This window comes from Excalfactoria chinensis, chromosome 1, assembly GCF_039878825.1.
Source record: "Excalfactoria chinensis isolate bCotChi1 chromosome 1, bCotChi1.hap2, whole genome shotgun sequence".
Classification (NCBI taxonomy): domain Eukaryota; kingdom Metazoa; phylum Chordata; class Aves; order Galliformes; family Phasianidae; genus Excalfactoria; species Excalfactoria chinensis.
Window position 1 is genome coordinate 803,735 of NC_092825.1, and position 121,896 is coordinate 925,630.

The 121,896-nt window shown below is 47.2% G+C and overlaps 6 protein-coding genes across 13 annotated transcripts in view; 3 read left to right on the forward strand and 3 right to left on the reverse strand.

The window, feature by feature from the left end:
- Window positions 1–640, forward strand: part of MEST (mesoderm specific transcript) — a 5,988-nt gene extending 5,348 nt beyond the window's left edge. For both annotated transcript variants that reach the window (XM_072340962.1, XM_072340969.1), the window contains exon 12: window positions 1–640. This exon is cut by the window's left edge and continues 142 nt beyond it. The gene's annotated coding sequence lies outside the window, so the exon portion shown is untranslated.
- Window positions 548–19,330, reverse strand: COPG2 (COPI coat complex subunit gamma 2). The gene is made up of 24 exons (XM_072340955.1): window positions 19,239–19,330; window positions 17,385–17,437; window positions 16,660–16,740; window positions 15,998–16,069; window positions 13,991–14,070; window positions 13,579–13,654; window positions 13,061–13,153; window positions 12,418–12,504; window positions 11,406–11,563; window positions 10,669–10,802; window positions 9,967–10,034; window positions 9,156–9,344; window positions 7,863–7,958; window positions 7,230–7,473; window positions 6,841–6,916; window positions 6,336–6,439; window positions 5,298–5,423; window positions 4,337–4,399; window positions 4,088–4,227; window positions 3,700–3,871; window positions 2,811–2,908; window positions 2,157–2,295; window positions 1,740–1,838; window positions 548–1,053 (listed from the first exon to the last, which is right to left on the reverse strand). The coding sequence occupies exons 1-24, from the start codon at window positions 19,273–19,275 to the stop codon at window positions 923–925; spliced, it is 2,616 nt and encodes an 871-aa protein (XP_072197056.1). The 5' UTR covers window positions 19,276–19,330; the 3' UTR covers window positions 548–922.
- A 17,292-nt stretch (window positions 19,331–36,622) lies between these two features.
- On the reverse strand, window positions 36,623–57,355 carry FBH1 (F-box DNA helicase 1). 3 transcript variants are annotated; one of them, XM_072349854.1, is made up of 23 exons: window positions 57,293–57,355; window positions 55,900–56,133; window positions 55,755–55,807; window positions 55,061–55,225; window positions 53,821–54,356; window positions 53,048–53,178; window positions 51,386–51,521; window positions 50,980–51,170; window positions 49,821–49,937; window positions 48,311–48,405; window positions 46,965–47,133; window positions 46,159–46,387; window positions 45,378–45,465; window positions 45,158–45,244; window positions 44,239–44,375; window positions 43,150–43,249; window positions 42,745–42,866; window positions 42,340–42,415; window positions 40,782–40,979; window positions 40,050–40,175; window positions 39,143–39,249; window positions 38,305–38,433; window positions 36,623–37,412 (listed from the first exon to the last, which is right to left on the reverse strand). In XM_072349854.1, coding segments are annotated over exons 3-23 (3,042 nt in total). In that variant the 5' UTR covers window positions 55,756–55,807; window positions 55,900–56,133; window positions 57,293–57,355; the 3' UTR covers window positions 36,623–37,310. The 3 variants fall into 3 exon arrangements, with proteins under 3 accessions (XP_072205955.1, XP_072205946.1, XP_072205959.1); XM_072349845.1 differs by having other exon boundaries at window positions 57,253–57,355; XM_072349858.1 differs by lacking the exons at window positions 55,900–56,133; window positions 57,293–57,355 and having other exon boundaries at window positions 48,311–48,402; window positions 55,755–55,887.
- Window positions 57,356–57,469: 114 nt separating this feature from the next.
- On the forward strand, window positions 57,470–74,758 carry ANKRD16 (ankyrin repeat domain 16). Of its 4 annotated transcripts, none has more exons than XM_072349871.1 (9): window positions 57,470–57,626; window positions 58,688–59,010; window positions 62,287–62,507; window positions 65,632–65,674; window positions 66,686–66,794; window positions 68,352–68,513; window positions 71,382–71,460; window positions 73,134–73,330; window positions 73,566–74,758. In XM_072349871.1, exons 2-8 carry the CDS (start codon window positions 58,697–58,699, stop codon window positions 73,292–73,294), a joined length of 1,089 nt encoding a protein of 362 aa, XP_072205972.1. In that variant the 5' UTR covers window positions 57,470–57,626; window positions 58,688–58,696; the 3' UTR covers window positions 73,295–73,330; window positions 73,566–74,758. The 4 variants fall into 4 exon arrangements, 3 of the variants coding, with proteins under 3 accessions (XP_072205972.1, XP_072205981.1, XP_072205989.1); XM_072349880.1 differs by having other exon boundaries at window positions 57,481–57,588; window positions 73,566–74,146; XR_011905343.1 differs by having other exon boundaries at window positions 57,488–57,626; window positions 71,298–71,460; window positions 73,566–74,140.
- Window positions 74,759–75,751: 993 nt separating this feature from the next.
- On the forward strand, window positions 75,752–89,424 carry GDI2 (GDP dissociation inhibitor 2). Its single transcript, XM_072349930.1, has 11 exons — window positions 75,752–75,962; window positions 81,933–82,040; window positions 82,919–83,018; window positions 83,714–83,848; window positions 84,553–84,751; window positions 85,091–85,222; window positions 85,575–85,674; window positions 86,629–86,800; window positions 87,471–87,615; window positions 88,438–88,492; window positions 88,580–89,424. Exons 1-11 carry the CDS (start codon window positions 75,918–75,920, stop codon window positions 88,733–88,735), a joined length of 1,347 nt encoding a protein of 448 aa, XP_072206031.1. The 5' UTR covers window positions 75,752–75,917; the 3' UTR covers window positions 88,736–89,424.
- Window positions 89,425–89,999: 575 nt separating this feature from the next.
- TASOR2 (transcription activation suppressor family member 2) lies at window positions 90,000–120,811 on the reverse strand. 2 transcript variants are annotated; one of them, XM_072349916.1, is made up of 24 exons: window positions 120,584–120,811; window positions 115,049–115,194; window positions 113,648–113,743; window positions 112,217–112,289; window positions 111,384–111,475; window positions 110,611–110,748; window positions 110,395–110,519; window positions 110,274–110,293; window positions 110,068–110,167; window positions 109,230–109,330; window positions 108,185–108,288; window positions 105,703–105,775; window positions 105,516–105,590; window positions 101,744–102,517; window positions 101,339–101,575; window positions 99,496–100,396; window positions 98,561–99,065; window positions 94,335–97,676; window positions 93,788–93,913; window positions 93,357–93,510; window positions 92,737–92,842; window positions 91,964–92,139; window positions 91,518–91,632; window positions 90,000–90,737 (listed from the first exon to the last, which is right to left on the reverse strand). In XM_072349916.1, coding segments are annotated over exons 1-24 (7,623 nt in total). In that variant the 5' UTR covers window positions 120,627–120,811; the 3' UTR covers window positions 90,000–90,736. The 2 variants fall into 2 exon arrangements, with proteins under 2 accessions (XP_072206017.1, XP_072206006.1); XM_072349905.1 differs by lacking the exon at window positions 90,000–90,737 and having other exon boundaries at window positions 91,412–91,632; window positions 120,584–120,761.
- Window positions 120,812–121,896: the final 1,085 nt, after the last annotated feature.

The window sequence follows — 121,896 nt, forward strand, 5'->3', positions numbered from 1 at the left end:
TTTACGGCTCAAGAGACCTTCATTTTTATCTCCAGATACAAGACTTTGGATCTGTAAACCCTCAAAAGTATAGACAGCGACGTTGCATTGTATTTGTGCTTGTCGAGGGTCATCCAAGCACCATAATTTTGGCTTTGGTAATCTCTCTTTACAAGGAGGTCAGCACAAGGTCCCTCCTTCCCCTTCTATTTCCAACGTTTGATAAAGGACTTTTCGTAGCTTGAAGCCCCAGGGAAAGCTGCAGTGGTGTTTGGTATAATCTGACAAGGTTCAGAGAACTGTTATTCTGCAGTACAAAAGGAATATGCCATTCATAGGCAAAGTTTAATCTCTATATACATTGGGTTGTGGTTTTTTTTGTCTCTGTTTTACACCAAATTATCTAAAAAAAACTGTACATTTATGGGCTAGAAGAGTCTGCAGGGTTTGTGTGTTTTTTAACTGCTTACATCTAACAGCACCCCTTTAGGAATAAGGGGCTTCTGCTGAGTAAACAGCCCTGCTGGGCTCATTTTTTTTTGAATGGAAGACTTGGAAGCAGACAGAATTTAGAAGAAGAGTTTTCTATTTTATTGACAGTCATTCATAGGAATTCTACCACTCAGACCAGTGTTTTCTGTTAATAAAAATCGGTTTTGACAAAAATCCAGTTCCATTTTTCTTACCACCCACGTCTTTTATTTTCCCTGCTCTACTGCCAGTGGCCAGAGACAATAAGTTAGAGAGGAATGAGAGAGTGACGGTGAGGGAAAGGACAAGGGAAAGGCTCAGTTCCAGCCAGCCACTACTGTAACATCATACAAAATGTTTACCAAATTGAGGAGTAAAAACAACATGCAGAAGGACAGACAGACTGCTTGGATCTGGTTAACACCCAGCTGGTGTTTGCAAAGTTTCCACTGTAGCTGAGGCACTGTAACGCTCAGCCTACAGAAGCCAGGATGACATCTACAGGCATTTCTTCCTTGCTTCTGACTGTCACCTGCATGGTCACACCATCTCCCAGCGCAAGCCTGGACCTTACCAGCACATCACAACCACCTCTGTACACACCTGAAGACCAAAAACAACAAGAAGACAGATTGAGCTTGTGGCCATTTGCATTGGGATTGGGGATTAAGCCAAAACTTTAAATTCCTTCAGCTCTTGAGGCCAAGACTGAAGATAACAACAGACATTCAGACTCAGCATGAGTTGCTAGGGGAGGGGGAGGAGGCTGGGAGGGGGAGTGGGCAGGCAGATTTGAATGGACATAAACCAGGAAGGGAATAGCTAAAGCTCACTTTCAGTTTGAGAAGGCAATACACTGCAATTCTGACATGAAGGCACAGTCCGCTGGCTCAATTTCCAGTGGCTGCTTAGAAGCATAAGCCTGAACCACTATCACCAAATAAATGTGGACACAACAGGCCATTTTAGGATGGGGCTTTAGTGGCAGGAATTTGAAAACAAAACAGTCCTAGAAATCTACTTCTAGCAAGGAATTTACTTAAGTGTTTGTGGAAGTTCTTATTCAAAGGATTCACTGCAGTTCCCATATGCGGAATGCCTTCATGCTGAGACATACAGCCTGAGTACACCCACAGTGGCAAACAGCAAAATGAGCACCAGCTGCATTCAACTCGCAGCTCTCCACAGAGAGGAATGAAGGGAGCAGAATCTCCTAACCTATTTCCCATCATGTAGTAAAAAAATCTGCCTGTGTGAGAAACATGGAAACGAACAGTGTGAATACGTACCGGCTAAGTAGAGCGTGTGAGAATTTTTGTTCTCTGGCACTTTATCTGATCGCTCGCAGGGCTGCATGCCCAAGAACTTGATGATGTTATTGACAGCTTCTGCATTCAGAAATTGAAAAGGGAAAGTTATCACCAGCTGGGTGCCAAGCTTTCTGCGAGAACAACTAACTTGTGATGTCCTTTCTGCTGTCTTAACAGCCTAGAAAGGCATTCCTCCCTTCAACCAGCCTTAGCCTGAGAACTGCCACGCTTCCACTCATGACAGTCCCAACACTGCAACACAAAGCTTTGTAACTGGGACATATCACGTTAGAAGGCACCAAATCCTCCTCCTCCCACACTAACTACCTTCTTAGAGTGGAAGATTTACCAGGATTACTACACGGGTCAGTAATAAAGGAAGACAAATCATCTTACCGTCGAGGGTTTTAATTGAACCCAGTGCAAAGGTTTCTTCTTTCTCAAAGTCATTTCCCACTTCTTCCCATGCAGCTGCGAAGTTGGGTTTCAAAACCTTCTGGATATGGTCAGACACCGTCACCTCCAAATCTTCCAACTGACAGGAAAAAGAACAAGGGAGATTTTCAGCTGCTGCTTACAAGAAGGATTCGACTCTTAGAAAGAAAAACAAAGGCAGAGCAGCACTTTGATGAGACAACTCTGGCTTTAATTTCAGAAGAAACACATAATGATACACACAAAAAAGCAGACAAATCAGTATTTATGGTGGCCATCTGTAAAGCTTAGAAGAAAAATATACAGAAAAGAAACAGTGAAACCAAAGGAGAGCAGAAAATGGGACAATTGCTTTTTTGAGTCAGAGCTATTGCTTCTTTCACACCTGCTGCCACAAATCCTATGTTCATATGGCACTAAAGCCAAACTAACTTCTGGCAGAAGCATGATGTTGGGTAAGGATCTAAGCAGTCATGAGCTAGGAGATTTTGGAAACTGTGTTTCAGGTATACCCTGTGTTCTCTACTGGCTTTAGATCTGAAAGAAAACTGTCAGTCTGATGACCACATACTCAGAATTAATGACAAGAAGACATAAAACAAGTCCAGAACTCACCACGTACTCATCATCATAGCCATCTTCATCTGGGACTCCTGTGTTTGGGTCACAGTCTCGGACAGTGAACTTCATTGTGCAACTGAAAGTACAAGCAACTGGAGAGGAAAGGAAAAGCCCATACAGGTTAATGGTACAGTTTCTTCTGCTTGAGCCCTTGCTTCCCAAAAAGAAGCTTGGAGGAAAATACATCAAATTTTTCCCCCAAAGATACAGACAAGGCAGTGGTCAAAACACTTTCCATCTTAAAAACTTTCCCCTAGACTCCAAGATGAAGACCAAAGGAAGATCTCAGAGGGGGAGCATACAACAGTGTGACAAGCACAGCTCCACCAACTTGAAGAGTGCTGAAGGGTGGCCCAGTCAGCATCAGCCACCAGAAGAAACACTGCAAGGGTTCCTGACAAGTAGATCCAAAAAGCACAGTTTAGGGATTCACACTAGTTCTGATCTTCTGCTACCCAAAAAATCCAGCTCATTGATAAGCAGAATCATGTGAAATCAACTTCAGATCCAACTGAGCTTACCTGAAGCATGAACAAATCAGCAGAAAGAAATAAAGGGTCTAATCTACCCATTGATTTTTACCCCATTAGCATTTTTGTTTTGCTGACTCTGTTCCCAAACACTACCCCAGCATTCCTGCTTTCATCAACTCAAGGTAATAAACTCAAGTTTCCCGTACCACCTGCATTCTATTCCTCACTACCATCTCATTTTTAATCATCCAACATGAATGATTAGTTTAAAAAAAAATCATGAGTACTATTTCACACAAACATAGGTCTGACATAAAAACCAACACGTAAGGCAGATGAGAAAAGCAGCACTGGAATCTCAGTATGGACTCGAATCCCACAGACTGAACATTTTAACAACTGATTGGTACCTGCAGTGGGGTCATCCTGGGGCATCTGGACGAGGGTATAACACATGCCTGACTGGTTGTAAGCCAGGCTGGGTGCTGGGATGCAGCAGATCACATCATAAGCATCTGATGGCTCCATCTGCACAGTGACTCTCTCTAACAGTTGATCATTTAACGTGTTTGTGCAATCAAACTGCGGAAGTATAAAATGAAAAGGTCTCAAGAGCAGAAGAAGCATTTCTAATCAGCAGCTTTCCTCAGATTAGATAAAACACTCCGGCAGCAATGCTTAATTTCCCTTTGAATCATAGAATGGCTTGGGTTGGAAGGGACCCCAAAGACCATCAAGTTCCAAACCCCCCCCGCCAGCACAGGCAGGGCCACCAACCTCTAGATGTGGTACCCTCACCTGGAAAACAATGTGATTGGTGAACACGTGTTTGATACAACGAACAAAGTACTCTGTTTCTGCTTCTGTGAGCTGCACTGGTTCTGAAGACTTGAATAATGGCCCCAAGCTCTTGAACTCTGGAATGGCTGCCAGTTGCTCTGCACAGAGAGGAAAAGGAATCAGACACTCAGTGATAGCCATGCCCATCCCTTCCACCTGACCTGTAGCAATCCTCCCACTACTTCAAGCGTTGATCTTCTCTCATACCTTGAAATATATCCTGACGTGAAGGAGCAACTTTTTCAGGTTTGCTGGTCACTACGGAAATCTCTGTGACAAGAAAAGACATTGTGCTGTCAGCTCCACTGTGCAGCTCTAAATGCCTTTGTATCTCTGCTAAAAACTCATTAGCCTGTAGCATTTCACACACTGTGTTCGTTATCACTGCCACTTCATTACACATGTGTTTAAAAGCCTCTTCTGCTGGGCAATATTGGATTGCATGGAAAGATTTGATGAAGAAGGCACGCTGTAGTCTAGAATAGCCAGCAAAAAGCTCACTACGCTGACTGCATGACTGCTCCATTTTCACTGCACAGTACAGTGTGATATATGAGCACATTTTCACTGCACACTACAACCACAGCTGTGATATATGAGCACAGCAATAGTCAAGACAAGCTGCCATTTCTCATAAGTCATTAACTCTGCTTATGTGAGAACATTCAAGCCAGGGAATTTGAAATCCCATTTTTAAAAGATAAGAAAACTAGAAAGGGAAAAAAAAATCAACAACCCTACAATGCTTTCTAGAAAGGTTTTCCAAGGCCAAGATGCAAGATTATACAAAGTCAGAGGATGAAGCCACTGAAGTGATTTGGTTCTTCTGGAATGTGTTTTTTCTCAAGTATTTATGAGATAGTAAATTCTGATGACGTACAAATTTCCCTCCGATAAAACCAGCAGAATGCATAACACCATCTTGCCAACCCTTTATTTTTTGGGGGGGGGGGGAGGGGGAAGAGGTTGTTTTCCTTCATCTGTGAAGCTCAGACAAGCTTGCTCAGGCAAAGTCTGTAACACTAAACTGCATAACGCATTCAATTTAGCCAGCCTTAACCTCATCCTACCAGGACAGCAGCCAGCTTACAGATATTATGTATCATTATGGCAACCTGAATGGTTACAGTCTTGCCCAGAACCTGATTATAGGGAGCCTGAGCATTACCTGCTTTCTGTTCAAAGATGGGTGCAGTGGCCAGCGGAACTGTTTTCATATCAAAAGGTTTGTCAGAAGGCTCCAGTGTATATTGGTGCAGGGCTTTCTCCATTCCAGGAACAGAGACAGTCAGCCCTGCAAAGCAGAAAAGCAGAGAGAAGATTTTAGTTTCAACAGGTGGAACTGTTAAAAAACCTACAGGCACTATGATACAGGGTTGACAAATGAACACAGTCAGTTTTGTATTGTCCGCTGCACAAGAATCCACAAGGCACCAGAGCCTGAAAAACTTAGCAGTGTTTATGTCACATCCTTCTTGAGATCAAGTACAACTATTGATAAAGCCCTCCTCTGTAGCCTGTCCTTTGGATCAGACTGCAGAGAAAAACTCCTGCATGGAATCTAGAGTTCACTGCTAGATAGACCTGAACTTTGGCTATCAAACAGCTGGTAAAAGTACTTTCATTTCTTAGTAAACACACATACACATTTGCATCCATGCACACACATGAAGTACATAAAGATCCTATATAGAATAAAAAAGCTGCTCTGAAGATGACACAGAAACCCTTTTCCAAAGGGTACTGGAGCCTAAATAGATCACACACTGCAATAGTCTTAAATCTTAAGCCCTTTGTTTTCATGATCTTTCAGCCACAGGACCATAAAACATTTTTATAACCAACAGTCACAGCAAGATGCGTCAACCTCATTTTTTTTTTCCACGGAGAAGACAGGGCAAAGGTTAAGAAACTTGATCCAAGTAGAGAAAGAGGCAATGATGAAAACACCCATCCGACATTCCTGCTCTGTTTACCTAGACAGTCATTTCCATATCTTGTTAAATATGCCATTCTCAGCATAAATATTGCTCAGCAAAGCACTAGCAACATAAAAAACACATAGTTATGCTCGTTCTGGTTATTCTGACCCAAGTTACACAAGATTCCTCATAGTCAGACTCTTCTTACAGCAACAAAACCCATCCATAATGTGAAATAATAGCTCAGACTTCAAAGGGCGCACAGAATCCTCCCTGTCACTCACCATTAAAAATATAAGCAGCATTCAGGGCTATCTGCCTTTGCTGAAGAACATTCAAGTAGAACGTCGCTCTGTCCCGAACTTCATCATCACTGTCCATCATACACCTGTTGTGGAGAACAGGAGGGCAGCAGTCAGCTCTCTCAGGAAGGAATAAGGCCATTTATGAAGGCAAGAGATGCAAATATGTGAAACTGGAACAGCTGAGATCACCACTCAGCCACACACAAGTTATTCTCTCTGAGAAACATGGAAACCTATTTTCTTACTACAGATGAATGCAGAAGTACGCATGCTTACTACAGCACTGTCAATTAATTGCCCTCTAAGGAACATTCTCATATCAGATTGTCACTGACACACCGTCAGTAGTCCTGAAGAAGCATAGACACCCTCTGCTTAGCAGAGCCTGCCCCATGTTCTGGCTTGGTCTAACTTGCTTCTTCATGGAAGCAGACTGCCAGCGTCACCGGCTCTCACTGCATACACAGCAATCATACCCACTCACCTCTGCAAAAGCACCAAGATGCTTGGGAGAAGATTCTCATTCTGGGCACCAAACTTTGCTAATGCACTTACAGCAGCTGAAAAAGAGGTGGCAGAGGTGCTAAAGCTATCTGCAGACAGGTTTTCACAGCCATATTCTGAGTGCTGTGTGCACCGTTCTCCTGCAGTTCCAATTACAAAGGTTGTCACTTTCACACCACAAACCCTTCAGTGATATGCAAAGACTAAACTACACCCTTATTTTCAAGAAGAAATAGTTAAATGTTATTACATTAACATTACATTACATTAACATTAATGGGATTACAGACCAAGGTCACCTTAACAACCCTGCAATCCTTTTGCCAAGAACCGAGACATGAAGCCATCGATCTTTTGAGGAGAACTTACCAGCTCTCACAGCCTCATTCTCCAGCACCACCCTGTTGAATATGAAACGGATGTATTTGGATGGGGATGGAGTCCTGGGCCCCTCTTTTCCCAGCAGGTGTAGGATCTTTGTGGCGAGGACAGTGTGCTCACAGTCTTCAATGAACTCACAGAGGTGAGCCAAGCCAGATTCCTTACTCTCAGGATTCTCCTCAATGATGCTGATTATACAGTCCACAATGGCTCGCTTGTACTCAAAACCTCCCTGGAAAGAGAAAAACAAGAACACTCATCAGGGTAGGCAGAGCTCAGACCACAGTACTGCACAGCTCCCCTCAAGCTTTGATTACTTCTTCCCATTAGGGAAAAAGAACGCATCTGTATATAAACAGAAAAGAGGAGGCAGGCTGGATAATCTAACAGGGTCTTCCCAGTACCCGTGGGTCAAAACAGCATCTTAGAATTTCTCCAGATAGGTTTTTTTATGTATCACCTCTAATTCATAAGCATCTTTCAGACAGGTTTGACCCACATAATAAACAGGGTTTTGGTAATCACTCAGGCCCTGTCACTGCTGTGCACCCACTAATGCAGACCCTTCCCACCATCTGAGCTACCCTGCCAAGAACTACACCAAAGAAGTTTCAAACCTACATCGTCCCTGAGCATGTTGGAGAGGAAAGTCATCATGACGCTGTGTTTCCGAGGGTATTTCTGGCACAAAGCACTGATAGCCTGCACTACCACTACCTGCAAAACAACAGAGACAGATGTTAGTCACACATTTATCTTTCTATGAAGGCACAGGCTTCTCACTATCTCAAACTGTCATCTTGACAGATCACATTCTTGTACAAGAAGGATGAAATCTGGAACTCTCAGCACGAATGCATTAACAACTCCACGTCAACATGCTGCAAGACTTGGCCTTGCTAGGGTGACTGTATTCTGGAATGAATTCAAAGGCCCATTCCTCCCTCAGCCTTCTGACGACCCTGACCTAATTCCAACTTGACAGACCACATTTTGTCCCTAAAGCTCTTTTCAGTTTCAAACTTACTGTTTTCAATAAGTAAAATAAATAAGTTTTAGATAAGACCTCTGCATGTTGATATCAGCTTTGCATAGTCACGCTATACTCCTCAAGGCAGCTCTGCAGTGTGAAAGGGACAGGTATAGATCAACAACCCCTAACCAAGTTATTACCTGATTTTACAGTGGCTTTACAGTATCAGATGGAAGCAATATAGACTCAAGTAGAACAGTTAAAATCCCTCTCCCTCTCCAAGTGGGCGACCAGAAGACAGTAGAGAATTTTATGGGAAACTGCATAGGAACCAGTTATCAACCAAATGATGTTTATCATTTTTTGGAGTGGTGAGAGGAAATGAAACAGTATTTCACAGAATCATAGAATCACAGAATGGCCTGGGTTGAAAAGGACCTCAAAGATCACCTAGTTTCAACCCCCTGCTATGTGCAGGGTCACCAACCACCAGACCAGGCTGCCAAGAGCCACATCCAGCCTGGCTTTGAATGCCTCCAGGGATGGGGCATCCACAACCTCCTTGGGCAACCTGTTTCAGTGTATCACCACCCTCTGGGTTAAAAACTTCTTCCCAATATCTAACTTAAACCTCCCCGTATTAGTTTAAAACCATTCCCCCTTGTCCTATCACTGTCCTCCCTCAAAAACAGCCATTCCCCCTCCTGTTTATATGCTCCTTTTGAGTACTGCAAGGCCACAGTGAGGTCTCCTCACAGCCCTCTCTTCCATTTTGACAGCTGGAAAACAGATGAGTACACCTCCTGAAATATAAAGCTGGCTTTGCGCTATCAGGCTTTAATAAAATCACTGGACGGTGAACAAATGGGAAAAGCTCAATAAAAAACAAGAATGGGAGAAAAACCTGCAGCTGGAAAGAGCAGAGGCCTCCAATGCCACACCTTAAACTCATCTGATATTTCTGACACGAAGGAAGAGATCTGTTTCATGAGCCTGTCCACGCTGCTTTCGCTCCCTGTCTTCAGCAGGGTGGTGATGGCGAGGGTGGCGATGCTGCGGTTGGAGTCGGTGATGAGGTTTTCCAGGTCCAGGTTGCAGGCAGTGACTGCGGATGGATGTTTCATGGCCACCTGCAAAGGAAAGCATTTCAAAGCTACAAGGGAGCAGTGGCATCCTGCAATTCAAAGCTTCACTGGGCATCTGTTCACAAAGCATCTCTTTTTTTCCCCAATTAATTCTCTGTCCTGCAAGGACTGTAATTCAACCTACATCATATGACTGCTGGCAGGGTGTAATCACAGCTCAGGTTCCTCACTATTTGAAAGGAACTCCTCTAACTGTACATTACAGCTCATGGGTTTTACAGCCACATGGCTTGACTCAAGTCTTGCTCTACTACTGCTGTAGCTTTAGAATTGGAATGTTATTTCCTCCATACATTCTATTTATACCTTTTCCAGCATTAAATATTCAAGGCTCTGCTTCTGGTATAGCTGAAAGCTCACAAGTTATCCAGCTACAGCTTGTAGTAGGTTTATGGTCCAGAAATGAGTAAATACAGCAGAAAAAGATTTCTGTCATACCCGAAAATTTGGCATGGAAAAGCCAATCTTCCAGCAAGGAGTATTTCTGAATACAGTAATCACATGAGTAGTTGCTCTGTTTTAGGCAACGCACCAGCAGGCACCAAAGCTTGGCTTTCTCTGATGCTCAGAGACTTGTGCTTGTTTAGAAGATCTCGGAATCACTCACTTTATTAAGGGTCCGTACAGCTGCATATCTCAAGACAGGTTTAGGAGAACTACAGAAAAGCTGAAGCACTGAAAATAAAGAATCAAGAGAAGTAACATGTGACAAAATGCTACAGAGGAGAGAACGTCAAATAAAACCTGGCTTTAGGCACCTTATGAGAGCCCTCATGCCCACAACAGATGTAGAAAGGGAAGTTGCCTTGTACTGCCTCTCTGATATTCAAAGGTGCAAGTAGTATAGTAAGAAGTCACCACTGCAGAAAATCAAATATAATCTTGTTCTAAAAATGGGAGAGGGAAGTCACACGTATTCTCATCCAACTGCAGATGGAATACTGAACATTCATGCAGTAATTTACCACTAGTTTCAAAAGCAGATTGAAAACGACCTTCAGTTTTACACCATACAACAATAACACTGTTTGTCTAATAGCAAGTGTCACGTCTGTGCTATCAAGTCTTCCTCTACCTTTTCCCTCCCACCTTCTCTTTCTGTAGATAGCACCTCTGCTGCCCCCTCTCTACAGCTTTGATTTAAATGGGGAAGAAGGAATCCACTTTCTATCCAGAAGGCCCTGAACTTGAGGACAAGCAGAGCATTTACACTTTGACTCCAGTGCTTCAGTTAAGCTGTACCTGTCTCTCCAATGTGTTTTTCCACCCTATCAGCCAAGAAAGTGGGAAAAAGGACTCTTGAACCAACCTGAAACAGCAGGTGCCAGCTCCCTTGCTGTGCAGTTTGGCAAATGGATGATTGCAGAAGCAGCTTCATAAATAACCATTTCGTGCTTATTCCGCAGACAGCTCTCAATGAAGTCAAACAGTGGACTTTCATGCCTACAAACAGAAGAAGTTTCACACCATGATGCTGAACTACATACAGATCCCAACACGGTGATGCTGAGAACATGACAGAAAGCACAGTTAGCGCACGGTTCTCTTGTTCCTTGCACTGCTGCATTGCTCAGCTCATACTTGAACAACTAAACTCCAGTTCCCTACTACTCCATTCATCTTTAGCTCATCGTCTACGAGCCACAACTCCTGGGTTCTAGAAAAACTTTGTTAATTGTGTATTACACATCACTAATAAAAATGTTCACTGATCAAACAGTTTCACCAGAAGATGAATTTCCCATAGATCTCTGCCAGCATGAGACCAAATTAGGATAGATCCTTCTGTCTGTAAGGCTGTAGCATAGGCAGATATTGTGTTTGAACTGCATCTAACTAGATAAGCACAAAAGTCTCCTCCCCTCTTGAGATGGCTCAACAGTTTTAATCCCCTTGCCAGCTGAATTCTGCTGGTATGATGTCAAGCCCAAACCTCATCACATAACTTACCACACAAACCACTACTCATCAGCTCTGCCTACTTCTACCTACTCCTTACCTCAAAGCACGATTAATTTTGCAGTTCACATGCTGTTTCTTTCTTACCCCTCTTCAGATTCCTTCAAGAGTTTGCTTGCAATTCGGATCAGCATGCAGTATGCAAACTGAGATTTCAGGCCAGACTTTGTGAACTTATTCAGCATCTTGGAAACTGCGAGACGGTCGTTTTTCCTAAGGTGGTAGAGCAGCCCCAAGGCATGGTACTAAGAAACCAAAAACAGGCACAAGAACACATGAAGACATTGAATACACAGTGCAGTTGAAAAAAGGCAGATTGTTAGCTTTCTTTTGTGCCTTACAATTGCAGTCTCCTAGCATTAGTTCCTTCTAGTCTCAAATGATCTGAGTTTCCTAACAAGCAGCAAAGATCTGCAGCATTTCTTTTTCCTGTCTCCCCATTGAGAAAGCCTGAAAAGAGCTCTTCAGTTACTTTCTTTCCATGTCCCACGACATCTCCCCATTAAATGTCAGAATTCTTCAGCTTACTTAATGCTGATGCAGAATAAAGCTCAATTTCCTGGAGTATGTTTAATATCCAAGATATCCCAAGCCCTCTGAATCACAGCTGACTAGAAAAATCCTTGAACACATTGAAAGTCCAAACCATAAGAAGTATAAATTGTGAAGTACAAAAGTCCAAACTGGAGTACAAAGGAACTCTTCCAGTTGCTTATCAAGGTTTGGTTGTTTTTTTGCCATAGGACTGATTTACATAAAGGTTAATCGAGCTGCTATAACTGAGCACCAACAGAGCTGGTTTGGTAGATCTGTTGTTCATTCTGTCTCATAACACAGAACATATGGAATGAACAGTGGCATTCCAGCTACCAGAAGACTTGTGAAGAAACGGCAGAGGATTGCAATAAAGCACCATGTCTTAATTAATAAACCTGCAGTGGGATTGTGAGAAAACTTGTGATTTTTGAAGCTGTGGAATCGTTTCCCTCAAGTCAAAATTACCTTTTTTTTTTGCCCCAAGAGAACAATAAGAAGTAATTAGTATTAATGCTTCTCCCAAGGTTGTTTGAAGAACTTACAGAATACCACTGAAACGTACCTGTACCATGATGTTGTCACTAGAAGCTGCTTCCTGAGCTTCATTGATCCATCGTTTGACTACATCATAACTGATCTTCATCATATGCTGGAAGAAACCACAAACTGAGACTGCAAACAAGCTAATATCAATGCACTGTGAAATATATGGGCACTGCTTTGATTCACCAGTGAGGCCAGCCTCTTTAACCAATGCACTTATAAAACACTGTTTCTCTTGTACCTCAGTCTCAGACTTTCACTCGTACTTCCCCACTTTAAAACAAATATTAAGCAAACCAGATATTTTCCAGCCTTTTCTCTTAAACATTGGAGAGAAAATACACAGTGAAAGTCTTCAGCTGTCCCTTCTACCACATATCAGCAAAAATAATCTTGTATGGCAGTCTTATCATAGCAGCAATTCCACTAATTTCCTATTTACAGAGCACATAGCAAGCTGCTTTTACTTCCTGTTGCACAACTCAAATGCTCTTTCAGAACCAGCAGCGCCCATTCTTTCCCTGTTCTGTGCTGGTTGTTCTTATTCACTCACCAAGCTGTTAAGCATTTTCAAGGCCATCAGTATATTCCACGTTTGAAAACCAAGACAAGCCCCTCACTGGTTAAATTAACGTTCCACACTAATTACGTGCTTTACTTACTAAGGAAGACACTAGTGCAGAACTAGACACGCTGGGGACTTTGTCCACAATGGCTTGCTTCATGTATCTCTCAATGGCTTGTAACATTGTACCCTATGGAAAAAGGACAAGGAGAAAGGTGCTGATACTCAAACTCCAGAGGCAGAGCACAAAGGCAGTTTTAAGACAATAACATCTGCAGAACACATCCAAAAATGCTGTGAAAAACACTTAAATCTGATTCTAAAACCACTTTCATTTGCAAGTGCCCACTCCTGAAGGTTCAGTAACACAATTTAAGTCCACAGCAAAGTAATCTTAGAGCAAAATCCATTATCTCCAAAGCTCCTGCCTTTTAACTCCATGGCTTTGGTCCTATAGCTCCACAGAATTATCACATCATTGGATGGCTTTAGAGCAGCCCTCCCTAAAGTGGCAGCTCCACTTCTACTCTAAGAGTGCACCCTGCTACAGAGTAGTCACTTGATTTTAAATACACTTGTCATCTCTGAAACAGAACTGTTGTGGTTTGTACTTACATCTGTGATCCTGCAGAGTGCTCTGATGGCTGGGCCTCGATATACATCTTCCTTCCCTGTCATGTCTTTGGTCAAGCTGAAATAACCAAGGATGGCCTGTTACCATTCCCTTAGCATCTCAGTGCCTCAGTTTGTTTGCGACATTCAGTTCCTCTCATTTATTTATTGTTCAAGAAGTTACTGCATAACTGCAAGGACCCAGAATTAGCTATTTGAAAACTGGTAACATTAGAGTCTGTAGAAATACATAGCATTATAAAACACACTCTCTATTAAACTGCTTTGCCACGGGCCTGGCTTATTTAGCTTTACTCATCAGGATTAAAGAAAAGCCCAGCAGCTAAAAGAAACATGTTTTGATGCAGCTACTTGTTTCAGAGCTCTGATATTGTGTTTCCAGAAGTTGTATTACCTGCTTGTGACAATGATGACATCCTCAGAAATATTGGCCATCTCTTTGATAGTAAGGTAGCACATTCTTCTAAGGGTTTGCTGTGAAAACACATTACAGAAAATCATTAAACTCTAAGGCAGAAACTAATGAACACTCCCAGTTAGTTTTAAAAGTAAACGAGACATAGAACTCTTCCCCCTCTGTCTATACAAAGCATGAAAGTGAAACCATGCTTGGTAATCAGATAGCAGCCTTCCTGCTTTCAGACAAATCAAGAAACAAGATGTTAGAGAATCACAGAAAGGCCTGGGTTGAAAAGGACCACAATGATCATCCAGTTTCAACCCCCCTGCTATGTGCAGGGTCATCAACCACCAGACCAGGCTGCCAAGAGCCACATCCAGCCTGGCCTTTAATGTCTCCAGGGATGGGGCATCCACAACCTCCTTGGGCAACCTGTTCCAGTGCATCACCACCCTCTGGGTGAAAAACTTCCTCCTAATGTCTAACCTGAACCTCCCCTGTCACAGTTTAAAACCACTCTTCCCTTGTACTATCACTGTCCAGCCTCGAAAACAGCCATTCCCCCTCCTGTTTATACGCTCCTTTTGAGTACTGGAAGGCTGCAATGAGGTCTCCCCAGAGCCTTCTCTTCACCAAGCTAAACAAGCCCAGTTCTCTCAACCTTGCTCCAGTCCTCTGATCATCTTAGTGGCCCTCCTCTGGATTCACACTAAGAGCTCCATGTCCTTCCTGTACTGGGGTGCCCAGGCCTGGATGTAGTACTGCAGATGGGACCTTACAAGAACTGGGTAGAGAGGGACAATCACCTCCCTCTCCCTGCTCATGTTCTGCTTCTTGTCCACCAGGACTCCCAAGTTCATCTCCATAGGGCTGCTCTCAAGGAGATATTCCCCAAGTTTGTATAAATACCTGGGATAATAGATGATAAACTGAGCATGAGCCAGCAGTGTGTGCTTACAGCCCAGCAAGCCAACAGTGTCCTGCACTGCATCACAGAAGAGGTGACAGCAGGACAAGGGAAGCCCTCGTGAAGTCCCATATGGAGCATTGAATCTGGGGTCTCCAAACAGGAAATGTGTCAAGATGATGGAGAGGCCCAAAGAAGGGCTATGAAGATGATCAGAGGGCTGGAGCACCTCTCTTGTGAAGATAGTCTCAAGCACCCAGGCTTGTTCAGTCTGGAGAAGAGAAGGCTGCAGGAAGATCTATCTAATAATGGCCTTGCAGTATTTAAAGGGAGATTACAAACAGAAAGGAAAGCAACTGTTTAGACAGGTAGAGAGTGATAGGACAAGGCAGAATGGTTTTAAACTGAAGGAGGAAAGATTTAGAGTAGATGTCAGGGGGAAGTTTTTCACCAAGAGGGTGGTGAGGTGCTGGAACAGGCTGCCCAGAGAGGCTGTGGGTTCCCTGTTCCTGGAGGTGTTCAAGGAAAGGTTGCATGGAGGGTCCAAGGCAATCTGATCTAGCACTTAAATCTAGCACTTGGCAACCTTGTCTATGGCAAAGGAGCTGGAACTTGATGATCCCTGTGGTCCCTTCCAACCCAGACCATTCTATGATTCTATGGCAAACTGATTCACAAACAGAGCAGGCCAGCTATTCAAGTGAGTAGAAATATCTGATTCACAAGCAAGTTTTTGATTTTATTCAGAGAACTAAGCAGATGTGGATTATTTGCAAGTGCAATAATCATTTGTAGAATTCTACTGATTTGTGTCCTATGCTTTCGGGGATTATTCATATTTTTTACAAGAGCAATTCAGCTCAGAAAAAGAAAATAAACCACCAAAACCAACCTGCAGAAGTAACTGTACATTATTATTCAGTCATTTGTTTCCAAATGATGAATTGCCTCCAGCAAGTGCTTTGCTCACTGAGCTTGTTCTCTGAAGTGCTTGCCTCACCCTATTCCCAAAGCCTGGAACTGATCTGTTTTGTAATTACTGTGAATCCAGCCAAAACCAAAGAGACAGAAATCATTAAACACTGGGTACTTACATCATTAGACTGAAACAATCTGGTCATTGCGAAAAAGGCTTCCGTAGCTTCAGTGGTTCCAAAATGTTCACCCTGAAAATAACACATGAGAAAGGAAAGAACTGTAATTATCCACCAGCCTCCACTTGTAAACTTCTATTTAGAATACCCACTCACACAGCAAGAATCTTCTCTTCAAAGACTTTTTCCTCTTTGTGAACAACAGTCTTTTCCTTGCCTTGTGTTTCCCAGGGAATACACACCAAGATCACCTAAGTTACCCACTTGGTTTCAATCAAAAGTGTCATTCACAATGATGGAGCAGTTCATCAAGTAGCCTCTGTTCCCTCTTCTGACATCACTGTGTCAACAATTGCTTTGGTTTTTTTTAAGAAGGATGTATGCAGAGATGACTTGTGCCAATCAGGACTGAACAGCATAGAGCCATGCCAACTGATGGTAACTATGTTAGAAACTGCCTGACTCAGGTGTGTGCAGGAATCCTGATCACACAGTAGCCTATAATAAATCTTCCCTCCTTACCATGCTTCCAATTTCTTCACAAACAAAAAGAACCTTTCATTCCCTCTGCCTTATGTTCTTCTTTCACCTCCAAAATGAAAGTAATCAGAAATTCATCTCGTGAACATGCAATCTGGGTGATAAGACATGATTACAGTTACCTGGTTCAGCAAGTAAAGGATCTTGGTAAGTATGTGAAGGCATCTTCGTGGATTTATAGGAGTCTCATTAAAGATACGAGCCTGCAAACTCAGCACAAATACTTATTAAAGCGTAACCCGACAATAATAATTTCTCCTTCACCAGAAAAATTAAAGCAGTCTGTTCTCAGCCTAGCAGCTTATAACCTTTATTTCATTCTAAAATGCATCCTAATGAACATCCTCTTGGCATTCAGATCAAGCTGGATAGGCAGCAATCTGAACCAGTGACGGTAATTTGGTTTATTACTTGGAACTAGCAAAATAATTTAAAATAGAAGTATAATCTAAACTATTTCAACTCAGCTCCTTTCATAGCATCTGCTGCCCAATCATTCAGCACAGAACAGAAAAACTGAAGCTTCTTCTTGTAGCTGTTTGCCACCCCCAACAATTCTTTTGTTTAACCACACTTTCACCTCACCACTTGGTGGTACACAAAGCTGCAAGAAAACTTTCTATACACTGCGCTGAATGTGGCTATGAAGGCAGGCAGGTCACCTCTTCAGAAAGATCAAACTGCCATACATAAAACCATCACTGAGTAACACTGTGTGAACTTTCACACCCACCCACTGTGATTTTAAATGGACATTCCACATTTAATTGTTCACATTTCCTGCTAGTTGCATTGTAACTCCTCCTCCAGCTGCTAATGCTTCCCAATCAAAACCAGACATTCATACCTCCTGAAGCACAGCGCTCTTCTCCAAATTCTGGAAAGGATTGGAGCCGCTACCTGAGTTACAAGAGAGAACCTCGTGGTTAAGAAAATGCATTCATCAAAACATCAATAACAGACAACACACTTAACTCTCTCTCTCTATATATATACTTAAACTGTATATATAAGGGGTAACAATCTTCCAACACAGTTGGAGAATGAGCAAGAAGAAAATCATTTACTGGTGAAGTTGCCTTAATGGTCCCTTTATATACCAAATAGTCCCTTTATATACCAAATAGTCCCTTTATATACCAAAAAACCCCAAACAAGCCAAAATCTGCAAGAGGACTTTCAAAAACATTTCAGAAGGGGAAACGCGGCGTTAATTTTGCTCACATTTCTTTCTTTTTAAATGAGGAAAGAGGACGGAAGATTTGCGTGGCTCCTTCTACCACCTGGCTCTTTCTAGGAGCTCAAATCCATCTCTTGTCTGGTTATAAAGGAACATTTTAACCCCTTTGCCTTATTTTGGAGAACCATCTACATCAATTACTATAATCTAATATAGTAGATTATATACTAGACCTATAAGCTACATAGTAGATATCAAATAAACTGAGTTTGAGCCTCTTAGAGAAAGCAGAGAGAAGCCTCTGGTTTCAGAGAATATAAGAGAGGTAAAATACTTGTCTAAGATTTCTGAAGAGTGCTGAATATTTAACTCCTTTGAGATGACATTTCTTCTTTGAGATGACATTTAACTTCTTTGAGCTGACGGCAGAGAGAGAAACCTTCTAATCCACATCGCTGGTGAAAACCCCTCTCAGAATCACTGCTAAGGACACACGAATCCCTCCAAACCCTACTCCTGTTTCTGAGCCCTTTCCTCCGACAGTAACGTTTCATTCTCAATTCACTCGTCCTTCAGTTCTCACGGCGCAAGCAGAATGAAAGACAACTCGAACTAACCAGTCCCACCGTGAGAATCAGAGAATGGTTTGGGTTGGAAGGGACCTCAAAGATCATAGAATTACCCAGGTTGGAAAAGACCTTGGAGCTCATCAAGTCCAACCGCAGCCTAACCAGTAGCCTATCTCTTAAAAAACCTCTGCTAAGTCATATCCCTGAGCACCACATCCAAACGGCTCTTAAACACATCCAGGGATGGTGATTCAACCACCTCCCTGAGGAGCCTATTCCAGTTCCTAACTACCCTTTCTGTATAGAAGTTCTTTCTAATATCCAACCTAAACTTGCCCTGGCGCAACTTGAGGCCATTTCCCCTCGTCCTGTCACTTGTCACTAGTGAGAAGAGACCTGCCCCACTCTCACTGTAAGAACCTTTCAGGTACTGGAAGACGGCAATAAGGTCTCCCCTCAGCCTCCTCTTCCTCAGACTAAACAGCCCCAGCTTCCTTAGCCTCTCCTCATAGGGCTGATTCTCCAAGCCCTTCACGAGCCTCGTTGCCCTTCTCTGGACCTGCTCCAGTACCTCCATGTCCTTCTTGTGCTGAGGTGTCCAAAACTGGACACAGTACTCGAGGTGAGGCCTCACCAATGCTGAGTACAGGGGCAGGATGACTTCCTTAGTCCTGCTCACCACACCATTCTTGATACAAGCCAGGATGCCATTGGCCCTCTTGGCCACCCGGTCACACTGTGGGCTCATATTCAGCCGTGCATCAATCAATACACCGCTCCTCAAGAGCCATAAAGCCGAGCTCTGTTCCTCACAGGCCGTTACCCGCTCCCCTCACGACCGTTACAGGCCTCACACGCCCTACCCTCCTAACACTCGCTCCCCACAGGGTAATATCACCCAGCCCTGATCCCTCTGCCTCCTTTTTCCCCTCCCCTGTCGTTATTAACGGACCGGATTCCTCATCTTTTTTGTCAAACTTCTTGATCATGTCGCCACGACTCGCCCTCCTCTCCCTTCGAGCGGCGGTTCCTACCGGAATAAAAACACCCGCCCCCTCGCCTGACAAAGTGCCGTCTGATTGGTTTATAGAGCTGTCACTCAAGCTTCTACTCTCCGTAGGCTTTCCTTCACGCCCCTTCGCCCGCAGCTGATTGGGTGGGAGGGAGGAGGGCGGGAAGCGCGTCTTAAAGGAACCGCTCCGTCATTTTGTGTGTGGGGGGTGTTTGATCTTCTCGACTGACGGGGAGAAATAAACGATCTGAACCCTGAAATAAACAATAAACGCACATTTTAACCATCGTATTGCCCTCAGATTACCCTTGTAATCAAACAACAGGATCCAGCACTTGATCTTGTTGAACTTCATCCCACTGACCTCAACCCATCAATCCAACATGGCCGGATCCCTATGAAGGGCGTTCCTACCCTCAGGAGATTGATACTTTCCCACCCAAATTAGTGAGGATGGATTCAATTCCCTCACTCAGATCGTCGATAAAGATATTAAACAGAATGGGCCCCAATACTGACTGCTGGGGAGCAACGCTCCAAGAGATGGATGGAGATATGGAAGGGGAAAAGAAAGGGGAGATCAGGAGAAAGGAAGGGAGAAAGGAAAGAGAAGAAGAAAGAGAAATAGGAGGAGAAAGGAAAGGAAAAAGGGAAAAGGGAAGGATTCTATGATTCTAAGGAGAAAGAGAAGAAAGGAAAAGGAGAAAGGAAGGGAGAAAGGAAAGAAAAGAGAAGAAGAAAGAGAAATAGGAGGAGAAAGGAAAGGAAAAGGGGGAAAGGGAAGGATTCTATGATTCTAAGGAGAAAGAGAAGAAAGGAAAAGGAGAAAAAAAGGGAGAAAGGAAAGAAAAGAGAAGAAGAAAGAGAAATAGGAGGAGAAAGGAAAGGAAAAAGGGAAAAGGGAAGGATTCTATGATTCTAAGGAGAAAGGAAAAGGAGAAAGGAAAAGGAGAAAGGAAAAGGAGAAAGGAAAAGGAGAAAGGAAAAGGAGAAAGGAAAAGGAGAAAGGAAAAGGAGAAAGGAAAAGGAGAAAGGAAAAGGAGAAAGGAAAAGGAGAAAGGAAAGACAAGAAGAAAGAGAGGGAGAAAGGGAAAGAGAAAGGAAGGGAGAAAGGAAAGAGAAGAAGAAAGAGAAATAGGAAGAGAAAGGAAAGGAGAATGGAAATGAAAACAAAGGAAAAATGAAAGGAAAAAAAGGAAAAGAAAATCAAAAGGAAAAGTGAAAGAAAAGAACACGGTTCCTTAGCCAAATTTAATGTTCGTTCAGTCTAAAGTGTGTTCTTTGGACACACTCCGGGTCTACCTATAAAACTGGCTCCTATTTACTTTAGCTCTTTGCTGCCCCAACCACCTGACTTCTCCCTTCCCTTTATCTGCCTGTTCTCTTGTTTGCAATCTTGCTTTAGTCGATTAAAATGACAAGAGATAAAAGCATTAATGAGCATGATTGCAGGTGCTTTCTGGAGTAGTCAGGTGCCAAATGCTGACATTGATGAGTGAGCAAACACTTGGGGCCCTGCTGCCATGTGAGTGGATGGGAGCAGGGGATTTCTACTGATTAACACTGCTCTTGAGCCAAACGTTTTCCTTCCAAAGTTGTGTTACACATTTACTCATTGAGTATATTTGCTGAAACACTAAGATCTGAGGCTGCAGTTCATCTCCCCTAAACTCAGCTAGATAAAAATCAAGTGCCTTGTCTTAAATGGTCATCCAGATTTCTTCTTTATTGAGTAGAAGGTGAAAGAGGGAGATACAGACATCCATTGGATGCCTTTCATTGACCTCTAAACTTCCTTGTTATCCCTGTTTTGCAGTCAAGAAGTAAAGGAATAGTGTGATGTGCTACCAGCTGTGAAGGAGGTAAAGGCCCTAGGAGGTTTTGACATCATTCTTTAGGCAATGGAATAGGAATGGAATAAGAACAGAATAGAATAGGAATGGAAGACGGATAGGAATGGAGTATGAATAGGAATGGAATATGGATGGGAATGGAAGAAGATAGGAATGGAAGAGGATAGGAATGGAAGAGGATAGGAATGGAAGAAGATAGGAATGGAAGAGGACTGGAATGGAAGAGGATAGGAATGGAAGAAGATAGGAATGGAAGAGGACTGGAATGGAAGAGGATTGGAATTGACTCATTTCCTTGCTTGTTTAAATTTTGTCTGTTTTAAACCTCCGTGTGTTTTTTCCATGTCCTCTGTGCTTGGCTAGTAATAGCCAACTGAGTGGCACAACCAAGGTCTGACACTTCAATTTCTGACATGTCCAGCTCAACGACCCCATTGGCAGTAAGGCCAGCTTCTGAAGAATGCCCAGATAATAAGCTCAGTTCTAATTGTTTTCCCATGGCAGAGTGAGTAGATGAGAGTGATGGATGAGTTAATTTTGTTTGGGGTTGGTTTTGGTTTTTTTCCCCTAGAATTGAAAAGTGAATGAGAAGAAAACAATCTAAAAATGGTCACCATTACCACAGACTTAGTTATCTGCTTTTCCTTGCTTCCTCCATGCTTTATCTTCTGCTTTTCAGGCCATCCTTGACATCTCCAATTGAGATAACTGGTGTTTATTAAGCATGAAGAATGACTGCTATCGCTGTAGAACAAACAGTATGGCAAAGAGTCTCAAACTCTGATTTCTGTCGCCACTAAAGTGATTCAGAAAATCCCTTCCATCAGAAACCTCAGCACCGTTTACCTTCATTCTGCCAGATGGAAGGAGGTGTTTGCTTCATTCAAAAACCTGTTGGCTCTTATCATCCGAGCCCCCTTAGGCAGTTGAGAAGCTTATAAAAGCTCACTGAACAACGTGCATCTTCAAATGTCTGATCTGGGTGAGAAATGCGGAGCTGGCATTTTGCTTAATTCCTTTTATTCCACGTTGCAGCTGTTCTCCAGCCTGGCACAATTTCAAAGGAAGATACAGCTCTTCATGAGAAATACGATTGGCCCCAGAGTTGTTTTTTTTTCCCTCCCCTGGATATGGGAAAGAAGTGTGGCTACGTGTCAGTGGGGAGGAACTGATATGTTGCCCCCAGTGCTTGCAGGCAAGCTATAGGCACCACATTGAGCAATCAACAGCATGAAGTTCAATGCCAGGTGCTGTGGCTGGGATAGATCAATTCCAGATGTGGGCACAGATGGAGGTGAGTGGATGAAGAGCAGTTCAGAAGGAAGGAACCTGCATATGGGATGCATGGCCATCTGGCCCAAAGTGGGGAGATTTCTTTACCATGAGGGTGATCAAACATTGGAACGGCTTCATAGTGAGTTGATTGGTGCCTCATGCCTGTCAGTGTTCAAGAGACATCTGGCTAATGCCCTCAATCATTTGCTTTAGCTTTTGATCAGTGCTGAAGTGGTCAGGCAGTTGAACTCAATGATCTCTGTAGATCCTTTCTACCTGAATTACTCTATTCCTATTCTATTCCTATTCTATTCCTATTCTATTCTATTCTATTCTATTCTATTCTATTCTATTCTATTCTATTCTATTCTATTCTATTCTATTCTATTCTATTCTATTCTATTCTATTCTATTCTATTCTATTCTATTCCATTCCATTCCATTCCATTCCATTCCATTCCATTCCACTCCATTCCATTCCATTCCATTCCACTTCTATCCCCATTCCCATTCAATTCCTATTCCACTCCCATTCCATTCTATTCCATTCCATTCCACTTCTATCCCCATTCCCATTCCATTCCATTCCTATTCCTACTCCCACTCTATTCCATTCCATTCCTATACTATTCCATTCCTGTTCCAATCCTATTCAATTCCTATTCCACTCCCATTCCATTCTATTCCATTCCATTCCACTCCATTCCATTCCATTCCATTCCATTCCATTCCATTCCATTCCATTCCACTTCTATCCCCATTCCCATTCCATTCAATTCCACTTCTATCCCCATTCCCATTCCATTCAATTCCTATTCCATTCCATTCCATTTCTATTCCTACTCCCACTCTATTCCATTCCATTCCTATACTATTCCATTCCTGTTCCAATCCTATTCAATTCCTATTCCACTCCCATTCCATTCTATTCCATTCCTGTTCCAATCCTATTCAATTCCTATTCTACTCCATTCCATTCCTATTCCCATCCCTATTCAATTCCTATTCCAATCCTATTCCATTCCTATCTTACTCCCATCCCTATTCTATTTCTATTCATATTTCTTTTTCATTCCTATTCCTCTCCTATTCGTATTCCATTCCTATTCCTATTTTATTCCTATTTCCATTCCATTCTTATTCCATTCCTTATCTGTTCGACTACCACTACCACTACAGAGGGTGTGCCCAGGGCCATGCAGTAACCATGGGGCCAGCAATATCCCTGCGTCACCATTCACACCTCTATTGCTGGGGCTTCTGCCCACAGCATTAATTAACATGGGCAGATATGGAGTGTTAATAATGTGCCATCATTTGACATACATGGCAAGTGCAGATCAGGTGCGTGGATGGCTGCTGGCTGCAAGGCAGGATTAATCTTCTTCAACATTGGATGCCTTACAATAAGGCATCTTTTCAAGGCTGTGACTAAGCAATCCTTAACCTCAGAGCTGTGCACTGCTCCATTATCAGCACTACTTCCTAACTACTTCCAACCTTCTCCCCTTTCTTTTGCCATCACCAACAAACAACAACTTCTCTGCCATGAAAAGAAGTGAATTTCCACCCAAATTTACCACTTCTGTGTTCAGATTTTTCTTCTTCTTGCCTCCCTCCATAGCCACCATCATTCCTTTTCTTGAGCTGATTGGCAACCCTGCCCATGGCACAAGGGTTGAAACTCAATTACCTTCAAGAACCTTTCCAACCCATCCATTCTCTTGTTCTATGATCTTTAAGGGCCCTTCCAACCCATCCATTCTCTTGTTCTATGATCTTTAAGGGCCCTTCCAACCCAACCACTCTATTGTTCTACGATCTTTAAGGACCCTTCCAACACAACCACTCTATTGTTCTATGATCTTTAAGGACCCTTCCAACCCAACCACTCTATTGTTCTGTGATCTTTAAGGACCCTTCCAACCCAACCACTCTATTGTTCTACGATCTTTAAGGACCCTTCCAACACAACCACTCTATTGTTCTGTGATCTTTAAGGACCCTTCCAACCCAACCATTCTATTGTTCTGTGATCTTTAAGGTCCCTTCCAAGCCAGCCATTCTGTGACTCCATGAAATCTTCCCAACCCCATGACTAAACTCCCTTTTAGTCCTTTCCACTGCTCTCTTTTGACTGCTGCACCATCTCAGCTTCCCAAGAGCAGACCTCCTATCCTCCTACATGCTGTGGTCCCCTTCCAACACCTTCAGAATCTTCCTACGTGCTCTTACATCAAAACCACTTTTCTCTTTGTTTGTGGCTTCCTGTTTTTTTTACAGTGCTGCTCTTAAGAACAAGCAGAAACAGAAGGGAAAAAATGATTTCTAGACTTCACCATGAGAGGTGTTCCTTCCAAAACGGTGTCATAGTGACATGTGGAGTCAACTGGGATGCAGCCAGAAGAGCTAAGCATAATACACTACAGCTGCCCTAATTAGCACAGCAGGACCACAGAGCTTAATTTCGTAATCCAATGACCCAATTAACCAGCTGTTGGGAGAACATCTGTGAATCTGTTTGAAAAGGACCAGCATGAGCTGTTAGCCTTCAGCTAGGGCTGTTGGAGCTGTGTCGTGTGTGTGTTTATCTGGCTGGATATCCCAGGAAATGCCATGGATCGATTTTGAAGTGCTGTGTTGCTACTGATGCCTTGGGATGAGGTCCCTTCCAACCCAAGCCATTCTATGAGTCTGTGACCCACAAGAAATAAGATGATTTTTTGGTTACGTATCTGCCTGTCTGGATTATTTTCCTCAGTTTTTTCCTTCTGTCTGAGCATTCAGAGTTGCTAACCTCTCCATTCCCTCGTGTCTGCATCATCTGGATAATAAGATGATGGGTGCTGCCATCACGTTTTGCTTTTCAGTCACGTAATGTATGCAGAGAGATTACACTTAGAATATCTCTGATTCTACTTTTGCACGCAACCCTGCAAAGGCAAATCAAGAACAGGATGCGTTCCTTCAGCAGAAAGTTTGCATTGTTGCTTTTATGTGATAGATTTATGCAAACCCCTTGAACTGCACTTATTTTCATGTGGTTGTATACAGTCTTCTGTTGGGGAAAGTTCAAGTGGTGGCTGCACAGGCTGAATGTATTGCAATAATACTTCAGAGCAGCATAAACATGCAGAACAAGAAGGAAACTTTGTTCTTTGGGGCCACTCCAGCCTTCTGCTTTTTCTTTGCGAATGAGCTGTAAAGGAAGTTGGACTTGATGATTCTTCCAACTTGGCATATTCCATGAGGCAATTTTTGCTGGGTATGTCTAAATCTGAAGAAGGAACTTTGAAGCATTCAATGTCGTGCATGGAATTAACCCCAAAAGAAATGACAGAATCACAGAATCATTAAGGTTGGAAACGAACACTATGGCCACCAAGTCCATCCCCAACCCATCCCACTAAACCGTGTCTCTATGTACCACACCTCCAGGCACAGATTCACTAAAAAATATGAGTCCAGTCTGGGGCTTTTCTGCTATTTTCAGGAATTCTTGTCATTTGTTTTCTGAATCCCTCAACTTCAACTCTGATCTTCATTAGTTAATGCAATTTTGCTGTCTCAAGCCAAAGTCCATACTCCAAATACTTTGTTCCTGTGGAGCAAGAGGGTGTTTTAAGTTCATCTTCTTCAGCTAAACCTTGGGGCAGCATTCCTCAGTTACAGGTACTCAAAGAGACATGGTCGGTGCAATCTGTCTTCTAATTGAATCCCTCTTTACTCATAGTTCTGCATAATCTCCCATAGCAATACTTATATATCATTGAAACTACAGTACAACCCATGAAGTTGTGGCTGCTCACCAGTTCTGAGGAGCACTGACATTTGCTTAATCCTCTCCTGTGCGGCATGATGCAGAAAGGCTAAAAATACACCCGGTATATGAAATGTAATAGTTGGACTAAAGAGTGAGCTCCTAAAAATAGGGTGTCGAGCACCATCTCTAATATCAAACTCGGAGTGTTCCACAAGCTCTGACTCTGTAACGAGCTCTTTCCTTTGACAGCTCATGGAGGGCAATAAGAGCTTGTGCAAGCCACCAGCTGAAATGTTACAGCCCTATCTTTCATCCTGGAGTCATTAAGGATAGAAAGACCAATAAAGTCATCCAGTCCAACCCCTTGTGACTGTTCAGACTAGTCAACGGGGTTGTGGTTGGTTGTTCCATTGTAAATCATTAATTCCTCTCCATGGTTGTGATATGGTGGCACAAACTCAAGTCTTGTGACCAAAATCTGTGTTTTCTTTGAGAAGAGGTTGCGACACTTATCACTAATAACTTTAGAAGCAGAGAATTCCAGAAATCCCAGAAGATAAAACCCAAAGTGTCTATGAGATAGAAACATCGTTTGTGGTCTCAATGGTACTTTCCCAATCTAATTGGAAACGAAGCTGAATTTCAAAAAAAAAACCCAGTGGAGATCCCCAATGAGCCATGCAGCCCCAGGTCTTCCTCATCTCCTTGGTGGTAAAGTCATGCTGAACTCCAACATGGAGCAATTGCTCTCATACAGCTCAGGAGCAGCTTTGGGAAAGGTAGGATGCTTCTCTGCAAGGTAACAGGCTCATACCCTTCTGCTTGGCTGTGTTGGGGTATTCCTCTGGGCAGTGAAACCCTTTTATATGAATTCTGCCAACATTCAGCCAGAAATAGCAGGTTTTTAAGGTGCATCAGTATAATTGCATAAATCCTATAACAAATGACCGTGGGTTTCATGTGGTGTATTTTAGCTCCTAGAAGAAGAAAATGGTCTTTCCTCCAGTGCTAATTATTGTGTTGTCATCATCGTTGGCTTCTTCCTTCTCCTTTCCCTCCTTCTTTCTCCTTCTTCTCGATGTGCTTCTATGATTCTACCATTCTCCTCTTCCTCCTCATCTCTGTCACCACCATCACCATCCTTCAGCTCCTCCTCATCAGCTTCATCTTTCTTTTGCTCCTTCTGCTCCTCTTCCTCCCCCACATCACCATCATAACCATCATCTTCCTCCTCCTCCTCACCACCATGATCCTCCTCCACTTCCTTTCTCTCCTTCTTCATCACTATCCCAACCACCTTCCTCTTCCTCCTCTTCCCCTCCTTCATCATCATCACCACCATCACCTTCCTTCTCCTTCATATTCATCATCTTCATCATCACCACCATCACCGTCCTCCTTTTTTATTGTCTTCATCATTACTATCACTCCCTTCTTTTTCTTCTTCTCACCCTCCTCCTCTTCTTCATCATCATCACCACCTTCCTCCTCCTTTTCTTCTTCCTTTTTCTTTGTCATCTTCATCATCATCACCACTTCCCCTCGTCTCCTTCATCATCATCAAATTTAGCTTATTAACTCACTTGTAGCACCCATAGGATACACACCTGGGTGGAAGGACTGTCAGGTCAACCCCATTTAGCACCGTCTCACAGATGTGGGTCACACTGACTTCTGCCCCTCCAAAACCCACACCTGCATTACACATTTGCAGGTTTAACTGGGTGTAACCACAGCACGACTAATTGCCATCAATGCACCAAAAAACCAGCTCCTTCTTCCCTTAGAGAGGCTCAGTAGTATTGTCGGTGCAAAATAATTCCACCCCCAAAAACAGCAAAAAAAGCAGATTTATTGTCCCTTTGTAAAAAACAATTTGGGTTGATTTTAGCTGGGAAATATACCCAGTGGAATGTTTTTACCCAAAGAAGAGCTTGCTGCTCGGCATCTTGGAACAAGCAGCGCGTCTCCAAAGATGTAGAATCATCACAAGCCTTGGTCTGAATCCAGCTTTTCTTACTTGAAAATCTTGAGCTTAAGAGTCGTAGTCAACAGTGCAGTCTTCCTCCATCCAAGGAGAGACAAATAAACGTCAGCTGCAAAGTACAATAGAGTCATTGGATGAGGCAAAAGCTCATCAGCTATTTATCTCCAACCTTCCCCAAGGGTGAGAAATTTGCTTATCATATGCTGCAAAAGACATCCCTTATGTTTTTAGTGGTGGTGAAACCCTTTGAAAATACAACATTTGAGCTCAGTCCCAGGTTACCTCTACATCCCCGGGTAAGGGATGCTCTAGGACCACGTTATTGTCTTGGTGGGTAGGGCAAAGCGAGAAGGATCCTTTGATGCTACATATTGAGTTTAGCACACAAAGAGCTCCCTTATGGTAGGTTTTTAGGTTTAATAGGTTGACGGCCAGAACTGAGGAAGTAAAAAAAATCCCTTCAGGATTGGATATGAAAATGATATTATTATTATAATATAATATATTGTGTTTCTGAGGTTTTTCTGAATGAGTGCTTTCAGAGGAAGAGTGGAAACGTCTCAAATACCAGGGATCTCCCATACCAAATCCTGGTGTTGTTGCCTTCAAATATTTAATGCCGGTGAACTCTAACCCTCTGATCGTTCTTCCTAACACTGTGAAATACTCACTTGTCCAGAGTTCACAGATTAAAGACCTGTGTGTTCAATCCACAGTGGAGTGACTTTAAATATGGAGCATTAGGAATCCAAGATCTCAATTAATTAGTGTGTAATTTGTGCAGCGTTTTGATCTGCAGGACCCTGGATATTTTTGGTAGAGGACCTTGGGGACACACAACCAATTCTCAAGGTTTCCAGTCTCTTATTTTGCTCTCTGTGATATATATTTGGAAGGGTTTAATGATCAATCAACTGTCTGGCAACACAATACTAGTCTACCATAGAGGTTGAAAAAATGTCAATAATTTGGCTGCTGCCCATGAAGGATTTCTGGTGGGACATGAAAAGTTATCCTTCAAATAGCCCTCCCCTTTGGTTGTAGTAAAGGTATTCACAATGTCCATCCATCAAGACAGAATGAGCTGTGGTCAATGGAAAAGGACTTGGAGGCACATAAAACATGGAACCATGAGGTTGTCTGGGGAGGATTTATTGTATGGAAGTCTTCCAGGGTCTTGAATCATGCCTTCATTTCCAGTTTGGCACCTTCAAACTCCAGCTCTGGCACTGAAGGGCCCTGACATTGGCATCCATGAGGCCTTTCACCCAACTCAACCCCAACACAATCCAGCCCAGCCCAATGCAACCCAATACAACCCAGTGTAATCCACACCCCCCAACCCAATGCAACCCAATGAAAGAGAGTTTTTGTTGAGAGTCTGGTTTAAAAGTTGCCCAACCAGAGTCCAAGAGGCTTTTGACATTAGATCCAACCAGGAACACCTGGGGGGGGGGGGGGGGGTGACTACATTGCCCCATAGTACCACATTTCCATTGGGCAGCCCATTCCCAGGCTAAAGACTTCATTGTTCCCTACTAGGAACTGCATCCCCTGCGGATACTGCATCACAGTGATGATACTGCATCCTACTCCAAGTTCTGTATCCCACTCCAGGTACTGCATTCCACCCCAAGTACCGCATTCCATCCTGGGTACCACATCTTCCCCTCCTTGGGTATCCCATCCATCCCAGTATTACATTTCCACTGAGGTAATGCATTTCCTGATGCCTCATCCCACCTGAACCCATCTGGTCTGGTTTAGACTTTGGATTTAGGCAAGACTTTCACCTTTTGTGCTAGAGGACTTCATGTTGTCTTGTCCCAAGTGAACGTGAAACTCTTCCCTCTTCCCAACGACGTTCCTGATGACACTGGTTTATAATGGATTTCCCATCGGAATAACATCCCTTCTCTCACTTTTTCTATTGTATCCCCACTTAGGGTATCACATCCTCCTCACATAACACACAATTGCGCCCTCTGGGAGTAATGCATCTCCCTCCAGAATTGCATCTTCCTTTTGGGTACTGTATCTTTCACCTCTTTGAGTACCGCATCCCCCCTTGAATACCGCATCCCCCTTTTGGGTACCACATCCCCTCATTGGGTATCGCATCCTCTCTTTGGGTACCGCATCCCTCAAGTTCGGCATTCTCTCCACTTTGGATACAGCATCTCCACTTCGGGTGTTGTATTCCCCCTTTGGGATCACTCAGGTTTTACATCCTCTCCCCTTTGGGACCCTCTTTGAGTCCTTCTTCGGGTCCTTCATCTCCTTTCGTTTACCGGCCCTCTTTCGGGTCCCGCATCCCCTTCTCATCCCCCACACCTCCACCGCCCTCCTTCTTCTTTCCCTCCTCCCCCAACCCCATCCCTCCCCATTCCCCATTGGACGACGTGTCCCCACCGATCACCCCGCGCTGAAACCGAAAGCGAAAGAGGGAAGAAGGAGCGAGGCAATGGCCGGCGGCGGCGGCGGATCGCGGAGGGGCGGCGGTGTGGAACCCCTCGGGGAGAGCTGAGTCCCCCCCCCGTCCGGCTCGGGACCACCGCCCATGGATCGGCTGCTGCTGCTCTGCGCTGCTTTCGCCTTGTATCTGCCCTATAGCACCTCCGACAGAGGTAAGCAGAGCTGTGCCGGAGCTCCCGGTTTGCCGCTGGGAGTGTCCGCGTCCCATTCGTGCTCCTACGGGTGTCCGCGGTTTCCCCGTGGGTATTGGAGTGGGGACCCGCACTGCACGCTGGGGTGGATCACGGAGCTCTCCGCGTGGCTGTGCTTCATATAGGAGCTCCAGATTCCCCTCCCGGTGCTCACGCAGCACCTACACGTGGCCAAGATCCCCCATGGGGTGTCCATGGGGTGCCCACAGTGCACCTCAGTTGTCTCCCACTGGGTGCTTGCAACGCTCTCCCAACAGCATCTGTGGAAGCTGGGGTTGATTTTAGGATCCCAGGGCTGCACCACGGACCCATAAGGACCTGTAGGAACTCTGTGCTGCACCACACAAACCCATAAGGACCCATGTGATCCGGATGCTGCGCAATGAATCCATAAGGACCCACAGGATTCGAGTGCTGTACCATGAAGCCAAAAGGACCCATAGGATCCAAGTGCTGCACAGCAAACCCATAAGGACCCATAAAATTCAGATGCTGCACCATGAACCCGTAAGGACATATAGGATTTGGATGCTGCACCATGAACCCGTAAGGACCCATAGGATCTGGATGCTGCATCATGGACCCACTCGATGGACCCAAAAGGACCCTCAGGAGATGCATCTCAATGGGGTTTCCCCATATAGAACCCCAGGAGAGGCTTCTCAATGGGATTTTGTGCTGCATGTTTCCCATATGGAATGCCAGGAGATTCATCTGAATGGGGTTTCTTCCTATGGATCTCCAGGAGATGTATCTCAATGGGATTTTGCACTGTGTGTTTCCCATACAGACCCCAACAGATCTTTCAGCGAGGCTTGGAAAGTTGTTGTGGAAGTGCAGAATATAAAGCTGGATGCCCTCCAAAAATCTCCGGGATAGCTTTAATGCTCCTTTTTTTTGCTGCCAAATCTGCAATATGATGGAAAATGAGAATGTTCCGTAGCGCTATAAAATGACCTCAGCAGCAAATCAAGCACAGAAGAGCATTCCCTGAAGGCACTGTGCTCCTGCCCTGCCCTGTAAATGACATTCCCAGCAGTGGTGACTCAGTCAGGACTGTGATTTGGGGCAGAAAGCACAATCATGGGCTAATGGTGGCCATGCATCCCCAAAGAGGGGGATTCTTCGGTGTCTAACAGTGGTCGTGAGTTTCCATTGATGGGATCTTCTGTTGGTTAACAGCCGTTGTGCATTCCCATTGATGGGATTCTCTGGTGTCTAATGGTGGTTGTGCATCCATCCCCATAGAGGGGATACTCCATTGTCTAATTGTGGTTAGAGAGATAATCTCTGATACTCTCAGATAACTCTGATACTCTATTTCATGTGTTCTGGGATTTCCTGCCCTTGGGAAGGGTGTGGGATACTCATGAGGCAGCACCTGGCCATACCCTTTGGTTTCTCCCATCTCCTGGCTCAGTGTCTGCTCCTTGGCACCATTACCAGCCTGTGTCATAGTGTGGTGCTGCTGTCAGTGGGATGTTGCATGCTGATGGGTTGGGGTGTAGACACAGGTGAGAATGCCCAGAAGTGGCTCCAGCCCTCACAATACATCCATCCCTGTCCCTATTGCCATCATGTTCCTCTCCTCATTGCCATCGTGCTTTCATCCCTATTGAGCTTCTGTCCCCATTGCCATCATGTTCCCATCCCCATTGCCAGCATGCTCCTGTCCTTGTCATTCTCCTGTCCATGCGATAGCCATAACTGCAGCCTCAACACCTGGTCCTTCAGAGCCCACACATCATACAACTGCAGAATCATAGAACCAGTAGGGACCCACGATGATCACCGAGTCCAAATCCTGGCTCCACGTAGGACCGCTCCAAATCCAGGCAGCTCTGACATTCCCGCTGTCATCTCCCTTTCTATTTCCCCCCTCCACAGCCGTGCGATGCGGCCACCCCAAGGATGTAGCCAACGCGATCATCAACGCGGGCGACACGTCGTTGCTCCATACCAGCCTACGCTACACCTGCAAGCTGGGCTACAAGCGCAAAGCCGGAACCTCCACCCTCATCCAATGCGTCCTCGACCATGGCAAACCTGTCTGGACATCCACTGAGCTGCAGTGCATCCGTAAGTGGTTGTGTTTCCACGGATGGGATGCAATGGGGATGTGGTGATGGAGGACTTAGGGTGGTATTGCTGCTGTTGATGGTGTCTTTGTTGTGTTTACCCAAAGGGGACCCGGCTCTACCTCTGCAAACCCCAAGCCCTGAGCTCCCGACTGTGAGGACAAGCCAAAGAGGTGAGGAAGAGGTGAATGTGGTAAAAACTCAACCATTATGGTGTGCGAAGCAAAATAGTTCAATTGCAGGATTAAACAGAATCATAGAATTGTAGAATCATTAATACACCAAGATCAAATCCAACTGCCGAGCCATCACCACTGTGCCCACTAAGCCATGTCCCTAAATAGAATCACAGAATCATTATGGTTGGAAAAGAGCACCAACATCATCAAGCCCAACCATCAACCCAACCCCACTGTGCCAACTAATCCATGTCCCCAAATAGAATCACAGAGTCATTAAGGTTAGAAAAGACCTCCAACATCATCAAGTCCAACCATCAACTCAACCCTACCATGCCCACTAAGCTGTGTCCCTAAATAGAATCACAGAATCATTATGGTTGGAAAAGAGCTCCAACATCATCAAGCCCAACCATCAACCCAACCCCACTATGCCCACTAATCCATGTCCCCTAACTGCCACAAAGTGGTTGGGATGTATCACCCTTGCCACGTCCTAATTAAAACACTGTGTAGTGACCAGAGTGTGCTGCCCTAAATTCAAAGGTTTTACACCATTTCCCAATGCAGGAACCAACACCACTTCAGCAACAGCACCTGTGCCACCAGAAATGCCCAAACCAGCAGAGATGCCTACACCAGGAGAGGGGACAGCCCTGGGGACAACCCCACTGCCAACCATCCCCATAGACCACGCTGCAGGTGAGGAGATACCCTATAGCTGAGTGTTCTTTCTCTTTTCCAATACATTTTTTTCCCTTCTCAACAACCTTTTCAATAAGATTCTCCCTGATATTTCTCCCCGTTTCTCAAGCTTCCCCAGCTCTGCAGCTAAAATCTCTCTTTTTTGTATTTTTATGTTTATTCTTTGCCAGTTTCCACCCAGACCTTGGCCTCTTCCATCGGTAAGCATTGCTGGGTTGATGGTAAGAATGAGCTGCTTTGTTGGTTTCTTTTTTAACCCCCCTCAAAAAAAAGCCCAGGGCTATGTGAGGTTTATGCCATATTTGAGGGCAGTGTTTCCAAGAGGGGCAGCATGCAGCACCTCGATTTCTTCCCTTGGCAAAGAAGATACCTTGAAAATGCACTACAAAAGTTGTGCGTCATGCAGCTTTGAGTCTTGGTGGAGCTGTTCCCTTGGCCGTCCATTGGAAGATGCTCACCACCTGCTTTGTCTCTCCCTTAGGGCTCTCAGTTCTGCTTGTTGTCGGTGTTGCGGGATTCTGCTACTGGAGGATGAAGATGTAGGTTTGTTGAGCACCGTGTGGCCCATCCACAAGACCCATTGCTTTCCTGAAAGCTGGGAAAGACCCTCTGGGCACTGTTGACACTCCTCTCTCATCCGTAGGCACACGCAGAACTACGTGGTGGAGGTGACGGCCATCCCCATGGTGGCTCCCACCACCGCAGCAGACAACGATGAGATGTTGCCACCTGGTGACATCCCCACAGGCTGAGCACCCAGCACTGAGCACGTTGGTGTACCTGCCAGCCGGGCCAGCCAGGAAGATGCTTGAAGTTCTGTGCTTCCCCAAGTGGCGGCGACATGGGGCATGTCCCCACGTCCCCAGCTGCCCTTCGCATGGAGCATCTTCGCTCCAGGGACATGTAGCTGCTCTTCTTGGCCTGAACAAGTGGATGAGATCACTCTGGTGCCAAGAGGTGAGTGGTTATCCTATCGTGTGGCTCAATGAGCAACTCAAGTTGGCGTGAACTCAATGGAAATCCTAAATGGGAGCCAAAATTAGGGATAAGTACCCAAGCATAATGCAGGGCTGGAAAAGTTACCAGTATGGGATGCAAGGGACAGAGCATGGCCATTAGTAAAGTGCCCATGGGTGGCCTGAACTCATAGATAGCCCATCCTCATGCAGACTGGGTGGCCATGGTCAACGTGGTTCAGTAAAGGACATTTGTGGGACACGGGATGGAGTTTGGGTGCTGCGGTTGAAGTCAGGCTGCCCAAGCAAAACCACTCCCTGGCTAGGAGCAAGGCCTGCTGGACACTAATCCCATCCTTAGAGATGCTTTAACCCCAAACTGCCCCCCAAAGACAGAATGCAGCACTGCTTAGGGTCAGCAGAGACCCAAGTAAGTATCCCTCCACTGTACCTTGACTCCCTCCCTGCTCTTTTCCAGTCATTCCCTCATGAACCAACAACCACAGCAAAGGGCTCCAGCTCCATCATCAGTTCAGAGGTCATCCCCTCGTCCACACTCAGGGATCTTCAGAGGGCAATTTTGGCACCGATGCCAGCTGCTTTCAGGGGACTGCACGTGGGAGTGATTTGCTACAAACACTACCAAAGCCTGAAGACGATGGCTTTATGGCATCACTGATGGCACTGATATCTGTTGTTATTCACTCATTACCCCTCCTCCCCCTCCACCCCCACCTTGCTACAGAACAAGTGGTTTTGTACTGATGTTTTATATATAAAAGTTATATATTATAATGTACAAATGCACACAGAGCGGCTGATTCTTTAGTTGGGTGTCTTGCCAGCCACAATGATGGGGAAGACAGTGGGAATGCTGGGACAGTCAGGAGCTGGTTTGGAGTGTAACGCATCCCTGTAGCAACCAGGGCTTGCTGGTGGTCTTCCAGGTAGGACTGAACCAGAGGAAAGGAGACATTCTATGATTGCAGCTCCTCACTGATGGGTATTGCGGACACCAATAATCTGCATGGGTAGAAGTTGGCTTTGGACAACGAGGATGGGTGGCTCATGGTTGAATACAGAGCTGCAGCTGCAGCTATCCACTGCAAACTCTAAATGAGCATCACCCTCCTCTAGAGGCAAAAGGTGAAGGCAAAGTGACCTTCATCATCACCCATCTGGCTCAGGTGGAAGGCAGAGGGGGCTTTTAGCAGCCAGCTGGAAAGCCAACCCAATGTGTCTCTTCCTCAATTCTTCTGTCCTTGTGTTTGTTTCACTGCTCTGGACTGTCTGAGCTGGAAAACACAGCACTTTGCTGTGAAGACACATGATAAAACAAGGTTTCCTATAACCCCAAAGTGTCATGGGGTGGTTGGACAAGAGATGGAAGGGAATGCTGGAGGTTCACGGCCCTGTGTCTGCAAGAGCTTTGCAGTTGTATTCAAAACTTCCAAGTTCTGAGCGAAGTTATCTGCATTTCTGATAAACAGAAAGTCTTTCTGTTTTGCTTCGAAAGCAAAAGGAGAGCCAACAAAACAGCTGCCATTCCACGAATAGCAGTGGAAGTCAACAGGATATGGGAGTTTCCTCCATCAAACACTGCTCATGGCTCCAGGCTGAAGGCCAAGATCACGTCTCTACCTAAACTGGTTTCAGTTTTCATCTGTGCGTGACGTGGGCTCTGGGACAACAAACTAAGGTGTTATCACGAAGCAGGCAGTGTAAGCCACCCTCTGACTGATAGAGCCACAATCCTGCTGGTACCACTGCTATTGCAATGGCTGGAAAATAAATACAACCCAGGAAGACGTCTTAATGGGAGAGGAAAAAAAACCACAAAGTATTAAAGGCTTTTTTTTTTTCCTACAAATTTTATCTCTGTATTAAAAATATCCTCTGGTTTCTTTCTGATCAGCTGTGTTAGACTGGAATCAAATGGAAGCAGGTTCTTCAAATGCTGCCTCTCTTCCCTCAGTGTTTTGCTACAAAGAGGAATTAAGCCCAAGGAAACCTCTTGGCTGCAAGTAAGGCAAACGACTTAAATTCAGCTGGGAGAAATTATGACTTCCTTCTTTCCCAGCAATCCGGAGCTGATAGTGAAAAGGTCCCCATTGAAACAAGCTCCTGGAAAAAGTTCATTTACTAAGAATAAAAAGCTTCTCTGGGTATTTCTCAGCACCAAAATTCCCTTTTGTTGGATGAGGATTTCCCTGAGGCAAGATGTGAGAGAAAAGGCAGGGAAACCCCAGCAGCTTCGTCACTGAAAGTGTTTTCCTGGAGATGGAGAGAACAGACCAATAGACTTTGCATCCTGCATGTTCTTTTGTGCACTGATGCAGGTCATGCTGACCAGCTCCTGCAGCCCTTGAGTAAAGGTCTCACCACTCCTTATAAGCAGCCCAGATGGTTTCTCTTTAGAGCTGGTCCTGAGAATCCAAGCTGATTTTGGAGCATGGATGTGACAACAGTTGTCATCCTGCACTCAGTACAGCTCTGGGATGAAGCAATGGCTCTGGGACTTGGAAGGCTTCGTTAGAGCATGATGGGCTCTTACTGAAGTGCTGGGAGGAAGGCCAGGGGTGTCATAGTGCCAAAACGCTTCTGCACACAGGAATAGCAAAGGTAGCCACCCATATCCTTGCTGCCATTGCTCTGTGGGGGAAAAAGTTTTGAGAAAAGAATGAGGCTGGAGGAATGCAGCCCCCTGCTCCCAGCTTTGAGCTCAACCCATTGGACCAGCTAAGAGCACAATGATGTGCCCAAAGTATTTCCAACCACCTCCCATGTAAAGAAATCCACTGTGGGACAGTTTGTTTAATAGCTGCAAGCAAATGTCTCCACGCAGGTTTTCTTTGGGGAGGAAGAGGATGCATGGCCAAGCAGCTGGTGTCCTCCTCTCATACACACGCGTGGCTCTTTGCAATGATAGGAAGTGGATCCTGCTCTTATCACAGCCCATATTCCTTGCTGACGGATCAGAGCCATCTCTTATCTCCTGTCCCAGATATGGAGACCCACTGGATTTACCATGTGCTACATGACTTCACTTTCTGGGTGAAGATCAACCCCAAAGCCATAAGGTGGAACTCAAGCCAAAACTGGACCCAAAAATCAGATTGCCACCCTCCTGTTAGTTCACACATAGCTCCTGGCAGGGACAAAGCATGCTCTGCTCACCCCCAGATGGACGTTTAATGGCAGAGTGAGGCAGATCCCCCAAGAGAAACAGGGATATGACACAAACTCTCTCCACCTGAGACCACAGACTCAGGAGAGAGGTCAAGACCAAAGTGACTTGGTAGGAACTGCACCATCACCCCCCAGATTATGCATTCAAGAGGTCAGAAATAAAGGGCTGAGCCACGGGATAATCCTTGCTCACTTAGCACTGAAGTTATTCCCTCCCCAGGAAATAGCTCAGAATGATGACAGCCATCCAATGGCAAGAGCAGCCTATGAAGTCTCAAGACTGAAAACCACAATCTTAGACGCCTTTGCGGCTTGCTTGCTCAAGACCAAGAAACAGTGTTTGGAAGGGACGTACGTGAATCAGAGGCAGCTTCTTCACAACCAGCCTGCTGTCAGATGGCAACGTTTGCTGACACTGTTGTGCAGAACAAGCAATGCCGGTCTTCACAGCCTCACCCAACAGCTCCACACGAAGGAAGTGCTCCTAGGAGATGAGAAAAGCAGAACAGCAATCAATTCACAGGTAGCTGAGATATGGGAACAGGTGATTTTTTTGGGTTTAATAGTTGTTCTATTTTTAATGCCCTGGGAAATGACTTGCAACAGGGCGTGCTTATAAAAATACTGTCAAGAAGTGCCCGGTGCAAACAAAAGCAAGCAGAACTCAATGGCAGCTGGCAAGGAAGGAAGCAAAGTAAGGGCATTGCAAACAGAAAAGGGAATCTTGCTCTGAGATACGAAGGGAGGCTATGAAGACAATATCCGAAAGGAAAGATTGGGGTAAAATGCTTCACAGCTGCAACCACGTGTCTTGCTACTGAAAGCAGAGTGCAGAGCAGTGGGAACTGTGCACAGCGTGTTCTCAGCTATTGAGGAGGTCGTAGTCCACCCTCAGCATGAATCTTAGGGGTGAATCTCACTATAATCCTATTTTAAGTTCCTTCATCACAAAGAAACCCTCTAAGTGTCCTTGAGAGACACTCAAGGTCAAGTTGGAGTGGGCTCTGAGCAACCTGATTGAGGAGTTCCTGCTCATTGCAGGGAGGATGGATGTCTGCTCTGTTACACATCGGGCAGTGTTGCTCAGCCAAACTGATGGCTTTGCTTTGGAGCAGCGTGCCACAAAGTGCAGCTATTAGAGCCCCATGTTGCCCTGCTCCAGGTTTTGAACCCTTTGGAAGGATTTCACTTACCCCTGCCAATGCCAAAAGGTGCTCCAGGGACTGTGACATCAGCAAGCATTTCTTTGCACGTGTCACTGCAACATAGAGCAGGTTCCATTCATCCTCAGGATGCATGCCTAGATGGAAGGAAAGATCACAAGTGTAGAGCTCTGTCATGCTATAACTTCAGCTGGCGCTCCTGAAATAACATCAAGAGCTTATCTAGGAAACTTGTTCTTGCAAACAGAGCTGCCAACGAGCCCTGCCTTTTCCTGACGGCTGGAAAGCTTGGAATAGGGTGAAAAACTGTAGACATGTTATGAATCTCTGGATAAAAAACTAAAGAAGGAAGGATTTGAAGGAGGCACTTTAGAATGTTGTTTGATATGGCAGGTTTTTTTCCAGTACAACGTCATTTCTTTTATGCAGATCCTGAGGCAGAGGGGGACTCAATGACTTTCTCAAGGCCAGGCAGTGAGTCAGAAGCAGAAACGATGAATGAATGGCAGTCTTGATGAAGGGGCTGTGGTTTACACAAGTGGCCTTCACTTCTCTCATCACCAAAGGTTCCAGCATACCTTAATCCAATTGTTTCTACATAAAGGGTGCAAACCTGGGGGAAGAAGATGGGCTCTCAACCACATCTGGTTGACCCCTGGGGTTAGCATGACCATGTGCATGAAGCTACTGATGTGAGTACACTGTCCTTGGTGGACCAGCTCTTTGAGGAACAGCTTCTAATTGGCTGTGTCGTCATTCATGCTACATGGCTCACAGCAGTGTCTATCCCAAGTGTGGACTCTCTGTGTTGCCAAAAGGAAACTACAAGATCAGATGATTTCTAGAACATCACAAGCTTGCCAGATAAGAACCAGCATCACACTTTGTTTCCCCATTCCCAGGTCAGGATGGGTGCCACGCACAGGTATTTCCTTACCAATAATAAACTGAGGTCTTCTCTGGTTATTGCCACTGACACACGGTACGTCCACAAAGTCATCTGCAACCAGCACTGTGTCAAACTCCAGGCCTTTGGCTTGGTGGACGGTGCCTATTAGGTAATCTGTAACCAGAACACATTCAAAGAAAGAAAAGAAAGTAAAAATTACCCACGTTGCTGCAGTGATTGATATTTTTAAGCTCACAATATCATTATTTCATCCTGCATGTATTTCACCTCTCCCCAGACACAGACTGGGAGCACAGCACTGCTCATAGGAATGTAGATCGCTACAGGCAACTACCCAGCCAAGAATGACGTTTGGTTATCAGCAGCCTTGAGCCCCAGCCCCAACTCCCAACCAGGAACACAATTCATTTGGTGAACTATCGTTGCTGTGTTGCCCATCTCGAAAAAATCCAGAAAGCTGAAGGGCAAATGCAACAGCAAGCACAAAAAAAAGCAGAACAAAGTCCTCGAGCTTTCCATCTGTAGAAAATATTGCACCCGGAGCTTTATTTGCCACTAGCAAAGCCACATTAAGCAGCCCTTTGGTGGCAGGCTTATTGTCCTCAACCTGGACACCCAGATATACCTTACAGTCTTACTTCCTTTCACCCTAAAAGACCGACTTCTTCCAACCTTTTTGCTGAACGAGGTGGATTCAGCACTGAAGCTGTGCTGAGAAAATACCTGAACTTGTTTCTTTATGACACAGTTTGGCTTTACCTGCCATAGCTTCTTGCAACACGTGGCTGCTCTTGATCTTCTGCACCAGCTCAGGGATCCGCTCTTTGAACTTCTCCACTATCCTGATCTTCATTTCCAGCTCTTTGTCATCAACACGTGTCGCATAATCCTTCAAACCAATGAAGCCCTCGTTTTCTTCCCATCTTTTGATAAAGGAGTCGTTTATCACATGGTTTGCTGAAGGGAAAATAGCAGATGATGTGTGTCTAGGCACAAATCTCAGAGTAACTATTAGAGAAGGCAAGCATGCTGCAGTGCATGGACTGCTGCTGTGGGATGCAAGGATTTGGGATATACTCCTTGCTCTGTCACTGCTGTGATCACACAATGGCTTCAGATGGAAGGAACCTTAATGATCATAGAATTGTAGAAGAATTGGGTTGGAAGGGACCATAAAGATCATAGAATGGCTTGGGTCAGAAGAGACCTTAAAGACCAAAGAATTCTAGAGTGTCTTGGGTTGGAAGAGATCTTAAAGACCACAGAATCATAGAAGAGACTAGGTTAGAATGGACCTTGAAGATCATAGAATCCAATAATGACTCGGGTTGGAAGAGACCTTAAAGACCACTGAGCCATAGAAGAGGTTGGGTTAGTAGACCATAGGGTCATAAAAGAGATTGGGTTGGAAGAGCCAGTAAAGACCATAGAAGTTGAAGGATCTGAAGAAGGAGCAACAGGAAAACATTCACTGGGCTCACTCATTTCTATTGCTCAGGAGTTTCCAAAAAAGGCTGCAAACCTTTCATCCCTGGGTTCATTTGTAAATCAAGGGGAAAAGCTTCTAAGCAATCTGAAAATGTTCTAATGGAACTCCAGGGCCTGGAGTAGGAACCCAGAGACGGCTTCAAGGCCCTTCCAACCTACATTATTCCTTCCTTGTACCGACATGGCAAGGAGTTTTCCCAGTAACTCATGTTCCAGAGATCAGTAACAACATGCCTATAATCATCTGCAGCAATCACTTGTTTCTCTTTGCTCCACATATAACAATGCATACGAATTTCTGCCAACAATGCATGTGGAATTCTGCAGATTTTAAACGAATGACTCATTTCCTACACGATGCCAACAGAGAAAAAGAATTGTGATAGAGGGTACAATAAATGAGATTTTAAAACAACAGCAGCAAAACCCAACAACAAAAACGAGTGGACTCAATGATCCTTTTTGGGTCCTTTCCAACTTGGGATATTCCACCACTCTATGAATCTCAAAATAGGACTGCAAACCAAAATCAAATCAAAGGGAAAACATCCTAAAGTGTCTGCTTATATCAGTTAATTGGTCTCTTAAGAGTCAAGATAAGGTAACTGCAGAAGGATGCTGTGGAGGGTTCCATAACATACCCCACAGTTTCTGTGAGAAGTCAGTTTGCCACAGATCACTGCATGAGGAAATAGGAAATAAAACAGCTGGAAGCCTTCCATCACTGCAGCAAATAGAGAAACACCAGCGCTGCTGTAGGGAAGCTCACAGACAGAAGGGTGAGGATGCACTGTCTATGATTATATATGTATAATATATATGTACTCACCTTTTGCTCGTTCATCTGCTGGTAGACTGAGCTTCCAAATATCATGAATTTTGCTCAGGCCAAAACGCACAAGCCCCTATAATTAAAACAAACGAAAAACAAACACAACAATTTGGCTTAATATACAAAATGAATGGTGCTGCCCAGAGGTTTTTTTTTTGCATCTCTAGGTACAGGATAACACCTCAAATGAAATCACAGCCCACTGTATATCAGAGTGTGAAGATAAGTGACTTCTGAGGCTTCTGAAATGTCCCTGCAGATCACACATGTGAACTTCTGCACACACACAGAAGGAGCTGCTTACACTCAGAAGATCAGCCACATCTATCTCAAGGTGTTGCTGCTGCTACAAGTGCTGGCAGGCTTGGGGATGTGCAAGACGTGCTGGCAATTTCCTCTTACCCCAATGATGTGTATTTTAATCTGCCTTTCTCTTCCAGCAAGCTTCGCAGCGTCCTCAAACACAGTGAAATTGCTTCGTGATAGCATAGTTATCTTTCCTGCCATGCTGCCTCTCACATCACCTGCACAAAGAAACTGCCTGTGAGTGGGTAGCTAAAAAACAAAGATCCTCATGAATCAGGATTAATCCAGAGACGTTTTGTTTATTATCATCATGGAATGGCCTGAGTTGAAAAGGACCACAGTGACCATCTCATTTCAACCCCCCTGCTGTGTGCAGGACCGCCAACCACCAGACCAGGCTGCCCAGAGCCACATCCAGCCTGGCCTCGAATGCATCCAGGGATGCAGGTCTGCAACTCTTGGGCACTGAACAGAGCTGTGTGGTGCAAGGACACAACTTACCCTCTTGGTTTCCACCCACTAATGTCTTGTTCCTGATGCCCTTGCAGACATCGAGAATGGTTGCTCCAACATAAGCTATCTCAGGACCAAATCTGAAACTCTACATGGAAAAGGGAAGGAAATAGCACGAAAAGAAGAATTTGTTATAACCTACACCAGCATTACTATATATGGAGTATACAATTCTCATCAAACTTCTGGACAACATTTCTCTTAGAAAAAGCACCCAAATCCCCCCAGTTATTCCAAGAAACCACTCTTCCAGCCAAGGTAATAGGAACCATACTGTGAGATGGGACTATCATGTAGGGCAAAAGATGGTTTTCAGCCTCCCCATTTCAATAGGACTCTTTCCCAGTAGGGGTATGTCATATCTGCCCTGTGGGCAGGGACTAAAGTCTCTGCTCCTGTGCCTGCGTGCTGCCCCTTGGAAAGGCTGGTATGGTGCAAGGAAGAAAAGGCAGCTTGCATGGACAGGCTTTTTTATGGCAGTTCTGGCTTAGGAGCTGGCTGCAGTAGAGCCTGTCTTGTTGGTTTAGGCTGATTTATTCTGCAGATTCCTAAAGGTGCCTCCTTTACATTAGCTATGAAATCCAAGTAGACACATGGCTAAAGATGCCAAAAAAACTGTATCAAGGAGAGCTTTCTGTTAGAATGAGAGCAGGTTAAATAACCCAGCCTGGAAATGCAAACATCATGTGTACTGAAAGAAAGAGAGAGCTCTCTTCAGGGGTAAACTCAGGTACTATGAACAAATAGTGCTGGTAGGATGAGCAGTATGGCAGAGAGGGTACCTACCCCTGCACACTCAACAGGAGCTGAGAACTCACACAGAAAGAGAAGACGCCCTTAAAATGGGCCATTCACTAAGGTCTATATCCCACTACCCATTTTTCGAGCCACAAGATCACTCCAGTAAGAGGCACGATGGATGTGGAATTTGAAGTTTAATCCATGCAAGGCAAATACTCCACAGCCATGAACTTGAGAGGCCTGCTTGGTACCTTCTGAAGGACATTTTCTACTCTGTGATCCACCCAAAGCAGAACCTCATCGTGGTTTAGTGATTCTATGAACATAGGCTCTTACCTGGGTCAGGTAGTAGATATGGGTATGAGGCACTGTGTAGAGGCTATTGACAGCACCTCGGAAGGAATAGATCTGCTGATGAGGGTCCCCTACAAGGATGACACCACATGTCTGTGACAGCACAATATCCACAATGGCTGCAGAAAAACAACAGAGCATTAAAAGAGGGCCTGCTCATAAAGCCAGAGTGAATTGTGTCTTATAGCCCATGGGATACCTCCAAGTAGATCCTTAAAGAGGTCAAAGTTGGTTCCTCTGAAGTCAAGGGTTGTATTCCTACTTACTGCCTTGTTTCTTCCATCTAAGAACCTGAACTTCACTGTCTCACAGTTGCTGCATTAAGGCTGCCCCCAACCTTCACATCCCCAATCAGCCCTTCCCAATTGGTAAGAACAAGGTCCAGCATCACGTCTTCTTGTTGGGTCCTCCACCACCCACACTGTTTATCTAACAAATATCAGGATGATTGAAGTCCCCCAGAAGAACCAGTGCCTGGGATTTTGAGCCTACTTCCAGCTGTCTGCAGAAGGCCTGACCAACTTCCTCCTCCTCATCAGCTAGCCTGTAGTATGCACCCACAACAGTAGCACCCATATTGCTTAATTCTCATCCTTAACCTCTCCATTCATTCATCATTCACCCCTAGACAAAGCTAAATCCTCCAAGTTCAGGTCTCCAAAGAATGCAAGTGGGAGATGGTCTGATGAAGACTTTGAGATGATTTAACAGCTGCTGAAAAGACCTAGCCATCTTCTGCCCCTCTTTCTGTGTTCTTCAGCACACAATTCAGTCCACTTTGATCTCCTTACTGAACCTACTCAACATGCTTTGAAATAGAGAGCTATTCCTCATACACCCCTGGCAAAGAAAGCCAACTGGAAGGTTGACCTGAGAAGGCTGTAGATGTTTTCCCACTCACCTGGCGTGCAGTCCTGTGCTTCATCAACAAAAATGGCATCATATCCTGAAAGCTGAGGTTTACTGAGCTGCCAGAGTTTCAAATACCCTGAGAAAAAGAGAAAGGGTCATTTGCTTGTCTTGATCTCTTAAGAACAGCAGCTTCTAGCCCTACCATTTGCTTGGAAGTTGCATGACTTGCCCCACTGCCTGAAGGCCATTTGACATCTATACTCTCTTACCATCACAGGTGATTTTGTATTTCTTCTCTACATCTCCATCCAGATTCTTCATGTTGCGCCAAATCTCTTTTGCCTCTTCCACATTGATCTAGGAAAAGAAAACAGAAGGGTCTGGAGAGACTGTTTTGAGCTGAAAAAGAGTTGAGGCACAGTAGGACTCAAAATGGTAGAGCGGCTGGTAAAAGCCAATCACGTGCATGCAGTATTTAAATGCAATATTCCTTCTAATTTCCTTTCCTCTTTACAGAGGATTTCTGAATTGAACTGCAGACTGGAGCTCTCCCATCCAGGCTGGATCTGACCACAAAGGATCAGTTCAGAGCAGAAAGGTTTACATTCACAACTCCAGCCCATTGTCTGCAATGTCAGACCTTTAAAGGTTGTTGATATATGTTTGTAGTCCAGATTAGAATGTTTGGGTTTGGCTTTGCCTATCGAAACGAGAAATGAAACGTTTCTTGTGCTCACACGGAATATCATGCAGCTGCTCAGGCACTGATACAAATGCATGCCAATCTCTTCTCTTCTTCCTTTGTAGGGAAGAAACATTTGCAATGAGCAGCAAGAGATGTCAGTCTACTCTATAGAGGCCAGCTGTACAAGCAATCAGACTCCAGTTCCTTTGGATTTGGCTCTAGAGGAAAAACACTTTTTGACAGTCAGTTCTGAAGCGTGAAAGCTTGTGAACACAATGAGATATGGGATGACTACAGCCCACAGTCTACAACCCTTGTAGAAGTATTCCCAGTAGACCAACTCTTCTTTCAACACAGGTACTCACTCTCTTTTCTTCTGGGGTGACAAGTTTTCTCTCTCCATGGGTGTTTTTGAACCAAACAGGTGTGTGCTCTTCACAGATCTCCTCATCTGATGAGGCAAAAAAGTTTTCAAGGGTCTGTGAGACCGTTTTCCCTCTGATGAAGATAGATTGTCCCTCACGGTGCTGGATAAGAAAACTCACAGAGTACGCCGAGAGCTTCGAGAAGTTCAGTTTGCCTTTCTCTTTATAGCTGTGCCACAAAAATTAAGAGTGCTAGGTGAGCAAATTAAGCCGGAAAGTGGGAAAATCTATTCTCAGTGGCTTTCTATCTCCCTGTGAAGTGCTCTTTGGCTACAAACATAAGCAGGATGAACAGCCTCGAAACAGCTATGGGACTGACAGGGAAATCCGTTTACTGAGGCTCACATGGGTGCTAACATCACTGACCTATCCAACCTGAAAGACTTTGGAAACAGTAAATCACAGTCAATTTTTTACACAGAGGATGGTGACGCACTGGTAGACGTTGCCCAAGGAGGTTATGGATGCCTCATCCCTGGAGGCATGCAAGGCCAGGCTGGATGTGTCTCTGGACAGCCTGGTCTGGTGGTTGGCGACCCTGCACATAGCAGAGGGGGTTGAAACTGGATGATCACTGTGGTCCTTTACAAGCCAGGCCATTCTATGATTATATGAATCAGTCTGACTTGAAGCAGGTGAAAGAAATCAACTGTCTTCCCAACTACTTTGGGCCTTCTTGAGTTCAGATCTTCCTTTCCTGCCACCTCTTCCCTTCTACCATAGCGTATCAAAATATTCCCACTCACTGTTTGCCGATGCTTCCAAATGCTAAGGAATGAAAAGTCTTGCATGTAACATTCCTGGGAAAGACGAGCCTGCCCCTCTCTGCAACAGCTTTATTAAACGTCACATAGAGGAAACTGAGGTCAGCAAACTTCTCTGCATACTTCACCAACGTTGAGGTCTTTCCTGTACCTGAAGAACAGAGTTACCCAGAAGTTATCTATTGTCAAGAATGAACAAACCTGAAAACCTTCTGTTAGCATTACAGAGTAGACAGAACAGAATAGATAATAGCAGGACATGGGGAAATGGTTTTGAGTTGAAGGAAGGAAGATTGAGATTGGATGTGATAGGGAAGTTCTTTACAGAGAGGGTGGTCAGGTGCTGCCCAGAGAGGCTGTGGATGCCCCGTCCATCCCTGGAGGTGTTCAAGGCCAGGTTGGATGGGCAGCCTGGGCTGGTATTCAATGTGGAGGTTGGTGGCCCTGCCTGTGGTGGGGGGTTGGAGCTTTGTGATCCTTGAGGTCCCTTCCAACCCAGGCCATTCTACAGTTCTAAGATTACCATCTTGTACTAACCACACAGCAGGGCTATTTGCAGCTAATGGAGATTTATACACTGACTCAAATGAAATCAGAAGCCATAGAGCAGGTTAGTGTTAAAAAATTACACTCTGCAGCCCAAAAGCTCTGAAAAATAATCATTTTTGCCTTCCAGTATTCTGGAAGCTTGAGCACACACGGAGATACTGGTTCCCTTGAGAGGCAGCTTGGCAAATGAAACGTCAAAACTGCTCTTTTGAATGATTCATGAGTTCCTATGAATGATGCTGCCCAGATCATGAAAAGAATAGTACCAAAGCATATTTCATCCATGTTTTGCACATGAATGTGACACTGATATTCCAATGAACCCCCTAGAGAAAAGTCTGAGGCTTCCAAGGCCTTCTACGTGCGACACAGATGCAGAACGATCAAGCTTTTCTGCTGTAGCATCATTACATTAACCTAACAGATGTTCTGGCAACGATCCTCATCCACACATTTGGAGAAGGGTAACAAGGTTTGTCAGGCTCTTTTTCCATTCTCTCTGGTTGTGGTTATGTGTAACCTGTCAAGAGTCGGTGATTTTTGTCAGTCAGACACAGTGATTTTGTACAGACACACAGACTGGCACAGCATGTTCCTTGGCAGACAACATCCAACCAGCTCTGAGCCTCCATAAAGGAAAACCCTCTGCAAGTGAAAGGAGATGATTTATTTTTTCCCCCTCACCTTTTAAATAGGCTTCCTTGGTTTTATACAGTGTGTCCCTTTCCAGAACAGAGAGTGAGAGCAGAAGATCTCTTGGTTTGCGTTGCTGCTCTTACCTGCAAATGCCATAATTTTCACTATTTGACCACGCTCGATTTTGTGATTCAAAATCCTTTGCTGTTCATGGGTCAGTTTCACTTCGGACAAACTACTAAGAAAAAGAAGTAAAAAAAATAAATCTAAGTAATTAAAAAGGAACTAGGAAGAAACAATTCTCCCATATAAATAAATCTCATAGCAGAAGGAAACCCCATCCTATAAGCAGGAGGTTGGCACTGAGGCAAGCTGGTCATTGCACAAAAAGGCAGCACCTTCCACAGAATAAGACTGGAGAGAGGAAAAACAAACAGTATACCTTGCAAAAGGTTATATGGGGAAATATCTCCACTCAGCCATGCTTTCTTGGCTTAGGCTCATTGAAAGCAAACAGCATCTTAGAGTTTGAGGTGTCTCCTTGCTTCTGAGAGCACATATCTTAAACTGCTCTCAGATTCCTCGGTGCAGGACATCAATTACCTCTGCCTCACATGGGAGCTGAGAGCTGTGATTAACGTTCAGAAAGGCGTTCAGCACTTCCTGCTGCTGTGCAGTTGTTTTATTCATAAAGGTCTGAAGTTTGTCATCAGCCCCACAGCGTGAACCAGCTCTGCTCCCCCACAGGATGTGGAAAGGTATAAAGGCTTCTCCAGATATCCTTGACATTTCAGCACCTGGCTGCTTTCAAGATTTATTTGCTATTAAAGAAGTAAATTTCAGCTTAGAAAAAAAAATATATGCTTAAAAAGGAAGGCGTAGAACAAAAGGCCTGGGAAACCAAGAAGCAATTAAACCCATCACTTGCTTGCCTTCTATTTTGTTTCCATTATGGTCTCTATCAGCGTCGTACAACAGACCACGAGTGATTCTATTGCATTTACCTTTTCTAGACCTCTGTGAAGGATGAAAGCATTACTGTGGATGAGGACAAGGAGGCCAAGTGACTCAACCCAACAGAAGGGGAATCAAGCCTAGCTCTCTAAAGGCCACAAAAGCATTTCACCCTTAACTGCCCTTCCTTTCTAGGAAGCAAGCTACCATCTAGTGACAATTCACAGTAACTGTATGTATAACAGTTAATAAATAACACTTACCAAACAGGATTCAGGAAAGAGGAGCTGAATTAACGTCCTGTATTCATAGATGAATCTCTACATCGCTTGCACTACAGTATAATTACCAGCATGCCAGCCCTCATTTTGGATGGCTGCAACCTGCATTTCTAATGGGACGTTACTGCTAAAATTAAACCAGTATATTTAGGAGTGATTGAGGCTCTGCAATATTTCAGCAGCCATCACTGTGTTCTGCCAACACACAGAACCGAGACTTCTAAATTCAGTTAACCTTATTTTTAGATATTTAAGGCTTTCCCCTGAGAATTCAGGCAGAAGGTGGCAAGGAGCAGAATAAGGTTTTGTGGTAATCCTTATGAATCTTGGAGTCTTGTCAACCAGGCCTTTCTATGAGATATTTGTTCTGCATCCAGAGTTCACTGCTCACTGCCCGGATCATCTCTAGTGCCATTACCTGGACCAGAAATCCTGCCTGCAGCGTGAAGATGGCGTTCCCTCTTCTACCACCTGTGGTGCAGTCACAGAAGCATTTTCCATCAGATACAAGCAGTAGAAAATATTGTAATGGATCCTGGAAGGAAGGAAAAGAGGGAATCTTATCATTAAGGAATCGTCAATAACAGATTAAACTTCTGCAGCCACCTGAAAGACAGCAACATCTTGAATGCTTTGTGAGTTGTGGGGAGTTATACCTTGAAAACTGACCATAAAAGCACCATGGGTACAGTTCTGTTTGTGGCCTCTGCCTTATTTCTGCTGTGGGTTTGCAAATGTTGTGTCTGCCATGCAAACATGATCTGGGATCAGAGTCCAAAGGTCCCTTAGGGGCAGATAGAGACAGAATCTGGGGTTAGTTTGGCCCTCTAAAGTGAATTTGTTCCAGTAACTGCCTTAAAGTGATATGACAGAAGTGTGTTAGCCCGGACAGTGCTTCACAGTGCTTTGTTAGTGCAAAGAGAGGAGCAAAGCAACTCCATGGCTATAAATTAACTGCATGCTCAGACTCATTGGCTGCTCTAGGAGCTGTAAATAGGCACAAGACAGTTCCTAGGGGGCTACTGAAACCCCTGTGGGCTAAATCGTTAATCTCATGTGGTTTGAAGAGACAGTGGCGGAAGAAAGGTGGTCATTCATATTTCTGCTCATCTGTTCTAAGGAGATGGGACAAGGGTGACCTTTGATCACATGTAAATGATACCTTCCGTCTGCCACATCTTCAGCAGACTTTTACTCAAGTTAATTATTTTAGCCAGCAATTAGCTGTCACTGACAGGCCAAACAAGCACCTTGACTTCCCTGGATGGTAGCAAGAGCACATGGCCCATGGTTGAGTAAACAAAGGGTTAATTCCTCTTTTGTGTTCAGCCTTGAAGACAGCAGCTTACAAAACTGCCTTCTTTCTAGTTACTGGGTTGTCTTCCAGTGCAGCTCCTTTCCAGTCTTCCTATATGAATGTGGGTTCTTAATCCTTACTTCATCCTCAGTGCTCCTAAGAAACTGCATGCACCAAGGAACTGCAGAGCTCCAGCCAACAGGAACAGAACTGCCCATGAACACTGGTTTGTATATTACATATTGCCACGTCTCGAATGGGCAATTTCTCCATTCCTTACCTGTTAGTGATGGCGATGTTCCTCTCCCTCATGGCATACAGCAGTGTGGCAATGCAGTAAAGTGTCTCAGTCACATCCACAATGGAGAGGGAAGAGCAGGGTCTCTGCAGACACGCCATCAGCCTTTGGATGTCAGGGACACCGTCGGAGAAAAGCACCATAGCTGTGATGATGGCCCACATGTTCTCAGACTGGGAACAAGAAGGAAGGTTGAACAAAAAGCTTTCAGTCTTTAATCAAAGTGGAACAACCCCAACATCACAATGAACAGTTAAACTCTATTCCATCCCCCTGAACGTTACAGAGTAAAGCTTCAAACGGAGAACTTCTAGATGTGGGAGGGCACATCTAACCTTACAGCACCAACAAGTGTGGGGTGAAGGAGAAGAACGACCATTAAACCTACCCCTGTCTTGCTCTGTAAGTGTGGCAGTTTGTTTGCGATGCAGACTTCAGCCCTTGAGAAGAGGTGGTGACTCTTCAAACACCGGAGGACTGCGCTGGGATCTACGTGCCTGCTGGTGGGAATAGTAGAGACACACCTGCATGGAAGGGGAACAGAAGCATTTGTAAATAAGCCTTATCAAGTAAGCACATCAAAAAGCACCCACATCCCTTGGTGAATCCATGCAGGCCTTCTTGGCCATCATGCCTGGAAATCATAGAGTCATAGAATCACAGAATGGCTTGGGTTGGAAGGGACCTCCAGGATCATCAAGCTCCCCATCACCAGCTTCCCCATCTCATCCAGCAGTGAGCTTGTGTTTTCCCCATTCTTTATTCTGTCACCAATGTACTCAAAGAAATCCTTCTTGTTGTCTTGACATCCCTGACCACATTCAATTACAACTGGGCTTTGGCTTTCCTAATCTCACTCTGGAAGCTTGGATAATGTCTCTCTCTTGCCCTCAGGCTACCCAGCTCTGTTTCCATGTTCTGTGTACTCCTTTTTTTTACATTTGCATGTGGCCAGTGGTTACTTGTTCATCCAAGTATGTTCCTGGTATTCGTGCATGTCTTCCTATCCATTGCAATGGGCCACTCTTGAGCTTGGAGGAGGTTCTCTTTGAATATTAACCAGCTTTCCTGGGACCTTCCTCCTTCTAGGGCCTTATCTCATGGGCTCTTCCAGGCAGATCTTTGAAGAGGCTAAAGTCTGCTCTTCTGAAGTCCAAGAGTTTCATCGTCACTCTCCTTCAATGCCAGGGCTAAGCCCAACTCCCTAAACACAGCTGCTGAGTGCTGTTTAGCATCTCGTGCTGTCTCACAAACCAAGATGATATGCAGTGGAACACCTGCTATCCTTTTGGATAGGCCCTGAGCATCAAGTGATGCAGGATTTGAATGAACCATAGAATTACAGAATCAATTGAGTTGGAAGGGATCTTTAAAGGTCACCTAGTCCAACTCCCCTGCAATGAATAGAGACACCTACAACTAAGAAACTTGGATTTCCAACCTGTTTTTGTGCCTAAAGCCACGTAGCCAAGCACTTGCCAGTTCTGTTGCATGGATGTGTACGTAAATACTTCACTGCAGCAAGCTGTTAGTCTGCAAGTTCCTTCTCACTGTCTCAAACCCTCCTTCCAGAAGATAGATCCACGTTGCTTTTAATTCAATTTGACTCTTCCTGTACTATTTAACTGCCATACAAAATTGGTCTCTAGACTACAGATATCTGAACAGAACACTTGTTTGTATCAAGGACCCAACTCGGGCTCACTGCTGAGCTCTGGCAGATAGTCAGAAAAAAACCAAGTCTCTCAGGAGGTGGGAGGGACCAAGAAGAGGAGCACAAATACTTGAATTTTAGCTAAAACAAGGATGCACTGAACCTCTTTGAGACCTTGGATGATCAGGAGATGGAAAAGCAATAGTGAAATGACAGATTGCAAAACGTAAGTGGAAGGGACACTGAAAGATGATTAAGTGGAATCCCACGTGCTCCATTATGGTCACCCTGCAGGAAGCAGCACCATTTATCTAGCAGTTCATTGGGATAAAATGGGAGAAGACCCGAAGCAATGGAGGTTTAAGATATACAGCTAGAGTGCTGAAACAGACTCACCTGATGAGCCCCAAGATACATTCTTTACTTTGATCTGTTATGGCAAAATCCTGCAAGACCCGTTCAACCCTGCGCAGAGCCATATCTTCCTTCACCAGGTACTGATGGTACAGCTTCTTCCAAGGGATGAACTGCAATGTGAAACATACACCGTCATCTTTCACCACAGAGTACAGGACAACAGACTTCTACCAGCAATGAGCTAATCATCATGACTTCCAAAGAAGACATGGAGTTCAAACAGCCCCTGGAGCTTGATGGAGACGGGTACCTAGCATGAGACAGGGAAGAAAAGAGGAAAGAGAGAAGGACTTGTCCCTCATAGTCTGACAACAAAAGGCTGCTCTTTCTAGAGCGATGAGAACAGGGTGACATTGGTGTGGCTTCAAATGTCTAAGAGTTAAAGGAGTGAGTGTGTTTTCAGCTTTATTGTACAGATCTGCTCAGAGAGGTGTTTGAGCACTTTAAATCCATGTGCTTATGAAGCCCTGCCCTCCCATATCCTGCTGCTTAGACTGATCAAAAGTTGATCAACAGTGGGTTTACGACTGTTTGCACTGTGAGGGCCTTGACCATAGGTGAACCAAACTCTGTAAAAACAGAATTAAAGGTCCTTCCCTACAGCAGACACCACATGCAGGCAGACATGCACGCAGTGATGTAAAAGGATTCGGCCCAGTCCTGTAGCCTGCTCCTATTGCAACCACAAGACTGAGAAGTAGCAGAGCAGTAAGAGAAGGCCAGGCTCAAATCGATATCACAGCAGTCCTTACCCGTGGGTCACCAACAATCATCCTCCAGCGGTGGCACACCAGGCTCAGGCTTTGAAACAGATCAGTCACTGGTAGGAAAGCAAAGATGATCCTCAGGACTTCATCAGGCAAGTCTTCAATGCTTCCCTGAGGTACTTCCCAGTTCCGAGTCCCCAGAAGCCCATAGTGTGCATCAGGGACTGGCTCGACCTCTATTTCATCATCAAGCTCTTGTTTGATTTGACTGTGCTCAGGATGAATCACAACTGCCTTCTTCTCAGGTTCACCCCACAAATCGTTCTCTATCTGAAGTCTGCCTGGAGCTGTGGAGGACAGAGGCCGTTTTCTTGAGTTTTCCATGTACTCATCCTCTAGAAATGAGGAGGAATCACCACTCGTCTCCATCACATTGGAGATGCTACTTTCATCATCTTCAGCAAAGAAAGGATCCAGCAGTTCTTCCTTGACGTTTATGTTCTTAGATGTTCCACCAGCAACTGCCTGCTGTGTCTGAGAGATCTTAAAGTAATCCATGATGTTCTTCTGCTGCCCTTGGGCTAAGGAAAGAGGAAAAGCATCAGTGAAGCCAAGAGAAACAGCAGAAAGTACACTGCTCCTGTCTGAGCTAACAAGGAGACCCGAGGTTGTGTTTGGCAGTAACTTCAAGGTTTGATTCCTGCACTGCACCATCACAGCACCAAACCTGTATCGGGTTGCCCCAACTGCAGGCTAAATGAGATGGACTCTTTTAGGAGGATAAGCAGCTATTTCCTGCCAAGCACTTCCTGGTTGCAGTGTCAGAAAGAGATCATAAACAGAACTGAAACTTGGCAAAAGACTGCTCCCAGCCTCTCCCTTTTCTGATCCACAAAGCTCATTGATTCAACTCGTCGGCACCAAGAGTGCACTAGGACCATTCTGTCCTGCTCCTGGTCTGCAACACATCCTGATGCTTAACTAAGAGGAAATTTTGGAGAAAAAAAGAAAATGAATCACAAGCTGATTTTAACACATTTCATTCCTCGATGTTTGTGAAAGTAAAACTTAAAGAGTTCTCATTCACAAGGCACTGCCTAAGAAAAGGGAAATAGAAAAAGCCATCTAAGTCCTACTGATGCCTGAGTCCCATTTGAGCTCGCTTTGCCTGACATTTCATTCCCCTCCGATAGCACAAGTTCAAGGGTGGATGACCCAAACCCATTTTGTTCTGTTGCAGTTTTTCTCCCCCAAATCCCTCAGGCTCCAAAGCAAACAGTGTTACCTCTTGGTTGCCTCCTTGTTCTATGGGTGGGTTGGAGGCCTCTGTTGACATCTCCTCTGCTTCTCCTTTGGTTCAATGGTTGTGTCAGGGAGGATAAACCTTCAGTGCTCCTACTGAGAGCTTCACAGTCATCAGCTGTAAGGTGCATTTTCTTAAATCGCTTCACTGCTTTGCCAAAACGCAAAGAGAAATAACAAAGCAAAAGGCAAACTTAGTAAACAGCAATTTGGCACATGCCAGACACAGAAATTTCTTCTCACAAGTGGAACAAGTGGTCAGGAGTTTCTCTAAATAGCTCCCAGTTGGAGCTTTTACAGCTCGGAATCACAGAACTGAAGGGGTTGGAAGAGACCTCTGGAGCCCACCCAGTCCATCCCCTGTGCTAAAACTCCCCGATGCAATGCAACATCTGGATGATGCCCCTGCAACAGTGACCTTGCTCCAAGTCACCATCCCGTGGTGCCTGACACTCAGAATAAAACAGGGCAACGTAAAACCAGAACCTGTGTACACTTTGTGTACGCTGAGGAATCAAATGCATGCAGCTGTGTAAAGACAAAGTGTCATTAGGAGAATGCCAAGGAACCCTGAGCAGTGCAAATGCCTGAGAAAGACAACAGTGACTAAGAAGAACAGGTAGGAAGCCAAGCACAATCATTCCAAAGAGCTGGGTGCTTTTTTAAGCATATCTTACTGGAAATATGCAGGAAGTCCTCTCTTCTTCAAGCAGAGCAGGCAGCAGAAGTCCTATAAACAAAGTAACTCGCACTGACGTTGGACACACACAAAGAAACAGATGCCACCCAAGAGGGTGAGCTTCCTCCTGGTATGAGAATTACCAGTAAAAGACCATCTTATCACTACTCCGTGCCGCAGAAGATATGCTTCTCTGGCATATCTTTGGCTGCCAGGAGGGTGAGAGGCTGCAGGATCCAGGGATCAGCTCATTTTGCTTGCAGCATTTCTTCTTTCTCATCCACGTCAGTTCTGTGGGGCAGGACTCAGAGTGTCTGTGGAGTTCCTTGTTCCTCACAATGGGGCAGGCAGGCAGCAAAGCAGCAAAGCGAGGCAGACTGTGAGCAAAGGAGGTTGGGTGTTAATAAAAAATGCCCTTTCTCACTTGATATTGGAAATGTTAAACGGCTCCAAGTGTTGGAGTACCTCAATTCTCTTAAGCATGAGGTTGTGGTGAATGTCAGAGCTGGGGAACCAGCTTCATCTGGGGACAGCAAAAGGTCTCATGAGAGATAGGAAGCAGGATGGGGACCTTTCTATTGCTAAGGGCTTCATTACTAACCCTCCACCTCACTGTCAATGAACCCATTGCCAAGGACACCCCCACAACCAAGGGGTCCATGACCAAGGACTCCCCTTCACTGCCAAGAGACTCATTGCCAAAGGCTCTCTTGTTGCCAAGGGATACATCCCTGAGCATCCTCACTACTGCTAAGGGCCCCCTACTACTAATGGCCCCTCTTCCTTGTCAAGAGCCTCCTCTCATTGCCAAAGGATCCATCATCAAGGGTCCCCCTACTGCTAAGGGACATCCCCTTGCCAAGGGACCCTCTTACTATCATGGGACCCATTGCCAATAGCACTCCTATTTCCAAGGACTCCCTTCTGTTGCTGAGAGATCCATTTCCAAGGGATTCCCCATTACCAAGAGATGCACTACCAAGAGTCCTCCCTACAGCTAAGACCCCCTCCCATTACCTAGGAACCCCCTTATTTCCAAGGGGGGGGGGGGTTCAATGACCAAGGTCCCCCCTATGGCAAAAGGACCCATTGCCTATTACTCAACCCTTATTTAAACTGCTAAGGGAGTTCCTAATCGCTCACTAACCCCTCCCAACATTGTCAGGGGACCCCTCTTTTGCCCAAGGACCCCCTATTATTTAGCCCCCCCCCCCCCCCCTTCATTACCAAGGGATCCCCCTCCCTCATCTCCATTAGGATCCATTACCAAAGTATCCCCTTGCTACCACAGAACCCCCCCCCATAGCCATGGGACCCATTGCCAAGCCCCCCAGCTCCTATTGCCAAGGGATCCATTAACAAGCCCCCCCCCCCCCCAACTCATTGCTAGGGAACCCTCATGCCCCCCCCCCCCCATAGCCCCCATTACCACCAACTCCCCTGCTCAACCCCCCCCCCCCCCAGTCTAACACTTGTCATAGCAGCCCCCTCTTTACCCCCCTCCATGATCAAACTCCTCTGCTCCGCTCCACCTACAGCTGCAGCCCCCCCGGTTGCTAAGGGGGAAACGTCCGCCATGACACTCACTCCACCTCCAGCACTCTAAGCCCCGCCTCCGCGCTCCTTCGACCAATCACGCCCCCTCCTCCTCCTCCCGCTGGCCAATCAGAGTGCTCTCAGCCTCGCGGTGCTGGCCAATAGCGAGGTACTTCCGGGTTTGGCCTGGTGATGGGGGGGGACGCCATTGCGAGGCCTAAAGAGAAGGTCGCCGGAGTTTGTTTACCGCCGCCCGTTCCGGGGGTGGGGCGTGTGTGACGTCACGCATCCGTTGAGTACGTCACGGTGACGTCACACCGCAGAAAGAACGCGGGTGGGTCCTTTAAGGGAGGGGGGTCGGTCCTGTCCCAGTGTCGGTGTGACGCTGAGGGGGAGGGAAAGGGGAGGAATAGGAACCGAAGCCTGAGGTGGGAGGGGGTTGAGGAGACGTGGAGGGTCTGATTTGGGATGAAATAGGATGAAATACGATGAAATGTGATGAAATGTGATGAAATACGTTGAAATGTGATGCAATATGTGATGAAATAGGATGAAGTGTGATGAAATAGGATGAAATGTGATGAAATACGTGATGAAGTGTGATGAAGTGTGATGAAAAATGATGAAGTATGATGAAATAGGATGAAATGTGATGAAATAGGATGAAGTGTGATGAAATAGGATGAAATGTGATGAAATACATTGAAATGTGATGAAATACATTGAAATGCGATGAAATACATTGAAATGCGATGAAATACGTGATGAAATGTGATGAAATACGTGATGAAATACGTGATGAAATACGTGATGAAATGTGATGAAATACGTGATGAAATGTGATGAAATACGTGATGAAATACGTGATGAAATACGTGATGAAATAGGATGAAGTGTGATGAAATAGGATGAAGTGTGATGAAAAATGTGATGAAATATGATGAAATACGTTGAAATGTGATGAAATATGTGATGAAGTGTGATGAAGTGTGATGAAAAATGATGAAATGCGATGAAAAAATGTGATGAAATGTGATGTTCCCCTCCCCATCCTTCCCCTCTCCCTGATGGTTTTGAGTTGAAGGGAGGGCAGATTGAGGTTGGATGTGAGGGGGAAGTTGTGGACAGAGAGAGTGTTGAGGTGCTGGAAGAGCTGCCCAGAGAGGCTGTGGATGCCCCGTCCATCACTGGAGGTGTTGAAGGCCAGGTTGGATGGGACCCTGGGCAGCCTGGGCTGCTATTCAATGTGGAGGTTGGTGGCCCTGCCTGTGGTGGGGGGTTGGAGCTTCATGATCTTTGAGGTCCCTTCCAACCCAGGCCTTTCTGCTATTCTCCTGAGGGAAATGTCCACTTCAGAGCAGCCATAACTCTGCTTTTCCTCTCTGCTTTTTCCAGGCACAGAACATGGCAGAGTGGTCAAGGCTGCTGACCTTGGCCCGCCAAGGAAAGGTGGACCTTCTGGAGGCTGCACTGAGGGATGGAGATGCCACCAACCAATGCTGTGGCCGCTCTGGGGACACATTGCTGCACGTGGCTGCTCGCCACGGTCACCTCAACCTTCTGGTCCTGCTGCTGGAGACAGTGGGCATGGATGTAGAGGTGGCCAATATGGATTACAAGAGGCCCCTCCATGAAGCAGCCTCCATGGGGCATAGGGAGTGCGTCTCCTACCTCTTGGCCAAGGGAGCCAGCGTGGATTGTCTGAAAAGGGCTGACTGGTAGGTGGGCTTTGTCCAAACCCTTATGAGAGTAGTGTGCCCAGGTGGCCAAGAAGACCAATAGTGTTGTCAGCTGGAGCAGGGAAGTGATCCCTCAGTACTAAGCACAGGTGGGGGGTTGCACTTTGTGCACTGTGTTCAGTTTTGAGCCTCTCACTACAAGAAAGACACTGAGGTCCTGAAGCGTGTTCAGAGAAGGGCAGCAAAGCTGGTGGGGAGTCTGAAACACAGCTCTTATGGGAAGCAGCTGAGATTGTTTAGGCTGGAGAAGAGGAAGCTCAGGGGTGACCTTATTGCTCTGTGCAACTCCCTGAAGGGAGGTTGTGGTGAGATAGGGCAACCCCTATCTCCCATGGAACTAGCAATAGGATGAGATGGAGTGGCCTCAGGTTATGCCAGAGGGGATTCTGGTTGGATATTAGGATATAAATCTTCTCCAAAAGAGTGGTCAGGCACTGGAACAGGCTGCCCAGCGAGGTGGTGGAGTCACTAAACCTGAAGGTGTTCATGAAATGTTTAGATGTTGTACTGAGGGACGTGGTTTAATGGGGAAATATTGGTGATTGGACTGGATGATCTTGGAGGTCTTTTCCAACCTTGGTGATTCTATGATTCTATGGTTTGTTCAACCCAAAGAAGAGACTGAGGGGAGAACTCATTGCAACCCACAGATTCATGGAATCATAGACTCATTAAGGCTGGAAAAGACCTCTAAGATAACCAAGTCCAAGCCATCCCCACCATGCCCACTAATCACGTCCCTCAGTGCTGCATCTCCACATTCTTTGAACACATCCAGGGATGGTGATTCCACCACCCTCCTGGGCAGCCTGTTCCAATGCCACTCTTTCTGTGAATAATTTTTTCCTAATATCCAACACAGATTCTGTGCCTGGGAGGTGTTTGAACAGCACTCTCAGTCATAGGGCTTGAATTTTGGGTGGTGCTGTGTGAAGCCAGAAGTTGGATTCACAGTGATCATAAAATCATAGAATGACCTGGGTTGAAAAGGGTTCTGCCCCTGTACTCAGCATTGGTGAGGCCTCACCTCGAGTACTGTGTCCAGTTTTGGGCACCTCAGCACAAGAAGGACATGGAGGTACTGGAGCAGGTCCAGAGAAGGGCAACGAGGCTCGTTAAGGGCTTGGAGAATCAGCCCTACGAGGAGAGACTAAGGAAGCTGGGGCTGTTTAGTCTGAGGAAGAGGAGGCTGAGGGGAGACCTTATTGCCATCTTCCAGTACCTGAAAGGTTCTTACAGTGAGAGTGGGGCAGGTCTCTTCTCACTAGTGACAAGTGACAGGATGAGGGGAAATGGCCTCAAGTTGCGCCAGGGCAAGTTTAGGTTGGATATTAGGAAGAACTTCTTTACAGAAAGGGTGGTTAGGGACTGGAATGAGCTCCCCAAGGAGGTGGTTGAATCGCCATCCCTGATGTGTTTAAGAGCCGTTTGGATGTGGTACTCATGGATATGATTTAGCAGAGGTTTGTTGTTGTGGTGTTGTTTCGTGGTTGTTTTTTAAGAGATAGGCTACTGGTTGGGCTGCGATTGGACTTGATGATCTTCAAGGTCTTTTCCAACCGGAGTAATTCTATGATTCTATGAAAAGGACCATAATAATCATTTAGTTTCAACCCCCTTGCTATGTGCAGAGTTGCCAACCACCAGACCAGGCCAAGAGATCCTTTTGTGTCCCTTCTAGCTTGGGATATTCTGTGACTCTACAAATCTGAGTACAGGAGCCAGATTCGCTGCATCTCGTTCCTCTGAAACTGAAATGAGAAGCCAGAAACATTAGAAAACAAAACTTTGCTCCCGTTTCCTTCCAGAGCCTTTTGGTAAAGATGTGCTACTGATAAAATAACAGCATCACGACCCAAAAAAGAGCTAGTTTCTTCAGGGCTTTTATGTTTTTTTTGCCTGCTTTGTGAGTAACATATCATCAAACGGTGAGTGAATGAGCATTGGGGGTAGAAAACAAGGTCTATTCCACAGGCGTGCAGCAGGCCTGGTTCAGAAAGAGTGCTACATCCCTGACAAACTCTACTCTTGGGGAAGGAATTCCTTCTAGCACTTTGCAGAAGAAAGCAGAGAATCCCCCTAGCATGAATGAAAGGCGAGCAGTGCCTTTTTGAAGCTGCAGTAACACAAATGCGAAGGCAGCTTCTCAGTCTTCCTAATTAGAAGCTGTGCCAGCACCAAGCTGACATCAGGGGGAGCAGAGGAAGGCAGAACTGTGTGCAAGCCTGGTTTCCTGTGATAGGTCCACAGCACCACGGCTTAAATACGGGGCACTGCATACATCCTGGTACATGTCATAGCCCTCCAAGTCTCATCTGCATTGAAAATATATGCTGGTCTGAAGAGCTGTGTAAAAGTAGAGCTGCAGGAAGCAATGAGCTCCAGGCTCAGCTCTGCCCATGCCAGGCATTTATCTCATTTCTTCTTCAAAATCTCTTACCAGTGGAGATTTTTCTCTCTCCTCTCAGCACTCTCTCCACGTCCCTTAAAACGAGAAGCATTTGTCTTCATGTCAAAGCCAAATCTCTCACTGTGGTTTAGGTGCTTTGTCCAACATGAAGAGTTTTTTGTGCGCTGTTCTTCTGAATGGGGAGATGTATTTATTTCTATCTTTGTATTTCTATCCAATCTGTGCAAGTACCCAGAGACTGATGATGGGTTTTTGAATAAATAAAATGGAGAACGTGGCTCCCATTTGCAACAGTTAAACCTTGATTATTCCTAATGCAGTGTTTGGTAGGAGAATGTGGTAGCTAAAGAAAACAAATCGCTGCTGCTGAGATCAGTAAAATGAGTCATCAACACATAGAGCTGAACACTAGAGATAAAGGTTCACTGCCTTGGGTAATCCATGCCTTGCTTGTAAACCCTCAGCTGACACCCACCTCTTTGTTCCTCCAGGGTTGGCTATAGAACCCACAAACCTCTCTGGTCCTTGCAAGGGGGAATGGAGAAGGAAATGAGGTATTTCTCCTATCCAAAAAGGAAAAAACAAAATGGGGCTGAACCTTTCCAGGCAGGAGTTGGTGTTGTTAATCTGCAATGCATGGGTCCCAGGTGTGAAAACATCATAACTGGTGGATGTGGGGTTGGAAGCAGGGCAAGGTGGGCCGTTGTTTGTGTGCAGGTTGTACCTGTTGACCTTGCTTGCCCAGAAACCCCACACGATCTGTGCAAAGGGCAGCCCTGAAACAATGGGACGGAGAAAATGTTGTTCTGCTGAGGAGCTGTTTTTAATCGTGTCTTTTCTTTCAGGACTCCCTTAATGATGGCTTGCACCAGGCAGAACCTGGAGGTGATCAAAGAGCTCATGGAGCATGGAGCCAACCCACTGCTGAAGAACAAGGATGGCTGGAACTGCTTCCACATTGCAAGCAGGGAGGGACATCTCGAGGTCCTTCAGTACCTGCTGGCTGTGTCCCCAAGCAGCTGGGACACAGAGAGCACCATCAGGAGAACACCACTGCACACAGCAGGTCAGGAGAGTCTTGTCCCCAGTGCTTATGAGGTTGGAGGGTCCTTGGTTCCCATTGCACTGAGTTTTGTCTGTGTGCTTTTCCCAATCTGGCTCATAACCTCACCCGTTTTTGTAAGGGATGCATCTCTCAAACCAATCCATCCTTGTCCGGATGCTCAGTGGATTAAGCCTTTGTGATAAATCTGAAGAGTTTTAGGGTTGGTAGGCACAGCGCCCAATTTGCATTGCAGGTTTTGTTATTCTTGAGTTCCTCTTAAGAAGGTAGCATTGAGTGGGGAGAAATACAGACTGCTTTCTGCATAGGTACTCCGTATTGGGAGAACACTGGAACTGAGTCTGCTATGCCCAATTCCCTTTTAAAACCCTTTTCAGTGGTTTAAAAGGGAGATTATATGGGACATATAAAGGGAGTGACCTGGGGGGTTGGACTCGACGATCTCTGGAGGTCCCTTCCAATCCCTGTAATTCTGTGATGATGGGGGCAGGAAGTTATCTGAATGGCAACCCAGAGGCAATTTATGTTTGGTTTCTGGCCTTTGGACTTTCTTGCCATCATTGTTAAGAACTGGATGCCTAATTGATGAATGTCACATGGTGTACAGAATTAAGTTTGTCCTGCCACATCTCATTCTGCTTGCAGAGTAGCAGGTCTGCTTACCCACAAACACATGCAAGGTCAGCCATACAGATAACACATGTGTTTCCAGGGCTTAAATCCCATTAACTTTGCCCTTCAGACAATACAAGGGGTTGATGAAAGAGGTCGGGGAAGGGAAAGGTGTGTGACAGTACATTGGAATGATGGTGTGGGGCTGCAGGATGGTGGCTCACCTGAAACTGAAATATGCTCTGTTCCCGAGTGGGGATTTGGCTTTGTTTCCTGGGGCTCATCCATGCTACCGTAGGAGATGTGAGCATGGGGAGCCACTGCTTAAAGCCACAGCTACCTGAATTCATTTCCCAAAGACTGTAATAGGAATTGACTCTCTGGAAAGACCCGAGGTATAGGGAGGAGACCTCTGCTGTGCTGTAATTAATCTGTTGGGTATGTCACCCTTTTGGCTGTCATTCTTATTACTCCTTCATCCCTCAGCAGTTGCCTGTCCACCACGCTGTGCTCATCAACAGTGACAGTCCCAGCCCACAGGCACTGACTGCTCCTTAGTCCTTGTGCTTGACCTGGGAGTGAAAAATAGCTGATGTGCTGTTTGATGTTTCATGCTCAGCGGTGAGGAGCAGCTTGCGTGAGTGAGAAATGGGTAATCCTTGCTTGTCTGTGTATTCTGCTCTCCCTGTGTAATCCCAAATCTTCTGTCCTTGTGCCTGCACCAGTGGGCTGGGTTCACATCTCCTCTCAGCTTTTAGATGGGCGTCCAGACTACAGGGATGCAGGAATGGGTATAATAACATGGGTGAGGAATTTCCTGCCGAGCACCTTGTGCTTGAAGTCTCTTTCCTGCCTTATAACGCTTGGGATACAGGGCTACAGGCAGCAGCAGTGTGCTCTACCTCAAGTTATCTCTACCCCACCATGTTTGACTTTCCCCTTGGCGAAACCTTTTGTGTTGATTTCCAGTCATTACACTGATACATCCACTTCAGACTAAGCCATGCTTTAGTGCTGCTGCAGAAGCAATGGGGCAACAGGAAAGACTGGAGCTGCTAAACCACCTTTGCCCCCGGCATCATTTTAACTCAGGACCACGCTGGAGGCTGCTGCTCATTGTATGCACCGGTGCCAGCATGCAGACACAGCTCCCAATGCAAGGGCATGGATGAGGGGCCAGAGGGGATGCTGGAGCTGCCGGGGGAAATCATGTCAGATGAGCTGCCTTCTCCATGAGTTTACATTCTTGGGTGTGGATATGAGCTCGTTAACCCGTGACCAGGCCAGCTGCCTTCCTGCCTTCCTGGCATGATTATCCCTGGGTAGATGATGGGTAATATTCTCCCCTTGCAATTTGTTTTTCTTTTTCTTTTTAAGGCTGATTCCTCAAGCGTTTCTTCTTCATATATCCATAGCCTAAGGCAAGAGAGGGGGAGAGATGTAATTAGAGGAAGTGCAGTGCTACAGCAGATCCAAGCACCGCGGCTTTCTCATGTCTCGGTTGCTGTTCAAGGATATAACTGTGTTGCTTGGGTGGCTTTTTTCTTGTTTTCAGACAGCTTGTTTTTTTTTTTTAAAGCCCGTGTTTCAAAAAATCACAGCGTGGTTTTGCCTGAATATACATCAACCCAAGTAAAAGGTGCTGGATGGGAAGGGAGCAGGAAAACACAGGCGACATCAGGGAGGGTGGGGAGTGCTCCTTGGGCTTTCAAAGAGCATCTATTGTGCAGCAGCATCTGAAGGTTATTGCTGTTAACACATTCACTAGGGGGCTGCCCTTCTGTGGCATGGATAAACAGCCTGATGTCCCAGCCCTGAGCTTAGCTTGATCGTTTATTCTTCCTTTCATTTGTTTTGCACAATGACCTGTAGAAATAATAAAGAACAGAATAGAAAAACCCACACATAGACACACACACACACACAAGAAAAAAGCCTGATGAAGGCTGTCTGTACGTTGCTGTAATACGAAGTTTATTTAACAAATAAAAAGAGGATATTTCAGCGCGTGATATTCGCATCCACCCCCACTGCTGTTGTTTTCCCTCGGAGATGCTGTCTAGGCGAGGATGATGAGCTGGGAGCGATGGTTGGTCTGAGTGGCTGAGGAAGGGTGGAAACGCCATCCAGCTCTTCACCATCTCTTTGTGTTGCTTTTTGCATCTCATAGATTTCACTTTGGGGATTAAAGAATACCGGCAGGAGAAGATCTTTGCGTCAGCTTAATTGTGTGCATGCTCTCACGCACGCATTCTGCAGGTAGAAGCAAACAGGGCTGATATGCATATTCTTCCCCTGTTTTACTATAGGATCAGGAGAAGAGGAGACTCGAGACCTGGAGGCAATGTTTTTAATTACAAAAATAAAGCCAGAAGCTTTGAATACGAAGCCTCTTGGACCTCCTCCCTGCCTCATGAATAAGCCAAAAGGGTCCGAAACCTGATTATGTTTCACCGTAGGCAGACAACGGCATGAAAACATAAATTATCCTTTGCTTCCTCTCTCTCTTTTGCAGCAATGCACGGCTGTTTTGATGCTGTGGAGCTGCTCCTGGAGCGGTAAGCAGGCTTCCTCCCAGTTCTACATCTCTTCACTCCCCCCGCCTCCATCCAGCACCAGCCACCAGCACACAAAGGACGTTTATTCCATCCGGGAAGCTCAGCTGCACAGCTGCTCTGCATGCGATCCTGAGGCTATCTCCATTTCCTCCTGGCTTTGCACGGCTGGTGTTGGGCCTGGCAGACAAACAGCAGCTCCGGATGGGCTCAGATGGCCTCAGACCTCACTGTGACATAAGCCCTGGTTATATAACTCGGCCTCTTCCTCTGTGCTGATTCATTCCTGTTGCCTCCAGTGTGGCCATATGATAACAAGGAAAGGATTTTCTGCCCAGCTTGGTATTTTTTGCATCTCTTCCAGGCTTTATTTCCAGGCTGCAGCTCCTGGGAGATTGCTGTGAAGTGGCTTTAAATCAGCCTATGCCCAGTCATCCTGATCCTGTTGCCTTACTAAATAATGCTGCCTGCTGCCAGAGCTGGAGCAGCTTTCCCCAGCAGCACCCGTTAGCCTACTCATCCCAGCCTTGTTAATTCATGTTCATGCTTGGCCCAGCATAAATGTAGCCCTGTGATTTGAGCCAGGCTTTCAATTTTAATTCACTCTTCTCTCATTTCAATGGAGATTTAGCCTGATTGAGACCTATTTGCACTGATTTTGTACATGACATTATTGTGTGAAGCAGATTTCCCACCCTCCCCTGCAAGGTCTGGGTGCACCTTATTCCTTCCAGCATCATCTCTTTGGAGAGCAAGGGAAGTGAAAATGATCTGTAGGGCCTGAATGAGCCGCACCAGCTGAGTACCACATCCCTGACCCCAAAATCCCCAGCTGACCTGCACCCCAGGCTGTAAAACACCAAGGCAGGTTTATGCATGGTCTGCAGGCCAGCTCTATCTATCTTGTTATTTACTCACTGGTGATCTGCTGCCCCAATGATGCAAAGCAACTGAGATGGTGAGAATTTCACAGCCGCCACCAAGTCAGTCCTGGCTTTTTGTCTTCTCTCTTAGATGCCAGTACAAACCTGACAGCAGGGATAATTGTGGAGTCACACCCTTCATGGATGCTATTCAGAACGGGCACATCAACATTGCTCGACTGCTCCTGGAAAAACACCAGGTAGGTGCCAAAAACTTCTCCTCCCTCGTCCAGTGACCTGAGCTAAAGCTTCTGGGACAGGTGAGCAGTTTGTAACCAAGTCATAACGAAGCAATTCAGGCAAACTTCCCATGGAAATGAGTGAGATTTTGCCAGCAGGATTGGGCTCGTGTAGAAGATCTCACCCTGCGACTGGGAAATGTCCCTTGGCTGGTTGAGGGATGATAGTAGGAAAGGACAAGACTTGCCCATTGCTGCAGGGACAGCAGTGTCAAAGCCAAAACCGACTCTTGATGGTGCCAGGGCTCAGTATGAAGGCTCCTCTGGCCACACTGACTGTGGATAAACCAAAGGCACATTGCTGAACCAGCAGCTCAGCTCTGACCTCCCCGTCTTGTGACAGCTACTGCTCCCATCTTTGTCTCCCGGTAATCTCCTATTTCCTCTAGCATACAAGGCATAATAGGGATGTCGTTAGAGCCAATTGTGTGTGGTAGGAACCAGACCGCTGCATTATTTATCGACTGCTGAGTTAATGTGGGATGGTTGGAGACCACCTAATGGCTGATTCTCACGGAGGTGGAGCTGTTCCTCTTTTCTCAGCCCTCTTGCCATTGCATGGCCTTTCTTCTGCACCAGTTCCAGGGCTTGGATTCCATTCAACTTACTGGCCTGGCAGAAAGCTAGCATGGCACAAACAGTGAACCTGCCTGTGGCACACTGAATTGGCATGGTGTAATTGACCAGCTGAGCTCCCAACATGGCATAGGATGGGTCAGAAACACATAAAGGGGATGTGGGACCCCTCAAGATCATGACTGATGGATTTAGCCATCTATGAGCCGCACGCAGCAGAATAGGGTGACAGAGACAGTTTGGTGCTCTAAATACATTCAAGAGCTTGTTAACTTCAGGAGATGTTTCTGCTCTTGTGTTTGTGTATCTGGACCTTACAGTATGAAATGTTTGCTTACATTTTATTTTCAGTCTCACACTTCAGACGATGAGGATGGAATTGTTGATTTCATTTCCTCATTCTGATGCCCTGTCTTACAAGCCATAAAACCAGCACTGGAAACATTAATGGCAGTATAAAATGGTAGTAAAACCTTCTAGGTCAGACCACGAGACTGCAAGAGGCTGTATTATATCCTTTCAGACAAGTACACTGTGTACTATCCCTATTACCCATCTTGGTTTTGTGTCTTTGTGGTTGCATTCAGAGACTCACAGAAGAGTGAAGTCCTCCACCCATCTCTCTCCCTCGACCTACAGTGGTCTGGAGAAGGGTTGTTTCTTGCTGCTTTGAGGAACTGATCATTGTATGTGCTCCAAACAAAGAGTGGGGGGCTCGGTTCTTCTATTTTGTTGCTACTTTTGCTTGTCACTTAAGCTCAACAGAGAGCTGGCTCTGGTCTGCAAATGACAGTGCTACCAAACCTGGTGTCACTTGGTGCTGGTGGCATCCCCTGTGTTCACTGTTGTCACTGATGATGTTGTAGGCAGATTCCGCTTGTCTTTCAAAGTTTGGCCAGGCTGTTCATTGCTTTTCCCTTTCTCCCCTTCTCTTTGTTTCAGGCTTGCCCCACAGCTGTGGATGCTCTGGGTGCTCAGCCTCTGCATCGGGCAGCAGTCACAGCACAGAACGAAGCCATCCAATTCCTTGTCTCTGAGCTGGGTGTTGATGTCAATGGGAGAGCAACAGCTCTGCAGCTGACAGCACTGCACTACGCAGCCAAGGTTTGTCCTTGTCCCTCTGTTTCCTCTGCAAAGCCTTTTCCTGTTGGTGCACTACCATCAGGCATCTTATACAGGCTGGCATAGGTGTTTGCCACTGATGAAGGACTTACATTCCTAGCTCATCCTCTGTCATTGTTTGCTCCTGGCCAGCCCCATACCCTATGAAAACCTATAAGGGTTTTTCAGACCGTTATTAAGTGTGACCAGCTGTCTGTATGGTGGTGGATGTCTGACTTGCTTTGTTCACCACAAATCCTGACAGTATCTGTGCTGAGGGTGGGTGAAGCCCCCTGCATGGAATGTGGCTGAGTGGCACTGAGTGGGAGCAGAGGTGGGTGGCAATAGGGCAGTTTCCTTTATCACTTATCCAGTTGGTTGTGTTGTGGGTAAGACTTGACCCACATCTCTGGTGGGAGTTACTCTTCCAGTCTATCACCTTTGGACCAAAAATGTAGTGCCTGGGGGACGTCCACTCTGCTGGTTAATGGGAGCTTTGGGTGTGAACAGTTCATGACAGGTGATGGTTTTTCATCAGCATCATCTCTCACCTGACAGGATAAGATTGGTGAGACTCTGCTCAGATTTCTTTCTCCTTCTTTCTTCAGTCCTGCTGGTTTGGACCCTGGTGGATCAGAAGCTGGTCTCCAAGCCAGCAGCTCACTGAACAGAAAAAGCCTCACGTGCTGTGAGACGCTGTTTGTCCCAGGAGATCAGATTCTGGCCTGCCTGTGGCCAGACATGGGAAAAGAGAGGTAGAAAGGTGGAGGGAGCTCCCAGTGCTTATCAGTGTCCTTCATACAACAGTTGTTTAGAATTCCAGTCAGAGTTGTTTGAGTTTTCTCCTCCTCTTGTCTCATGCCTGTGAAGAGAGGAAGGCTGTGGGTCTTGCTACTCTCCCTGGGCATGCAGAGCAGATCCTCATAGCCTCCCTGCTGACCAGGATTCCCCTTGAGGGCCTGCTTTCTTACTTCTGCTTTGTGCTGCTGACTGCCTGCTCTCCAAAGGAAACATCCCTTGCTCAGAGCCCAGCATGTCAAACCTCATGAGCTTTAACACACAGCGCTCTGAGTCTTGTAGTGGGAATGAAGCAGCATCCCTGTGCCCCGTTCCTACAAAAGCATCAATGACACTTACTGAGAGTGCTGGCAGCAGCATTCTCCTCCAGCAGGACCCAGCCATGGCATTTGCTGGCTCCCACAAAGGAAGCTTTTCTCCCATGCTCCGAGAAACCATGTTGAAAGCCCTTTTGGTTGCCAAGGGTACGTTTAACAGCAAGGCTATTGGGGAAAATAATGTGCCTTGGAGAAGATCCCAGCTCTGTCTTGGTGAGTGGCTGATTGGGGAGCAATTTGATGGGCTTCTCAACCTTCCTGAGGCTCAGTGTCACTTTATATTTACAGCATCATTTGTTTGGCTGGTGGCGTTTTGGTGTTTTTTGGGTGTTTTTTTTTCCTTATTACTTTGCATGTATAAATACATGAAAATCAAATTATTCTTTCAACTCAATTTGCTGCCAGGGCTGTGGCAGCGAAAGCAGTTCCTGGCTTTGCTGTCTCTGCCACTGAGAGAGGCCTGTGCATACAGCAGGGAGATGGGAGCCCTGAGCAAGGGGGAATGTGATGCTACTGAGTCGTATGATAATGGGGGAAGGAGTGGGTGGCAGGGATAAAAATAAGGCCCTTCCACTCTCATGCCACATAACAAAGGCTAATTCATTGCATGGAAGAAGGAATTACAAACTCAGACGTGTTATTTAGGGAGAGAGGATTTATTTTGGGCCAAGCTTGTGCAGCCAGGAGGGGTGTGAGGGCTGCATTGCATTTCCCCCTGCAGCATTTACATTTGGCTGCTGGCAGAGGCAAAGTAGAGAGCACCGTGGGTCGTGCTGGTGTTTGTGTGGTGTTGTACATCTCCAAAGGCATTACAAATGCTGGATTAGTCCTCTAGGAAGTGCAGATGTCTGAAGATACTGCAGATAAATGCATAGCAGAACAGCAGCAGCGGGTTCTTCTCTCTGAGCTGAAATACACCTCAAGAAGAGCAGCTGTAGATCTGCATAATACAGCATGGGACAACAGCAGTTCTATGGTGATATTGTCCTTTTAACAGATAGACAGCTGTCCTTTATTAAAGGTAAGTCAGTGATCCTAGGGCTCTGTGGCCAGCTGAAGTTAAAAGCATTTTAATTGAGTTACTGAATGGGAGGAGAGGAAAAGGCAGGATCTGATGACAAATGAGTGTGCTAATTTGCTGTTAAGAAACATCTTCAGGTCTTGTCACCCAGTCCTAAGTCAGAGGTCATTTGTGCATTAACTCCTTTGTAGCCACTAGCAAAAGCAAAACTGCTTTGGGAGATGGTCCTCCTCCCAGTCCTTGGCTGTAGCACCACCACCAGAGACATCTCTGCGCTGTAGCATCATCTTAAGCGCTTGCAATGCTTATAATTTGAAACTGTGAGGGGAAAAATTGCAGAGAGGATGATGCTCCTGGGATGCCTCTTGCTTTCTTCCTTTGGCCTCTGGGTCAAAATTGCTGGCAAGGGCTTTGCAGGTAGGCTGAGCAAAGGCCGAGCTGAGAGTCCCATAGCAGCAATGTGGCCATGTGTGTGGGCAGTCCCTGGCTAATGGAACGGGTCTGCAAAGCTACAAGCAGACAGCAGAGATTTCCAGCTGCTCTAAGATCCTCTGGATCTTGCTCCTGGTAGTTCCAGATTTGACCATGGCAAGACTGACTTTGCATCTGTGCCTTTGCTCAGAGATTGCTTGTGGCCTTCTTTCTTTTCAGGCCTGTGTCGTTTCTTCTAAATGCAAAGGAAATGTGCTGGTTTTGCTGAACAAATAACCCACGTGCCTCTGCTCACCACTGCAGGAAGGACACATGAGCACCATCCAGACTCTGCTGTCCCTGGGTGCCAACATCCATGCAAAGGATGGGAAGAGCCGTTCTGGTAAGCATGCTGAGCTATGCGTTCACACACTGTGTTGCAGCAAGAGAGTGCTTTAGGAACAGGAGCCTGGCCTCTAAAGCAGCCTGTGCTGCATCTGCTCATACAAGGGGATGCCAGGTGCATGGATGTAAACGGCTCTTGGAGCAGCATAGAGCTTTCATTTAGTAGCTCTCTTTCTGCTGGTCTTTCTGATGTCTAATGGTGTTTTGGAGCCTATGTTGGGGCTTTTCCCCTGTGTGGACACGCTCATTTAGCTTTCCTTTTACACAGCTGCTCATTTTGCATGAAGCTTTCAGGAGCTTTTGATACCCTCCATCAAACTTGGTTGAAATTAGGCAGCTCAGAACTCTTAGGGTGGGCAGACAAACACGATTGCACACTCTCTAAAGCCTTATCAAACTGCCTGGGAATGGCTTATGAGCAAATAGTAACAGAGAGCTTGAAAGTAAACAGAGTTGCTATAGTAGTACCAGTGAGAGTATGAGGCATCTCTTGCATCAGCATCTCTCTCTCTCTCAAAAAAAAAAAGAAAGAGTATATAGAAATGGTTTCAACCATTGCTAAAATTGGCAACTTCCCCAACCTTCAGGTTTGCTTAATGACACGCTTCAGTGGTGAGGCTGAACAGTCTTGCGACTCTCAATCTCTCCCTCCACCCCCTCAAATGAGTAAATTTGGGCTTTGCTGAGCTTGTCCAGCCCTGGGACTTTTGTGATGTTCTCTTCATACCTTGTTCTTCTTTGCTGTGTTCGTGTCAGTGTATACTGGGGTGTTTCCCACCCTAAATCTCTTCCTGCAAAGTGTTCTATGTGAGTTATCCTGCTCCACCCCTATGGACAACAACAGCAGGAGCTGATGACCCTCAGCATCAAAGATACTCACCCTATGCAGGTTTAGATCAGGAGAATAAGGCTGGCCCACCCTATAACAGGGCTGTAGGGCTACCTAACTATGCTGGAGCTGAGCTGGATCAGCCTGGAAGGCTTGTTGGGTTCAGCAGGCTCTATGAGCTGTGCTGTTTCAGCCTCCTCCCGTGGGATGCTCTTCGCTGTGTGCACTACCTTTCTGATTTACTCCTCGGCTCTGGAGTGAACTGGCAGGATGCCTCAGCCCATAAAGGACCCAAGTCACATCCCACATCATTTCAAGCCACTCCCTCATGCACTGCTATTAAATCCACCCCAAATACAGAGCAATAAGATGCCCACAGCTAACATGGCCCCATGGGCCTTCTGCTCTGCTGCACAGCCTTTCCCTCCCGACACAGGCATCCTTTTCCCATGACTCAAAATGATCCAAGTTGGCTTAAGTCCTTCCAATCTGTTTGCAAACCTGTTTCGCTTCAGCTCAGCCAGCTTAGTACCACTTGGAGAGGCAGCCTGCAAGGAGGAGATGGGGAGTCATAGCATTTCTATCAGCATGGCTGGGCTTGGAAAAAGAAATATCCCATGCATTTATGGGTTCAGTCATCCCTCTGGGAAGGCTGTGGTAGCTGAGCTATAGCACAGCTGCTTGCTTGAGTATTGCAACTGCTAGAAGTTATCTTTCAGTGCATTCCCTTTGATAATTCGCTTCCCTTCAGTGGGGATCCAACGTTTGCTTCTGAAGTGGGCCGAAGCTGAAGCCAGCACTCAGTCTCTCAGTTCCTTTTTGACATCCTGTCTCTCCCACAGCCCTGCATGCAGCATGTGCTGGGCAGCACGCGGCTGCTGCACAGATCCTGCTTAGCAGAGGGCTGAAGGACAACGAGGACAGCATGGGCACACTGGCACAGCAGCTTGCAAGGAAGCCAGATGTCATCCAGGTGTTCCAAAAGACGAATGTCAACTCATGAGACCAGCTGGGAAAAAGGGAAACCCGCTTCATTTTGGTATGTTTGCAATTGCTTAATGAGTGTTTATATTAATGTTTAAAGCAGTGGATTTTTGCTCAGAAACTCAGCAGAGGAATCAAACTTAGCACTTGGGGAAAGTGCATTGAGGGGAAGGCACGTTGTAAATGCAGTTATGTCAATAACTCTATATGTTATTATATATGTCATATCTCTATATGTTGGATGTGGGCTGTTGTACTCCTGTTCTGACCCCATCCTTGTATGTTCACAGATTTCAGGGCTGAGCTGCACCTCTTCCTGTGCAGCAGCAAATGCATCCTAACAGCTGTAGCTTCCCAAAGGAAAACCATCAAAGGAAGGTGCCCCATGGGCTGCTGCTAGATGATCCCTGGGCAACTGCAAGGCTTGAACCCTTTGAAGCCTACCCAGCTCTCAGTACAGCCAGACATCCTGAAGGAGAAGAAACCTGCATCATTTTCACAGCCCTTAAAGTAGCTTCTCTCCACAAATCTGTTACGTTGCCGTGTTTAAAAGCCCCTGTGACAACATGGTGCAGCAAAACTGAGCTCCGAGTGCCTCCCTTTGTCAGGGCTAAGCTGCTGTGTGGATGAAGCTGCATCAGCCTTCATACGTGGCCCAAGCCTGATCCCAAAGCCTGCTGACATTGATAGAAAGACCTAAGCCTTGTGGGGATCAGGCTGAAAAAGAGGTGTTAGTTATTGCAGATGTACCAAGCAAGGCTTCCTCACCAGCAGTGAAAAGAAAAACTGCTCTTTGATATGCACGGAACAATGACTTAATATTTAATGTAGCCAGTAAGTCTGGAATACACATAAAGGTAAGATCTACTGGAGCTGTTCATTTTCTTTGTATCTACATAGAGTAAGAATCTTTCTCTTGCACGGATACCTACCGCAGTCCTACCTGTGATGTCAAGTTGTAACAAACAACGTTATTCCCCAGTTTAAGTGACAGCAGATGGTAAGAAGGGGAGAGGCCTATAAGCAGGCTGGATTTTGCTCTGCCTCAGGCCCCCGGTGCTCACGTCATGGCTTGACGCTCAGCTCATGTTTTCCCAGGAGGATTTAAGATGATGCTGAGCTCTGTTTGAGCGTGGAAAATCCTCACTCTGCATTCCTTGGAGCAGAATTTACTGTGATGATACTGAGGCTGGATAACAGCACTGTGATCCTTTTGGGACCTTTTAAATCAGAGCACAAATTGGGGTGCTTTTAAGGACCAGAGTGAACCCTCTGTTAGCAGTGGGGGTTTTAACCACACCTTTCTTTTCCCTATCTGTGAAACGAAGGAGATTCTTCACCACCAAGGAGGGAAAAGAAATGAGTGCTGGAAGGTTCTAAGGGTGCGATGGAAGCTGTGCCAACCCCATACCAAGTGGTTTTATTTCTCTAAAGACCCCGAGTGCTTCTATAAACCCACCCTTCATAAAGCAAATAGTAACACAGCAGCCTGTAACTGCTTCATTCCCCTTCTCTGTGATTTTAGCAAGCCATGAAATCGCTGTTTTCCGCTAATATTCCTCCTAATGAGCACAGATTGCTTGTGAATCCGAGCTTTGATGAGGAAGCAAATGAGGAATGTTTTCATCTGCCTTTCATGGCTCTCAGGGCCGTTGCAAACACCTGGAAAGCAGAAAAGGGAACTTGCATTACCTTGCATTATTTGTAAGGTGCTTTATGCTTCCTGAAGGCAGGCATGGCACTGATGTGGGCATGAGTGTTGCATGCAGACGTATGCCCTGTTGCACACCTGTGCACCATTGCATGGTCACGTGTGTGCCCATTGCACTGTTGCATGCATGCACATTGGGTACCTGCCTGTTGCAGGTGCATGCATGCAGGCAAGCACTGCATTGAAGCACACTTGCACAGTGGGTGCCTGCCTTTGCGCGCTGTGCTGATGCATAGGTAGGCTTTCACTGCACCGATGCACGTTGCAGGCTCTGTTGCACTGATGCACACGTGGGCATTGCACACATGCAAGCACCTATTGCACCGATACCTATTCTCACGTTGCACCTGAGCAGGAACCCATTGCACTGACGCACACTGCACACACGCAGCCCCCACGGGCGCAGACATGGGCACGCAATCGCGACCCTTGCACGCGTGCATGGCCGTGCACCCACCCGTGCATTGCATTGCATTGCACTGCATTGCATTGCATGCATTGCATTGCGTGCAGCCGCAGCGATGCGCGCGCCGCCCACGTGACCCCTCCTCCCGCGCTGCGACGAGCGGGAGGGAAAGTGAAGGGAGGGGGGGGGGGGGAAAGGGGAGCAGCGCGCATGCGCGCCGCGCCCCCACCACGGTGGCACGGCCGCCGTCGTCACGGCGCAGCGCCCGCCCCTTAGCGATGGCGCGGTCAGCCAATGGCATGGCGGCACGGTGGTGATTGACAGCCAGGAGGGGTGGGGCGGAGCGCACGAGGCCACGCCCCCTCCCCCCTCCCTCAGCGCGCTCTCCTCACGGCGGCGGCTCCATTTTCTCCGCTCCCGCGGCCCCTCAGCGTCCGGTTCGCCTCAACCCAAGGCCGGCGGAGAGAGACCCGAGAGACACCTTTCCCTTTTTTTTTTTCCCTTTCCTCTTCCTCCGCCGTCGCCATGAATGAGGAGTACGACGTGATCGTGCTGGGAACCGGCCTGACGGTGAGGAGGAACCGCCCCGCTCTGGGCCTGGGCCCTGAGCCGCCGCCCTGACGGCCCCGCTCCCTCACAGCCCCCTCCCTCACACAGCCGCGCTCATTCCTCCCTATTCCCCCCCCCCGTTATCGCCGTGGCCGTTTTACCCTTCCTTTCTTAAGGCTCCGATTGCTCACCCCCCTCCCCACACACCCATTTCACCTCATTCTCTCCCCCCCATCCCTATTGCATATGATGTTGTTCATCCTCACAGTCCACCTTATTAGAAACCCAGCATCCCTCTTCTTCCTCCCTCGAAATAACCGGCCGTGGGTTGGGGTCTAACAGCCCCATCCTTATAGCGCTGCTGGGTCCCCCTATAGACCCTCATAATCCCAATCCCTTCCCCCCCCCCCCATAATCCTAACCCCTTCCCCATTGTACTGCTGCCTCCCCCCATAATCCCACCCCCCTTCCCCATAGCACTGCCGTATACCCTACATATTCCCTTGGGGGGTATCTGTGTGTAGGGGGGTGTTGTTCCTTATCTCTGCCCCCCAAAAATACGGTTACTTAAGGAGACAGGGGGACAACAAAGCGCTAAGGGGATGAATTGCGTTCTCTTCTTATTATTGTTATTATGATTGTGAACCACCCAGAGCTCTGAGCCCATCTTAGGGTGGAGGCAGCCCCACGCACTGCTCCGCCTTTGCAGCCCTTCAGCTCTCCATCCTGACTGCAGCAGCAGCAGCGGGGGGAGGGATGAGGATGCGGGTGAGCCCTACACGCCTGTCAAATCCCTTTGCTTTCGTTATTTCCTTAATCTTCCCCCCCCCCCCCCCCCTCTTCCAAATCTCTCCCACCTTTTGCTGCTCTTAACCCTTCCTGACAGCACTCAGGGTGAGGTGAAAGGAGTTGGGGGGAGGAGGGAAAGGGTGGAGAGGAGCGCTGTGTGGCTTTGTCCTCTTGTGGAGGATGCGGCCCCAAGCTGCTGCAGGCGGCTGAGGAGGAAAGAAAGAGGGGGGGGGGGGGGGGGGAGAAAAATGGCAGCGCTGCTGCTTGGTGGGGTTTTCTTCAGGTTTCTGCTTTCCTTGGAAGCGGGGGGAGATGCGTCGAGCTGCTGCTTGGTTTTATCTGCTGTGTTTTTATTCAGGGTCGGGTGCTGGATTGCAGGTTGCATTGTCTGAAGAAGCCAGGGGGAGGTGATGGTGATGGTGGGGGGGGAGAAAATCCAATATGGTGGAGAGGTTTTCCTCCCGTTTGAGCTTTTCCTGCTTTTGTTTTCCTCCTGTTCATTGGTGGGGAGGAAGAGAGAGAGCTTTGGGGCTGGATGTGATGTATTTCTCCCTCCCCATTTCCCCTTTTGGTGGTCACTGTAAATACAGATCCATGCGCTGTGATTGAGGCATGGTGTCTGCTGACACATGGCTGAAAGACAAAGCTGCTTTCTTTCCTATCTGGTTTCCTCTGTGAAGAATCGTCACAAAAAACCCCACGATGTGGCACAAAGGAAACGTGCAGAGTGTGGGAGCCTTGTGGGGTGAAGCCAGCTTTGCTGGTTGCTCTCATTCCTCTCTCTGCAGGCTCTTCCTTTGAGCTGTCAAGAATGACCTACAAGGCAAAAAAACACCCTCTGATAGGGAAAGCTGTCCCCAGAAGCTGCATCTGCCTTCACCGAAGCAAGACTTTGGGGGGGGGAGAGATGAAATCTAATGAGCTTCTTTGGGCCTCCAATAGATGCGAGCGCCATTAGGATGTTAATTTATGCTTTAGAGGGGAGGTTTGGTATCAAGTTGGTGAGCGCCGTGCTTCATTTCAAACTGACAAATGCCAATGCGGGTTTGACAAAAGGCCTCTTGTGAAATCACTTGCGAGACGAGCTCGTGCTAACGATCAGCGGTTTGGGTTAGAAGGAATAAATTACATCTGGATTCTGAGGTGAGTTGAGAGGTTGCAGGACGGTGAATGCTGTGTGGCTTTTACCTCTGAAATGCCAATTAGAGCATGATGGGCTTCGCCTGGACACGGTACGGCTGGTGGGTTGGGATGTGCCTCATCATATAACAACAGCCTGCTTGGTTGTGGTGTCAGGGCAGAGGCTGGTGCAGAGCACTGCCTAAATGGGGTGAGATGAATTGGAGATCCTGTTTGGCTGTGCCTATCTTTTATGCCATGTCTTCTGTCACACGTACAACTCCTAGAGGCTGCTCTGAGGGTAAAACCCATAGAATAGCCAACCCAGCCTATCAGGGAGATGCAGTGAGCATCTCATTTCTCCTGGATGGATTTTCTTTCTCCTTCTGAATTAAAATGGGCTGTTGGTTATAAGTAAAAGTCACTGAAGCCTTTATAAAAAAAAAAAGGTGCAGATAAGTTCATTGCAGTGGTCAGTTCTGACTGCATCCACAGGGCTGTGTGAGTGCACCCACGTGTATGAGTGCCATTTCTGATTGACCTGAAAGCATGATGGGATATTACACTGGGAATGGCTTCTGTCCAATATCGATCTCTTCACTCAGGAACGAAGAGCAAATGCAGTGTGCAGGCTGGGACTCCTGGCTCTCAATGCATCCCCTCTGATGCATGCTAATGGCAGAGCCAAGCTGTGTCTTGGGAGCATGGGGAGAAGGGGAGGGGAGAAATAATCACAGCACATCTTTAATCCTGAATTACTGCTGATACTCCAGGCTTGCACTTCAGGTATAAATAACCTCACAGTGCTCAGATTAGGGTGCTGTGCTTCTCCCGAGCTCTCTGCACGTGGTACAGTGCTGGGTATGGGCAGGTGTTTGTGTTTGGCTGCCCAGCACGGAGCTTCTCCCACACTGCAGATGCTGCTGGGAATGGTTTCTCAAACACACTCCAGCCTTAACAGTTTTAAGGTGGCTATTTACACTCCATGCAACAGTGGGATGCTGGATGTGAATGCTGAGCATAAAAACAAACCACCCTGTTCAGCCTCAGAGGATGAACTCTGCGTTCCTGTGGGGTTTTCACTCGTTGCAGGCACTGTTGTGCTGAGCTAAGCTTCTTACCTGCCAACTGCCTCACCATGTGAAAGCGATGTAAATCCATCACAGAGGTACACCTTCACTTTCTATAGGAGCAGAGAGGCTCTTTGTTCTCGTGTGTATAGGTAAGGACCTTGCTGTGTAAGGACCTAAGAAAGAGCATCAGAGAGGACCGGGTAGAGCATCCCTGTCCCTTGCATCATCCCTTGGCTGCTGAGGGCATTGCTTAATGCTCACTGCTTTTGCAGCTTATAGAGCCGAGCAGAGCTTTCAATCTGCTGTGGTAGGCTGGAGCTGCATGCAGCCCTTCCTGCCGACTGCAGCACAGTCTTTCTAAGAAAGAGCTCTCGCTTGTGCCAGGACCTGCTGTTGAAGATAAAGGGGGTTTTGGTAAATGTTTTGCATGGGATCTTCCCCTTGGAGCTCAGTTGGATGGAGCGACGCTGGCTCAGGTTTCCATCGGTCTGTCCGAGCCTTTCTGAACTGCTGCCCTACTTGGAGATAGTCCATAGGAACTCACTTTCTTCCCTCCGTTTCTGGAGGCATCTGCATATAGAAAGTTGTCTTGTGACCACTTTGTGGCAGTGAGGGGAGCCACTGCTGAGTTTCCTTCGCTCCCATGGGTTTGTTTGTTTGTTTTCAATGGATTTGTATTCTGTGTGATATCTGTACATTTCTCACCCCCTGTTACACTGCAGAGCAGTGAGATCGATTGCTGTGAGGTCGCTGCTATTCATTGGACAACATTACGCCATTGCTGGGAGCAGAGTGTCATAACCTGCACTGTCTGGAGCCATGGAGCATAGCAGCACGGCGTGACCAGCACTTCCACAGAGACTTTGTTCCAGCTGGACACCTGGACCACCCTCTGCTATGTCTTGCTGCCATTTTGCTGCCAGCAGCTGCTCATTACCCATTTGAGCACAGTTTATGTCTATAACACAATCAGAAAGCCACAGATTTGAACTCTGAAGCTTCCCCTTTATTTTTTTCCTCCCCCCCTGGTCTAAACACTCTCCAGCCTTTCCCTTATTGGCGCAGCCTGTTTGTTTTCCTCCTTCCTCAACCCAGATGACACATCTGATGTTTCTCAGTGTGAGAACAGCTACAGCTGAACGCTCAGCCAGCACAGCAGCCGAAAGGAATTGCTGAGCTGGGAGGATGAACCCATTGTGCATCCCGTGTGTTTGATGAGCGTGCCGTCAGCTCAGCGGCTGCAGTGGGAAACGACTGCAAAGGCCTCTGTGGGAATCCAGCAGTGAGAACTGTGATGACAGGGTGAACCTGATAATTGAGCCTAAATCCCCATATCAATGTTTAATGGGTATGAAATAAGGTTAGAAAGGTAATCAAGACCACTTACTGGTACCCAAATTTGCTATAGAGTGATGCTGACAGCACGGCTTGCTGAAGGGATGCACTCGAGAAGCACTGGGCCTTCTGTTTTGGCATGACAGGGCAACTGCAAACGCTTTGAAGATTCCTTAAATAGAGGAGGAAGGAAATCAGCTGACATCTGGGCAGAAGAAAAGTAGCTTCTGCTGCTTTTACTGTATCTTTATCCTCCCAGTTGATACTTTGAAATTGTGGTCGGTTTCCTCAGGGCTCAGCATGGAGGTTTGGCAGCGCTTTGGAAGATGTTCCAGGGAATCAAATCATTTCAGCAGACGGGACCGGTGATGTCAGCACTCTGATTTCTGGGTTCACAGAGGAGATCACAGTGGCTAACGGTGATGCAACAGTCCCACGTTGCTTTGGTAGATCATTAACTGACAACCATAAAAACCAACTGTGCTTTCAGTTGTGCAGGGTTTCCACGTTGTATGGCTCGTGTTGTGAGACTGGATGTGTCTGCTGGGAGGGACTCTGCTTGCTGAGAAGCAGAGGGGCCTTGTAGGATGGGATCTGGAGCCCACAGTGGGTCTCATGGCTGAAGGAGCTGTGGATCATGGAGAGGTTCTGCGGGAGGAAGTGTCCCATTCTGAGCACAAACTGTTGGAAGTTACTGGGGTTGAATGTGAAACTTGCTCTGCTCTTTGGGGCCTGAATTACTATGGCATCTCATTGGTAATGAACTGCTTCCTCAGAACGAGCCCGTAATTGAGTTTGAAAGAAGTCTCCTATGTGCTGCAGCAGGAGGAAGTGATGGAGGAGGAGAGGTTTCCATGCTCTGCAGATGCTTGGAGGGTGCTGAGGAAGACACAAAATGTGGATCTGTGCTGCAGGAGTCAGCTGATGGTGCTGGATGAGTGACTTCCAGCCCAACCTTCCTGCAGCTGGTTGGCTTGGGGGGGTCATTCTACACATTAGAATTACAGAATATCCCAGTGCGAAGGGGCTCCCAGGGATCATCATGTCTGACTCCTGATCTCCTCACTATCTCCTCTTTGGGCTGAGCAACCCAAGGGATGATGTTGGCAGAGGTTGGTGATGGATGAACTCATTTCTCCTTTTGGAGGGAGCTAAAGCAGAGCAGGCAAGCTCAGGAAGTCTTCATAATGAGCCACCCCAGGCATGCAAGTAGGCAACTTGTCAAGCTTTTTGGTTTGTGAATGCCAGAGTTGGTGACCAGGTCAGTTGTAAAGTTGTGTTTTAATGGGCATTCAGCCATGCTAGTCCTTGGCTGGTCCTGCAAGCTGTGTCCCTCTAAGATTGCTCTCAGCTTTTTGGGGTTGTATTGGATGTAGCAACTGATCTGCTGCTCAAAGTAACCTGGGGGCACACACAACAAGGATAGCAAAGTGTTCACCAAGGTGGTAAAGCTCCCAAATGGCTTTATTTCTTCTTCGTGCTGATTGTGCCCCCTGAATGTCACTGCCGACTGTTCTGTGTGACCCAACATGGTAATATTTAAGGACTGAGTTTTTGAGGAGGCTGCCTGGATTCCTTCAAGGCAAGGTTTCGTATTCTTGATGTCAGCTGTAAGTGGTGCTGCTGCCTGTCTGCAAGGATGAGCATCTTTTGCATCTTTTTGTTCCCTCTCTAGGAATGCATCCTCTCTGGGATCATGTCAGTGAATGGAAAGAAAGTTCTTCACATGGATCGTAACTCTTACTATGGAGGGGAAAGTGCATCCATTACACCCCTGGAGGATGTAAGTACAGAGGCTGACACCCAGCCCTTGTGTCTTCCTTGTGCACAATAAAGGGGCTTTATGTCTGGCTGTCTTATGGGTGGATTCCAAGTAATTACTCTTTAAGGGTTTCCTTTGACAAAGACTGTTTTATGGTACCTCCACACCAGCTAATGATGGGGAGGAAACCAGGGTGTGTGTTTCTGATTGGTAGATAGTGCTTGTTTTCTGCAGTTCTCAGCATGCCATGTTTGAGTGATCGCTTGGCAGTGCAACACCCAGCAGCTGGATGTTAAAACTCCTCAGCTCAGTCATTTCTGTAGCGCTTGGTGGTAGATGTTGGTCTAAAAAACTCTCTGTTCTCAGTGCCCTGATGTGCTGCAGGCTGTCTGAGCACATCTGGCCAGGCAGGCACTTCCTCACTTGGTTTCAGGCTTCTGCTGTGAGATTGTGTAGTCCCTAAAGAGAAAGCACTGCTCTCTTTGCTGCTTAACTGGGTTAGAGACTTCAATCTGATTCCCAGTATAAATACATGGAGGAATCTGTCCTCTTCTGAAGCAGGCATTTGGATCAAATTACCTTTAGCTATGTTAAATGGTACTTTGGTTCAACAGGTCGTAAACTGCCAAGCTTTTTAAGCCTTGGAGGAAGAGAGGATGGGTGAGCAAAATAACGCTGCCTGATTCTTATTGTGAGAGTTTGCTGGATGTGCTTTGTGCGCTGCATCAAAAGTCAGATTCAAAATGAAACCCTGGCCAAAAGCTTGCTGTGAAGAGCTTATGTTCTGCTGGGTTAGATGTGAGGGTGGAAAGCGTGTGCCTGTGTGGGAGAAAGTATACACATAGAGTATACACATAGATATTTCCTCTGCTACAATAAGTTTTATATTCTCTCCAAAGCTCTATAAAAGGTTTAATCTACCAGGAACTCCACCAGAATCTATGGGACGAGGAAGAGACTGGAACGTGGACCTAATTCCAAAATTCCTTATGGCTAATGGTAAGCAATACTGAACTTCCCAATCTTGCCTTGTAAGCTTAGCCTGGGACCTTCAGCCTGGAAAGAAATCAGCAGCCCTTCAGCTGTCTGTGATTCTGTGATCTCCTGGGGAACTTGCTGAAGCACTGCAGAGCTGCTGGAAGCTTGCTGCCCTTCATCTGCACGCAGACAGGTGTTCATGCAGCAGCTACTGCTCTGTGGTTGCTTTTGGCTGTGGATTTCTCCAACTTAGAAGATGTCCCTGGCTCAAAGTGGGTGCAGCAGTGGCATGTTTTAAAGGTTTAAACAGTTGTTTTCCAACATCCTCTCAGTGTTTGCATTTCTAGCCAGTGCAGACTGTGCTAGAGCTGAATGGTGAGGGTGAGAAACTGCTGCAGCCCGAAGATGTGACCTTGTTTGTCATGCTGAGTGCAGATAAACTACAGAGAGCAGAGCAGCAGTGGATTAACGTGCTGCAGGATGGCTTTTACACAGAGGGCTGATGGAAACTGGAGTAGCGATGAGGCTGTGAACTGCCTGTAAGAAAGCATTACAGCTGCCTAATAATAAACCTCTGCCACTCCCTGTCTGTTACACAAAGGTGTAAGAGCTGTGTGGATGCAATGTGGAGCTCACAGCAAAGTGTGTGTGACTGCGGTGAAAGAGCTGCCCCCTGAAGGCTGTTTCTGGTAACTTGTGCCAAACCTCTCTTGCAGGTCAGCTGGTAAAGATGTTGCTCTACACAGAAGTCACTCGCTACTTGGACTTCAAGGTGATCGAGGGAAGCTTTGTTTACAAGGGGGGCAAGATCTACAAAGTCCCTTCCACCGAGGCAGAAGCCTTGGCATCCAGTGAGTAGCTGCGTGTTACTTTTTCCTCTACTGAGGCTATTGTTGCTAAATAAAGGCAAGGCAGGTCCATATATAAGGATGTTTGATCTGTGCTGGTGACAGAAAGGAATATTAGGCTGTTCACGTGGTGGTGGTATGTCTGTAACTCCATCACTGTCACAAGTTATGTTTAATGTGTAACCCTTCTGCATCTGTTCTGACTTGTGTTCTGGCTCTTGGGCTTTCCCAAGCCTTGAGTTACTGTTTTCTTAGAGCTTTCAGAGCAGGAGGATTTGGCAGTATTTTAATTCATCCAAAGGTTACATTTGGGGCTTATGCTTCCCGTAAACATTTAATGTTGGTTCCTCAATGGATGGGATGATGAGAAAAACGTTGCATTTGTCAGCAGGCAAACCAGAATGACCAAGTCCACGTGGTACCAAGCTCAGTCTTAATTGTTCTCAGCTGCTTATGCTTCACTCTTCACTATAAAACTACATAATAGCTTGGCCATGTGCATTAGGAACTAGCAGAGGGCAGCCCGTTAGCTTCAGTTGCACGATGTATGATGTATGTAGAACCATTGTGTGCTCCTGTGACTCCTGCAGATACAGCTTAACACCTGGGGCTGGTATCTGCCTTACTGAGTGACAGCTGAAAAGCTCAGCAATTCGAGGAGCCGTTTGGTAGCTGTGTGGGTTCTGACAGAACGTCTGTGTTTATAGGCTTAATGGGTTTGTTCGAGAAGCGCCGGTTCAGGAAGTTCTTAGTGTATGTTGCCAACTTTGATGAGAACGACCCCCGGACTTTCGAAGGCGTGGATCCCAAGAAAACCACCATGCGTGATGTGTATAAGAAATTTGACCTGGGGCAAGATGTTATAGACTTCACAGGCCATGCCCTCGCCTTGTACAGGACTGACGAGTAAGTGTGGCTTCGCTCCTCCCAGTCAATGAGCACTCAGAGCTCAGATCAGGCCCTGTGGGTTGGGGGTTGGCTATCTCACACAGCACAGTGTCAGGTGTGTGTGTGTGGAGGGGGGGATCCTCTGCTGATGAGGTGTTCCTGGAGTTAATGCAGCACCACCTTCCTGAGCAGGACTTGGTGATGCAGAATGCTTCAGAAAGGGAAATGCCTCCCCCCCACCTTGGGAGGATGGGGAAGGCAACGTGATGGAAAGGGAAGTTTCCACTTTTCTGGGTGTATTTTTGCCTCGAGTCCTGGTTTATGAAACACTGCAAATCTTCTGACTTCCCTCTCCAGTTACCTAGATCAACCATGCCAAGAAACAATCAACAGGATTAAGCTCTACAGTGAGTCTCTGGCTCGGTACGGGAAAAGCCCATACCTTTACCCCCTCTATGGCCTTGGAGAGCTGCCACAGGGATTTGCAAGGTGAGAACCTGGTTTTGACCTCCAATGTTTTCTCAACCCTCCTGTGGTACCTGCTGGGGGAGATGAGACCCAGCATGGCCTGTGGCGTTCATGCTGCACGACTCTGTTATGCCAAGCTGATTCCTTCTAGCTGAATGCAATGGCACCTATAATTCACTCTCAGTGCAGGCTGTTGCCTTGCAGGGAGAATGGCAGACAGCATCTGCTGTGTGGATGTTTAGGCAGTGTGGTTTGAAGGAGGTTTAAGTGTAATACGTGGTTTGTCCCAACAGAATGGAAGCAAGGGGCTGGAAGGGTTGTTGGAAAGAAAGAAAAGCCTGTGGGATGTGCTGAAGTGGCTTTACTCTTGCAGGCTAAGTGCTATATATGGAGGCACCTACATGCTGAACAAGCCCATTGAAGAGATTGTGATAGAAAATGGCAAAGTGGTTGGTGTGAAGTCTGAAGGGGAGGTATGGTACCCTCTGGTTCTTTCCTTATTCCCATCATTGCCTTCTTGCCTTTAAGTTGAGGCTGTCAGTCATTAATCTGAACAAGTGCAGTAGAAAACCCCTCAGTTGAAGCTAAATTGTTTGGCTGGTGCCAGTTTGTTCATGTCTTGAGCTTAAGAAGTGCCGGTAATCTTAATGTGAGGAATACAAGTCCAGTAATCCCACTCCTGGAGCCAGAATGATTCTCCAGGGAGCACCAATGTTGTCTTCTAAATAAACCAGGCTGGTAAAACTGAAAAGGAGCTGCTTGCTGCTGTCTAACCTGGGTATGAAATCAGCTCTGCCCTTGACATTAAGGATTAGCTGCTCAGCCTGCTGGCACACGACCTTTCCACGGCTTCTTAACTCAGCAATGTAAAACTAGCAAGAGTGCAGCGAGTTGCTTGGAAGCTATAAATGTGTTTGCAAATGGAGTGAGAGCTTCACAAGGCAGTTTAGCACTCCCTGGTAGGGTAACATGTCCCTTCTGGGCAAGGCTGATGTATCCCAGCTAGCAGCAGAGGTGATAATCTGTGCTGTAGACTGATGTGCCCGAGTGCAGGCTGCCTGCAGGCTTCAAATTGGTCAAATGTGAAACTATTACCATGGTAATGAGGTATAATGTGAAACGGTGGGTTCTTATCAGTTCGATTCAGCCTTGACCACAGCAGGTTACGGTCCTAGACTAACCATTACAGAGTCTGGTCCTTCTAGAGCTTAATTGTGTGCTGAGTAACGAGGGGGGAGATGTGATCAATCACACTGCTCTGTGTAGTAGGGGCTGTGATTTGTGCTGAGCTGGAGCGTGCTGCCGGTATGCAGCCAAATACAATCCTTGTGCAGCTGGGGCAGGAACAGCCACCTGAGTATTGCCATCGCTCCTCCAAAGCCTGCACGCTTCTGGGCACCTCCACACATTGCTGCCTGTCTCTGCAGGTTGCTCGCTGCAAGCAGCTCATCTGCGACCCCAGCTACGTTTCGGACCGTGTCACAAAGGTTGGCCAGGTGATCCGGGTAATCTGCATCCTGAGCCACCCCATCAAGAACACAAACGATGCCAACTCCTGCCAGATCATCATTCCACAGAATCAGGTCAATCGGAAGTCAGGTGTGTGGAGAGAAGCGAGGCTCAGTCTTTGTGCAGGTCCCTCTCTGGCCTTGCATCATATGCAGGGAAGGAAGATGCACTTCGTGCAGCTCTCATGGCAGATTTCATGCTCTTTTTTTCTGGAGAGGAGCCTCTCTGTTTGCATCCTCTCCAGGAGAAGCTTCCTGGCTTCCTTCTGGGCCGTGCAATGCTCACATGAAGCTTTCTCACCCCCATGTGGCTCTGCTTTTCTGCTCCCTAGGCTTGTTCAGTGTCACTGCTGCTGGGCACCCCTCAGTTCCATAACTCCTGGTGGCAGCTCTGTGCCACTCCAGGAAGCTGCTGCAGCCTTGCAGTGGCACCTTTGTATGCTGGAATATTCATTACACTTTTTCCTGATGCGTTTAAGCACACAAACCAATGTCTGGGAGTCCTTTGGGCCCCAGCAAGGCTGCACTTCAGCTACATGTGTGTGGGAGAGAGAGAAGTCTGTGTGTCTATGGTCACAACACCACATGGGGAACCCCCAGGAGACGTGGGTGGATCATGTGGGGACTGAGGGCTGTGTGCAGGATGGGGGGAAATGCAGCATTAAGGGAACAGGAAGGTGTGGGTGAGGCAGAGGGGGGTGTTTGGGATGGCCTGATCACCTGGCATGTCCTGATCTGTTGCTTTATGCTTCCTTCCCCAGATATCTACGTCTGCATGATCTCCTCTGCACACAACGTGGCGGCGCAGGGGAAGTACATCGCCATTGCCAGCACTACTGTGGAAACCGCGGACCCAGAGAAAGAGATCAAGCCGGCCTTGGACCTCTTGGAGCCCATTGAGCAGAAGTAAGCACAGAGCAAACCCCTTCTGCCTTTCCTCACCTCCCACCCTGCAGCAAGTGGCTGAGCACAAAGGCAATGAACCACAGAATGCTGTGGGTTCGAAGGGGCCTTAAGGATCATGAAGCTCCAGCCCCCTTACCACAGGCAGGGCCACCAAACTCTACGTTTCATACCTGTCCAGGGCCCCATCCAACCTGCCCTTGAACACCTCCAAGAATGGACGGGGCATCCACAGCCTCTCTGGGCAGCTGTACCAGCACCTCAGCATTCTGTAAAGAATTTCCCTCTGATATCCAACCTCAATCTTCCCTCCTTCAACTTCAAACCATTTCCCCTTGTCCTGTTCTTATCTACCCTCATTAAGAGCTGACTCCCCTCCTGTCTGTAGGCTCCCTTCAAGTCCTGGCAGGCTGTAATGAGGTCCCCCCACAGCCTTCTCTTCTCCATGCTGAACAAGCCCAGCTCCCTCAGCCTTGTCTTTGTAGGGGAGGTGCTGCAGCCCTCTGAGCATCTTTGTGGCCTCCTCTGCACCCTCTCCAACAGCTCCCTGTCTTTCTTCTATTGTGGCCCCACACCTGGACGCAGTGCTGCAGATGGGGCCTCCCGAGGGCAGAGCAGAGATGGACAATCCCCTCCCTGTCCCTGCTGGCCACCCCTCTGCTGATGGAGCCCAGGATGCCATTTGCTTTGGGACCCAAATACCTTTCAGCCTCATAGAGGTGCTGAAATCCTGAATTCCCCCTGCACTGGGCAGAGCAGTGACCTCTAATTCAGCTCTTCTTACTTGAACCCTATGCTGAAGAAGCTTTCTTTTCCTCCTTCCAGGTTTGTTAGCATCAGCGACCTGTTTGCACCGACTGACCTGGGAACTGAGAGCCAGGTTTGTAAGGGCTGTGCCCACAGGGTGGTGGTGTGTGAGGAGAGCTTCGATGCTACAACTGCTGCCTCTCTTTCCTTCTCCTTCCAGATCTTCATTTCTCGCACCTATGACGCTACCACTCACTTTGAGACAACGTGCGACGACATCAAAGATATTTATAAGAGAATGATGGGATCAGAGTTTGACTTTGAAGAGATGAAACGCAAGAAGAACGATATCTACGGGGAGGAGGAGCAGCAGTAATGAGAGAGTCTCTAATTAGGAGAAATTAAATCGGCTAATATGAATATATAAGGAACTTAATGAACACTGTATGAAATTCAATATTGTAAGGCCTGCTTTTGTAATCCCCATCTCTGAGAGATTGAAGAGTACTGCACTGGTAATGTTCCCCTTTTGGATATCATGTGTTAATTATTTCATTCTAAGTAGGGCTGCTGTCCAGAATCTGGCAAATTGACTGATTTAATGACTAACCTTGAAGTGGAAAAAGCAGACTGAACTCTTTTGTTTTTTTTCTTTTTTGCAGACGTAGATGTTGGTGCAGAATTGAAATAACTCATTGACAGCTGTGTCTTACCTTGTCTTTTTAATCATTTGTAAAACATCCTTCACAATTATGTGCTTCTGGTGAGCTAAGTAGACGTGACGGTTGTCACTCAAACCTGATTATCAAGGTAAATAGAAACTGAGCACTCCATTATTGTGGACAGCATCCCTCCAGTCTCTCTCCCATCAATCTTAACTCTGTGGCAAAGTTGTATTATGGACAAAAGACCACATCTATTGTAGCAGCAAATGTTGGCTTAGTTCTGGGCACGGAACTTAACCTCCACTTTAAGCTTCTCAAACTGTTTACATCGGTTGGGACACAGCTGTGCCTAAGGCTCCTTTGTGTTTTAATCTTAATAAAATTGAGAGAACAAATTACAGAGCAGGCAAGATGTGGGAGTATTTTCTGAACACCCCCCCCCCCCCCCCCGGTGGCTTCTGGGACGGACCAAACATCACTGCGGTATTGATATGACAGAGCCTGTGCTTCTTGTGTCTCCTGAAGGCTCCAAATGATTTCTGTACTGCGAAGTAAAGCCAAATTCTGGAAAAACCGGTCCTGTGCTCTCTGGTCTGATTCACTTCAGTTGCACGAGCAGCACAAATCCCCCCCTCTTTGAGATCCTTCTGCTTGCTAAGGGGTGAAACGTGAGTGGGGGCAGAGCATTTCCTCCTTATAAAAAAAGGGGCTTGGATGTCCTCGGTTTGGCTTTGCAGCTCCACAAGGGGAGATGCAGCAGCGAGGCCTGGAGGTAGCCACCCCTTAGCGCCTACACGTAGAAACAACGCTCAACCTACAGCAAGTAGTAATAATTCCTGCTGCTGTGATTCCTTTGCAGGGTGCTGATGTGGCTTCAGATATTGCTCACTTTAGGAGAATGTGAGAGAGAGAAAAGTCAGTGGAACTGCTTTCCCCTGCTCTCAGCTGCTGGATTTGCAAAGGTAGGGGGAAGGTCCGTAGGAAAGCTTCAGGCTTTTATTAGTCAAACTTATGTACAAAGTCATCCTGTACAGTTTATGTCATTCCATTAAAAAAAAAACAAACAAACCCCAAAGGACAAAATGTTCTCCACCTGAAGACAGAGGGTGATCTTACAAAGGTCCTTAGTGCTGTTTTCCTCACGGTGGGTCTGAACTACTATAAATAAAGAGATTCTGTTCCAGCACTTCCAGCTGCTGGAGGAGACTCACAACCCCACAGTGAAATGGGGCCCAGAGGTAACGTGGGTGACTTGAAATGTAGTGTAGAGTGGATTCTTCTTTCCCAGAGTCAGACAATGGTCCCCAAACAGCATTTGAAATACAACCCCCACCTCCCCTTCCCCAGCATCCAACACATGCACTTGTGTACAGTAACAGTCGTGGAAAGCCAGAGCTCATAGTATTGCTTCTACCCCTCCAGTAAACAGCGTTTTGTTTTCCTATTATTTCACTGTCAGCTGCACTAATTGCTTAAAAACCACCACAATAACTTAAAAAACCGTAACATTAAACATTAACCTCCATCCTACATCCAATTTGATGGCACGAAGCAAGTCTGCAAGAGCCATCTTTAAATAATTCCTATGTACAGAACTGAAGCTACCCTTCCCCTGCCAGTGTGTGCTTTGGGGCTGTCCTACGGAGGGCTGGAAGACCCCAAGCATCACTGTAGGGCCTGGAGAGGAGCTGCCCCATAGCACGGCTTTGTCATCTGCAAGACAAGAGATACAGGCACAGGTTATTGCTGTGTGCCAACTCCTTGCCAGCCCCAAGGAGCTGGGAGTCCTGGTAGACAATAGGTTGGTCATGAGCCAGCAGTGTGCCCTTGTAGCCAAAAAGGCCAATGGCATTCTGGGGTGCATTAAAAAGAGCGTGGCCAGCAGGTCGAGGGAGGTGATCCTTCCCCTCTACTCTGCCCTGGTGAGGCCTCATCTGGAATATTGTGTCCAGTTCTGGGCTCCCCAGTACAAAAAAGACAGGGATCTCTTCGTCCAGCGGAGGGCCACAAAGATGGTGAAGGGCCTGGAGCATCTCCCCTATGAGGAGAGACTTAGGGAACTGGGTCTGCTTAGCCTTGAGAAAAGAAGGCTGAGAGGGGACTTGATCCAGGTTTATAAATACCTGAAGAGTGGGAGCCATAGTGGCGAGGCTGGTCTGTTTTCAGTAGTGCGTGTGGACAGGACTAGGGGCAATGGGCTGAAACTTCAGCATAGGAAGTTCCGCACGAATGTGCGCAAGAACTTCTTTACGGTGAGGGTGACGGAGCACTGGAACAGGCTGCCCAGGGAGGTGGTGGAGTCTCCTTCTCTGGAGATATTCAAGACCTGCCTGGACGCCTACCTGTGCGACGTGGTGTAGGGAACCTGCTTTGGCAGGGGGGTTGGACTCGATGATCTCTAGAGGTCCCTTCCAACCCCTACAATTCTGTGATTCATCTCATCCCTGTGCCTCAATCTGCAGCCTGGTGGATCAATCTCAAGCTCCCTCTTACCAACAGCTTCTCCTAAACGGGGCAGCCAATTTCTGTGCCATCTCCAGGAAGGTGCTGATGTCGGCCACGAGGATCCCTTTGCTTTCAAAGACGTCTCTGCTGATGCTGGGCTTTTCTGCAACAAGAGCGGCACCGTAACTCAAGACGTGCAAATGAGATTCCTCTGAAAGCTTCAGAGAATGCCCCCAGATCCCACCGCAGTTACTCTTGTTTTGCAGAGCTTTCCAACCTCAGCCAAGAGCGTGTGACCCAGAGCCATCTCTGGGCTCAGAATTGAGCGGACCTCCCCCAAGAATCTGTTTGTTCTGCCTGTTACTGCATTGACTCACGGCTCAGAGCTGCTTACCCACACCTCAAATCAGCCATTGCAGCAGCAATGAGAGCTGAATGAGACAGTATTTGTCGGGGGAGGGAGAAGGAAGGGGGTGCCTGGAGCCTGCCCTCACCTGTGAGATACACTGCAAACCTGGCGCCGACGTGCTGGACCTGCAGGTTCAACAAGCACTTCATGTACTCGGATCTGGGGGACGAGCTGGAGTCGCACGCGTGGTAGTGCAGCACCTCAATGAGGTCTTGGCATGACTTCAGGATCAAGTTCTTCCTATGGGCGTTGGCGTCCACCCTGCACGAGGAGAAGGGCACAGCTCCAGTCTTTGCTTAAATGTGCTGCCCTGAGTTTTGAGACCCTCCCTGCCATAGGAAACACCCAGCGGGCTGAAAACCAGGTCTTAAAAACTACCATGTTGCTATTGCTGTGTGCTCAGGGTGGGGAGGACCAGAGTTATCCCCGTTTGTTGCAGCATTTTCTGCTCAGTGAGAACAAACCAGCTCATCTGCCAAAGAGGGGGAGAGCTGCCTTATGGAGATGCAGCGGGGTGCGCAGGGTGGCTGCCAGAGCTCTGCCTCATCCAGGATCACGTGCAAGGCACAGCATTTCAAGCCAGCTCCTGTCCAGGTCCCAGCCCTGCTGCTCCCTCTATAGAGATCAAAAAACCCATTGTGTTTTACCTGCGAGTGTGCAAATACCGACCTCTGGCAATGCCACACTCACTGATAAGGGGAATTCTCATGTAAAAATACCTTCATGTTTGTCTTGTGAGAGGCCAAGAGGCCAAAGCACAACTGGAAGCACCTGACTCCCTCTGCACCCACGCTCCACCATGGTGCCCTATTGCCAAGGACACCGAGGACAAAGGATCTGCTGCTACGCGGCCATTACCTGATGTTTTCTCGGAGCTTTTTGCTCTCCTTGTAGTGGAGGAACCACTTCCACCTCCCGCTTCTGTTCAGCTTCTCCAGGACCTTCACTACTTCTTTCAGTTGCCCTGGGGAGATAGCAAGAATAAGTGAAGGGTCCTGTTGGAAGCTGAGCACTGTGGGGCACTGCGGGCTTTGCCATGGTGAGCTGATGGCTCACAGCCTCTTTGGGATACCATGCCGGCATCTGAAAACACACTGCTTCAAATGTATCCCTTTAATATAAGGTAAAGATCTGTGAGGTCTGTTTTTAAATCCCATTGAAAAGCTGAAGAGACCAACAAGGTCTCCCTATTGCCTTCCTTGTCCAAGCTGGATGTTACTACACATCCCCTGCTCCACCCCTTATGGTTTTGGTGGCCTCTGCTGCACTTGCTCCAGTACTTAGATCTTTTTGGGAGCCATGATATGGACCCATTTATCCAGATGGGGTCTCAAGCACTGATCAGAGGGCAAAAATTGCTCCCTTTTAGTAAACAAGAGGATGCCTATTAAGTTTTTGGAAGCAAATGTTGCTATATCTGCAGATGGAACCAGGAGCTGACCCTGCTCATCATCTGCAGCTAAACAAGAGGGACTCACCCAACGTTGCCGTTTCCAACACCTCATCGTCCGACACCACAAAGCCACCAGAATGGAACAGCTCCTGGTACGTCTGATCTGTTATGTCTTCGGGGCTGTCCACTCCAGCAAACACCACGTTGGGACGGTGCTTCAGCCTCAGCAAACAAGGGACCTGCTCAAGGCAGAATGCTTTTGTGAAAACAAAGTGTGGTCCAGGAGAACGTTGAGAGCCCACCTCATCCTCTGTCTGCACCACCGTGATGCTCACGTCTCCATAGCCCAGCTCTACAACCATGGGTGGTGATACAGGGAGCTACAGGCAGATCCATCTGCTGCACGTTCCCTGCAGTCCACGAGCCAAAGCCCATCTGAAGGGCTCTGTTCCCCTAAACGAGTCCATTTTGGCTCATTTGTGTTGGGCAGCTCCTGGTCTCAGCCACAGCCCTCACCTTGTGGATGTGTGAGGAGATGTCCTCGTTCCTGATGATGACCAGCAGCCAGTTGGTGTCCCGCTGTTTCATTTTGCAGAAGCTCAGAGGTTCCATCTCCACGTGGCCATCTTTCTTCAGCAACGTCTGAAAGAGAAATTATCACGTATTTGTAGAAGAAATATCTTCACAAGCGTGCAAGAGCCGGCTGTGATGGTTCCTCATTGCAGGGCATGAGGATTTCTCAGGCTGAATATTAAGAAAAAAGTTCCTAGAGAGAGTGGTGAGGCACTGGAACTGGTGAGGCCCAGGGAGGAGTCACTGAGCCTGGAAGTGTTAAAGGAACATGGAGATGTGGTACTCGGGGACGTTGCGGTTGGACTTGGTGATCCTAGAGGTCTTTTCCAACCTTAATGATTCTATGATTCTCTTTAGGGTCCTGCTTTAGTAGACACGATGATGATGGGCTGATGTTGGACTCGATCCTAGAGGTCTTTTCCAACCTCAGTGATTCTCCCCCTGCCCTTGGCTTTGACCCCAAAGCCTCCCATCCCCATCCAACCGTTACCTTCACTCTTGCAAAGAAGGGTTCCTCTCCTGTCTCCACCAGGTAGAACATCCCAGGCTGCCTGCACGCCTCCTCGGCCACGCTGCGCAGGCGGAACTGCAGCGTGCTGCACAGCTCTGTGATCACATCCTCAAAGGCAGCAGCCTGCCTGGGGAAGGACGCGCAGCGCTGAGACCTGATGGCCTCCCCCTGTGCCAAACCCTTCCCTCTGCTCTCACCCTCCGTGTCAACCCTACTCAGCATCACCCTATTGAACTCAGCGTACTCATCGAGGATAACCGAGATGTCCCCACGGGAGTCCTTCAGTTTATTCTCATATTTGAGCTTGCTGAGATGGAAAGGAGCCGCACAGCCCTGATTTGGGGAGCTGGCTCTGCTCCTCTGCCACCAGCAGGTGCCCCACGATGGGATGCAATGGGAGGGTTCCCTGCGGTGGCTGCGTCGCTGGTGGGGCCTGAGGCTGTGTGGCCATGGGTCCGAGGGCAGGATTGTCACCTGCAAAGGGCTCCTGCTCCGCAAGGAGTGAGGGGCTCCTCGCACAGATGACTCCTGGGGAGAGCAGTCTCTAGGAAAAATGGAGGTAGAAAAGGGTGGTATCCCACTCCTTAGGATCTGTTTTAGCTTATAATGGAAACGGAGGTGCTCCATGTCCAAAGTGTGCTGGGTGATTTCTTCAAAACCCCTCCACGTCCCCATCAATGACTCCAGTAAATGAGTCTGCCCCTGTGAGCTTCCCATCCTGCCCGGGCATTTTGTGGTGACCGTGAAGTTCAGGTAATCCCTGGAGATCCCCCGACTGTCTGTGATATTGACGTAGGGTGGCATGTGCCTGCTGCTGGTGTTCCATCGGCTGGTGGGCCACCAGCAGCCCTCCTCAGTGCTCAGGGATCCCCACTCCTCACTGCATCCCTCTGAGCATCCCAAGCTTATAGAGGATGAGGAATCGCAGTCAGTCCTTGTGGCACCCACGGACCTTGAGCAGTGGCAACCCCTGGGTTTAAGAAGGGGGTGGGAAGTGCTTCCCAAGTGCTTCTCCCAGTCTGAGTCACTGGAGGAGGACCTGTAGGATGGATCTTCCCAGCTCAAACCCGCACATTTTTCTGTGCTGGGGAGGCGTTTTGCCTTCAGGAGAGCATCCAACATGACCCCAGTGTCTCTAACCACTAAGCTCTCTCCAGGGTCTGCACATAGCAGTGATGTTGGGGTTGGTAGAACAGGGATTTCTCCCTCTTCCAGCTCTTCATCAGCACAGTGCGGATCAGCTGACACAGCGGAGTCACCCTGGCTGCACAAAGACACGGGCTCTTCCATAGGCACGAACAATTCCCCTGCTCCAAATGATGCAGGGGGGGCAGGAGGGATGCTGTTTCCTCCCTTGCCTTCCTCAGGGCTCCCTGGGCAGGCACACCTGCTGTCAGCATCTGCTGGTAGCTGTCCCACGCAGCTGGAGCTCAGGGCAGCATCTGGAGCAGGAGTTGGACTCATTTTGGGGTCCGTGCCAAAGACTGGGCCTGGCTCAGTCTCATGGCCATGCAGAGGAGAACAAGGCCTCGATCCTGGCTCTTCAGGTGTGAGTATATCCAGAGGAGAGCTCTCTGTAGGCTCTGCATGGCACAGCCCCAAGTCCTTCTTCACTCCTTCTGCACATTCAGGCTTCAAGGAGCCTCCCAGCGCTGGGTTCTCAGCAACCACACTCAGCTCTGCAGCAGTCGCTGTCTTGCAGGGCTTTCCATGTGGGCACAGGTCTGGTTCCTGCTCACTTTGTTTTAATAAGCAGCAATGGGTGTCTGCAGCAGTACCGTGGGGAGAAGGGTCCCGATATGGGGAAGGCAGAGGTGGGTTGTTTGGAGAGCTCTGCTGGTGCTGGGCCGCAGCGAGAGGTGGTATATCACTAACATGCTCCTCTTCTCTCATTGAGGAGGAAGAATCTAACAGGTCACAAAGAGAGCTCTTCAGTTCCTGTGGTGCATCAGCTGTGCTCGTTTCATTGCTCCTAGGGGGCTTCTCTGCACCCAGGCACACATCAGTGCTTGCCTCAGTGTCAGAGCCACCTGCCCAGGCTGCACAGCTGAAGGCAAAGCCCTGGCCATCACACGCTCCCGAGGGCTCATCCAGCACATCTGTGTGGTTGGCAGAAGGACTGTCAAGCTGCTCTTCCTCCAAAACCTCCTTCTGGTCTCGGTGCGACTCAGCAGCGCTCGGCAATGTGAGCTCAGTGCTAACATCGCCTGCACAACATTGGGAAAGGCTCCCTCCTGGGCCACTCCTTGGTGGAGTCTGAAGGAGAGCTGTGGCCACCTGGTCCCCTTGAGCAGCTCCCATATCAGTTCCTCCATCAAAGCAGATGCTGGAGTCAGGGGACTGGGTTAGGAAGGGTCCCCGGCCTCGTGGTGACTCAGGGCCAGCTGCGCAGGCAGCTTTGCTCCCAACAAGCACCCGCGTTTCTGCAGAGGGCGCACGATCCTCATCTTTCTGCTCCAAACCATCCCTGAGCATCTCGCTGGCAGGTCGGGAGCTGCTCGTAATGGTAACCCCACAGACAAGGCTTAGACTGGGGGACAATGGCAGCACTGACACAGGATCATCTGCGCGTGCCAAACCAACAGCATTTGTCCCTGCATTTGGAGTGGCCACAGTCCCCCAGGGCTCTTGCAGTGCACCCGGGCTGAGGGCTGCATCACCAGAAAGTCCTTGAGGTCCAGTCCCAGTCCCACCTGATGGCACTGATCCATTCTCACAGGGTAACGCAGAGGCAGCGCGGAGGGACACGGGGCCATCTCCAGGAATGCCAGAGTCCTTTGGAGGTGCTGAATTCACCAGTTCTCCATCACCTCCTCCTGAAAATGCTAAATCAACAGGCCTCGTGATCGTGCCTTCGTTTTCAGAGTCTTCCTTCTCTCTTTTTCCCTCCTCCGCCTCTTCTTCCTCTTTTTCTCTATGTCCTATGGGGTCTTGTGATTCCCTCTCTTCTTCACCGAGTCCAATAAGGTTTGAATGAGTTTTGAGACTTGCTTCTGAGAGCATCGAATCACAGGAACGTTGTGGTCCGTCACTGGTAGCCCAGCTGCTGTCCATACCTTGCCCAGCATCTTCCACGCTCCCCCTTTCTTCAGGAGGACTGGGGCCACCCCCTGAGCATGCTGCCCACCTGCTCTCTGGCTGCTCTCCACCTCCATGCTGAGCACACAGGGCATCACTTTGGGGAGCTGGGCTGAAATTCAGGGTTTGACCACGTGGGTTTTCCCTGCCCAACACAGCCTGGGGTTCACCAGCATCGTCAAGCTCCTCAGAAGGGCTGGGGGTCATCCCAGCATCCGTCAGCTCCTCCTTGAGTGGCTCAACCTGAAACAACATAAGCCAGAGGTTAACTTTAAAGACAGGAACCCCATGCGTGAGGACATGGATATTTTAACAACTCAGACTTTGTCAGTACAACCACCCCAATGGCATCTGAGGAGATAAGTTTGCCTCCCAAATAAATCTGGCTTGAATCTTTATCAGACAGGAGTCACTGCCGTGGCCACAGACAGCCAGGGAAAGGATCTGAAGCCTTTTATCTTCTATATACAGTGAAGAGGCTTAAAAACAGACCAAACAGTGCAGAGATCTCAATAAGGATCCATCGCAGGCTGGAAAATGCCCAGAGGAGACAAGCAGGCTTTTGAAACCCCATCTTTGGGGTAGTTCTGGTTTTCCTTCTCCCTCATTTAAAAGTAGATTTCTAATAGAGACCTTTAGACTGACAAAAACAAACTGAGCCATGCTGGATCTCCAGTGACTGAGGGTTTGTTTGCTCACTGGTCTTCTCTCTGGGGTCTGGAGAAGTCCAGTGATTGAGGGTTTGCTGAGACCCTGGAGAGAAGATGCTTGTGTTTATATGGCTTTGAGAAAACTGATATTTACTCGCTCCAATCCTTTGGGATTCCTGCACATCATGTCCCTGTTCTCTCAGTCACTGATGGATACGGCTTCCCTCAGAGCCCAGGGATACCAGCTCAGTCTGTGAACTGGAATCGAGGCCTCTGAGAACTCTGAGTACGTTTGCATAGGGCAGCAGACTGTTGAATGACTTTCATGTATCACGCTTCAGAGAGCCCAACTACCTCACCCCAAGAGAGCTCACAGGCACATCTGCTCCGTTCCTCCCACAAGAACCTACTTGCACAAGCACAAAACGCACTGTGTGCCCTGCAGGCTCGTAGCACCCCACACCCCCAAGCTCTTACTGCAGTGACAGTTGAGACGTCACGCACACACTCCTCGGTTCTGTCTTTCCCATCCAGGTTGCTCTGATCTGCATGTTCATTGAGGGAAGGGCTCTCTGGGCTCGTGGAGGAAGGCTCCTCCTCCCCTGAAGAGGATGATACTGTACTATCAACAACACCAGGAGTCCCATCAGCATCAGTCTGAGAGTCTGCAGGGCTCTGCTCCGGGTGGAAACAGCCCTGGAAGTGTGTGCTGGGATCCAGAGAGCTGCTAGGAATCTGGTCAGGGTCTGACCGTGAATCTGCAGGGCACGTCTCCAACTCGAAGCAATCATCGCTGTCTTCGCTCAGCTCAAAGAAGTCTCCAGTGCTGTTTAACGAGACGTATTTCTTGGGGTTGCTGTGCTCCACCACTTTCCTCGTGTTGCTCAGGAGTTTGCTGGGCTTGCTGTAGAATAAAGCTACCCACATGTGAAGTATCAGCTTCATCTCTTCCACATCGTCGGGTAGATCAGAGTCCCAGGGTCTGAAAGAGAAAGCAAACACAGCCTGAAGTCATGGAAGAGTTGGAAGGGACCCTTAAATGTCATCTAGTCCAACTCCCCTGCAATGAGCACAGACATCTATAATGCCCGCCTCCTCCCTCTGCTTAAAAAGGTAAGTCATCCTCAGTGCTGAACCTCAGTGCAGGGGGGGCTGTAAGTGCTCAGCTGCATCACTTGATGTGGTTTCCAACTTGAAACAAGAAACTCACAGCTGCTAACAGGCACTTTGTGTGCACAGCTCCGGGTACCCGTTCTATCTGCAGAGGCACAGAGCTTCAACACAACAAAACTGGGCATCTCAGCATGGAGAAAAGGCAATTATCATGCAAAACGAAGCAAAAAAAAAAGCATAGAAAACCCATTCCTATAGCAAAAGATGTCACCTGCAGATGGCTTTCCAGGCTGACTTACCCATGCAGGGCACGGATGACTGTTTTCTCCAGGGCATCATTGGTGTACCTGCTGTCCAAATGGAAGAGATACTCCTCCTCCCATTGGCACGTCACCTTCATGGACTCACCGCAGTGGTTGACCGTGTGGGACTTGGCAAAGTCCTCCTTCATCCTTGGAGGCGGCAGGCTGCTCCTGCGCTTTGCCCTCATGGCCTCCAAGGGGCTCTGTGGGCAGGTGCTGTTCTGGTGGCAGAAAGGCAGGACCTTTCCAACTAAGGGTGCTGCTCTGGAGCTCCTGGTCCCATTTCTGGAGGCTGCTGACCCAGGGTGGGGGACACCTCTGTGTTTCTTTGAGTGCTCAGGCATCAGTGAAGCGTAGGAGTGCTCGGAGGAGATGAAGGAGTGTTTGTTCATCTCGGTGGCCTCCTGCATTGTCTCCCTTGGAGGCAACACACACGTTTGTTGGCTGTTCTTGCTGTTAATCTCAAAGCTTTTCTCTCCAGGAACAGGGGTTGAGTCTTTTAATTCTGTTTTTCCGGTTGTTGGAAGCTTCTGGTTTGAAGATGCTTTAGTAGATGAGACGGCTGCCTTTGCAAGCTTGTCTACCCTGTGGTATTCGTGGTCGGAAGCACTGCGTGAGGACTTGTGCTTGCAATGACTCTGCTGCTCCTTGGCAGAGTCAGTGGATGAACTGCAGGACAAAGCCATCATCCCGCTGTCCATGGGGATAAAGGGAGGAATACAGGAACCCAGAGCCAGGTCTGCCAGCAAGTTCAAGGCATGGGACTCGTAGTCGTTGCCCTTCATATCGAAAGCGTGGCCAGTGATGCTGCTGGGATAAATCTCACCCATCTGGCTGTCTGCTGCGTGGCTTTGGGAAGAAACTTCGCTTGGGAGGTTGGGGAATGGATCCTTCCACTCTGCATTAAAGGAAAATAAAGAGAGTCAGTGGAGGTCACAGAGAGGGGGTTCTAAATGGACGGCAGTCAGACAGATGCTGTGGCATCCAGCACCTCTCCAATATCTCCACATTAAGGACCAGTTTGTCAGGAAAAGGATGTTTCCCCAACACAAGCTTTGGACATTCGTAAAACCCCAAAACCTCCATGGTGTGAAGGTGGTGGTTGCTGCAGAAGGATCCAGGGTTGGGATCCCGACATAAAGGAAGAGGGCAGTTCTCAGAAATCAATGGCACAGGATCCAGAGGTAAGAACTGCGCTACAGTTTTTATGTGTTATATTTAATATCCTTGGGAAACCTACACAACTGCCCATGCAAGAGAACTGGCTTGAACTGCTCCAGGAACCTCCCCGTGACAGCACAACTAATGAAAACTGCCACGTATCAGGAAGTCTGACAGCATGTGGCAATAACAGCCCGAGAAAATTGGATAAACTGAGCCAAAGTGGTAAAACCGGTCTTGAAAAGCCTCCACCAAGGGGGAAAATAAAGACCGGAGGTCAGATCTGAAAAGACATCAAAGTGTGAGCGTGAAAAAAACATGACAAATTAGCAGAAAAAGCGTCTCTCCTCTTCCATCATTTATTTTGGCAGCCTAATACTGGTTCTCAGTTTAAAAGCAGACTCCCAGCCGGCACCTGCAGACGTTGCACTCTGAGACTATCCACGCTGCCTCCTAAATCCACTGCAGTCTGTCTGCAAAGGGTTTAACAGTCCCACTCTGGTTTTGCAGCGTTAACAAACCTGACCCCCCCAATCCAGACCTTCAGCCCCTAAGTATCAAAAGGCCCTTTTGGCAGCTGCTGAATGTTCTGTTACCACTGCCTGGTCATGATCTGACAGCGATGTTGGACGGCTCTGTTTTTTAAAGTAAATATTTCCATAAGGAGCAGCATTCTTACCGCTTTCTGCTGGCTTTTGGGTGTGAGGTTTTGAAGGCCTGTTAGCCACGCTTTTTATCACCTTACTCTTCACTGGCTTTGCGACGCTTTCGGTAACAGGAGCCTTTTTCACATCCGAATTCATCAGCATCTTTGGTCTCTTTGTTTCTGAGCCAGGACTGATGGGAGCTGAGGTTTTCTTCCGGACAGGTTCAGACTGTGTTTTGTGCACAAATTCTGCAGACAGCACCTCTGCACCTGGGACAAGGAAAAGGGGGTGGGCAAGCAAGGACTCATTCCAGATCCATCAGCTCTGAACACCCATAGAGGAACACGAGGAGATACGGCTCCTAATAAAGCCTCACTATCCAAGCTGGATACCCCAGAGAAGCAGGAGGAAGTCAGCCCCAATTATATAGCACTTACCTCTTTTCCTTCTGTGAGGAAACTGTAAATGGGCTAATTTAAGCATGGGCTCATTGGAGTTGGCCGCAAGCCCTGTTTTTTTAGGGAAAGAGAATGTGATGTTGACTTTCGTGGTTGCTTTCCTTTTCCTACTGCTGTCCCCCACAGGATGTATCTGCATCTTGAGGGGTGACCATTTCTTCCTGGTGCTTGTCACAGCAGTTCCGCTGGATTTCCTCTTGTTCTGCTTCACCCACAGCTTGCTAGACGCACCAACATCTTTTGTGGGCCCTTTGCTCTGGTCCAGCCCTGCAGCAGCCTTTGGGTTTCCACTTTTTACGTCAGGAGGGATTGGGTCTGGCGGCACAGCTAAAGAGAAGTCCGCTTTACGAGCAGTCTCTGAGTTGCTGCAAAGAGACTGAGAAGCGTCAGCCAAGCATCCTAAGGCAGCTGACATTTCCAGGGTGTAGCTGCTGGGATTGGAGAGGTAATGCTGCAGCTGGGAGAAAGATTGCTCCGAGTGTCCTCTGCAGGATTTAATACCTTCATCCTTAGCTGGTGACAGGCAAGAAGAACAGGGAGCTTCAGTGTTTTGGCTGGAGGCTTGCTGTGTATTTTGTTCAAGCTTCATGTATTCCTGGAAGTGCTGTTTGATGAACACGTTGGTATCGAGCGCGTCCCCCCATGAAGAATCGGAGGCTTTCTGCAAGGCATAGCGAAGTCCAGGCAAAACAGAGGCTATTTGCAGGGAGATGTCACTAGCTTTCCCTTCACATTTTAGATTATGCCCTTCGACTGCAAAAAAAAAGAGAATTTTACTTATATTAACAAAGAATTACGTTCCCCGTTTACTATTACGTGATAAAGAGAACATGAAAGGCACGAGCAAGTCCCCAAAGCCAAATAGCTGACCAGGGATCAACGTCTTGGTTCAGTGGGTGCTTGTAACTGCTGCAAGGTACTAAAGAATGGCACACGGGGAGTCAAAAGTGGACAAACCGAAGATGAAATGAACTAGGAAAAGCCTTTCTCCAACTCCAAGACTACTTCACTGAGTGAGATGAGCATTGGTTGTAGATGATTCCTCCCCACAGGGAACTGAGCTCTCTTCATAGAGAAATCTGCTGTCTTCCTGTGGCTTAAGAGATGTCACCAGGAAACTACCCTGCCTGGAACAGCTGTCAGACCACAACTCCTTACTACTTTTCCATACAGGGAGAGATGAAGCGCCTACGTGAGGGTCAAGGGCCACCAAAAGGGACTCCAGGGCCTTAGGATGATGGCTAAAGGAACTGAATGCACAGATCATCTATTCTTCTCTGCCTCTTGTAGTGGGTAAGGACACAGAAACAAACCAGAGGATCTTACCTTTAAATAACTGGCCTTGTGACCGCAGCTGATGTCGGAACTTTGGATCTTTTGACAGCCCAATCAGCCTACGTGGTACTGGGTTTGTGGGCATCAGATGGGGTCTGCCTTTCTCAAAGGGGATCCTTGGGGAAAAGCTAGTGGGGCTCATTGGGAGGGCTTTAAACTAGTCTGAAGGGAGACTGGGGGGATAGTGAGCCTTCCCATGGTGAGGTGTTCCTTTGGGAAACAGTCCTCATGGGCAAGGGTGAGGAGCAGAGTAGGCACATCTTTAAGGAGGTTTTCCTCAGAGCACAGGAGCTCTCCGTCCCCAGGTGTAACAAGCCAGGAAAGGAAGGCAAGAGACCAGCGTGGCTGAACTGGGTCAAACTGAAGAGCAAGAAGAAAACGCACAGGCAGTGGAAACAGAGACAGGTATCGTGCGAATACTGTAAAGAAGATGCTGTGTAGGGGATTCTATGATCCATCCACTGCAAGATTGCAGCCAGACCGATACTTTGCAGCTTGGCCCATCTGCATATTAAAGTCCAACTCATGTTTCTTTTGGCTGCATGGCCAAGCTGACAGCCCCAGCATCACTTCCCCTTGCAGCAAGACTAAATCCAGGCAGCCTGGGGCATGCAAGAGCTTCTCTTGCTCTCTGAGATGCATCGTTTTCTTCTTCACCTATTGGCCTTGTGCTGCCTTGCACTGGCAATGCTGCTCCTTGTTACTGGCAAGCCCAGGCATCCCTATGAGCTTGGCTGGGGAACGCAGCAGCACGTCTGCACAGCGAGTGTTATGCTGCCCTACATTCCTCCTGTCGGCTGTCTGGACAGGAAGAACACAGCTTCAGAGGCTGCTGGTTTTGAAATGGAAAACATTATTCATGCTTCAAGTTTGAGCTGAGTGACTTTAAGTGTGTGTGTGCTTCACTCCCTTTTCTCTTTGTCCCTGCCACCTTCAGTCGCCATTCTTTTCTGTCTCCTGAACCTTCTTCTAACTTATCATCACAGAAAGGAGAAGCCATCAAGTAAAATCTCAGTCCCAGTGGACAGACACAGCTGGCTGGAGTTATGCAGTTCATAGGAAGAAATGGGACAGCACGTGCAGGAGCCTTACTGGCAGCAGAGGGAAAACATCTGGAAGCCATCAGCATTCAGACCGCGTCACATAACAACACCGAGCGTTTGCTCAACGTTTTTCTCTCCTCCTGCCTTTTCACTTCACTGCTCCCTGGCTGCCCATGCTTCCATCATCAGCCCTAAATGTCTGCTGCAGCCCCAAACCCTCCTACCAACATCCTGTGCCATCTCTGCTTCAGGATGCTCGTATGGCTGGTCCTGTCCCACCTCCTTCCACAAGAACCCTCTTCAAGACAAACACTCCCAGGCCTCGTTCTTCCTTCTCTCAGCATTAAATTCTTGCCATAAATGAAACCCCTTTGCTCCAGAAGGTATTTTCTCCCTGTTATGGGGTTCAATATCTGAACGGTCAGTTCTCTCCTCCAGTCTGCTCTCCACATTTTCCTCTATCACCTCACCTAGCTTGATGCTGGGTGTTGTCTTCATCAGACTTGCAAGCCTATTTTGCATGCAGATCTTAAAAGTTTATAGCTGGAGGTTAAACATCTTTTTGGTGCCCACGCTCAGATGGGCAGGAAGGTCCTGTTGGCTTTATTACTGATTTCATCTTTAGGGGTGATAGCAATGTCCTGGCAACACCAGTTGTCACACACACACACATAGACTGCAATAGCAGTGTGTGCTGGCATGAACGGTCTCTTGGCTCATCCCTAGGGTGACTCAACAAAAAGCAAGCGAGGATTTATGCAGAGTGAAACATCCCTGTTAATATCCTGCTTGGGGATCTGCATTTCCATGTCGTGCGGTATAAAGCCAATAGATACTGAGAGAACTTGAGGCTGCCTCTGCCAGCAGAACCCATTTCATTTGATAACTCATCAGAAACATGATTTACTTATTTTTTTAGGGCAGGCTTTCTTCCTGCTGCTTATCAAACCACATTAGTTCTGTGCAGGGTCCAGCAAGTATCATATGTTGTCTTACTCCCTGAACAGAGCTCCAGAGCACCTTTGTGGATGTAAGTCAGACTCCCATGCACCACATAAGTCAACGCAGAGAGCAGACGCTGCTGAAAACTGACTGAGAGGAAGAAAAGCAATTATTTTTCCACACACATCAACTCGCTGTAAAGGGACAAAGATGTTCGGTGAAGGATTGAAACATGGAGACCTGGTTTAGATAGAAGCATAGCTAAGCAGATGGGATTCGGCTCTCCTCTTTTAACTCTGCTTATACTAAAGCTGGAGGTGGTGTTGAGCAGAGAAATCAGCTCTTCAAGAGGAAGGTGTCTGTGAGGACCCTCTGGTGAGGATCCTGCACCCAAAATTAAACATATGAAACCAGCAACGGGAACCTCCTACCTCTCAGACACACTGATCGAGACGAGGAGAACAGAAACAGGGCCAGGAGGCTGACAGGCTCCTTGGGGTCGAATCCTGTGAAATGAAATGACAGGTTTTGGTTAGATGGAGGGGGTCCATTCTCTGTCTCCAAACAAGGGCAGGCCATTCAAGCCCGAACATTGGTTTCTTTGTCTCCATGCATTACCATCATCTTGTGCCAACGCGGAGGACGTCAGGAGGATCAGAACTCCATGATCTTGTAAGTATTTGATGATTGCCTGTAAAAGACCAATACAGACTTAGAGCAATCTAACCTCCCTTTCCCTCCAAGCATACTTTAACTCACAAGAGGACTGTCAGCAAGCCCTGATTGCTGGTGAACATGTGCCAACACCACCAACTCATTCCCTGCTGAGGACATTGCCATCCCACTTGAATCACAGGGACCTGGAACCCAAAGTCTTCCATTTAAGGTTGTTATTCTTCTCAAAGTCGTTCCATCCGTTACTTAAAATGAGATATATGCTTAGCCAAGCTGATTGCAATTAATAAACAAGGTCAATGGTTTTAGTCCTTTCACTTTAGAGGTTTCTGGACCTCTCAGCAGCGCAAGGGGAGGGTTTTCCCAGAAGGGAAAGCAAAGTTGGACACGAGCATCAAACAGCACAACCCACGGTTCCAGCTAAAAGTCCAGCTGAAGCTCCGTCCAAGCAGTTTGCTTGTTAGCAGCAAAGCAAAGAAACAAACAAAACTACGTCTGCTGAGCCCAGGAGACTGCTGTGACTCTGTCTCAGAAGCGGATGATCGTATGTCTGAAAAATACACATGTGATTTATGAAGGCGTTCCTTGTAGCTGGGTGTTGCCTCGTTGCAGAGCTTGGTTTCGGCTGCCTCTTCTTCCACGGGGTCACCCGTATGGATCTCTTTCTTCTGTGCAGACACGTCTTTGAAGGGAACTTAGAGGAAATGAATAACTCTATGGTTTGTAACGCTCCGCGAAACCTCGCTGATCCCATTCAGTGCATTCAGACATAACAGAAGATTGGAGCAATGCCCATCCCTCACTTCCCCATGACAACAGAGCAACTTTGGAAATGCTGAACAATTTCAGTGCGTTATTCACTATTCAGAACAGTAGCTCCTTGCTTCCATTGTCTCCAACCAGCAGAGCAGAGCAGATAAAAAGCCAAACTGTCGGCTGGTTCAATGAAACAGCTGCTGTTTCTCACCAATGGGGTGATTTTCACGTCATCTGCCACCTGACACAGAGCTGGGAGGTCACCCTGCACCTACAGATGTAGAGTTGTCCTCAGGCAACCCCAGCCACTCTTTCATTTTCACTTGCAAGCCCAGTATCATAAAGCACGGGAAAGGGAAAAGAAACAGAGGGCATTTTTCACCTGGGCTTCCAAGAGCTGCTGCCAAAGCAGATTCACCCGTGGCCTTCAACTTTACGTTGGGAAGGAAGAAGCAGACAAGAGCGGGCTGTGAATGTTTCCTCACTGAAATATGGGAGGTGGTTTAATCCAATTTGACAGGGATATGAAGGTGGGGAAGCTTTAGGGAAATGTTCCTGTTGGCTTTCAATGCCAAAATCCTTATAGCCACAACTGAACCATCCCATCTGCCCCTGACTCTGCAAAGCTCAGCTCTCTGAGGTTTGGCAGGATGCACTTTATAACCTTAAGTGATTGCGGACGTAATGAACCAGAGCAAACGGCCCTCACAGAACTCAATAAGAAAGGCACTTGGGTCTCCGTGCAGATTAAAATCTCTCTCATTGGTGAGAATACGAGAACAGGAACGGCACAGACAAACACCAGATGAACTTCAATGCAAATGGCTCTGTGCCACAACTAGAAGTCCTCCTGATAGAATCATACAATACAATAAGTTGGAAGGGACCTCTAAGGATCATAGAACCCAACTGGGGCCAACCAGAAATCAGACCATAATGGAATCATAGATGTTGCACAGCTCAGGGCTCCCAGCATGTGAAGGGACATTAACATTGTCTATTCCATCCCTTCTTTTTTCTTTTCACGTTGTCACCAGTGAGAGGCATAATTTGCATCTTACCAACATTATATGGAGTTTGAGCACTTATACCAATGGGAGCACAGCCAGCTGTGTGTTTATAGCTGCGAATGTACAACCCTGAATCTATAGGAAGTGTCAGATGTGACAGAGCAACCAGAAGCAGCAAAGCCAACCCAACCCCATAGCCCAGCAGACTGCTGTACACCTCAGGGGTTCGACTCTTGAAGTCAAAAGGAGACATGAAGGTCACACTGGGAACAGAAAGACCTCAGCATGCTGGGAAACTCTTATCAGATAACACTTAGCAATGATGCAGAGGAAACCATCTGTTAAAGCAAAGATAAATCTCCACGTCTTCAGAAGCCCACAGTATATCTGTGTCTAGTTGAACAGGGGTTATTTTCCTGCCATGGGGTATAAAGGCAGGCATGTGACAGCTTGTGTCTTTTGCTTTGTGATTATCATTCTAGCACTGTGGGACTTAGCTTCTGCTTTCCAGTAAGATCCCTTTGCAGTGTGGCACTTGCAATGCAAAGGCAACAACTCAATAAAATCATCTCATCTAACACAAACACAGCCAAAGAAGAGGTCTGCTGGTATATATAAGACACGCTCACTTTCCTCCCCAGACATTTTACACTACTTACCAAGTCCCTTTTCCTTAGATTTTCTAACAGCTGATCCATTTTATGTTGATCCTTATTGGATATTTCCACTTCATACAGACTGAAGTAAACACCCTGAAAGCAAACTGCAGACAAAAGAGAACTTGATGCTGATGCTTCTGATTCCAAGTTCAAACAAAGCAGTGCTCCCATAGCAGGAGGATGGATGTGAAATTGATGGCAATACTGGTTTGGGGGGTTTGTTTTCCTTCAAATGCTGTGATCAAGATTTCCTAAGCTGGTCTATACTATATGTTATAGTGAGTTTTCTCTTCAGCTCATGCTTCCTGTCTTATCTTTGTAGTTAATGAAAGCAGCTTAACTGGTGCTGCTGTGTGCTTCAATATATACACAGGAAGCTTTGTGAAGGTAAAGATCTCATTCTAAAACGCTGCTGCAGTTCTTATTCTGCGCATCCTTATTCTGTCTGCACTCTCATCCCAAGGGGAGTTTGCAAAAACAAAAGCAAGCTCTCAGTCTCGCCCTACTCCTCCATGAATCTCATAGCAAAATTCTTCAGTTCAAACGAGTGCTTCCTCTCTTTTATCATGCAACTGCAAGAACGTAGCCCCATGGCACCTTAATCAAGCATTGCTGCGGCCCCCACTACTTCTGCTTCCTCCTATAGGAGCCTCATCGGTGCCATGATCAGGCTCAGCAGAGGTGATACACTCATTGGAGGAAGCACTGCAGCAGCCTGTGTTTATTTTGGTGCAAGATGCCACAAAAATTCACATGGATGTTCTGCAAATCATATCCAGAGCTCTCAGTGTGCAACCTGCGCTATCTGCGCCAGTAACTGTGTGTCTGCTGCAGTCACATCCACTTGCAGCCATCACGAGCTCAAAATCCCAGGGCTGAGAGCTTCCAGGATCATCAAAACCTCAACCCAAAAAGCAACCAGCACATGAATCACAAAGATGCAGGTACAGGTACAAAGATGCAGGTACAACCTCCTTCTGTGCCCTCTGCCAAACAGAGCAAAGTGCTTGACACAGACACCACGCTGGCAGGTTTTTACACTCACCTTCATTCTCAATGTAATTCCTTTTCCCAAATGCAGCTTCTGGAAGCTTTTTCTTCAAGTCAGACAAACCCATGACATGGTTGATGTCCAGGTTGTGAGGACTATGGGGAGAAAAGAGCAGTGGGTCAGAACACGTGCATAAAAGTCTCTCAGGATTAACCACAACAAAAAACCCAGGTTGCCCAATGATTGAGAACCAGAGAAAGCAGCTCTGGAGAAGTTGGGAGATGCAGCTTGCTTAGCATTTAGCTGGTTGGAGGATCTTGCCTAAAAACACCTCCAAACGCCGACGGTTCTGTTACTGGCTGTTTCAAACTGCTGACTTCTGGTTGGCCTCTGACTACTGAAGGTTTTTAGTATTTCAGTTGCTTCAATACTTGATTTATTTGCCACTGTGCTCATCTGTAAACACAACTGGCTGTCGACTGCATTTGCACTGTCAGGAAACCCACTTTTCACAAGGTCAAAAAAGTCCCACGCAGGAATTATTCCTTTAGGATAAACATCCCAAAACAGCCAACATAGCAAAGCACTGACAAAATATAACTGTTTCCAGCTGTAGTACAGGGCCTGATCTTGTATCCGCCTCCAGCTGCTACTGTGACACTGCTGGCTGCCCAATGCCCCTTCCTGACACTGAGAATTCCCCCTTTATTGGGTATGGCTGCAAGAAGTTGCTGATCAAAGGGATGGAGCAAGACACACAAAACAGGCTTTTGCTGGCACATGGATACCCAGATGCTGAAAAGTCGACCTGTCAGCTGAGAACTTAAAGGTGATCCCAAAATCATCAGCAATGCTGCACGCTCTGCAGAAAGAAGAGGAAATGGCAACTTACAGCTGTGCTGGAATTGTGGAGCTGTACGGGGTCCTTAGGGCAATGTTACATAAGAGCTGGCCCTGGATGGAGAGCTGCCCCCTCCACGGGCAGTACAGTCCTACAGGCAGAAGGAAGAATGTCTTAGGGAAAGGAAGAGAGGAGAGCAAACAGAAAGATCAGCTTATGAAAATAAAAACAAAACTACAGTGATCAGATGCTCTTACCTTTGTGGTTAGGCTCAGGTCTAGAGAAAAGGGAGAAAAAAAGAGGGATATTTAGCAACAAGAAGGGGAAAACAGCCCACAAAAGCAATGCAGTACTTCAGAATAACAGCAAGCTGCTTACAGGCTCTCTCTAGCCAAGATGGGCATTTCCTTTGGCTCCCTGTACTGGCAGGCAATGACTATGTATGGGCAGATCTGCCTGGGACGCTCCGCAGTGCTGCCTTCAGACACTTCATACACATAGTACTGAGGTGAGAAAGAGAAGAAAATAAACGTTGAGGAATGAGCAAGGCACCTCAGCCAGCACCGCGTTTCCACGCTGCCTCAAACCCCATACCTGGTTCTGCTCAAAGGCTTGACAAGGGCTGCTCTTTGATGACATGACGCTCCTGCTCATGGCAACGTGACAGTCATAGCCAGGAGATGGGCAGGTGTAGCTGGTTGTGTAATTCTCAGATACCACCTTGACTTTTCCCTGTGTAAGCAAATAAACAAACAAACCACTGACAAATAAAAATCCACATAAGTGTTTGCAGAAATACGTTTTAAAAGATCCCTGAATCCTCTTTTTTTCCCCCCAAAGAAAACTGCTGCTGGCAGCCAGGTACTCCCCACTGTGAGGGGTTGGTAGGCACTTGAATCTTTCCAAACAGGAGGATTCCTCTGAGCTTGTCATGGCAGACAAACAAGTGCTAAGCGGAGACAACAGAAGTAAGGTGTTGTCATTGCAAGAGCCCAAGGGAAGGGGAGAGAGGGGCCATATCCCAGCCCTGTGGAAGAAGAAGAGAATGGAGCTGTGACCTGAACCACCGTAAGGCTTCTGCCTTGAACCCAAAAATACATAACAGTCCAGGGAAAGAAGTGAAAAAACACTATTGGGAATTTGGAATGTTCTCTGCATCCCTGCAAGCCATCAGTTAAAAGCAGTCTGATGCCTTGCTTTCTAACCTGACACAACCCATGGTCCGAAATCCCAAACAGCTCTCGACAGAGCTGATTTTACACGCTAACTCATCACTTTTATAAGCATCAACGCACTCTTAAAACCTGCCCGCATTGTACAATGATGTCCAAAAACTATTGCACTTAAAAGGAGATGTGCATTTTTACCTTAATTAGCTTACAAATGACAATAAAGCCTGATTTTCCATGATACCAAGGTCTCGGATGAAGGCAGTCTGCATACTTGGAAATATACACCCCTGCAAAGACAAAGCCATGCAAGATTACGAGAATGGTCTGTTTTGCCTGCAACACATGACAGTGCATGAAAATGGATTAAGCAAGGGCTTGCCTCTTCCAGGAAGGTGTGACAGAAGTCTTCACAAAGAGACATGCTGTAATATTCATCTCAGTCCATCAGGACTAAGATATATACACAGATAAATAACCCCTTCCAGTCTTTCTTGGTTTGGCACTTACTGCCATGGACCATTCCATAATTAGGTGTCTTGGCCTATGAAGACTTCCAGGACAAGCACTGGGAGACATTCTGCTTCTGGAGTAGTGTGCTCTGCACCATGTGCCTTGAGACCTCAGGCCTTTGGGCAAGGAACAGGCACGAGCTGTAAAGGGCTTTGGTACAACGCAGCCTGCTCTAGTTATTAACAAAACTGCTGGCAAAAAGCTCAGCAAGTGGACTTTGTAGAGCAGGTTGAAGGTTGCCAAAAAGTCACGTCGATGGACACGAGTGTTTATTAACAAAGGAGGAAAAAGTCTGAATTGCAGAGGAGAGATGATACGTTTCTTGGGATACATCCCACCCTCATCTGGTTGAGGAGGTAAAGGAAGACCCTGCTTTGATCCGAACAAGTGTAATTTACCTGGTAAGAAACAAGCAGTTCCCATTGAGTAAACAGAAATGTAACACCATGGGTTTATCTGGGCTTGTGCTCTTAAATGAGGCAGTGCCCCCAGAGCAGTGAGCTAAATGGAAATCTTACCTTTTGCTGGGTCACCAAGCATGGAAATGGAACTGCTGTTTACACGGAGGCCGGTCTGACACACCTCTTTTGCCTTCAAAAGAAGAAACAACCTCTTTTGTTGTCTGTTTTCAAAGGTAAAAGACGCAGCAACCAAATCTGTAGTGCAACAGCTAGTGGGATACTTGCACTGGTCAAACATTTATATGCTGAAATTCAATTAAGAGATCACTGCAGATCCAAAACACCTGCAGCAAGAACACGACTAAGCCAGCTGAAATCAACAAGAAGAAAATGTGTTGCTTTGGGTGCTAAACAACGAGTTGTGCTTCTAAAGGATTGCTGCTCCATGGAAACAGAAGGATTTTCTACATTTGCGGAGCAGAGAAAAAAATCTTTAGAAAGTGTGGAAGAATTCCAACGCCTTCAGAAACCAATGCAAGCATAAAGTGCAAAGTCCAGCCTTATCAGCAAAGGGAAGTTGTTGAAAGATAACTGTAATGGGCTGGCATGAATGCAAACAACACCTTTTACACCATGCTCACACCTGCTGGGGAACAATTACTTCCTTGGGAGTGTCTCAACAGCGCTGATTTCATTCACTTCCAAAATGGATTCATCAAAGCATGCAAAGACTAAACATATACCAACCAAAGAGTGACAGTCAGTTTGAACTCTTTATGGGTGAGAAATCAAAACAGACCTTAAACAGTACATGTATATGGCACATGGGGACGCAAATCAGAGGGCAGGGTGGTGACAGTTGAACTAGATGACCCTAGAGGTCTTCTTTCCCAACCTTAATGATTCTAGGATTCCCTATGGAACAATACATGCTCCCAAACTTATACTGAATGTGCTTCATTTTCATGTAGTTTGATCCAAATCAAACTAAACTGCATTGAGGCTACTATCATTCTGAATAGAACTATCACTACAGTGGTTTATTATGGTGTCGTTAAAGCATGTTACAAGTGAATTCCCCCTAGACTCCCTGAGCATCCTTGTGCAGGCGAACTCTTCACACAAAAATCAAACACATCCTCATGAAAACACAGGAAGGAAAAAATATTTCCCAGAAATGGTCAGGCTCTTTCTGTGTCTTCAGTCTTCCTTTCTCTTCTAATAGTATGTGAAGGGTTTTACTTGCCCGTACTTGACTATAAATCCACTGGAACAAAGGCAGATTCTTTACAGCTCTCTACAAAGGGCAAAGGAGACCTCAAATAGTAACCAATTGGAGAGACCCAAATTAGGATCCATCACTAGAATGTCCCAGGAGCTACTTTCAGAATCTGCTTTGGACCATTTACGCAGCAGTAACTGCACTGGTAAGCGGGGTACAAAGAGCAAGGACCTTCTGTCAACAGAGCTGCTGGGCTTTGCTGGGAAGAAGCACGCGTGTCAGCACTTGGCATCGACCTCCTAAGCTGAATAAACATTTGAGGTTACCTCTTCCTCGTTGTCAAATAGAAGAAATGCAAAGGTCTCCTCAAGCTCTTCTTGGCTGTATCCAGCAGCTTCCTTTGCTTGGACAAAAGCTTTGAGCTGCAGAAGATAGAAGGACACTTTGTTCTAGTCCATCTGCACAGGAACCAACAACTGAGAAGTACAGGGTAGCACAGTGTGTCCCACATAGTTCCTTCCAGCTGTGGTCACATCAGCTGGGTGATGCTAGTTCAGCTGATATACCCATTCCCACCATAAGTACCCCAAACCATACAGCTGGTTTAATATCCAGCATTATTCCACTGTGCTTCTTTCCCCACGTTTTGTCAGGATACTGGAGAGCTTTTTCCCTGTGCAACACGTGGGCTTGTCAAGCATCACATTTAGTGGCCAGCTGTGGCCATCAGATGACAAACCATCTCAGTAATGAAACAGATAGCAACACAATTGGGGATGCTTGGAGAAAACTTTCTCCACTGACCAGGGAAGTCAAAACAATTTGATTAGAGGTCAGTTGTATCATGCAAGTACAGCTCAGAGGGTTTGGCTCCACTCAGATTAAGTCACCTCTATTTCATTTGTCTAACAAAGCAGCATGTGTTCCCAGTGCTGACAACAGAGAACTGCAACCACGCTGCATTTGCACTGTAACAAAAGAAGACATGGAAGGATGAGATTTTTTTTAAATGGTGTCCTAAGATAAGAAAACAACTGTCTCATCAGTGCTTTGGCTTATTTTGACATTAGAACTCACAAGAAAACCATCAAATGACTTAATTCCTGCCCTCTTTGTGTTTTATCCAGGTCTCTAGTGACTTTTCTAGATGGTCCTGCATGGAACTAGGACTTGGACTCGATGACCTTTGAGTCCTTTCCAATTTGGAATATTCTAAGGCCTCTAAGCTCTATTTAATTCATGACAACAAGCAGACCAGCCAGCTCCAGCTTTCAGAAGAGACAGCCTGTTCCATGCCAAGAAAACTATAGGAAGGCATTTAAAAGCAGTTTCATAAATGCTTGAAAAGGGGAAACTTGGGGTTAAACCAAGTGTTTGCTTAGGCATGACAGCAGAAACAGCACAGCAGAAATATCACCTGGACATCTGCCTTGCTGTGAATCAGCAAAGCTATGCATGATATGCAAAGCCATTAAAGCTCTCCTTGGGAGCATCAAACCAGTACTTCAACCTATGCCTGAAGGCCCGCTCCAGGAGTCCTGCTGAATACTTGGCAATGCTGGATGAATTGACCTTTTGTTCCTAATCAGAATGGGAAGGAAGAAGAGGAAAGCAAAGAAAAGGTTCTCTAGTTGGGAGCTGCAAATGGAGCTCTGCATTGTATGCAGATAAGAAATACTGCCCTTTTCTGAGCTTCCAGCAACACCCTGCTCTCCCAACAGCCTTACCTCATTCAGAAAGACATCATTTTCCACCAGTATTGCTTGGCTGTACCAGAAACCATCCTGAGATGTAGAGTCCAAGTAGGAATTCTGAAGCACTGAAACCGCTGTCTGCAAAAGGGAACCCGATTCTTTCAACTCTGGATAGAAACCTGGTGAAAAAAATCATAGAATGGGATAAAAAGGTCAATTTTTTTCACAACTGCCAGAAGCAAAACCTGATGGCAAATTCACTTTATGATCTCTGAGCAAATCACTGTTTTCTGTTAAGAAGATACTGAGGTTTCCTGGTCCGTGGTTAGATCAGCTTCTCAGGGTTATCAGTTTTAGCCTAAAAGCTTTCCAAAGAACATGGTTCTCTTGCTTCAAATCCTCAACTGGCTGTTCTCCTGAAGCCCACATTCTCTCCAAACATCTCCTAAGGAAAAAAAGGACTCCAAGTAAAACACTTCCCAGCAGCATCCCACCAACAGGAGATCCACATCCCAATCAACAAATCAAATACGGACGCACACGCAAACGAAAGCACTGCAGTTTTTATGCTCTTTGCAGCTGTTCAAATCCAAATGATAAATAAAACAGCCATGCAGAAATACAGGAAATCCTGGGCTCGGTCTCTATTGCACATTTAGAGAGCTTTATTACTGGTGATGATTCATGATCATTTCAAACCTTAAGCTGATTTTGCAACACGGACGCATCGAAAAGGTTTATTTCTTGCAAACCCATGAGCTTTAAACATTAAAAAAAGCAATCACTTATGAGGAAAGAAACGTGGAAACTCCGAACCTCATGTGAAGGGCAAGTTTTGCATGCTGGTTCCCCTTTAAGAAGAACTTCAAAGCCATTTTTTGAAGTTAAGTTTTCATTTTAACCTCTACAGAAGAAAGGCCCCTGTTGCTTTGGCAGCAAGATAACATCAGCTGTTGCCCTGGAATCTCCTTGGGGTTTGACTCCTATTTTTAAAGGGTACGTTTTGATCTGCTTCTTCATTTCTTCCTAACTCAGGGGGAAAAAAACCAGACAGAAATGTTGCCTGTGTGACAAATCTTGCTATTTCTCTCAACCTTTGCTCACTTTTTCCTCACTTGCCTTTTGCTTTGCTCCGTCATCTTCTTGCATCTTCAAGGCAGCAGTCAGGGCAGTCAGGCTCCTCCACATGAAGCAGATCAGGGAGTTATGTCCCAGCTTTGCTCAAAAAGTTGAACAGAACACAACGTCCCTTTCTGCTTCCTGCCCTGAGCACCACAATAACATTCCGTGTCCGGAGCCACGCAATATTCTGCTCCTCCTACATTGCAGCTCTACATTATTGACAGGTTTGGGAGGTTTTAACTCAAACAATTGCTCCTTCTGTTCCTTTCCAGTTCAGCTGCAGAGTAAAAATGAAAGTCCCCCCCAAAGGTTGCCTCAGTCATACATAAATAGGCGAGATGGAACAGGCAGAGCGTGGCATTGAGTCCCACAGCTCACCCTGACCTCCGTGTCCCTTTTCAGATGTAAAGAAGCTCCTTCAGCTCTGTGCTCATAGAAGGACCAGCAAAACTCCGGCAGCATCATCGCATGCAGCCCTTGTGCTGAGGTTGACAGACGCCGGGCAGGCTCTGAGTAGGGAAAAGTGAAAGCGCCTACACCAGAAGCAAAAGTGAAAGTGCTCGCTTTCCCTCAGAGCAACTTGGATGTGCCACCACCATCCCTTGGCACCTTAAAGGGAAAGGAGGATGAATTCTCACAGAGGGTCGGTGAGATGAATGGAGAATGGCTGGAGGATAAACGACGCAGGTGATGGATAGATGTACAGATGGATGGAGAAGCCCAGCATGGCTTGACAACAGCAGAGCCCAGATGAACCTACATTGAGTGTTATCCATGCCCCAAAAAATCCTCGGGAAAAGATTTCACAGTCCTGGTGATTTCCAGCCTTGAGAGAGCAGTCACTGTTGCAGTTCATAACACTCCCACGAGTTGCATCCTGCTGTTCCTCTTCCCAGTTCTGTGCTGGATGTCAGTCAGCAGGGCCAGCTGAGGCCAAGCAGCTCAGCCTTTGCAATAGCAGGATCCTCTCTCTGTTCATCCAAACAACCTCTGGACGGCCTCACCACGTGGAGACATCCAAAGCCAGCCCAGGAGGAAAACCCATGTGTTTTGAAGCACTTACCAGTGCAGGCTTGCACTGGACAACAAGGTTTGTTTTTCTAATGGCATGCATTTGAATGCTGTCAAGAGCTCCAAAATCCATCTGGTCAATGCAGGCTGAACACAACCAAACTGCTTGCCTATGGATGTGCATCCTACTCTGCACAGCCCCTTCCCACAGCCCTCCTCCGCCTCATCTCTTCCATTTTTGAGGTGTAATGCCATCATTAGTGTGAGCAGTAGCAGCAGGCCTTGCTGCCAGCATCAGTTCTTGCATCACACGCCACTTCATAACACTGGAAAGCCAACGTACTGCAAGATGAGGCTCCTTAAGACCACCTTCCTCCTGCTGACATCCACTTTCTCTCTTCTTTTTTCATCTCCCACTCTGATCTTGCTGCTCACCTCGAGCACACGGTAACCATTATGACAATTACCTGAACTGTCCCTTTAAATTCTGCCCTAATTATAAAACACACATTATTGCTTGCTTGATCAGCTCTTTACCTGCAAACTTCTCTTAGCAACATGTGCAGCTCAACTTTCATAATGAGCCCTGGTTCATTAGCGCTGCAACACTAGAGCACAGAAGCCTCTTTACTCGTTCAGTGCAAGCCCAAAACGGAGCCAAATTAAGGCAGACTTATTTGCAAACTGATCAACCAAGGCAGACCCCAGAGACTGCAATGTGTTCCTTGCTATGGAGGAGGTGTCCTTTGCCCGCAGGTTCTACAATCCTTATTTTATCGCTGTCTTTCATCTCCACAGATGCTCCTCAAAGCCTCCACCTTCTGCAGCTCTCCTCTTCTATTGGGATGCCACTTTGTGGAGTCACTCATCTGCATGTGTCTGTGTTGACTCTTTTGTTTTAGTATGCAGACAACTGAAACTTCCCTTTCTTTACGAAACCAATAGCCACAATGGCCTAAAAGAACCAGACCCAATGCTGAGGGAGAGCTGTAAATGCATGCACAGCAACTCAAGACCCCCTGAAGGTAAAGGTTTACCTTTGCTACGTGATGTTTCACCACATGCTTTCCATTTGGGTAAAGGGAAAACATAAGATTGTGGCTGGATAAATTGGGCAGATCATTACCTGCCTGAAAAGCTGTAGCTACGCTCCTCCAAACCAGCAGGTCCTTTTGTCATTGAGAAAGCCTGAAACAGGGTTGAATCCATTCTTCAGTTTGTTTCATCTCATTATGGAAGCTCTTCATTGCATTCCTTTTGCTCTCATTATGGAAGCTCTTCTTTTAGCGTTGACTTCCTTTCATTTTCTCGCTCTGATGCAGCAACAGAGCTCTACTGTACATCCTCTGTGAACCTTTTGGTTATGGAAATTACCAAGACACGCTTATAGTTTCTAGTAGAAACAGAAGTGAAGCCAAACAATAAAATCTACCCACACACATGCCAATTTTAGGTAACCACAACAACTATCAAATCGTTATCATCAGAAAGACAAAAAGCCAAACACCACCAAAACAGCATTTACCAAAAACGATAACTGTTTCACTTTCTCAAAGTGATTTTAATCAATATCCATGCTTCACTCTGATAGAGCTGTACAAGTCCCTGTTCACTGTAGAAGAGTTGGACTAAACAGCCTTCAAGGGTCCCTTCCAACTCCAATGACTCTATGATTCGTCCCAGTGTTCCTTCTCTTCACCTGGGGTTAAACTATGATGAAAATCACCAATTAACAGCAGAAGAGAAAGTAAAAGAAACACCTTCTCTACAGAGGACTCCACATGAGGACAAAGTGCTCCAGGTAAGGCCTCACCCTGCTGGCTTCTTTTGATGCAGACCAGGATATGGTTGGCAGCGTGTAAAGCCAGTTTCAGAGCAAAGTAACACAATCTAGGGAGTTCTGTCTATCCGGATTTCCCCCTGTTGAGGAGTGCATATAGATGGCAAGCCCACTGCAAGACAGTTTGGGGATGATCTGGAGGCAGAACTGTACAAAACCAGTACAGAAACACCACTCCAATGCCAATTTTTCCACCTGTAACGCTGATTCCCATCCCAACAAAGGTCCAAAATGGGAACAAAGGTCTCCCAGCCTCCATCCTGCACGTGAACTTCTGTTTGCATTTCCATGCCCTGCCCTCCTGAAGGGCATCTGCATAACTTCACCCGACTCCCAAGGAGAGACCACAAAGCAACGACAACAAAATAAAGACTACATCTTTCCCAGTTTTATCTTTACCAGAATGAACAGCAAGTGGGAAGCCTGGAATGGCCAATGCATTCCCAAGGAGAAATTAAAACAGTTTTGCTATGGTTTGGAAGACCTTGAGGTAGGGCTGAGGGGGTCCAAAGGCCTCAGAGTAGGGCTGAAGGGGTCTGAAGGAAATGGGATGGCTATCTGCAGGGGTGAGAGGGTTTGAAGGCCTTGGGGTGGCTTTTTGTAGGGCTGAGGGTGTCTGAAGGGCATGGGGTAGCTGTCTGGAGGGGTAAGGGGGTCTGAAGGGCTTGGAATGGCTGTCTGGAGGGGTGAAGGGGTCTGAAGGGCTTATAGTAGGGCTGAGGGGGTCTGAGGGGCATAGAGTAGCTGTCTGAAGGGCTGAGGGTTCTGAAGGCCTTGGGGCAGGGCTGAGGGGGTTTGAAGGGCTTGAGGTGGCTGTCTGTAGGGATGAGGGGATCTGAAAGCCTTGAGGTCAGGCTGAGGGGTGTCTGAAGGGCTTAGGGTGGATATCTGTAGGGGAGATGGGGTCTGAAGGGCATAGGCTAGCTGCATATAGGGCTGAATGGGTCAGAAAGCCTTGGGGTAGGGCTGAGAGGGTCTGAAGACTTGGGATGGCTGTCTGTAGAGGTGAGGGGGTCTGAATGCCTCAAGATGGCTCTCTGAAGGGACGAAGGGGCCTGAAGGCCTTGGGAAGACTATCTATAGGGCTGAGGGGGTCAGAAGGGCTTGGGGTAGCCGTCTGTAGGGCTGATGGGGTCTTAAAGCCTTGCATTGGCTGCCTGTAGGGGTGATGGGTCTGAAAACCTTGGTATGGCTGTCTGTAGGGGTGAAAGGGTCTGAAGGCCTTGTAGTAGGGCTGGTGGGGTCTAAAAGGCTTGAGGTAGCTGTCTGTAGCGGGGAGGGGGGTCTGAAGGGCTTGGCTTGGGGCTGAGGGAGTCTGAAGGGCATGGAGTGGCTGTCTGTAGAACCAAGGGAGTCTGAAGGCCTAGAAGCTGCTATCTGTAGGGCTGAGAGAGCCTGAAGGCCTTGGGGTAGCTGCCTATAGCGCCGAGGGCTGCTCCCTATCCCTCATTCTAAGAGGAAGGGGAAAACCTCTGAGGCTCACCCCGCTCTAAAAGGGATCCCGGGGAGGTAAATCCACGCCCCAAACCCCCCCCTCATCCCCAGCAGGAAAAGACAGAACCGGCTCCCTTCGGTTTCCCCGCCGCGATGCTCACCGGCTCCCGGCCCTCGGGCCGCTTCATCCCGCCGCTCTCCCATGTTCGGAGCTTTATCTTCTCCGCTCCGCTCCGTCCCCTCACGCCATAACGCCCGCCCGGCCCTGCGATCCCCGGGGCCGGGCGGGTTGAAAAGGGGGGGATCAAGAGAAACGGGGCGGCATTACGGGACCGCAACACAACGCCGGCCCCCAGGAAGGGGAAGGAGAGGGCGGGCCGAGGGCGGGCAACGAGGGCTGAAAAAAAAAAACAGAAAGTGAAAACTGAACCGGAAAGACAGCGCGGCCGCGCCCGCGGCTTTCCTCTTCCCGCAGGTCAACGCGGCACGGCGACGTTCCTGTGTCCGTCCTTCAGCCGTTTCCCTTCACAGAGCTCAGCCCTGTTCAGCACAGCCCCTTCTTTCAGCCCCCATTGCCATCCCTCAGCCCCTTCCCGAACTGATCTCAGCCCCAATTGCCATCCCTCAGCCCCTTCCCTCACAGACCTCAGTCCCTTCCCTCACAGATCTCAGCCGCCATTGCCTTCCCTCAGCCCCCATTGCCATCCCTCAGCCCCTTTCCTCATAGATCTCAGTCCCTTTCCTCACAGATCGCAGCCCCCATTGCCATCCCTCAGCCCCTTCCCTCACAGTTATCAGCCGCCATTGCCTTCCCTCAGCACCTATTGCCATCCCTCAGTCCCCATTGCCATCCCTCAGCCCCTTCCCTCACAGACCTCAGCCTCCATTGCCTTCTCTCAGCCCCCATTGCCATCTTTCAGCCCCCATTGCCATCCCTCAGCTCCTTCCCTCACAGATCTCAGCTGCCATTGCCTTCTCTCAGCCCCCATTGCCATCCCTCAGTCCCTTCTCTCAGCCCCTTCCCTCACAGATCTCAGCTGCCATTGCCTTCCCTCAGCCCCCACTGCCATCCCTCAGCCCCCATTGCCATCCCTCAGCCCCTTCCCTCACGGACCTCAATCCCTTCCCTCACAGATCTCAGCCGCCATTGCCTTCCCTCAGCCCTTTCCCTCACAGTCTTTAGCCCCTTCCCTCAGCCCCTTTCCTCATAGATCTCAGTCGCCATTGCCATCCCTCAGCCCCCATTGCCATTCCTCAGCCCCTTCCCTCACAGATCTCAGCCCCCATTGCCATCTTTCAGCCCCCATTGCCTTCCCTCAGCCCCTTCCCTCACAGACCTCAGTCCCTTCCCTCACAGATCTCAGCCGCCATTGCCTTCCCTCAGCACCTATTGCCATCCCTCAGCCCCTTCCCTCACAGTCCTCAGTCCCTTCCCTCAGCCCCTTTCCTCATAGATCTCAGCCACCATTGCCTT

What these genes read in the sequence shown, in the direction of transcription:
- COPG2 (XM_072340955.1), bottom strand. Translation starts at nt 19,275, where the DNA reads ATGATCAAGAAGTTTGACAAAAAAGATGAGGAATCCG. An exon ending in ACGTCAGGATATATTTCAAG is followed by an intron (nt 4,228 to 4,336) that starts GTATGAGAGAAG and finishes CTCTCTGTGCAG; the next exon opens with AGCAACTGGCAGCCATTCCA. An exon ending in TCACACGCTCTACTTAGCCG is followed by an intron (nt 1,054 to 1,739) that starts GTACGTATTCAC and finishes TTTGGTCTTCAG; the next exon opens with GTGTGTACAGAGGTGGTTGT.
- FBH1 (XM_072349854.1), bottom strand. An exon ending in TCACCCCAGAAGAAAAGAGA is followed by an intron (nt 45,466 to 46,158) that starts GTGAGTACCTGT and finishes TTCTTTTCCTAG; the next exon opens with ATCAATGTGGAAGAGGCAAA. An exon ending in AAGACCTCAGTTTATTATTG is followed by an intron (nt 39,250 to 40,049) that starts GTAAGGAAATAC and finishes CCTTCCATCTAG; the next exon opens with GCATGCATCCTGAGGATGAA.
- ANKRD16 (XM_072349871.1), top strand. Translation starts at nt 58,697, where the DNA reads ATGGCAGAGTGGTCAAGGCTGCTGACCTTGGCCCGCCAAGGAAAGGTG. An exon ending in GTGGAGCTGCTCCTGGAGCG is followed by an intron (nt 65,675 to 66,685) that starts GTAAGCAGGCTT and finishes CTTCTCTCTTAG; the next exon opens with ATGCCAGTACAAACCTGACA. An exon ending in GGATGGGAAGAGCCGTTCTG is followed by an intron (nt 71,461 to 73,133) that starts GTAAGCATGCTG and finishes TCTCTCCCACAG; the next exon opens with CCCTGCATGCAGCATGTGCT.
- GDI2 (XM_072349930.1), top strand. Translation starts at nt 75,918, where the DNA reads ATGAATGAGGAGTACGACGTGATCGTGCTGGGAACCGGCCTGACG. An exon ending in CTGCCACAGGGATTTGCAAG is followed by an intron (nt 85,223 to 85,574) that starts GTGAGAACCTGG and finishes TTACTCTTGCAG; the next exon opens with GCTAAGTGCTATATATGGAG. An exon ending in TCAGGTCAATCGGAAGTCAG is followed by an intron (nt 86,801 to 87,470) that starts GTGTGTGGAGAG and finishes TTCCTTCCCCAG; the next exon opens with ATATCTACGTCTGCATGATC.
- TASOR2 (XM_072349905.1), bottom strand. Translation starts at nt 120,626, where the DNA reads ATGGGAGAGCGGCGGGATGAAGCGGCCCGAGGGCCGGGAGCCG. An exon ending in TCCACAATTCCAGCACAGCT is followed by an intron (nt 109,331 to 110,067) that starts GTAAGTTGCCAT and finishes TTCTCCCCATAG; the next exon opens with TCCTCACAACCTGGACATCA. An exon ending in ATCTAAGGAAAAGGGACTTG is followed by an intron (nt 105,776 to 108,184) that starts GTAAGTAGTGTA and finishes GGTCTTTTACAG; the next exon opens with GCAATCATCAAATACTTACA.